Genomic DNA, 125384 nt, shown 5'->3' on the forward strand with positions numbered 1-125384 from the left:
TGCGTGTTTTAAAAAATAAATAAAATATATAATTTTATAAGTATGCTACATACTTACGCACACAATGCATCTTGACGTATCTATATTTAATTATTTAATAAATAAAATTAGTTTTTACGCATTAAAAAGATACCAAAATTATAAGACAAAATAAATATAGTAGTTATTTATTTATTTATTTATTTAAGGAACACTAACAGCATATTGCTTTTTTTTTTAAAAAATAATAATAATACAAACATTAAATATAATACAATATTAATGCACACGCCTATTATAGGTATTCACAGCATTTGCTTTAACATAGTTATACAGTGCGAGAAAATTAAGTAACAATTATAATGAATTAAACAACACTAGACTACAAATATTTTAAAAGTTGCGTTATTAGTTATAGAAATAAACATGTAACCTAAGTTGTGAGCAATATCAGAAAATACGATTATAAGTGAATTCAATTAAAAAATATATATTTTTTTTTATTAAGTTATAAAGGAAACACTCATAACTGTTTATCACATAAAATTGTATGAAAAAGTTGATCCGTGTTTCTCGTAGCATTTGTATGAAGACACTTTATCTATATAATCTGTCTACACAGTATAAAACAAAGTCGCTTCCCGTCGTCTGTACGCTTAGATCTTTTAAACTACCCAACGGTTTTCATCAGTAGATAGGAGTGACTCAAGAGAAAGTTATATACGTATAGTTCAATATCGTTTTGTATTAATTGTTGACTTGTCTAGACACTTTTATTTAGCCACTGTTCGAATCTAATATGCTGGCTAGACTATTTAGTCACTGTTCGAATCTAATGTGCTGGCTAGACGATTTATATAGCCACTGTTCGAATCCAATATGCTGGCTAGACGATATATATAGCCACTGTTCGAATCTAATATGCTGGCTAGACGATATAGCCACTGTTCGAATCTAATATGCTGGCTGGACGATATAGCCACTGTTCGAATCTAATATGCTGGCTGGACGATATAGCCACTGTTCGAATCTAACATGCTGGCTAGACTATTTAGCCACTGTTCGAATCTAATATGCTGGCTAGACGATTTAGCCGCTATTTGAATCTAATATGCTGGCTAGACGATATAGCCACTGTTCGAATCTAACATGCTGGCTAGATGATTTAGCCACTGTTCGAATCTAATATGCTGGCTAGACTATTTAGCCACTGTTCGAATCCAATATGCTGGCTAGACGATTTAGCCACTGTTCGAATTTAATATGCTGTCTAGACGATATAGCCACTGTTCTAAGCTAGTCTATTATTTATTGTTTTTTTACACAAACCAATTATGATTTAGTTGTACAAAAGAGCTTATAATGCAAAGAAATTTGTTTGCAATACAATAACGCATTCCTAGCGATGCTCAACTTTTTTTTTATACAACTTAGAATGGCAAACAAGCTGACGATCCACCTGATGGAAAGTGGTAACCGTCGCCTATAGACATAAGCAGTACCATGGACATAACAGAGTATACTGTTTCGCCCATGATACCCCCCATGCGTTGCCATTCCTGAGGACTCGGGTGTTATTCCTCTGTACCCTGTAAATTCACGCCATATCCCACCCTTCAAACCGAAACACAGCCATGCAACCACAGCTGCTTCACGGTTGAAACACGAATAGAATAGAATAGAAAATAGAAAATCATTTATTCAAATAAACTTACATTGAAGCACTTTTGAATAGTCATTACATTTTTTTTAATCTACCGCTCGTTCGGAAAGCTGTCTCATCACAAGAACGAGCAAGAAACTTGCGTGTTGCTCTTTTAAATAATTTTATTATTACTTTACATTTTTAAGTTTAAGTGTGTGAATACAAACCACCAATTAGCACTAATTCAATTAAATACTCAAAAAGAAAAAATATTGAATACATAACCAACTGGTTAAACAATTAATAAGAGGAAATCAGTCATAGTGATTAGAGCAGACCAGTCCCTACAAGCAGCACCCGTTCACGAGTATGACGGATGAGCCAGCCATCACTGCGCTCGACCATATTTTAGGGAGCCCAATGACACGGCCCACCACGCCGCCACAAGTCTGGACATTTTAGTGAGCATGACTACTCAAAACACTAGACCACGTCAAAGCTACTCACAATTGCCATCTGATAGTTATAGTATTCACATTTTACATAAGAATGCATGCGGCAATTAATACAAAAACCGCTACGCTTTCATATTTCTAATGGGACAGATGTACCCAAGCAATCGACTTTTGTACAAAGTCTCCCTCAACGCTCGGTAGGGTTAATATCCAGTGGGAATAGGTGGAATAAAATTCCACTATTACTTCCTAATGGGGAAACGTTGGTAGGGACAAGTGCAACTGGCCTGTTGGAAACTCCAACAAAATTTGTTACCGGCATAAATACTTTTTGTTAATTTTTTTATTACAGTAAAAAATATAAGTACATCAATTGTGATTAATAGGAGAGTGAATAAAAAATACTATTTATCTATTATATCTATTTATCTTTGGTATTTAAATATTTAAATCCATTCGTCAAGATTAAGATCGATACAGCCAACTTGCCATGGCGATGTAGTGCATCTGGAATGTTCGCAGAGAGAAGTTAACGATTTCTTTGCTATTTTATGTAAATATAAATTTAAGTTTCATGAAAGATTAACAACTATAAGTAATGCTATTGTTGAGACAGCATGGCCGTAGCTTGGGGGGGGGGGGGGAGGGGGATTGAGGGGCATACCCTATATACCCTACATTAAAAGGCCCAATGTTCTATCTTAAAATGAAAGGCCCCAAGTAAATTTTTTTTAATGGATGATAATGGAATGGTTACCCCATCCGCGCTATTAGTATACACCGGCGGAGCACCAGTGAAGGATGATAGGTGAGGATGAAGCAGGCCAGTTAGCCCATCGTGACGAATTCAATCACGATGGTTTCCAGGGGGAACCACGTGAAGGTCGACTTAATAGGGCATATTGCTAGCAATGGGGCTGTCAAACTCCATTGCTAACAATCCCTTTCCCCCCGATGGGCACTTATATAGTATTTTCATGAGATATAGAAACACAGACACGCACAAACACTATTTATATCTTAAGGACTGAGAATCTTAACAATCCCATTGCTAGCAATATACCCAACCAGGTCGAATTCCTCACGGTACCCCCTGGAAACTATCATGGTTAATTCCTAATGAATTCATCATGATGGGCTAACTGGCCTGTTTTCATTCTCACCTATCACCCTTCACAGGTGCTCCGCCAGCGTATCCCGTTAGCGCAGGCGGGGTTACCGTACCATTTTCACACATAAAAAAAAGAAAAAACTAGTGTCCATCTATTGGAGTCAGCAGCCATTATCGCCGACCGCTTTACCAGCCTCCTGCCACCCGCCATACATCAGGTACGTGCTGTGCATTTCCATTCCTAATCTCCTTCGTAATCTATACATATAATAAATCTGTAGAGAGGTCAATTCTGTACATGAAATATATTTCCAAAATAACTATCAGCGGGTGGATTAGTGATCGATTGATATGAGTCATATTATAAACGGGTGGACATTTTTATCATTTTCCATCACTGCTCTGCTCCTATTGATCGTAGCGTGATGAAAAGTATACTATAACCTGCCCAGGAGTATGAAGAATAATTGTACCAAGTTTCGTTAAAATCCGTCGAGTAGTTTTTGTTTCTATAACGAACATACAGACAGACAGACAAAAATTTTACTGATTGCATTTTTGGCATCAGTATCGATCACTAATCACCGCCTGATAGTTATTTTGGAAATATATTTCATGTACAGAATTGCCTCTCTACAGATTTATTATAAGTATAGATTACGAAGGAGCTTAGGAATGGAAATGCACAGCACGTACCTGATGTATGGCGGGTGGTACAGAATTGACCTCTTACCTCTTTGACCTCTAAACTGAAGACGTCCCCTCACAAACACAAACAGAGTGCCGCGTCTGTACATGGACACATGTTGAAGGAAAAAGATGGAGGCGCGTGCCATGTTAACGTGGACAGTCTATATTTATTTTCTACTAGCCCTTTTCCGCGGCGTTGCCCGCTTCTAACTATGTAGTTCCCGTATATTATTCCCATTGGAACACTTCATGAATCCGGTCTTATATTGTATTAAATACTAAAATTATAATCACAGGGGGGAAAGAGATTGTTAGTAATGGAGACTGAGAATCCTATTGCTAGCAATATACCCAACCAGGTCGACCTCCTCGCGGTTCTCCCTGGAAACTATCATGGTTAATTCCTGATGAATTCATCATGATGGGCTAACTGGCCTGTTTTCATTCTCATCTATCACCCTTCACTGGTGCTCCGCCAGCGTATCCCGTTAGCGCGGGCGGGGGCTACCATACCATTTTCACACATAAAAAAAAATCCCCCCTATAATAGTATTTCTTATATAACTTCCATGTACAGACAGCGACCAGTTACGTTTTTATTATATGTATTAATTGATTGATTATTTACCATGTACAAACATACAGAAAACACAGTTTTATTATAATACTTACGAAATCATAATTACGTATTATATTAGCGGCAAATGACCAGTCTCGCGATGTACCAACCGCCAGTGTGACTGACTCGGTCTCACGGAACGCACAACCTTGCGCGTAACAGGAAAAAACCTTAAAAAAATTATAATAATAATAAAAAAAAAAGTGAACTCGATGCGTTTCGCGCTTTTTTTAATCTGTGATGACATCATAGTGTAGGATTTTTTGTTTTAAATATTTAATATACCTAGATAATATAATAAAGTGATTAACTTCGTTTGCCATAGTGTTATATGTAGTGTTTTTTTTTTATTGTGTTTCGGATTTAATGCTTGTGTTAAATTGAAAAGTATTTAGGTCAATTTAAAGTAAGTATTTAAATCTTAGATGTGTTAGATGTGTCTTAGATGTTTACTTTGAAACATTTGTAAAAAAAAAACTGTAAATCAATGATTGTTTGAAGTCAAAATAAATACTAATTATTTAGGAGTATTTAATTATAGTGTCAATTAATTTAATGACCGAATAAAACTTGTTTTTAGTGTTCTTAGTTTAAAAATTTATTTAGCTACTTTTTATTTCTTATCTCATTTATTTTGCAGACATGCCAATGCTTTTTGGTCAAAGAAGTTTATAAATAATTGTGGGTATTCTCATTATTTCATATTATAAATGTAAAAGTGTGTTTGTTTGTTACCATATAGCGGCTTAATCGCTTCACCAATCACTATGTAATTTGCTATACACGTAATATATGAGATGGAGAAGAGTATAGGCTTTTTTTTATCCCGTTCATTGAACATATCCCGGTCGAGCGTGTATGGGGGGAAGGGATTGTTAGTTATGGAGACTGAGAATCCCATTGCTAGCAATATACCCAACCAGGTCGACCTCCTCGCGGTACCGCCTGGAAACTATCATGGTTAATTCCTGATGAATTCATCATGATGGGCTAACTGGCCTGTTTTCATTCTCATCTATCACCTTTCACTGGTGCTCCGCCAGTGTATCCCGTTAGCGCAGGCGGGGTTGCCATACCATTTTCACCCATCAAAAAAAATCCCGGTTAAGCGGACGGAGTCGCGGACAAAAGTTAGTTTTTTTTTTATACCACTGAGGTGGCAAACAAGCATACGGCCCACCTGATGGTAAACGGTTACCGTAGCCTATGAACGCCTGCAATACCAGAGGTATTACGCGCGCGTTGCCGACCCTGAGGAAACCTCTTTACCCCCCTTTTGAAGAACCCCATGCTGTAGTCTCTTGGGAAAACCTCGGCAGGGAGCTCATTCCATAACCTTTTTATTTATAAACATGACTGATAAGGGATTGATGATTGACTTTCAAGAGATAAACAATAGAGCTATTAAGATTTTTATTTAGGGGAGGCTTGGCCCATTAAAAAGACATATGTCTTTGCGCATAGCTAAAATTTCCGATTGCATCTTTGGTGGGCACGAAACAGTTTAGGGGTGGGCATAACCCACCCGGGACCCTTTTCTTTAAATACAGATATGCGCTGTATGTATTACGAACAGTACTTATCTAAGAGTAAATTTTGTGGGTAACAATTGAAAGGTCGTTCCTCTGAAAACATCTGTAAAAGCATAACTGCGGTTGCCATATTCGGGGGAAAGGGATTGTAAGTAATGGGGTCAAATAGCCCCATTATTAGCAATATACCCTGTCAGGTCGACCTCCACGCGGTTCCCTCTGGAAACCATCGTGGCTAATTCTAGTTGAATTCGTCAGGATGGGCTAACTAACCTGCTTTCATCCTCATCAGCCATCTATCACTGGTGGCCCGCCATTGTATACCGATAGCGCAGGCGAGGTTACCATACCATTATCACACATTAAAAAAAACCGCGGTTGCCAACCCGCCTGCCAAGCGTGGCAACTATTGGCAAAACTCTCCTTATGGGAAAGACATATGTCCAGCAGTGGACAGTTAATGGCTTAAATAATAATAATTGAAAGGTAAACCTGCCCTGTCGGTATACGCCGGGGGAACACCAGTATATGGTGAGAGGTGCAGATGAAAGCGTCTCAGTTACCCCACCATGATGAATACACCTGGAATTCAGCACGATGGTTAACAGGGGGGACCATAGGGAGGTCGACCTGACAGTGTTTATTGCTAGTAATGGGAATGATAGTACGCATTACTAACAATGCCTTCCTCCCAACCATCGGGGTCAATTTATTGATGAATTCGTCATGATGGCTCAACTAATTTACTTCAATCTCACCTATTACCCTTCACTGGTGCCCCGCCAGCGTATATCGATAGCGCAGGCGGGGTTACCATACCATTATCTATAGGAGATATTAAATATCACGGGTCATAACCTATTTCGAGATATACGTACATATATTATTTTCGAAAATTCTATCTAAGTACCCGCGCGAAGCCGGGCTGCATCTGTAGTATTATTATAAAAATGTAATTTTTTTTATACAACTTAGAATGGCAAACAAGCTGACGGCCCACCTGATGGAAAGTGGTAACCGTCGCCTATACACATGAGCAGTACCATGGACATAACAGAGTATACTGTTTCGCCCATAATACCCCCCATGCGTTGCCATTCCTGAGGACTTAGGTATATTATATATATATAATAATGTAAAGTATTTAGGTATATAGCTTGTTTATTTCTTAACACAACTGCATATGGGTTTGTCCAGACAGTCCGATAATGCTGTTTTTATAGCGACCTCGTGGTCATTAGGTTATCATGTACATTTACAATTGTTCCACAAAGAAAAACCTACTTTGATTATATATATATATATATATATATATATATATATATATATATATATATATATATATATATATATATATATATATATATAACACAACACACAACACAACACAACAACAATCCGCCATAAACTAAAATTTCATCCCAACCATCTGGACGAGTGGCGGTCCTTCACCGTGCGTTTTTCAAGGCACTTTCTCCCACGCACAACCACTCTTTGGAATCAACTTCCAGCGACAGTATTTCCGAACCGATACGACAACATAACCTTCAAGAAAAGAGCATATTCCTTTTTAAAAGGCCGGCAGCAAACCTGCAATGCCGCTGGTGTTGTGGGTGACCATGGGCGGCGGTAGTCACTTACCATCAGCTGAGCCGCATGCCCGTTTGCGCCCTGTGTTGTAAAAAAAAAAATTAATAACAAAGTTAACAAAGGCTAACTTATCTCTAAAAGAGATGTACCAGATTTTACCAGAGGAAGACTGTACAAAAGTCGTTTGCTTGGGTACCTCTATCCCATTCGTGTTTCAACCGTAAAGCAGTTGCGTTTCGGTTTGAAGGGTGGGATATGGCGTGAATTTACAGGGTACAGAGGAACAACACCTGAGTCCTCAGGAATGGCAACGCATGGAGGGTATCATGGACGAAACAGTATACTCTGTTATGTGCATGGTACTGCTCATGCCTATAGGCGGTGGTTACTACTTTCCATCAGGTGAGCCGTCAGTTTGTTTGCCATTCTAAGTGGTATATAAAAAAAAAGATATTTTATTCTGTTAATTTTCTTAATTATACAATACCTACTTGTACAACAATTAGTCCATTACCCTAAGGTTGTCTTGAAAAGATTGCTCTCAGCAATAAGACCGCCTCACTGTACTTATACAACTGTATCGTTATGTTTGTAAATTGTCTTGCTTATTTCCTATATTGTATAATGCAAATAAAGTATACTCATTCATTCATTTCTTCCAGTCAACCAAACACAGTGACATCCTTAGGGGACAGGGGTTGTTAGCTATGCGGTCTAACGGCCCCATTGCGGGGGGAAAGGGATTGTTAGTAATGGAGACTGAGAACCCCATTGCTAGCAATATACCCAACCAGGTCGACCTCCTCGCTGTTCCCCCTGGAAACTATCATGTTTAATTCCTGATGAATTCATCATGATGGGCTAACTGGCCTGTTTTCATTCTCATCTATCACCCTTCACTGGTGCTCCGCCAACGTAGCCCGTTAGCGCAGGCGGAGTTACCGTTACCATACCATTTTCACCCATAAAAAAAACAGCCCCCATTGCTAGCAATGTTATTATACAGGTCGATCTCCAAGCGGTTCCCCGTGGAAACCATCGTGGTTACTTCTCATGCAATTCTTCACGTTTGGCCAACTGAGCTACTTTCATCCTCACCTATCATCCCTCACTGGTGCCCCGTCAGCGTATACCGTTAGCGCAGGCGGGGTTACCATTCCATTATCATCCATTAAAAAAGAAACACAGTGACATCCATTGTGATAATACTACTCGCATGATTAGATTAAAAAACTAAACTACATGTCCATGGGACCAATAAGTAAGTATATGCTTTCACACAACAAGTACATAACCGTAATTGTATAGATTCAATACAGATAAGACTAATAGAGTACTGGATTTATATGTAAGAAGCATAAAAACAAACAAAAATAGAATACACATTAATATCACTCTTCACTTTAAACATACACACACTCGCACTGTTCACCTTCTCTCACACCACACTCGAAACGTTACAGATTTAAAAATTTTATTATCTGTAATCTTCTAGTTAAACAATAATTTATTTTTTTTTTTCCTTATATATCCTGTTTATTATATCTGTAGCTTAATATTGTTAATTCTGCATGTACAAATACAAAGTATTAGTTTTTGTGTGTTGGAAGTAACTGGCTTACAAGGCACAGTTTACCTTAATTTGTAAGCTAGGGCAAAATACATGTAACTGTGCAACCCTGTATTTGTTAATAAAGTTTATTATTATTTTTATTTTATTACTATTATTAGATAAAAAAAAGAATATTCCAAATCGGTTTACAACTGACGGAGTTGAGGTTATAAATATAGAAAAAAAAAACAACCGTATTCAGTACGTCCTTTTCTGAAGCGGTTTGACATCACAAATAACATTAAACACAATTAGAGCTATCTGAAACCGGTTATTAGAATAAAATCTACCGGTTCCGGTTATTTCCCTGGCCCATAACAAATTAGTTGATTACGTAGCTCACTGCGAATACGTTGACACGTAATTTCGCGCCAATAATTTACCTTTTTTTTTCTAGTCTATGGTTTTTACGTTTCTATTAATTTTAACCCGCGACATCATCTGTGTTTACTGGGTTATGTTTATTTTTTCTCATTAAAAAAAATGTTAATAATGCGGATTACCAGTCCCATTGCTAGTAATATGTCAGATCTACCTCCACGTGATCCACGTACACCGTTAGCGCCAGCTGGGTTTTTTTTTGATGGGTGAAAATGGTATGGTAACCCCGCCTGCGCTAACGGGATATGCTGGCGGAGCACCAGTGAAGGGTGATAGGTGAGAATGAAAACAGGCCAGTTAGCCCATCATGATGAATTCATCAGGAATTAAACATGATAGTTTCCAGGGAGAACCGCGAGGAGGTCGACCTGGTTGGGTATATTGCTAGCAATAGTATTCTCAGTGTCCATTACTAACAATCCCTTTTCCCCCAACTTCGCGCCAGCTGGGTTAACTATTCATTAACGTTCATTAAGAAAAAAAAATCATGACCGTCTGATATCTGTATATTGGGTTACTCTGGAAATTTATGGCGGGAAAAAGGTCGTCGCTCATTTCGTATACATATATATGTTGTTGTTCGGAGGAAATAAGTATTATAACTAACTTTGTTTATTCACATATATTATATACAGAAGGCATTAACAAAGGAATATGTATAAAATAATATATTGTATAAAAACGAAAATCAGAAATGTAAAAGGCGAGCGATCGAGATGGCGCTGTGCGATATGTTTATTTATTTCATTATTAATTAATTTTAAATTATTTTATTTTATTTTATGCACGAAAAATTATTAATTCACTCTTGCGCCACCTGCCCCTTTCTATCTGTTCTCCTTTAACCAAAGGTTGTCTGTAAGCGATTGCCCTAGCGATAAGACCGCCTTTTGTACCTTTATGTGTATATGTTAATCTGTATGTATGTTACTGTATTTCACTTGAATTATTCACTTGTCATTGTATATTTTTATTTATGGTGCAATAAAGAGTTAAATAATAATAACAATATATTTTTTTTTTTACTGAACTCATCACACATAGCACAAAAGGCGGGCTTAGCACTTCTTCGTAGGTAGTTTTCGTACGCTTGAGTCGTTGACCTTACACAGCTAATTCCGCACGTTGCAGTAATATTTTTAATACATATATTAAATTGCTGTTTTTTTTTTATATTTTATAGTATTTTTTTTAATGGGTGATAATGGAATGATAACCCCGCCTGCGTTATCGGTACACGCTGGCGGGACACCAGTGAGGGATGACAGGTGATGATGCAAGCAGGTCAGTTAGCCCGTCGTGACGAATTCTGCTAGAATTAACCGTGATGGTTTCCAGGGGGAACCGTGCGGAGGTCGACTTGATAAGTTGTATTGCTGGCAATGGGTCAGTTAGACCCCATTACTAACAATCCCTTTCCCCCCATTTTATAGTATTTCACTATAAGATGTTATTATTTCCTTATATTAAATGCTACCGCTGTCAACCATTGGCAAAACAGCGGGTCTACCATGAAATGAAATCCCGAAATTTCGGACTCTATTTCGTGTTTTTGTTTATACCAAAATCGGATCAATAAATGGAGTTTAACATTTCGTTCGTCATATATCCTATCATAAAAGTCCAAAGGAACAATATTTTAACATTTTTAATATTTCCAAACGGCATGTATTATGTAGTTTTAACATCAAATTTGTGTTTCGTTTGGCCCCGAAATTTCGGAAAACATTTCATGGTAGGCCGTCTGATATCTAATTACAATAGCTTACAAATGTCATTTACATATATTTATATATTTATTTCTTTTTTTTTCAGATGTACAAATCACTAGCAATACTAGTACTGTTATCCGCTGTCTATGGTCAAGATACAGGAGGCGGTGACCTCGAGTCAGTCCTCCAGCAGATCTTCGGCAAGCCAGGAGACAATGCTGGCCAGGTCGGCACCGTGGCGCCTGTACCCAGGCCGTCCCCGACGCCATCTCTCGGCGACAAGAAGGGGGAGTCATCGACACTGGTGCCTGGGGTAGTTTCTGGAAATGACGATAGTAAGTTTTTTTTTTTATTATAAGGAATTTTTATTAGAAGGATTTTTTTTATTATAATTTTTTAATATCAGAGGGAGAGTTTGTACAAAAGTCGTTTGTACAAAATGGTACCTCTGTCCCAATCTGTCTGTTTGAATAGCAAACAAGCTGACGGCCCACCTGATAGAAAGTGGTAACCGTCGCTTATAGACATGAGCAGTACCATGGACATAACAGAGTATACTGTTTCGCCCATGATACCCCCTATAAGTTGCCACTCCTGAGGACTCAGGTGCTATTCCTCTGTACCTAGTAAATTCACGCCATATCCCACCCTTCAGACCGAAACACAGCCATGCAAACACAACTGCCAAGGGGGGAAAGGGATTGTTAGGAATGGAGATTGACACCCCTATTGTTAGCAATATACCCTATTAGGTCGACCTCCACGTGGTTCCCCCTGGAAACCATCATGAACAATTCTTGTTGAATTCGTCACGATGGGCTAACTGACCTGCTTCATCCTCACCTATCATCCTTCACTGGTGCCCGGCCGGTGTATACCGATAGCGCGGATGGGGTTACCATTCCATTATTACCCATTAAAAAAAATTCACAACTGCCTTACGGTTGAAACACGAATGGGACAGAGGTACCCAAGCAAACGACTAATAATATAAGTGCGTATAGATTGTTAGTAAAATTTTGCTTTGTGTTCTAACACAAAATTACATATGAATTCAACATTTGTAACACGAAATCATGTCGTGATCAATCAATGTCATCTCAATTGACATTGATTGTGGAATGACGTTGCAATGATCAGTAAATGATTGTTAAAACCCGCGTGTTTCCCTTTGTTTTGTTGCCAATTAAAATTCTTATCTTATTTTTTTTTAATAGTTATTTTTGGATTGTTAAATTCTTTGTCTGACAGTTTATGCAATGATGCAATAATATACATACATACATACATACACACATATCTGTCACGCCTGTCTCCCATTAGGGTAGGCAGAAACAATGGAACGCCAAATGCTTCGATTCGTACAAACCTCTTTCGCTTCCTCCACATTCATCAATCTTTTCGTACACACTCGCCGGTTACGGGCACTTTAATATACATATCTCTGTACTGTTTTTGTTTAGCCAACTTTTTTTTCATACAACATAGAATGGCAAACAAGCTGACGGCCCACTTGATGGTAAGTGGTAACCATCGCCTATAGACATGAGCAGTACCATGGACATAACAGAGTATACTGTTTCGCCCATGATACCCCCCATGCGTTGCCGTTCCTGAGGACTTAGGTGTTATTCGTCTGTACCCAGTAAATTCACGCCATATCCCACCCACCCTTCAAACCGAAACACAGCCATGCAAACACAACTGCTTCACGGTTGAAACACGAATGAGACAGAGGTACCCAAGCAATCGACTTTTGTACAAAGTCTGCCTCCGGTAAGTGCGTGGTCGCCGCTCGTAACCGCTACAGCGTGAACGTTTTGTTGTGGCAGGCGACACGTCGTGCACCACGGACAAGGGCGAGGAGGGCGAGTGCGTGAGGTACTACCTGTGTGACGTCAACAACAATACCATCATCACCGACGGCGTCGGCATCATCGATATACGGTGAGTCACCGACATCAACTTTTTTTTTTTTAACAGTTGACAATGGTATTTTAACCCCGCCTGCGAGCGTTGCAAGGGATTGCTAGTAATGAGGACTACCAGTTCCATTTGCTACTAATACACTCTGTCAGGTCGACCTCCACGTGGCCCCCCCTGGAAACGATCGTGCTGAATTCCAGGTCTATTCAACACGATGGGCTAATTGATCTGCCTTTTCATTCTCACCGATCATCCCTCGGTGGTGCCCCGCCGGTGTATACCGATAGCGCAGGCGGGGTTACCATTCCATTATCATCCATTAAAAAAAAAAACCCCGTCTGCGCTAATGGTATACGCCGGCGGGGCATCAGTGAGGGATGATAGGTGAGAATGAATGCAGGTCAGTTGGCTCACCATGATGAATTCGACAAGAATTAAACATGATGGCTTCCAAGGGGAACCGCGTGTGTATAGTGCTAGCAATGGGACTATTAGACTCCATTACTAATAATCCCCTTCCACCGGTTTTCAGGGGGAGCCGCGTGGAGGTCGACCTTATTGACCCATTGCTAGCAATACACCCTGGATTGCTAGCAATGGGTCAATCAGGTCAATGGGTCAGTTAGACCCCATTACTAACAATCCCTTTCCCCCCGCAGGTTAGCTGTATTAATTCTTGATGATCGCGATGGCCTGTCGTCATCATCATCACTCTGTCAGTCACCGGTGCCTCGTCAGCATATACCATTAGTGAGACGGGGTTACCATTCCATTTTTACCCCATAAAGAAACAGCTAGAGTTTAAATATGAATATTCGTTTGTTTCAGTCTCAAGGATGGCCCGTGCCCCTCGTACATGGACACGTGTTGCCTGTCACCCGACAGGAGGCCCCCCGAGGACCCCATCACGCCGCCCCCACCCACCAAGGAGGAACAGGTAACATAGGCTTTGCTACATTAAACACATAGAGCATCTATTACGTACATTCTTTCAGTTAAAACATTTAAATTTGAATTTTCCAAATTCGTTTTTTAAACAACTGATTTGGCGAACAAGCATACGGCCCGCCATCGTCGGGACATATTTATTTGTTTATTTATTCATTAGTACAAATATGTGTACATGGCGGACTTAATGCTGAAAGCATTCTCTCCCAGTCGACCATAGGCAAGTGTCAGAATACTTGAATGCGGTACTACTAATTATTTATATACATACATACTAAAATTAGATGTATAAATGAATAAATATATATAAATAACAAATATATTTACACATATATGATATATACTATATTATACACGAAATTGAGAATAATATAAAGCACTCACTGCTCGGATAAAGTAAAAAAGCGAGCGTGAACGTTTTTTTTTTAAAGACGGTTTAGTCGGTAGTCTCTTAATGGCATCAGGAAGCGCGTTCCAGAGTCGTGAAGAATGTAGGAGAAAAGAGTTTGAAGCGTAACCAGTACGGTGAGAGGGGAAAGATAATTGGAGAGTATTACTGGAACGAAGGTTACGTTCGTGAGGTTCAAAAAGATACTGGAATTTACTGCTTAAGTAGTTAGGAGACTGGGGGTTTCGAAGAAGAGTGTAGAGGGTACAAACAGTCCTAACGTTTCTCCGTTGACGAATGGAAAACCACTTAAGCCGAGACCGATATAAAGAAATGTGATCGAACTTCCGGAGGTTGAAGATAAAGCGTATGGCTTGGTTGAGGAGACGGTCCAGCTTATCGAGAAGATCTTCATTAAGTTTCGCTTTCTTCTTTAGATGCCGAACGAAAGAGAAATCGAATCATAGACAATCCTAGTTATATTTTTACTAGATTACAGACTATAAGAAACGGAGATCTAAGAACAAGGAATTACATAGAAGGAATGATAAAATAAAAACTGTAAATCATATGGTTGCCTCCTTTCTTCTTATACAAATATAATTAGTGAAAAGAGGACGAAAGGTACACCATCAGTTACTGTTTTAGTCAATTCATAGCAGGCCAGTGTATAGAAAATGTTATACGGCCGTATAACCCTACCAAATTCAGATACAACCTGCTTGCATACTTTCTACATAAATTGTGCGGAATATATAATCTAGTAATGTAAATGAACAAAAATTTTACTTACACATTTTTTATACACTAGCCTGCTATGAATTGAGAAAAATAGCAACTGATGGTGTATCTTTCGTTCTCTTTTCACTAATTATATTTGCATAAGAAGAAAGGAGGCAACCGTATGATTTACAGTTCTTATTTTATCATTCCTTCTATGTAATTCCTTGTTATTAGTATAAAATACGTTGACATATTTTTTTTTTTCGAAGTATTTACATACATATATCTATCTATACGAGACGAGACACTATCTATATAATCTATGACTAATAAATATTCTGTGCTACGATTCAGCTATGTCAAGGCTCGGTGCAATCAAGTCGTGTAACCAGTTTACGCCAGGGTTCATGTATTGTTGCAAAACCAGTTTTCAATTTATGACTCTGTGAAGCCGATAATATCTTTCATGAGAGGCGCCGCGTCGTTCGGTTTTTATTTTTCGTATACTATAAAATCTTAATTATATAATAAATAAAGTTATATTATATTTTCAACCGACTTTAAAAAGAAATAGGTTCTCGATTCGGTTGTATTTTTTTTTATTATGTTTGTTAGCTCATAACTCCGTCAGTTGTAAGCCGATTTGGAAAATTCTTTTTTTATTGGAAAATACATACTTACATGTTGGTTGCACAGAAATTTGATCAAAATTGGTCTAGTAGGTTATTTTTATTTTTCAAATAACTGATTTTGCCACAATAAAAATTGGTCTTTTTGTGAGAAAAATTACTTTAAATATAATAAAAAAGAGAATTGTTTCTCTTAGAATAAGTAAGTGCCTAATCTTAGAATTAAATCTATCTACTTATTGCACAGATTATTCTTAATCTGTGCGTAGGTATTCTTTTTTTATTTTTTGAGTACGCAAGGCAATGCTATATATATATTATGGAATTGACCATGTATGTATAAATTACTACACAATAAAATTGTATTAAATATTAATGTGTAGCTCCGGTATAAAAGAGACCACCCGTTTAAAAGAGACCACCCGTTTTTGTCCCATGGGTGTCGTGAGAGGCGATTAAAGGAATTCAATGATAGAGGTATTGGCAGCAGCGACCTTCTTAAAATATCACCAAAGATTAACTGCGGTTACCAACTCGTCTGCCAAGCGTGGCAACTATTGGTAATTCCCCTTATGGAGGACCAACCTTATGTCCAACAGTGGACAGTTAACGGCTGATATAATAAAAAAAAATATTAATATCTCTGAGTCGTACCCACAAAATTCTGCTAACATTAAATTTACTTGTTTCATAAATTAATTCACCTTCAGGGGTCATTACCCTGGCATAATACAGGTCTTGTATGTGCATTCTCCTTGGTAACAAAATTTTAAGTATGTATTTGTAACAATTCAAATAGATATTGATTTTAAGCTTTATTAGGTTATAAAAAAAAGTAAAAGCAGTTTATGTATGTATATTATTAGAAGATAAGGCTGTATGATTTAGTTTCTTTGCTTTTTATATTGTGAATAAACAATAGATTATAGTACATTACTGCAGCGGCCAGCAACTGAGGCATTTATGGACGAACGTGCAAATGTGGGCCGAGGGGTAGCCGAGTAGCACACATACGTGAGTCCATTAATGCCTTGTTCTGGCCAAGGCTTGTATAGTACTTTTCTCAAACAATGCGCGGAAATCAAAAACTCTTTTTAAGTTAAATGACGAACAACGAACAATAATAATTTTTCACGCGCCATAATATCCCTTTGTTTTTTTTTTCAATAAACAGCTTTCTATTTGCGAGCCAGTTCGAAATTTAAATAAAACCTTTTATTAGTTACCTGCTTGGTATGCTGTATGGTAGCCATGTTTCGAAGTAAGAGCTCATTTCATTTTTAAATTACAGGACAGATATGAGTTTACATAGTAATTTATCTGGCCGCAAAACACGACAGATATGGATTTTCATACAACTTTTGCCGGCCGCTGCCCGCATGTATCTGGCCAGTACGGCAATTTTGATTTATCTCGAAGAAAATTATCAAAATAATGCTCACATTTCCAAGCATGTTTGAGAAAAGGATTTTTTTTACCCTTCATACAGTGGTAAATTAAGTTAATCAGTTTAATGTAATTCAATTAAATTTGACTACGAGTGAGCTTGATATAATTTGGCTAACTTTGGCCAGGTTGTGTTAAACTGCAGGGAATGGCTAGTATCGTTATATATGCCTAATCAAAATAACGAGGTTCCATCAAGAAGGCATAATACAAACAGTGAACAATAGCTTAGATTTTTTTAACCCATTTAAACAAAAAAAAAATCCGTGCAAATAAAAGAGGAAAATATTCCCGCCAAAATTATCTTTGACCTTTGTATGTCATAGATTAAGATTAATACTTTTTTTTATAAATGTCAAAGAGCTGATGTTATCTATTATGTCACTAACAAACAGAAAACGAGATGCGACATTAAAATAAGACGATAAGGGTTTTAATATTAGTGATAGTTATAATTTGATGCTATTTCAAGAAATAAAGGAAACTAAGTATATTGTTACCTGAACAAAAACTATAAAGTGAATTGGAAACCTTGAAGCTTGACCTAGAAGTGTTCTCAGAAGTTTTATGCGTATATGTTTTTGTTATAGTTATGATGTTATGCTAGACACGTAAAAAGCAGATTTGCTTTGTAAGACCCCAAATATCCGTCAAGGATTAAATGTAATATTTGTAAATCTGCAGTAATATTTAAAATGGTTTATATCGTGTGTTTTTTTTTTTTTTCATTCATTTCTTATAACCGCTTTATAGTATACAATTTTCAAATTAAATGAACTGGTTGCATAAAATTTATATAAACTTTTTTTTATTCAAAGTGACGTGTACTTGAAAGCGCCTGTTTGTTTTTTCTTTTTTGTTATTGATTTAAAAGCCGAAATGTTATAGCATACAGCCTTGTCATATAAATGAAGTTTAATTAAAAAATTATTACTTTTCAGAGAGCAGGATGCGGTTGGCGCAACGAGAACGGAGTAGGGTTCCGTATTATCGGCGATAAAGACGGCGAGGCGAAGTTCGGAGAGTTCCCCTGGATGGTTGCTATACTCAAGTAAATGAAACATATTTGTTTTTTTATATATTTTCATGTACAGTATAAAAGACGAAAAAGACGAAGATTATTAAAAAAAAAATAATGATGATGATGAGATGTTTCGCAGATCGTAGATGCACTTTTTTTTATGGGTGATAACGGAATGGTAACCCCACCCGCGCTATTGGTGTACACCGGCGGGGCACCAGTGAGGGATGATAGGTGAGGATGAAGCAGGTTAGTTAGCCCATCGTGATGAATTCAACAAGAATTGTTCACGATGGTTTCCAGGGGGAACCACGTGGAGGTCGACCTAATAAGGCATATTGCTAGCAATGGGGCTGTCAAACTCCATTGCTAACAATCCTTTTCTCCTCGTAGATGGACTTATTCATAGTTACGTACATTGACAATATTTGAATGTAGAATGTGGAAGCGTATCTACAATTGCTGGTACAATCTAGGGGTCTACCATGACATTGAATTCCAAATTTTTAGACTCAATTTCGTGTTTTTGTTTATACCGAGATTGGTCCAGTAAATGGACTTTAATATTTCATTCATCATAAATCCTACTATAAAAGTCCAAATGAACCATATTTCGATATTTTTAATCGATAATGTATTATGTAATTTTAACATCAAATTTGTGTTTTGTTCATATCCGAAATGTCGGTAAATATTTCATGGTAGGTTGACATAATTCAAGTAAAATTATGGAAAATTGCCAAAATGGCTATCACTCATGTCGACTACAAAACATGTATTATACTATATTTTATTAAAAAAAACAAATGTACTTGACAGCCTATACTGGATATATATGGATATATATATATATATATATATATATATATATATATATATATATATATATATATATATATATATATATATATTATACAATTTACAATGGCACCATATACAACTTAAATAACACCCAAGTCCTCAGGAATGGCAACGCATAGGGAGTATCATGGACGAAACAGTATACTATAGGCGACGGTTACCACTTTTCATCAGGTGGGCCGTCAGATTGTTTGCCATTTTAAGTTGCATGAAAAAGCTCGAATAAAACTAGTCTTAAATATTACAATCTCCTCAGAATCGAGCCGGTAAACGACCAAGATCCAGAAGGTCAGAAGTTAAACGTGTACGTGGGTGGCGGATCGCTCATCCATCCTCAGGTGGTGCTGACCGCGGCCCACTACGTCGCCACCGCCAAGACACTCCGCGTCAGAGCTGGAGAGTGGGACACGCAGACCACGAAAGAAATATATCCCTATCAGGACAGAGATGTGACTCACAAAGAGATACATAAGGACTTTAATAAAGGTATGAGGGGTTTTTTATTGGATGATAATGGAATGGTAGTTCTGCCAGCGCTACCGGTATACACTGGAGGGGCACCAGTGAGGTATGATTGGTGAAGATGAAAAGGCAGGTCCGTTAGCCCAACGTGACGAATTAACGATAATTTAGTTACGATGGTTTCCAGGGCGAACCGCGTGGGAGGTCGACCTGATATTGATAGTAATGGGAATTAACCTTCCCATTACTGATAAAGCCTTTCCCCCAAGGTACGAGGGTTTTCTTTGACTTCATCTGTTACTGAAGGATGAGTGAGTTATAGACTGTCTGTGACATGGCACGCATCTCCAAAATCCAAAGAATTAAAAATGTGTGAGTAATATTTCCAAGGTTCCGACCGAGGGATATAATACTCCTCCGTCCGGACCGCTACTGTAGACGTCTCCTCACAAACACGAACAGAGCGCCGCGTCTGTACATGGACACACACGTTGAAGGAAAAAGATGGACGGGCATACCATGTTAACGTAGACAATCCATACTCTAAATGTATAATGTAAATCATAATTATTTTAAAGTAAAATGCACAAATATTAATCAGATATTACAATATTTATACCTACGGAAGCTGATGATGGGGTCGCCATCGGCGGGGACGAAGACCACACACTGTTTGCGGCATGATCAGGTTTACGCCTGAGCACATCTCTTCGACTCTTTCCTCTTTCTTAGTACGACAAACTGAATCTTCGTCCCTCGACGGGTGTCGAAGTGCGGTGGCGTAAGTCGAGGTACAAGCCACTCTGACGCTCTTGGGCGTTCGCCACAGTCCATCAGTAAGAGTCGACGCTCTATCGCTTATCTCTCGCGGGCTTGGAATGCCATCCGCATTCGCCCTTGCACACGCGCCCGGTGAAACTGTCAAGGCCATCTGAAGCCAACGACAAGAACAGCTCGAAAAAAAGATGATGGGATCGTCCTGAGACGAAATTCTCTGTAAACCTATCTTTTACCATGTATGCAGTACCGTGGACATAACAGAGTATACTGTTTCGCCCTAATACCCCCCATGCGTTGCTATTCCTGAGGGCTCAGATGTTATTCCTCTATACCCTGTAAATTCACGCCATATCCCACCCTTCAAACCGAAACACAGCCATGCAAACACAACTGCTTCACGGTTGAAACACAGACAGTGGTACCCAAGCAATAGATTTTTGTACAAAGTCACCCTCTGGTCTAATATCTATGTCAATAGGCAACGGTTATCATTTTCCATCAGTTGGGCCGTCTGCTTGTTTGGCATTCTAAGTTCCATAAAAAATATCCTTTAAATGCATGCATTATTTCTCCAGGTAACCTGTTCTACGACATAGCGCTGCTGTTCCTGTCCCAGCCAATGGAGATGGCTCCGAATGTGGGTGTGGTGTGCCTGCCGCCGCGCAACGAGCGTGCCGAGGCCGGCACTAGGTGCTTCGCGTCCGGCTGGGGGAAGGACAAGTTCGGCAAGGAGGGCCGCTACCAGGTTATACTGAAGAAGGTCAGTACATTTAATTGTATTTATTATATTTTACAAAATTCACATCCCCTAGCCGTGTAGGTCCCGAATTAGAATAGGCCATCCCTTCCTTCCCCGTGTGTCTCGTAAGAGGTGACTAAAGAAGTTTATGATGAAGGTATGGGCAGCAGCGTTCCTCTTAAAATATCACCAGAAGCCAAACTGCGGTTGCCAATGCGCCTGCTAAGCGTGGCAACTTCTGGCAAAACCTCACTTATGGAGGAGGTTATGTTAAGCAATGGCAGTTAACGGCTGGTACAACAATAACATCCCCTTTTAAAGAGGAGACATGGCAAAGTAATCCCCGACAGAGGCGCAGTCGGTCGGAGGATCAGGACCCTTGAAGTATTATTAATTATATACTTGCTTTTGCCTGCTACTTTGTACGCGCGCATTTTACATTTCTTTTTTCTTTATACTTCTATGATGGCAAATAAGCATACAGCCCGTCCGATGGTAAATGGTGTTACCATCGATACCCCATCGACATCTGCAACACCAGGGATGTCACGGGTTATCGACCTTTAAGAAACCTTAATACGCCCTTATTGAAGAACCCCACACTGTAGTTTCTAGGGAAAGCCTCGGCAGGAAATTCCACAACCTGAGTGTTTGCTGAAGGAAGCTCTTTTAAAACCGCACTTTGCGAGACCATTCTGGTTCTAAGGTATGAGGATGGATTCCCTGCCGATGGCCAGCGTTACGACGTGGAAGGTGACTGTAGTCATTGAGTCATAGTAGTCGTGAATTTACTGGGTACAGAGGAATAACACCTGAGTCCTCAGGAATGGCAACGCATGGGGGGGTATCATGGGCGAAACAGTATACTCTGTTATGTCCATAGTACTGCTCATGTCTATAAGCGACGGTTACCACTTTCCATCAGGTGGGCCGTCAGCTTGTTTGCCATTCTAAGTTGTATAAAAAAAACATATTGAAGAGTTCTTCAGAACACAATCCGTTGTACAGGCGGTAGAAGATGCAAAGAGAAGCAATAATGAAGTACCCGCTTGTAGATGGGCGTATCAAAATTATAAATTGCCAAGTTTTAAGTTAGACTTCTAGAATACCACATCCAATTTGGTGTCATAGTTTTTGTTTGTTCATCAAATCTGTCTTTAACTGTCCACTGCTGAACATAAGCTTCCCCCTTGAGGGGTTCCTCTAGTAGTAGGCGGATTGGTAACCGCAATCCAGCTTCAGAGGTGTTCTAAGAGGGACACTGCTGGCCATCCCTCGCCCTCCCTTAGTCGCCTCTCATAACACCCACGAGAATCTTTATAATGCCTTTGTATCCAGGTGGAAGTGCCAGTAGTGGACCGCAACACATGCCAGGACCAGCTCCGGAAGACCAGGCTGGGCCGGCACTTCATGCTGCACTCGTCGTTCATGTGCGCCGGAGGGGAGCCAGGCCGCGACACCTGCCGGGGAGATGGAGGATCACCTCTCGTTTGTCCTATACAGGTATTTTTAATTTGTCTTCTTGTTATTTCTTTTTATTTAACACTTTACTGCACCAATATTACAGGACTTGTTGAAGGATTTTCAATAAGCAGTATAGTGTAGTACAAAAGGCGGTCTTATTGCTAAGCAATCTTTTACAGACAACTTTTGGATAGAGGGATTTAAAGAATGAATGGGTAGGTGGAGCGTTAAAATAATAAATGTAAAGCTAAACATAGGTTGTAGTGGATGTAAAGTCCAAAGGCACTTGGTATTATTGATTATTTATTATTTTAAAACTATATATAAAGTGACGACGTGTTATATCTACGTGCTGAGTGGCGGGAGCGAGAGAGCTCGAACGAACGAGTCAGAATGAATGTACAGTTTGTTTCGCCATATTTAAAATCGTGCAAATGTTTATAAGTAGTATTTATCAAATATAATGAACCCGTTACATTGTCATTTTAATATTATTAACATTCTAATATGAAATTATATGTAAACAAGCACCATTACATATAGAGGGAGGCTTTGTACAAAAGTCGTTTGCTTGGCCACCTCTGTACCATTCGTGTTTCTACCGTGAAGCAGTTGTGTTTGCATGGCTGTGTTTCGGTTTGGAGGGTGGGATATGGCGTGAATTTACAGGGTACAGAGGAATAGCACCCGAGTCCTCAGGAATGGCAACGCATGGGTGGTATCATGGGCGAAACAGTATACTCTGTTATGTCCATGGTACTGCTCATGTCTATAGGCGACGGTTACTATTTTCCATCAATTGGGCCGTCAGCTTGTTTGCCATTCTAAATTGCATATATATATATATATATATTGCCTATACCTCCTTGGATGTTTACAAGAGATGGCTGTTTTCTGCAAAACTAGCTTCAAATCTGTTTGTTTTCAGTACGAGAAAGGTCGCTACGTGCAGTCAGGCATAGTGGCGTGGGGCATCGGCTGCGGGGAAGACCGTACCCCCGGGGTGTATGTGGACGTGGGAAACCTACGAGACTGGATCGACGACAAGGTCGCGGGACGCGGCATCGAACCTACTGTTTACACATACTGATCGCGCCGCCCGACAGGGGGCGCTGTTGTTTCTTTATGTTTGTCCTCGATACAATATGAGTAAATGCTTTTTTTAAATAAATGTCGTTTTTTTTCTGTTCGAATTTGTCTTTATGTGTATGTTTTTTTTAATGAGTGATAATGGATTGGTAGCCCTATCGGTATACACCGGTGGGGCACCAGTGAAGGATGATAGGTGAGAATGAAGCAGGTCAGTTGGCCCATCGTGACGAATTCAACAAGAATTGTTCACGATGGTTTCCAGGGGGAACCACGTGGACGTCGACCTAATAGGGCATATTGCTAGCAATGGGGCTGTCAAACTTCATTGCTAACAATCCCTTTCCCCCCTTATGTATTGTTTTACTGCAATATACAGTCATATAATAATATTGTAACTGCAATGGGATTCGCAGTCTCCATTACTAACAATCCCTTTCCCCCCGCAAATCACTCCCCTTTGCGGTTAGGTACTTTTAACTGTTGTTTCAGTCAAAAGTATTAATAAATTAATTTATTATTGACTAAAGCATTTTAAACCTTATTGTGTCATATTTTTAGCAATCAATTTCATTTACACATCCGTTCCTTTTTCTAAATAGACGTGTAATAATGACCCTAAGGTTATTTGTGTGTTAAAACAAATCGACACAGGACAAACTCCGCTCAAAGGTCGCGTACACCCCTCGGGGTTCAGTTGGTACGTGCAATTATTAACAAATTAGCCGCGGTCGTAATCGTCGCTCCCCACGTGCGATCGTCTCTTTACAGTTAATCGTGTATTGTACACCACCTGCTGTAATGACCAATTTATTTTTTATTTGACTGAGAACGGCAAAGAAGTCTAAGATTTTTTATTCAACTTGAATGGCAAACAAGCTGATGGTCCACCTGATGGAAAGTGGTAACCGTCGCCTATAGACATGAGCAGTACCACGGACATAACAGAGTATACTGTTTCGCCCATGATACCCCCCATGCGGTTCCATTCCTGAGGACTCAGGTGTCCTCTGTACCCTGTAAATTTACGCCAAATCCCAGCCTTCAAACCGAAACACAGCCATGCAAATACAGCTGCTTCACGGTTGAAACACGAATGTGACAGAGGTACCCCAGCAATTGACTTTTGTACAGTCTCCCTCTGGTGAGGAATTACAAGGAATTACATAGAAGGAATGATAAAATAAAAACTGTAAATCATACGGTTGCCTCCTTTCTTCTTATGCAAATATAATTAGTAAAAAGAGGACGAAAGGTACACCATCAGTTGCTGTTTTTCTCAATTCATAGCAGGCCAGTGTATAGAAAATGTTTGATATGTCAATTATTTATCAATGACAAATTTTACATTACTAGATTATATATTCGACACAGTTTATGTAGAAAGTATGCGAGTAGGTAGTATCTGAATTTGGTAGGGTTATACGGCCGTATAACATTTTCTATACACTGGCCTGCTATGAATTTTAGCGCTCCTATGTCTTTTATCTATACACTGGCCTGCTATGAATTTTAGCGCTCCTATGTCTATTCCTTGTTCTTAGAAAGATGCTGAACTAGAGATGCGCGATTTTACTAATTCGACTACTAATTATTCGATAGTGCAATTCGATCGGATTATTCGAATGATTTTCTAATCATTCGATTATAATTTCATTCGATTACAAATTTCATTCGCTGTACGTTTTAAACAAATAAATAATAAATTAGTTTCAATTTGATATTACAGTGTAATCTTTATTTTGAGAACCGATGTGAAGAAAATGTCTTCAAGATTTAAGTAAAAATTATTTTAAATTTATTTATTTATTTAACTCTTTATTGCACCATAAATAAAAATATACAATGACAAGTGAATAATTCAAATGAAATACAGTAACATAAATACAGATTAACATATACACATAAAGGTACAAGAGGCGGTCTTATCGCTAGGGTAATCGCTTACAGACAACCTTTAGTTAAGGGAGAACAGATAGAAAAGGGCAGGTGGCGCAAGAGTGAATTAATAATTTTCGTGCATAAAATACAAAACAAATTTAGTTTATCAATTTAGTGAAACTAAATTAAAACAGAGTTTACTGTTCTGTTGTAAAACTAAATTCAAATCTTGAGTTAAGAGCGGTTTAGAGAAATAATGCCTCAGAATTGACCCCATTGTCCTTATTTTGTATGATCTTTCGACTATGTTAATAATTTCAATGTTTTTGTAGATAAAAAGATACATTTTGGCGAACTGATAAAAAAATTGATTGGATAAATTTATCTAAGAAATCTATAGAAATAATCGCCGTATGGTTCTGGCATAGAATGGGCCACCCCTTCCTTTTCCGTGGGTGTCGTAAGAAGTGACTAAAGCAACTTAATGACTGAAGGATGGGCAGCAGCGTCCGTCTTAAAACATCACCGAGAGATAACTGCGGTTGCCAATCCGCATACCAAGCATAGCAACTACTGGCAAACCCCCCCAAGGGAGAAGAATAAAAATGACAAAAACATAAAATAATTATTTTAATTCTTTATAATGGAGTTCAATATGATTGATGATAAAAAATACATTGTTTACAAAACTGACATTTCGATTCTCTTAAAACTAAACCTTGAATCGCTACATTAATTAATACATCAGTAAGTGTACGTGGAGGGATCGAAACCGCGACCTGCAACCTTATCGTCGATCCAGTTCCGAAGGTTGGCAACGTCAACGTAAACTCCCGGCGTGCCATCTTCTCCACAGCCGATGGCCCAAGACACAATACCTGACTGTATGTAGCGATCTTCTTCATACTGGAAAGGACCATCACCTCCACAGTTAAAGCAATTGATAGAAATAAAGTAAATAAACTTCATTTTACCAGAGGGAGACTTTGTACAAAAGTCATTCACTTGGTCACCTCTGTCCCGTTCGTATTTCTACCGTGAAGTAATTGTGTTTGCATGGCTGTGTTTTGGTTTGAAGGGTGGGATATGGCGTGAATTTACAGGGTACAGAGGAATAACACCTGAGTTCTCAAGAATGGCACCGTATGGGGAGTATCATGGGCGTAACAGTATACTCTGTTATGTCCATGGTACATACTATTCATGTACCAAGGACATAACAAAAACTGCTAAACGAGTTTAAACGACATTTGGTAGACAGGTAGGTTGATAATGGAATGGTAACCCCGCTTGCGCTAACGGTATACACTGGTTAGCACCAGTGAGAGATAATAGGTAAGAATGAAAAGGCAGGTCAGTTAGCTCATCGTGATGAATACACTTGAAATACAGCACGGTGTTTTGCAGGGGGACCACTTGAAGGTCGAGCTGACAGAGTATATTGCTAGCAATGGGACTAGTAATCCGCATTACTAACAATACCTTCCCCCCATCCTTTCTTACATTCCCTTATTCTTCTCATTTACTTATTTTCTATACACATTTCCAACGTTCTCTTCCTTTTTTCCTCAATCCTTTCCTCCAAACTATAAGTGACGGAAACCACCAACAAATGCATTCCCAAAGAGGGTTGACGTCAGGCAGGCGGCCGGTCATAAAACTATAAGCTAAATCCTTTAGTAATATGGATAAAATCATATTACACCGACCACAAATAATAAATGGGATAACGGTAGGAAGATGATGATAGGATATTTTATGTACTGTAATTTGCAAATATACCAGTACCTGTATAGGGCAAGCGAGAGGTGAGCCGCCATCTTGGTTACACGTGTTCTTGCCGAGTTCTCCGCCGGCGCACATGAACGACGAGTGCAGCATAAAATTGGAACCCAGTCTGGTCCTGCGCAGTTTCGTTTGACACGTGTTGTGGTCCACCACTGGGACCATAACCTGTGGAAGAGTGAGTAGAAATGACTTCTACTCGTGTATTCTTGATTTCTACCTGAATCGATACGATTTCCTTTACTTTCACCCAATCACAATCTTGTCTCCGTATTTATAACGTTTTGCCTGTGACCACAATGTGAACGACTATCTTATCTTATTATCTTATCTTATTCTTATCTTATTATCGCATAGGGGTCAACCGATGCACGTCGACCCATACGGATCTTTTGTGCTTCCCCCTGCCTTATACCATCATTTCATAGATCCTATGTGTTACCCTAACGATATTCCGCGGTTTAAGATATCTGTAGTCCCCTGGCTCTGGATAAGCCGTTCCCAGTAGACTCATGCGCATGCTCGCTAACGAATCACAGTTGCACATCAAGTGTTCCATGGATTCCGATTTCTCCCCGCACAGTCCGAAGATAGACCCATATGTGAACGACTAAAAAAAACGCCTGTACTATTCTTAGCCTCTTTTACCCTCTGGTTTGCTACCTTTATTGGTATTTTTTGTTGTTCTTTTAGGTGTATGCATATTGCCCGTACTGCTGTATAATTACAAATTCGAAAACTGTTAAAAAAAATCCCAAATTTCTCTAAGACATTTCAACCATTCCGCTTTTCTAAAAACATTTCTCCAAGAACGCGAACAGAAATTTTTATCCAAAATTCTGAAAAGAAAATACCCAGACTGACAACGCCGGACGTAGGCATTCACTTGCCAAGAATTCCTAGACATAAGGAAAAGCTACAACGTATATAAGCCACTGACCTTCTTCAATATAACCTGGTACCGGCCCTCTTTGCCGAAATTATCTTTCCCCCAGCCGGATGCGAAGCACCTGGTACCAGCTTCTGGGCGTAAGTTTTGCGGTGGCAGGCACACCACACCAACATTCGGAGTCAGTTCCATCGGTGCTGACAGGAAGAGAACCGCGATGTTGTAGAACAGGTTTTCTAGAAATAGAAATGTAATTAACACATTAAAAAATAATTAAAATAATAATTAATTATAATTTCTTTATAATTATTTAATAATATTTGTAATTATCAATCACATCTTTAAAATTAGTAGATTGACAACGTTATCAGGATTTAGGATTTTTTTTTATACAACTTAGAATGGCAAAGAAGCTGACGGCCCACCTGATGGAAAGTGGCAACCGTCGCCTATAGACATGAGCAGTACCATGCACATAATAGATTATACTGTTTCGCCCATGATACCCCCATGCGTTGCCATTCCTGAGGACTCAGGTATTATTTCTCTGTACCCTATAAATTCACGCCAAAGATAATTAAATATATCAATAAAAACAACAACCAGTTCTTCTAACGATACGCGAATTTACTAATACGACTACTAAATCATTCGACTGAGCGATTCATTCGAATTATTTAAATGATTTTCAATTTTTTTTTAATATTATTTTAAAGGCTTTTGCTTTCTTCAAGTACATCAGCCGTATCGTACCCTGAACTGATTTCTCAAACAAAAGTTTATCTACTTTTCCTAGACATGGAAAGAGAAGAATTAATGGGCACCAATAATTTACAGAGATGTTCAAAATTTCTGGTTCAAGTTCAGCTAACATAGATTGAATAAGACCAACATTCAATTTGTTTAAGTTAAAGTGGCGCATGAATTCTTCTCTTTCTTTCGTGTTAATACGACACTCTAATAGAATATGATGCACATCATCGATGGTATCACAAGTTTGACAATGGGCTGACAAGGACTTTCCCATCATATGTGCAAATGTTTTTGATGGATAATGACCAGATCGTAGACAAACAGCTAATTTAATACTGTACTTATTGATTTTAATTCCACAAAACCAAGGAATATGTGGACGTTCAGCCTGAATAGTTTTATAGATTTTCAAATTATTCCACTACTAATATCATTCGCCATGTTTTTACTAATCGCTAAAATCACTCGTTAGTAGTTGTTCATGTACGAGTCGGTACGAAGATAGTCGAGTCGAGCCGATCGCTGGAATGTCCTTTTGATGATATTCAGTAGAGTTGCCAATGTAGTCGATTTAGTAAAAATTAGCAATTTTCAATACTAATCAGTTAATGAATTTTTTAACAGTTTTTATTTTTTAATTTATTACTTGATTTTAGTCATTGATTGTACTATTACTAATTTTGAGTAAAAAACAAAGTATTTTTTTGTTCGTCTATTCACGATTATTCACGAGGTAGTGGTTACAAGGAAATCACTTGTTTTTCACTATTAGTGGTTTAGATGATATTACTAATTAGTAAGATCATTCTAATACGAAAATTAGTATATTACTAATTTAGTAGTCGAATTATAAAATTAGTAAGTTAGTAATTACTAATTTTAGCAACTAACATACACACGTCAAAATACTAGCCTGGGTGGAAAGGGATTGTTGGTAATCGAGTCTAACCGACCCATTGCTAGAATAGACACTATCAGGTCGACCTCCACGCGGTTCCCCCTGAAAACTATCGTGGTTAATTCTAGTGAAATTCATCACGATGGGCTAATTGACCTGTCTTCACTCTCATCTATCATTTCTCACTGGTGCCCCATCAGCGTATACCGATAGCGCAGGCGGGGTTACCATTCCATTATCACCCATTTAAAAAAAAATATTACCAGCCTTACTAAAATATGTTGAACAGTTTAAAATTACACCTGCGCGAAGCCGGGGCTGGTCGCTAGTATAAAATCAGCTGGAGCACATACTCTTAATGTAATTCTTGTGGACTTCCACCTTCTCCACGTCCCTGTCTTGATGAGGGTATATCTCTTTCTCGGTCTGGGTGTCCCATTCACCAGCTCTGATGCGGAGCGTCTTTTCAGTTGCGACATAGTTGGCTGCGGTCAGCACCACTCGGGGATGGATGAGAGATCCGCCTGCTATGTATACCTCCTTCTTCTGACCTTCCGTAGCTTTTTGGTCTACTGGTTCTACCCTGAGAAGAACACTAACCTCACTAACACTAGCTATTTAACTGGACTTTTCCCGAGGTCGTATCATGTAGGAATAAGTAATATGGATACCGATCCGATATCGGGGGGAAAGGGATTGTTGGCAATGGAGTTTGACAGCCCCATTGCTAGCAACATGCCCTGTCCCATTCGTATTTCAACCGTGAAGCAGTTGTGTGTTGCATGGCTGTGTTTCGGTTTGAAGGGTGGGATATGGCGTGAATTTACTGGGTACAGAGGAATAACACCTGAGTCCTCAGGAATGGCAACGCATGGGGGGTATCATGGGCGAAACAGTATACTCTATTATGTCCATGGTACTGCTCATGTCTATAGATGACGGTTACCACTTTCCATCAGGTGGGCCGTCAGCTTCTTTGCCATTCTAAGTTGTAGAAAAAAAAACCTCCACGTGGTTCCCCCTGGAAACCATCGTGAACAATCCTTGGTGAATTCGTTACGATGGGCTAACTGACCTACTTCATCCTCACCTATCATCACTCTCTGATGAAAAAAATATATATGGAACCGAAACATGGTCCTACACAATTGCCCGTATGCACAGCTTTAAATTACTCAGCGAGCTATGGAGAGGGCTATGCTCGGAGTCTCTTTGCCTGATAGAATCCGAAACGAGGATATCATAAAGGTACCATAGCTCAAAGGATAAGCAAGCTGAAGTGGTAGTGGGCTGGTCACATAGCTCCCAAACCGACAATCGATGGAGAAGAAAGGTTCTTAAGTGGTGACCCCGTACGAGCAAACGTAGTGTAAGACGACGCCTCCACTAGATGAAGTGACGACTTTAAATGCATTGCATCCCTGCAATGCCGTTAATGAATGCAGGTGTCACAGGACCGTTTCTTGTGGCAGTCTACGGGGGAGGCCTATGTTCAGCAGTGGACAGGTAATGTTTGATACGATGATGATGATGGTGATGATGATGATGATGATGAAAAGGAAAAACTAATGTTATTTAATTAATAAAAACATTTACAAACTTCAATATGGCGACCATCCATGGAAACTCCCCAAATTTGGTTTCCCTATCATCAGCACTCCGTATAAGGAACCCGACGCCATCTTTGTTGCGGAAACCGCATCCCTTCTGCGAGACCTACGGAGGGAAAAAATCAACATAATTACGTTTATAATTTGTAATACTGTAATAACTTTTTGAAATCGGTTGAAAACCAAACTGCTGAATCAATTTCGATAGAATTTTTTTGGCACTAATCTGGAAGTTTAACCTTTCAAATAAAACAAATCCCAAATCAGTTCACAACAGACAGAGTTATGAGGTAATAAACACAAAGAAAACATTTCCACCACCGTACAACCCGCCATAAAGTAAAGTTTCATCCCAACCATCTGGACGAGTGGCGGTCCTCCACCGTGCGTTTTTCAAGGCACTTTCTCCCACGCACAACCACTCTTTGGAATCAACTTCCAGCAGCAGTATTTCCGAACCGATACGACAACATAACCTTTAAGAAAAGAGTATATTCCTTTTTAAAAGGCCGGCAACACACCTGCAATGCCGCTGGTGTTGTGGGTGTGTGTTGTAAAAAAAAAACAATCGAATGGAGAACGTCCTGCTTTTTGCTGATGGAAAGTGGTAACCGTCGCCTATAGACATGAGCAGTACCATGGACATAACAGAGTATACTGTTTCGCCCATGATACCCCCCATGCGTTGCCATTCCTGAGGACTCAGGTGTTATTCCTCTGTACCCAGTAAATTCACTGCCATATCCCACCCCTCAAACCGAAACACTGCCATGCAAACACAACTGCTTCACGGTAGAAACACGAATGGGACAGAGGTGGCCAAGCTAACGACATTTGTACAAAGTCTCCCTCTGGTAAGTACATAAGTGTCATTTTCATCCATTTTTATGAAGAAACATTCGTTTAAGGAAAATAAATTCGGAAAACCACAATAAAATTAAAACTTGTTATGTAAATGACTTACTTCATTAGATATTTACCTGTTAGTTCGACCACTTGATTTCCCTGTACGTGACCCATTGTTTACTTAATTACGAAAGATACATCTCAGCAAGGAAAAGGATTTGGTCCGTGGTTACCCGTGGGTGTCGTAAGAGACGACTAAGGGACGGCGAGGTGATGGACAGCAACGTCCCTTAAAACATCACCAAAGCCTAACTGCGGTTGCTAAATCGCCAGTCAAGCGTGGTAGCTACTAGCAAGACCTTTCCTTATGGGGGAGATCTAAGTTCAGCATTGGACAGTTAACGGCTGCTGATGATGATGAAGAAATGGATTGTTAGAAATGGGTTCTAACAGCTTCAATGCTAGCAATATACCCTATCAGGTCGACCTCCACGCGGTTCCTTCTGGAAACCATTGTGATTAATGTTGAATCCGTCATAATGGGCTAATTGACCTGCCTTTTCATCCTCACCTATCACCACTCACTGATGCTCCACTAGTGTATACCGATAGCGCAGGCGGGGTTACCATTCCATTATCACCTATTAAGAAAAAAAATTGTATAAAATGTTACTGTTCCTTATTAGAGGGCGCTGTAGTGGCAGGCTCTGGTAATATGTAGGAAGGCTCACAGCAAATGTCGAGATAAGACTCGCACGAGTCATCGGGAACGCTGCAAAAACATTTTTTGTATGACATTTATAATGGCGAACATACATTATATAAATATACTTTAAAATATTAACTATATTTTAAAGTATATTTAATTATTAATATGTATCCTAGTATTTGACATATATGCATGGGATTATATAATTTTGTTTGATTGATATGTATATGTATGTGATATGTATATATATGTATATGTATGCGTGTGTATGTGTATGTATATATATGTATGTGTATATGTATGTATATATGTGTGTGTATATATGTATATAATTTTTATATATTTTTAATTTGCAAAAGATGCTTTTTTAATTATAAAGCACTAATATACCTACTTGTACAACAATTAGTCCATTACCCTAAGGTTGTCTTGTAAAGATTGCTCTCAGCAATAAGACCGCCTCACTGTACTCATACAACGGTATCGTTGTGTTTGTAAATTGTCTTGCTTATTTCCTATATTGTATAATGCAAATAAAGTATACTCATTCATTCATTCATTCATTATATTATTTACTAGCGACCCGCCCCGGCTTCGCACGGGTGCACATTACATCACGTCACATTAGAAACCTCTAAAGTTATCAATGTTTCTCTACAATATTATGCATGTATTATGCATATAAACCTTCCTCTTGAATCACTCTATCTATTAAAAAAAATCGCATCAAAATCTGTTGTGTAGTTTTAAAGATCTAAACATACATAGGGACAGACAGACGGGAAGCGACTTTGTTTTATACTATGTAGTGATTAGACTGTACAAAAGTCGTTCGCTTGGGTACCTCTGTCCCATTCATGTTTCTATGAAGCAGTTGTGTTTCGATTTGAAGGGTGGCATATGGCAGTGAATTTACAGGGCACAGAGGAATAACACCTGGGTCCTCAGGAATGGCAACGCATGGAGGGTATCATGGGCGAAACAGTATACTCTGTTATGTCCATGGTACTGCTCGTGTGTATAGGTGACAGTTACCACTTTCAATCAGGTGGGCCGTCAGATTGTTTGCCATTCTAAGTGGTATAAAAAAAATCTAAACAATATTGATCAATCAAATGTGGTAAAAAAGGCGGACTTAATGCATAATAAGCATTCTTTACCAGTCCACCTTTTTTTTTTGACGGGTAAAAATGGTATGGTAACCCCGCCTGCGCTAACGGGATACGCTGGCGGAGCACCAGTGAAGGGTGATAGATGAGAATGAAAACAGGTCAGTTAGCCCATCATGATGAATTCATCAGGAATTAACCATGATAGTTTCCAGGGGGAACAGCGAGGAGGTCGACATGGCTGGGTATATTGCTAGCAATGGGATTTTAAGTCTCCATTACTAACAATCCCTTTCCCCCCCAACCAGTCCACCTTTAGGATGTGCAGAGAGATACTTGATGGCGATTAAAAAATATATATTTTAGTTTTATATCACTTAGGTCAAATCAAACGAGCATACGGCCCACCTGATGGTAAACGGGGTTACCGTAGCCTCAAAACGCCTGCAATACCAGGAACTTAATATGCCCTTAAAAAACCCATGCTGTAGTCTCCAGGAAAAGCCTCAGCAGGAAGACCATTCCACAACCTGAGTATTCGCGACAAGATATTTTTATAAAAAAAATTAACTGTATCTCACTGTGAATCGATTAATTCGTAGTCTTCCAGGAGCGTACCGTTGGCATCGCACAGGTTATAAGGCACGCAAGTCCCGTCACGCCCTCTGATGGTGCACGACACTTTACCTGCCAATTAGTTTTTAAATGGATGATAATGGAACGGTAACCCCGCCTGCGCTATACGCTGGCGGGGCACCAGTGAGCGATAAGCGATTAAAAAGCAGGTCAGTTAGCCCATCATGATGAATACATACAGAATCCAGCACGATGGTTTTCAGGGGGAACCACGTGAAGGTCGACCTGACAGGGTATATTGATAGCAATGTACGGTCCGCATTACTAACAATCCCTTCCCCCTCTGCCAATTAGTATGACGTTTAGATGAATTAGCGTTACCATCAGCATTTCGGTTGTTAACTGTTCCTTGTTGAACATAGGCCTCTCCTTGTTGGGGAGTCTTGCTGATAGTAGTTGCCACGTTTGACAGGCGAATTGGCAACTGTAGTTAGGCTTTGGTGATGTTTTAAGAGGGACGCTGCTGCCTATTCTTCGACCATTAAGTTCTCTTAGTCAGCTTTTACAACATCCACGGTAAAGAGGTCCTTTCTATACCGACGTAACCCATAAAAAGAGGGGGGAGATTTAATTTACTATCGTAATGGGGATTAGTAGGCCTATTGATAGTAATATACCCTGTCAGGTCGACCTCCTCGTGGTTCCCCCTGGAAACCATCGTGATTAATTTATTGTTAGATTCATTACGGTGGGCTAACTGACTTGCTTCATCCTCGTCTATCATTCCTCACTGGTGCCCCGCCAGTGTATACCGTTAGCGCAGGCGGGGTAACTATTCCATTATCATCTATAAAAAAAAAACGTAAAAAGAATGCCGTGTGGTCCAGGCATAGAATGGGCCACTATTTCCTTTCCCATGGGTACCGTAAGAGACGCCTAAGGGAATTAAATAATCGCGGGATAGCTGGCAACTTTTAAAACTTCTCCAAAGTCTAACTGCGGTTGCCAATTCGGCTACCAAGCATTGCAACTAGTGTCAAACCCTGCCAATAGGGGGGAAAGGGATTGTTAGCAATGGAGTTTGACAGCCCCATTGCTAGCAATATTCCTTGTTAGGTCAACCTCCACGTGGTTCCCCCTGGAAACCATCGTTAACAATTCTTGTTGAATTCGTCACGATGGGCTAACTGACCTACTTCACTCTCACCTATCATCCTTCACTGGTGCCTCGCCGGTGTATACCGATAGCGCGGGTGGGGTTGCCATTCTATTATCATCCATAAAAAAAAACCCTGCCAATACGCAGAGGCTTATGTTCAGCAGTAGACAGTTAAGAGCTGACATGATCATGACAAAAAAAAAAATTAAAAGAAATCACTAACCTTCCGAGGGTTTGACTTCTACATTCGGCGTCGAATTCGGCGTCGAGTTCGGCGTAGGTGGCGTCGGTTCCGGTGTTCTATACGTACTTGGCGTACTTTTTGTACTCGCATCACTCGAGTTTGGCGATTCGTCAAATATATGAGCTAGGAGAGCTTCCATTTCGGCGGACGAAATAGGCTTCCGATCCCCGTGGACAGCCGATGGTTTCGGGGTACTATTCGGAATGGGCGTTATACTCGAATTTGGCGCATCACTTGCAATTGATGTCTCGTCAAATATATGTGTTATAATTGCTTCCAATTCGGCGGACGAAATAGGCTTCGGATTCCCGTGGACAGCCGATGGTTTCGGGGTACTATTCGGAATGGGCGTAATACTCGAATTTGGCGCATCACTTGCAATTGATGTCTCGTCAAATATATGTGTTATAATTGCTTCCAATTCGGCGGACGAAATAGGCTTCTGATCCCCGTGGACAGCCGATGGTTTCGGGGTACTATTCGGAATGGGCGTTATACTCGAATTTGGCGCATCACTTGCATTTGGCGACTCGTCAAATATATGTGTTATGAGTGCTTCTAATTCGGCGGATGAAATACCTTTCGGATCGCCATGCACAGCCGATGATTTCGGGGTACTATTCGGAATTGGCGTAATACTCGAATTTGGCGTAATATTTGTAGGCGTGACTTGCGTTCTTGATTTCGATGACCCATCTATATTGGGTGTGTCCAAATCAGCAGATGTCGGATGGGTCTGATTCCCATCAATAGCTGATAGTAATACAACTATTGTAAGTAACTTGTACATCTAAAAATGATAAGGAATAGAGTAATATTAAACGAGTCTAGGCCGGGGGGGGGGGGGGGGGAGAAAGGATTGTTATCAATGGGTAGGTTAGTCCCCATATAGTTACTAGCTGCTCCTATTGACATTGATACCAGTAAGTATAAACAAATATACCAAAACATACACACACTTAATAGCACCCACACGACAGGATAGAATGAAGGAAAAGGAGAAAGATGAAGAGTGAATACACACAGAGAGAGATAGTAGGACTTTACAGAGACTTGAAGCTAGAATAGAGACAGATAGTGAGTTATTCTTTGAGATAAAAAAAGAATTTTCCAAATCGACTTATAATTAAAGGAGTTATAAGATAACAAACAGAAAAATACAATCGAATGGATAACCTCCTTTTTTTTTTAAATCCTTTGACAAACAATTAAATCTATTCTCTTTACTAGTTTAGCAGAGTTAAGATAAAAAAAAAACAATAATCAAATCAAACGAATTGAACGAAATCAAATATTATTATCTGACAATGCGTAAAAGGTATAAAGGACGTCACAGTATACGCTATGATATCCACGTAATTATTTATGTCTATAGGCGACGATTACCACTTACTTTCTCTGTTCGCCCAATGGTCGACTGGTAGAGAACATCGTCCGGTGTTAATTCCGCCAAATGTACATAAAATTTCACTGTGCATTAAAGTTTTTTAAATAAATAAATAAATACCTTACTTTATTTTCAACACAATCGGTTGAATTCTTGTTGGTTTTTCCTTAAACGCACAGTTGTCTGGCTCTCTAAACCTGTATGGTAGGACTGGCCGCAGCGTCCTATGCTATCTACGTAGTTTACATATAACATGTTGATATATCTACGCAGAGCATCAAGTAAAGATATTTTTAAAAGAAGACTTTTTAATTATTTGTTGAGTTAACAAAACCAGCTCTAGTTACAGGTCACTCAATAGTTATTATATCTCATAATGCTTATCGTATCTATATATATATATATATATATATATATATATATATATATATATATGTATGTATGTATGTATATATATGTATATATTTCATATGTATTAGTTTATCCATTATTATTAAAAGTAATGTTTATGTATTATATGTGTATTACTTATGTGTATATTATATTTATATTGTGTATTGCCTTACTGTGTTACTATAATTGTCACATATTTTTCACCACATCTGCCCTTCATACACTTTCTGTTTTTACCCAATGGTTAGCTGGTAGAGAATGCCATATGGCATAAAGCTCGCCACTTGTACAAAGTTTTATTGTGCAATAAAGAATAAATAAATAAATTAAATATATCCGAACCGATACGACATTGTAACCTTCAAGAAAAGAGCATGTTCCCGTTTAAAAAGCCGACAGTACATCAGTGGGGTTACTTTTAAAACAAATCCCAATAGATCGATATTGAAATTGTGACTTCACACTCTCGAATTGCAACACTAGCGACATAATGGCTCCATATTGTTCTGATAGATGCATTTTTTTTTGATGTGTGAAAATGTTATGGTAGCCCCGCCTGCGCTAACGGGATACGCTGGCGGAGCACCAGTGAAGGGTGATAGATGAGAATGAAAACAGACCAGTTAGCCCATCATGATGAATTCATCAGGAATTAACCATGATATTTTCCAGGGAGAACCGCGAGGAGGTCGACCTGGTTGAGTATATTGCTAGCAATGGGATTCTCAGTCTCCATTACTAACAATCCCTTTCCCCCCGATACATGCATATTAGTGCAACTTGTCGATGCAAACTATTGTAAACCGATCCCAGTTATAAGCTAATTCCTAACTGTTGTTACACGAGTGTAGTACAGAATTGTCATTGGCAATAGATTGGATTGATATTGGTATCAGATTCAAGAGTACACCTGCTGTAATGCCTCCGAGGTTGCAGTTGATCATGGGCGACGGTAGTCATTTACCATCAGGTGAGCCGTATGCTCGTTTGCCCACTGTACTATAAAGAAAATACTTATTTTTATATTTAACTAGTGATCCGCCCTGACTGTGAATGGGTCACTAGATGAAATAGACTTTTTTATGCAATTTAGAATGGCAAACAAGCTGACGGCCCACCACTTTTTACGGAAAGTGGTAACCGTCGCCTATAGACAGGAGCAGTATCATGGACATAAAAGAGACACTGTTTCGTCCATGATACTCCCCATGCGTTGCCATTCCTGAGGACTCAGGTGTTATTCCTCTGTACCCAGTAAATACACTGCCATATGCCCACCCTTTAAACCGAAACACAGCCATACAAACACAACTGCTTCACGGTAGAAACATGAATGGGACAGATATGTTCAAGCAAACGACTTTTGTACAAAGTCTCCCTTTGGTATGTTTCGCCATATTAAATAGCATGTAAATCTTTATAGGTAGTATTTATCAGATATCAAAATACATATTTTATATATACATTAATAAAACTGTTATTTTATAATCTTAGTATAATTAATATGTCATACTTCTAATATTAAATCAACAAACAAACCAAATTAAACCAAGTGACGGCGATCAGTGACCTCCCCTGATATTCACCGGTAAATATTTGTACATAATATGAGTAACACTGTCATCTATATACTAGTCAATTAAAATAATAATACTAATAATATTATTTTTTCAATATGTATGACAATATAAAATAGAAGTATGACAATAAAAAATAAAATAAAAAAAAATGTCCGTGCAAGTAAAAGGAGGAAAAAAATAAAATAATTCCCGCCAAACCTATCTTTGACCTTTGTAAGGCATAGATTAAGAATTATACTTATTATTCTTATTCTCCGGTGATTATCCTTAGTCTATGAAATTCATTTTCTACAGTACAGATTAAGTATAAGACGTGCAGTTTCTATGTTCTACTCTACGGAGAGGAAATTATACTCCGCTCTGTGGTACGTATATAAGCATAAGATCAAAAGAGGCAACCACATGATTTACAGTTTTTATTTTATCATTTCTTCTATGTAATTCCTTGTTCTTAGATTGTATATTAATACGGATTTATTAATTTATTTTATCTATATAATTTTACGCAACGGGCTAATTTTGTCCATTGTTCCATTAACAAACAAGAAACGAGACGAGATATTGCAAAGGAACGGAAAACATTTTGGTATCAAACATATATACCTACGCAACCGACATTACGGTCTCTTCTAAAAACTTTATTTAAATCTCTATCGTCAAGCAAACATCTACGAATTAAATTTAAATTAAATATCAGACTCACAAGGAAATTGTGCAAAAGTTGTTTGCTTGGGTACCTTTGTCCCATTTGTGTTTCTGTTCCTATAACTATATTTCGGTTTGAAGGGTGATATGACAATGAAATTACAAACTATCGAGACGTCTTATCATTACAGTGTATTCTCACCAAACTAAAGAACCAAAGTCGTCGGGCAATGAGCTGGTCACATAGCTCAAAGAACCGACAACCGATGGGGAGGAAAAGTTCTTGAGTGGCGACCCCGTACGGGCAAACGCAGTGTAGGACGACCCCCCACCCACACTAGTTGGAGTGACGACCTCAAATGCATTGCAAATCAGTGGATGCAGGTAGCTTAGGGACCGTTCGTTATGACCGTCTATGGGGCAGGCTTATATTTAGAATGTGTATAAGGCTGCTAATTGATCCCAAAAAAGAAACGTAAAAGTGGGTACTGTTACATACATGCAGGCACCTTGATTGCCATTTTATGTACCATATATGCGTAAAAAAATATATATTTATATTTAGAACAGCCCAAGAAAAAAAAGTCACGTTCAATTCGTAGGCAAAATCATTTAGTTATATTGCTATAATTATTACGACGACCCATTCCACCTGCGTACCGTGGTTTAGCCAAATCACCGGGGCCTTGCCTAAATAACGTACGCTATTATTTAGACGACAATTACACAAAACGCACGAGTTGATTAATAACACGACGCGTGTGAACAAGCGGCTGTGCAGACAATTAACCCTTCGTGCCGTTTACATAAACTTACCGTATCGCCGCGTATAGTGATGTGCCGAGCAGGATGATTCGAGTACTTTTTTTTTTAATTGGTGATAATGGTATGGTAACCCCGTCTGCGCTATCGGTATACACTGGCGGGGCACCAGTGAGGGATGACAGATGAAGATGAATGTAGGTCAGTTAGCCCATCCTGACGAATTAAACTAGAATTTGTCACGATGGTTTCCAGGGGGAACCACGTGGAGGTCGACCTGACAGGGTATATTGCTAGTAATAGGGCTATTTTGACCCCATTACTAACAATCCCTTTCCCCCTGATTCAAGTTATGACTTGAATATCGATTATAGATTATTTAATAAATGTAAAGAAATGAATAATCAACTCGCCCATAAGGCAGTCTGCTAATGTCCAAAAGCAGTATAAATCCAAATCGATTATTTGATCGAATGTTCCGTCGAATATAGGTTTCAAGTACTCGCGGTACAGAAATAGTTGCGTTTTTAAAATAAGATTTTAGATTTCTGTTACATCGTTAATCATTAAATATTGAATGATTGAACATTTATTATATTTATTTTAGAAATCAGAGTCGAATATGTACACTAGTACTTATCAAAGTCCTTCTGTTCAACTCAAAATTCGATTCTATTTTAACTAGTACCAACATACTCAAATTGGGGGGAAAGGGAAACTGAGATTCCCATTGCTAGCAATATACCCAACCAGGTCGATCTCCTCGCGGTTCCCCCTGGAAACTATCATGGTTAATTGCTGATGAATTCATCATGATGGGCTAACTGGCCTGTTTTCATTCTCACCTATCACCCTTCACTGGTGCTCCGCCAGCGTATCCCATTAGCGCAGGCAGGGTTACCACACCATTTTCACCCATCAAAAAAAAAACATACTCAAATACCAAAAAATTCTGATTTTGGTCATCACTAGCCGTGTCACGGCTTTGAGTGAGGTCACCGCGTCGGTTCTCGATGATGATGCATTTTTAAAAGGGTTAAAAATGGACGTGGTGTCAATAATGATTTTTGTTAAAATATTTACATTAATACATTGTTATTTAAACAGCAAATTGAAAATATTTTAGCTCATTATAGCTGTATGCAAGTTGTTTATTTGCTATTGTGATTCGAATAACATAATACTGACCTAGTTAGATAAAGAATCATAAAAAAAATTAAGAAAAATAATTAAAAAGTAACTTTTTTTTTAATTATTTTTAAATTGCATTGGCATGCAAGTAATTGTTAACAATCACTTCTTTCATGCCAATAATATAATTTCCTTATAAGTTTAGACTAAATATAGTAGGTACTTATTTGAAATTGTAATTTTTTTTATAACACCTTAAAAGTAACATTTATTATGTCTATTCGTAAATGTGTAAAAAAAAGGTACCTATTTGAAATAAACTGTCAAAGTAAATTAAAAATATATTAGCAAACGACATTTATTTTGTATAAAAATTAAGAAACATTTTTTTTCAGTTACATTTTAGGAATTGGTTTATACTCTATCTTAAAAGTAATTCGTTAAAACACTTTCATTTGTTAATTTATCTTTTTATGTCACATAACAAAATAATACCAGATTTGGATAAACATACGGTTTTTTTATATTGTTATATAATTACTTTAATAATATTGTATTCAGTAGTAATGTGATAGGCAGTTAAGTATTTACATAATTTATTAATATGGCTGTATATGAGTTGTTCTTTGTTCATGGGTTTTGAAATAGTAAGGACTGGCCAAATTCATTTAAAAACATTCATTATAGCTATATAATATCTACAGAAAAAAAACAACAGTTTTTTTTATGTTTAAATTGCGTATTGCGACTAATGAACTGCCTTATAGTGCTTAAATTACAATTAACTAGATAAAATATTTAAATAATTATGTTTCCTCAGTATATTTAGAGAGATATTATAAATGATATTTTATTTATTTTACTAATTTGCTCAGATTAATTGGCAATTTACACGTGAATTACTTTGTTGTTTAAATTTAAAATAGTAGGTATGTATTGGCTAAGTTCATTGAAAAAATTATTATCGTCACTTAATATAATAAAAAAAAATCGTTTTTATATGTTTAAATTGCGTATGGCGGCGTAGGAAATGCTCTATAATTCTTTATTTGTTAGGACTAAGTTATTAAAACATTTTAATTTTTATTAAAACGTATTCATGTATGGAAGTGAATCGTAGGTATAGTAAAAGAAGCATGAAAGAGAAATAAATGCTGTAGAGATGAGAGCTCTGAGAATATGTGTTTTTTTTATACAACTTAGAATGGCAAACAAGCTAACGGCCCACCTGATGGAACCGTCGCCTATAGACATGAGCAGTATATATATATATATATATATATATATATATATATATATATATATATATATATATATATATATATATATATATATATATATATATAATTTTAATTATTTCTATATTTATTTCACTGACAGTTTTATAAATATGGCTGAATACTTTAGTACTATTATTAGTAATAAACGTAGGTATGGCAGAGTGTTATTAAAGTTACAGAGTGATACCTACTAAATAACAGGTCGATGGTGATTAGATCCTATAATTTGGTATAGAAAGCTTTCATATACAATGAAAACGATAGAGTAGTTAGTGATATGTTTTTTTTTTATGCAACTTACAATGTCAAACAAGCTGACGACTCACCTGATTGTAAGTCGTAACCGTCGCCTATAGACATGAGCAGTACCATGAACGTAACAGAGTATACTGTTACGTCCATGATACCCACCATGCGTTGCCATTCCTGAGAACTCGGGTGTTATTCCTCTGTACCCAGTAAATTTACTGCCATACCTCACCCTTCAAACTGAAACACAGTCATGCGAACACAACTGCTTCACGGTTAAAACACGAATGGGACAGAGGTAGCCAAGCAGACGAATTTTGTACAATCTCCCTTTGGTTCTAAGTTGTGCTCCCAGATGCTCGTTGCTTAGTTCCTCTTCTTCACAAAACAGGGTTTTTTTATTGGTTAAAATGGCATAGTAACCCCGCCTGCGCTAACGGTATATGCTGGCGGAGCACCAGTGAAGGATGATAGGTGAGGATGAAAATAGGTCATTTAGCCCATCGTGATGAATTCAGCAAGACTTAATCACAATGGTTTCCAGGAGGAACCGCGTGGGATTCGATCTGACATTGTTAGCCACATAGCCTTACATTGTTAGTCAATTCGAGATAGGTGGAGCTTTTATCGGGGTTCCCTTCCATGCGACACTTCCTAAACCAGCGGGCCAACATGTCGGCCAAGGGGGAAAGGGATTGTTAGTAATGGAGACTGAGAATCCCATTGCTAGCAATATACCCAGCCAGGTCGACCTCCTCGCGGTTCCCCCTGGAAACTATCATGGTTAATTCCTGATGAATTCATCATGATGGGCTAACTGGCCTGTTTTCATTCTCATCGATCACCCTTCACTGGTGCTCTGCCAGCGTATACCGTTAGCGCAGGCGGGGTTACCATTTTATTTTCGCCCATCAAAAAAAAAACATGTCGGCCACCCCCCTGCAGTCTAATGAAGTGGCAATATTATTTATGGTTTATTAATTTTTTAAAATACTGTAATGATTTTATTATTATTAATCGAATGAATAATTGATGTAACGTTAAGTATAACTTGTACCTAGCCAATAACGAATTTGCATGCTTTAGTTTTTTTTTTTAATGGATGATAATAGAATGGTAACCCGAACTATTGGTATACACCGGCGGGGTACCAGTGAAAGATGATAGGTGAGGATGAAGTAGGTCAGTTAGCCCATCGTGACGAATTCAACAAGAATTGTTCACGATGGTTTCCAGGGGGAACCATGTGGAGGTCGACCTAATAAAGCATATTGCTAGCAATGGAGCTGTTAAACTCCATTGCTAACAATCCCTTTCCCTCCTGCATGCTTTAGTTAGACTATAAGGCGAACATTTGTACTTCACAATAAATCAATATCTGTAAAAAACAATGTTCTGGCAAATAAATAAATCTATCTATCTTGTTCAATCAATTAGGTCTTATCTATGCCCGCTAGATGGTGTGTACGGGCGAGGTATGGGGCCTCGGGGCGTACCCCTTTGCCACGGCTTCAACTCCGGAGGCAACTACCTCCGGGTCACGAGGTTTTAAACCGACATACACGGATGGTCTGTGTATCGGCATGGCGTTTTGCTTTCTTCGTCTTGTTAAAGAAGCTGCTGGCTTCTCTTCTCTCTTGTGTATATAGTTTTTTTTTTAATTTTTTTTTTCTATCTTGTTGAAATTATTTAAATATGTATGCGCCTCTATGTGCGACGCTGTGCTATTAGCTGTCAGTTGTCTGTAACGCGTTCCGTGTCACGCGGTAAGCGGCGCGCTGATCGTTGATTGCGACGCCATGTTTGTTGCTGGAGTTGGCGGGAAAGTGTTTTATGATGCCAACAATATCCTTTTGACATAAACCTTCCTCTTGAATCACACTTTAAAAAAAAAACAGCATCAAAATCCGTTTAGCGTAGTTATAAAGATCTAAGCATATATAGGGACGGACAGACGGGAAGCTACTTTGTTTTATACTATGTAGTGATTAAAGTGGAGAAAATTAGCTGAAGGGATCGAATTAGCAATGAGGAGGTCCTGTTTAGGGTTAAGGAAAAAAGACAAATTATTAGAACTATTGAGGACAAAAGGGGAAAAATGTTGGGACACTTGATACGACACGTGGAACTTATGAACGTTATAATAGAAGGTAAGATAGAAAGGAGGGGAAGAGGGAGACCGAGACATAGTTACATCAGGCAGATCAAGGAAGGAGTTGCTGAGGTCCATTTTTGACGCATCAGTAAAAGTCATCTAGTATTTTATTTATTTATTTATTTGTGTAGGCTTTTGTACATTCACTTAGTCTGCCTTAGTACAAAAATGTAGTAAGGCAGATTTATTCTTTAATCAATTTGAGAACCTTGAGAAAGAGAGGGAGAGAGAAAGAGAAGTATTTTATTACTTTAATGTTGACACGACTTCACTTGACACTTTTGCCAGAGGCAGACTTTGTACAAAAGTCGTTTGCTTGGGCACCTCTGCCCCATTCCGGCAGGCGAAGACCGCGCAGAGTGAACGGGACGGCACGCTAAGAATCAGTTGCTCAACGAAGTTCAACCCAAGGACCCGCTTATATTGATGGGCGGCGGACTGACACCACCTGAGAGGGGTAAAAAGCCCCGGACAGGTTTCCCCGGCTCTCCCCTAGGGGAAAGCTTGAGAAGACGAGTGTACCGCTGTCCCATTCGTGTTTCTACCGTGAAGCAGTTGTGTTTGCATGGCTGTGTTTCGGTTTGAAGGGTGGGATATGGCAGTGAATTTACAGGGTACAGAGGAATAACACCTGAGGCATAATGGCAACGCATGGGGAGTATCATGGGCGAAACAGTATACTCTGTTATGTCCACGGTACTGCTCATGTCTATAGGCGCCGGTTACCACTTTCCAACAGGTGGACCGTCAGCTTGTTTGCCATTCTAAGTTGTATAAAAAAAAAAAAAAAGAAACTAGATGGACGACATTTGTTTATTTTCGTAATATTTGATTTGAACTTTAAAGTTAATTATAAAAAATTAAAATTTAATTGTATTTATTTATAATTTCACTCACATTAGGGCGGACTTAATGCCTGATGGCATTCTCTACCAGTCAATCATTGCATGTGTTGTTAAAAGCGAAACTTGAGAGTAACTGGTCCAATTCGGCCATCAATTCGAGAAGATATAAAGAAGGTAGGTATCTTTTTTTAATGATAATGGAATGGTAACCCCGCCTGCGCTAACGGGATACGCTGGCGGGGCACCAGTGAGGGATGATAGGTGAGGATGAAGCAAGTCAGGTGACTCGTCACTCATTAAAAATGAAATTTTAGTCTATGGGACAAACTAACTAACGATGCTAGATTTACAGGGTACAGAGGAATAACACCTGAATCCTCAGGAATGGCGACGCATGGGGGTATCATGGGCGAAACAGTATACTCTGTTATGTCCATGGTACTGCTCATGTCTATAGGCGACGGTTACCACTTACCATCAGGTGGGCCGTTGGCTTGTTTGCCATTCTAAGTTGTGTAAAAAAAGACAAAAAAAAAGCTAAAATTAATAAAAAATAAATTTATATATAAAATAAGTTTGTATCACCTACCTATTCGACGTCAACATTGCAAATAAATTATTTGTTTTTTTTTTATTTACAATTTAATCGACAAATAACAACAATAAGTAAATATTTATACGAAAATTCCAATAGCGTTTGCGTACAGAATAAAGAGCCCTCCGTCCGCGCTAATGACACTCCATTAATTATTTAGGAACGGTGTTGCCACATTAAAATTAATTTTTATTTCTCCCAACAGAATTTACAAATTTACACAAAAAATGTCTATTGTATTGTTTTGTCTATTGTAGCTAATTTTATTAATTATAAATTTATTTATTAAAAACAAGAAATTTACAACAGCGAGTACATTGGAGCCCGCACTAGGCGAATCTGTATCGCGGGAGTCCATATGAGATTACCAAGACACAGTGATTTACAAATATAAATTAAATTAAATTAGTGAGCCGGTTTTACGAAAACAACAAGTTAGAATGAAGTGCTTCGTGAAGACATGCGCATAAAACAGAAAATTCTATTTTACCAGAGGCAGACTTTATACAAAAGTCGTTTGCTTCGGCACCTCTGTCCCATTCGTGTTTCTACCGTGAAGCAATTGTGTTTGCATGGCTGTATTTCGGTTTGAAGGGTGGGATATGGCGTGAATTTACTGGGTACAGAGGAATAACATCTGAGTCCTCAGGAATGGCAACGCATGGGGGATATCATGGGCGTAACAATATACTCTGTTATGTCGATGGTACTGCTCATGTCTATAGGCGACGGTTACCACTTTCCATCAGGTGGGCCGTCAGCTTGTTTGCCATTCTAAGTTGAATAAATAAAAAACGATGAAATATACCACTGAAATTACAGGGTACGGAGGCACTACACCACAGTCCTCAAGAATGACAATATATGAGCGGTACCATGCCTTCTGTGATATCCATCGTGTTTTTCATGAATTTTTTTTATACCACTCAGGTAGCAATCAAGCATACGGCCCACCTGATGGTAAGCGGTTACCGTAGCCTATGAACGCCTGCAATACGCGCGCGTTGCCGACCCTGAAGAAACCTCTTTACCCCCCTTTTGAAGAACCCCATGCTGTAGTCTCTTGGGAAAACCTCGGCAGGGAGCTCATTCCATAACCTGAGTGTTCGTGGGAGAAAACATCTTTGAAACCGCGTTGTACGCGACCATTTTGGCTGTCTATCTATCTATCTATCCATTTAAGAGCTGCGCTCTTGTCGGTGGAGCTCTTGCCACTCACTACGATTTTCAGCGAGTCTCTTCACCTCTTGATACGACACGACACCAACTCCTTCCTTGAACTGCCTGATGTAACTATGTCTCGGTCTCCCTCTCCCCCTTCTTCTTTCTATTTTAGCTGTAAGGAATATAAATTATGGTTACTACTTTCTATCGAGTGTCAACCCGCCATTCCGAGTTTCGTAACAATTATTTTAAAAAATGTTACAATAAGTGTAATTTCTTAACACAGCTGGCAACCCTAAAGAGGCATAGAGCTTGCACCCTATTTCATAAGCGCGGTAAGTTACGGAGTGTTGCGGGGCGTGGTGTAAGCAGGCGACCAATAGGCAACGCGGACGTTACCTAACAATCACACAGCAACCAATCACAATGCGACAGTTCATATTACACAAGTGTAAAAGCTACGGAATGCGTAACAGCGTAACAGCTTAGCAGTCTCGCGGCGGGAAATGGAGCGATCCGTTCGAAATTCAAGTGTGAATTTTTAATTTTCCTGCATATTGACTCTATGGTCAAAGTGGTAAAAAAGTTGTGATTAAAAAAATAAATGTGTGATCGTAAACGTTTTAAAATAAAACAGCACTCTGCTATATATATATATATAGAAAAAAAAAAAAAAAACAATAAAATAAAGGAAACAGATTCAGGCAATTTTTCTGTGTGAAGTCTCCGCTGGCTTCTTTTATAAAATACTAACATAAATTAATAATAAAAAAAATATCGAAGTAAGCACTAAGTTATGTGAAATCAATTTAGAATTTAAAATTTAAAAACATACGATAAAACTAAATATAAGTAGATACAATATCTTTTTAAAACTATATCTCGATTTTGCACACTGGTTTTCTATCAAAGACAAAATATCTAAATTAATTGTTATAAAATATTAGTATTGTCTCTGGTTGAACAAATATTTAATAACAACAAATACTACATATTACTATACTGTGACACCTATAACTCTTCATTAATAGTTGAGAAGCAGTGGATCTTGACTTTTGAAGACGAGAAAAGCCTTTCGAAATTGTTGTAGAATCGTGACAAGAAAAAATTATATTATTAATTTATTTATTTATTGTACCACTTAAAAATAATACAAAACTTATATATATATATATATATATATATATATATATATATATATATATATATATATATATATATATATATATATATATATATATACATAGGAAGTACAAAAGACGGTCTTATCGCTAAATCAATCTATTCCATACAACCTTTGGTTAGAGGAGAAGAGAAAAAGACGGTAGCTATTTGGCGCCATAAGTATATCTAATAAAAAAAAATGCATGTTAAAAAAAACATATGCAAATAATCATATAACTATCATGATTCCAGACAAATTATCATACTAAAGACTAGGCAGCATTTTTTTTTATACAACTTAGAATGGCAAACAAGCTGACGGCCCACCTGATGGAAAGTGGTAACCGTCGCCTATACACATGAGCAGTACCATGCACATAATAGAGTATACTGTTTCGCCCATGATATCCCCCATGCGTTGCCATTCCTGAGGACTCAGGTGTTATTCCTGTGTACTCTGTAAATTCTCCGACCTTAGCCTGTTCCATAACGGAACAAACGTACTAAAAAAAAATTAATACCATGCATACATCTATTTATAAAAATTGTAAAAATAATACACCCAGCATCGAATAGGCCACCCGTTCCTTTCCCGTGGGTGTCGTAAGTGTCGACTAAGGGAGGGCGAGGGATGGGCAGCAGCGTCCCTCTTAAAACATCATCAAAGCCTAACTGCGGTTGCCAATGCGTCTGCCAAGCGTGGCAATTACTGGTAAAACCCCCAAGGGGAGGCCTATGTCCAGCAGTGGACAGTTAACGACTTATACATGTATATACTTCTTGTAAGACCCATTTTTTTCGAAACTCTTTCACGCTTCGTGCTGCGCAACTGTGGAACAGGCTACCTGCTGACGTACAGGATAGTCCTTCCATTACTTCCTTCAAGAGAAGACTGAAATCACACCTTTTAATCAATTGTACATGATTCTATGCACTTATACATATGTATATATATTTATCTATTTCCTTATTTACGTATTTATTTATTTATTTATTCACAATTTGTGTTTGTTTGTCGTATTTACATTATTTTCACCGGTACCTTTCCTGCACTAGATTACCCGCCAATTAATTATTTTCTCTCTAACTACACTGGGTTGGCTGGAAGAGATCTCTTTCAGAGATAAGCCCTCCCTTGCTAACAAGTTGGTTAACTAATCTTCGCATATATTGTTTAAGTGCAATAAAGAATACGTATATAATAAAGAAATATTAAAAAAAAAAAATTATATGACTTGTTAAGTAAAGAAAAGTTTTTAATGTTAAACAATTCCTGAAATAAACGCGTCTTAGCCCGCGTCATATTCTGTTATTCGGTGAATTTTGTTGCGAAATTATTTTAAAATTGTATATATATTCTTTATTGCACTTGTAAGTTACACATAAAATAATGTATTTATAAATGATGCTGCATGAGCAGTACCATGGACATAACAGAGTGTACTATTTCGCCCATGATACCCCCCATGCGTTGCCATTCCTGAGGACTCAGGTGTTATTCCTCTGTACCCTGTAAAAAGTTTGAATTTAACACAAAAATCCCCATTAACAAAAAAGATCCGCCATTTATTGTTTCATAATTCATTTGTTACAAAAAATGTGATAAATGAAGAACCGCTCGAGCGATTTTGTGCAAACTTCACATAAACCATCTACTAAATAGTGCGAACAAAGAAACATTTGGTTTGGATAGGTGAGCCCGTTCTTGAGTTATAAAATTACAACGAAAAGTGGCATTAATTGTTATATATATATATATATATATATATATATATATATATATATATATATATATATATATATATATATATATATATATAGATTATATGTTTATCTTTGAAGATTGACTCGCTATGACCTTTTTTTACAGTAATCAAATTTGTTCCAAATGACTCATAATGCATTATTGTTAATTTATTTGTCAAAGAGTTTTATCGACATAATACATAATAGATATTAATTTTCATCCAAATAAATGTGCGAGTGTTCTATTGTGAACAAAATTGTTATTTGGATCGATCGGTGGATCGATCGGTCGATCGATCGGTGGATCGATCTGTGGATCGATCTAAATGTTTGTATATATTGTGATTGCTAAGGAAGCAAATTGGGAAACTGTTAAGCTTCATTGGTTGGTAAATATTATATTATATTTACCAATTTATTTATTATAAATAAAAAAATAATAAATAAATGAATAAATAAATTAATTAATTAAAAAGTAATTTTACGAAATTATCAAATTAAAATTATGGTTTAAGGGATAAATTAACAGAAATGCCGCCCCAGAATCGGTTTCATTATATAACGGCATAAATGAACTATAAATAATATAACATATAAATAAATAAATAAATAAACAATAAAAAGAAAATGGACCAAACAGTATTCCGGTACGACGCGGACGGATGTGTTTCACAGCAGAGCCGCAGTGGGGCGCTAGCTGCGCTGACACTGCTGACCAGCTACAACCAGCTTCTGGCGCCACCTGGTGAGTACTTATGTGATGTTTTGTACCATTCATGTATATTGAAATTTTCGGTTACTAACTCCCCACGATCAAGCAATTCATGATGATAGATTATTAGTAATGCGGACTACGAGACTCATTGCTAGCAATATACCCTGTCAGATGTCCCATTCTTTAAAGCAAATTGCTACACTTCAAAAAGTACAAAAATTACGAACATAATTACAATCCTTAATCTATGCTTTTAATTTATTACAGGTACAATTCTTAATCTATGACATTTAATTGTTATAAAAAACATAAAAAGTTTTATGCCAGTTACAAATTTTGTTGTTCCATTATAATACAACCGTATGGTCTTTGCCTATCACCTTAAAAAAAGTGTAAGTTTTTAACTAAGAACAAGGAATTACATAGAAGGAATGGCGAAATAAAAACTGTAAATACTGCTATGAATGCCTATGAAATTCTATGTATGTATATATGAATGTCTATGAAAGCCTGCTATGAATTGACAAAAATAGCAACTGATAGTGTATCTTTCGTACTCTTTTTACTTATTATATTTAAACGAGAAGAAAGGAGACTTTGTACAAAAGTCGATTGCTTGGGTACCTCTCTCCCATTTGTGTTTCTACCGTGGAACAGTTGTGTGTTGCATAGCTGTGTTTCGGTTTGAAGGGTGGGATATGGCGTGAATTTACAGGGTACAGAGGAATAACACCTGAGTCCTCAGGAATGGCAACGCATAGGGGGTATTATGGGCGAAACAGTATACTCTGTTATGTCCATGGTACTGCTCATGTCTATGTGGCGAAGGTTACCACTTTCCATCAGGTGGGCCGTCAGCTTGTTTGCCATTCTAAGTTGTATAAAAACAAATAAGAGGCAACAATATGATTTACAGTTTTTATTTTATCATTCCTTCTATGTAATTCCTTGTTCTTATGTTTTTAATAATATCAAAAGCAACACTTTTTTAAACAATGTTTAATCTACATCCTCGCTATAGAACCAGTCACCTGTCGGCCACAAACATCACTCGTTTGTACCAACGCGCCAACATCTGGTTATTCCCAGCATTAGTAATTATTGTTCATTTTATGCAAAACGGTATAGTGCCCATATTCCGAATCCCATTCATGCAAACATAATTGGAATCAGTAAATCACAGAATTACACTAGAATAGAATAGAATAGAAACATTTATTGCCAGTAAACTTACAATATAAAACATAAATAACATATACAAAAAGTGTCCCACACCCGGCAAAAGGAACCGGCTCAGCGGATGCTGCGAGTGTCCCAGCGCAATGTGAACAGCTGCACAGCGCTGGTTTTCAGCCAGTCCCTCTCTTAACAAAACAACCAAAGTGCAGTATCTCGTATCAGTGGCGTAACTATACCATTTGGGGCCTGTAGCAAATTCTTTTGATGGGGCCCTATCAGTAAAAAAATGCTTTTCAAGTAAAGTACTCAGGTACAATGTAAAAGAAATATTATGAGCTCGCGACCTCTTCAGCCGGGTTCCTTTTGGGTCGAGGGCCCGTGGCATTTTGCCAGCCCTGCCACCCTATCGTTACGCCACTGTCTCGTATCCTATCTCTTTAATTTACCTTGATGCTTATTACGTGCTTTAGAGTAACTCTAATGGTCATAGTATAGTCATTCTCTGGTTTAAAACCATAGAATGACTATACTATACAAGATATATTTGCCATGTAATCCAGGTATAGAATAGGCCACTTTCCCGTAAGTGTCGCAAGAGGCGACTAAGAGAACTTAATGGTAGCCAATGGTAGTAAAAAAAAATTAATTAAAAGCCTCGCAACATACAGTGACACCTTAAGCAAAATCAACAAAAGTGTTAGATATTTAGAAGAGAGAACGAGAACGCGTACAAAAGACCTACACGCGAGGACTACGTGAATCAGGTTTGTCCTTTACCCTTCTTTTTATCCAACTGCGGTTGCCAATCCGCCTGCCAAACGTGACAGCTACTGGCAAAACGCCGTTTTATGGGAGAGGCCTCAATTCAATAATGGACAATTAATTAAATTATAATTAATTAATTAATACATATTTACTAGCTGACTCAGTAAACGTTGTTTTACCATATACATTATTTCTAGAACTATACATGAAAATATATCCTACTACAATTGTTATATTCGATTGCCATCTTGCAACCCTATTGCGGAATATAAAAATCGCAATTAAAAAACAGGCGTTGATCGTAAAACGGTGAAAATTTGAGGTTGTATGTATTTTTCAGTGCTAAATTATAATAAAATAAAAATAAAAAAAATTGTCAAAAAAATTAAAAAACAATTTTAGAGGTGGGTCACCCTTATCATTGTGGGGTATGAAAAATAGATGTTGGCCGATTCTCAGACCTACCCGATATGCACACAAAATTTCATAAAAATCGGTAAAGCCGTTTCGGAGGAGTTTGGTACAAACACCGCGACACGAGAATTTTATATATTAGATATATGTATTTTTTTTTATATTTATTTTTTATCTATTAAACTTACATAATAATATATCACGGAAAATATATATAAATATAGTTTGTATGTATAAATTTTCTCTGATTTAATATTCGAAAAAGGAATATTTATACAATTTTGTTTATAATAAAAAATGTGGCAATAGGCTGGTTACATAGCTCGAAGAACCGTCAACCGATAGGGAAGAAAGGTTCTTGAGTGAGTTCAAACACCGTGACACGGGAATTTTATATGTTAGATATATTATTATAATATTATTTATTTATTTAGTTATTGCACAATAAAACTTTGTACAAGTGGCGAGCTCGATGCCATACGGCATTCTCTATGAGCTAACCATTAGGTAAGAACAGAAAGCGTATGAAGGGCAGATATATATATATATATATATATATATATATATATATATATATATATATATATATATATATATATATATATATATATATATATATATATATATATAAAACGATAAAACAAATAATTGAAAAACCTTTTAAAAATAAGCTTAAATGAGTGCTCTATGTAGAACTACAAAGATTTTATTTCATATGATGATGATGATGATGATGAAGAAAAAGCTGGTAAAAGACGGTACAAGTAAAACAACGTTTCTTTTTTTAATGGGTGAAAATGGAATGGTAACCCCGCCCGCGCTATCGGTATACACCGGCGGGGCACCAGTGGAAGATGATAGGTAAGAATGAATACAGGTCAGTTGGACCACCATGGTGAATTCGACAAAAAATAACAATGATGGTTTCCAGGGGGAACCGCGTGGAGGTCGACCTGACATTTCTTGATATTGCTTGCAAAGGGGCTATTAAGTCTAATTACTAACAATCCCTTTCCCCCAGTAAAACAACTTTCCCTGGGTCAATATTTGTTTTTTAATACCGCACATTACTGCATGTGCAGCGTCATCGAACACCCATATACTGCGTCTCAACCATTTCAAATTGGAATAGTGCGTGAACAATGTCAAATCAGGTGGTGCACTTCGCACGGCACCGCGAGGTGGCGCGGGTGTTGCTGGCATAATTCAATAAATAAATTATTAAGTGAAGACAATATTTATGGGGTCGGCGCTTCCATGTATGACCGTTTAACCTGATGGGGATTTTTAAGTATATTTACCCTCTTTTTGAAAACATAAAAACAATTTTTATTCGAATTTTTTTATCAGACTTCCAATGGCAAATCTGATGGAAACGGAATTGACAGAGATTTCTCTTTGTCAATTCCTTTCGGAATTATTAATAATGGTATCTAAAAGCTAGCAATTTTTTTTTATACCACTGAGGTGGCAAACAAGCGTACCGCCCATCTGATGGTAAGTGGTCACCGTAGCCTATGAAAGCCTGCAATACCAGGGGCATTACGCGTTGTCGACTCTGAAGAAACCCCTTTACCACTTTTTTATGAAACCCCATTTCATGACCTGAGCGTTCGTAGGAGAAAACGTCTCTGAAATCGCGCTGTACGCGACCATATAGGCTTTAAGGTATGGAGGTGAACTCCCTGTCGATGGCGAGCTGCACGGTAGTACAAAGTGGCTGTAAGCATCATATTGAACAATTCCTCAGAGCACAGTCCGTTATTCTTTTTTTTCTTTAATAGGTGATAATGGGATGGTAACCTCGCCCTCGCTATCGGTATACACTGGCGGGGCACCAGTGGAGGGTGATAGGTGAGGATGAAGCCCATAATGACGAATTCAACAAGAATTGTTCACGATGATTTCTAGGGAGAACCATGTGGAGGTCGACCTGATAGTGTATATTATCAGCAATGGGGCTGTTAAACTCCATTGCTTACAATCCCTTTCCCCCAACACAGTCCGTTGTACAAGCGGTATAACAAGTAGATTGAGGCAAAATGTCTCCTAAGACTCAAGGCCTGCTTTTATACCATTTATGTATATGGTAAGTCTTGGATAATTACCTCAGCTTTTCGATCTCCCCATGGTTTCCACTTCAACCATCGTGGTTAATTCTTATTAAATTCCTCACAATAGGCCAAGTGACCTACTTTCACCCTTTCCTATCACCATTCACTGTAAATTTATACTATTTATTCTCTGAGTATATACGGTATCAACTGTATGACAATAGAATGGTAACCCCATCTGTGACATCGGTATAGATAAAGGGATGACAGGTAAGTTACCTCATCGTCACGAATTCGCCAGGAAGTAAAGACGATGGTTATATTTTTTATGCAACTTAGAATGGCAAACAAGCTGACATCCCACTTGATAGAAAGTGGTAAACGTCTATAGACATGAGCGGTACCATGGACATAACAGAGTATACTGTTTCGCACATGATACCACCCATGCGTTGCAGGGTCCCATTGCTAGCAATACACCCTATCAGGTCGACCTCTACGTGGTTCTCCCTGAAAACCATCGTGCTGAATTCCAGGTGTATTCATCACGGTGGGCTAACTGACCTATCCTTTTATCCTCACCTATCATCCCTCACTGGTGCTCCGCCAACTTATACTGTTAACGCAGCCGGGGTTACCATTTCATTATCATCCATTGAAAAAAACCCATGCGTTGCCATTCCTGAGGACTCAGGTGTTATTTGTCACCTGTACTCTGTAGCCTGTAAATTCACTGCCATATCTCACTGTTCAAACCGAAACACAGCCATGCAAATAAAACTGCTTCACGGTAGAAACACGAATGGGTTAGAGGTGCTCAAGCAAACGACTTATACAAAGTTTTCTTCTGGTGGGGGGAAAGGGATTGTTAGTAATGGAGACTGAGAATCCCGTTGCTAGCAATATACTCAACCAGGTCGACCTCCTCGCGGTTCTCCCTGGAAACTATCATGGTTAATTCCTGATGAAATCATCATGATGGGCTAACTGGCCTGTTTTCATTCTCATCTATCACCCTTCACTGGTGCTCCGCCAGCGTATCCCGTTAGCGCAGGTGGGGTTACTATACCATTTTTACCCATAAAAAAAGTCTTCTTTTGGTATATTGATAATGAACTACTAGTTCCCATTACTAAAAATTCTATATCCTTTATTTTGTTTATAAAAAAAAAAAGTCAATCATTTTATTTTTTTCATGTTTTACATTAACAATTATTATTGTAAAATGCTTGGCAATAGTAAACTGATTGTAAATTAATCATTAATCTCAGGTAATTACGCAACGACCACAGATTAAACGACATTAAAAACTATCTAATCTATGTAAGATTACAATTATGCATCTGTCAAACAGTTCCTTGACAAATTAGCCGCGTTTCGTTCTCCATTCACCCCATGTTTGTCGATCGTTTAATACAGCGCATCGCGTGTGCCGTCGATTAAGTAGGACCACAGGCCCACCTGCAAGCGATTACACACAACTTGTAATAGCGGGCAATTAGTTAAATCAATATGTACAAAGGGGTGTGAAGGTGGGTGGAAAAATCGTTAAGTGCGAGTCGTAAGTATTTCAAATTTTTAAATAAAACTTTCAATACGAGAAAATATTGTTTATGATACTATCTTAGATTAAAAATTGTCTCCGTCTTTAAAAAAATAGGTCAACTCTTTCATCTATGTGTGCATAAAATAAAGTTCTTTTTTTTTATTGGATGATAATGAAATGGGAAAGATTCTTATCAAGGTTCATCAGGTTTCTGTCAAGGAATCTCGCGGCTGACTTTTGACTTTTGGCCGCAACAGAATTGCTCTTTTGAGGGTAAAGCAATAAACTGAGTTGTGACCATTTTGTGCAACTGTGGCACACGCATGAAATGAAAAACGATGTTACTTCTTTTATGTATTTTATCTTTGTTTTTTTTTTTTGTATATGTATTCTTCTTTGAATATGTACCATTAAGTATATACAAATATTTGATGCAAATAAATTATATATCTAAATGGTAACCCCTAATGGTAATCTAATGGTAATGGTATGGTAAGTGAAGGATGATGGGTGCGAATGAAAAAGCAGGTCAGTTAGCTCACCGTGATAAATACACCTGGAATTCAACACGATGGGTTCCAGGAAGCACCACGTGGAGGTCGACCTGACAGGGTATATTGCTACCAATGGGACCGATAGTTCGCAGCTTGAATAGTGTTACCGTAATATATTTACTACTCAGTGTAAGGGAGAAATTATATTGTACCCAAGGTTAAAATGACCAAATTTTAACGAATACTTATGCTGGTTGTATTAAGACAACGACATAATATAACTGACAGATTTATGAAAGAAAAATCATCTTATGTACTTAATACAAATACTACCGTGAAGCAGTTGTGTGTTGCATGGCTGTGTTTCGGTTTGAAGGGTGGGATATGGCGTGAATTTACTGGGTACAGAAGAATAACACCTGAGTCCTCAGGAATGACAACGCATGGGAGGTATCATGGGCGAAACAGTATACTCTGTTATGTTCGTGGTACTGCTCGTGTCTACAGGCGACGGTTACCACTTTCCATCAGGTGGGCCGTCAGCTTGTTTACTATATGTAGTGTTAGTGACATATTGTATTGTCGTAGATGTGCGCGGCTCCCTGGGCGGGTTGCTGTCTGCATTGCCGCCGCCGTGCCTCGCTGGGTGTTGCCGCACTCACGGCCCTCTCTCCGTGCCCACAGCGCCACGTCTGTATATTTTTTTTTAATAATTGGGTAATGCTTTTTTATTTCATTTCTTTAATGACAATCGGTCGTTATCAATCGACTTTAAAAAGAAGCAAGTTCTAAAACCGATTATATTTTTTTGTGTTTGTTACTGTTTGATCGTCGTCATAGTCGTAGAATACTGACAGATCTGACAAATATTACATATATAGATCCGTCAGTATATTACAGTTATAGTCGCCTATAGACATGAGCAGTACCATGGACATAACAGTATATGTAGTATGTTTCGCCCATGATACCCCCATGCGTTGTCATTCCTGAGGACTCAGGTGTTATACCTCTGTACCCTGTCAATTCACGCCATATTCCACCCTTCAAACCGAAACACAGCTATGCAAACACAACTGCTTCACGGTTGAAACACGAATGGGACAGAGGTACCTAAGCAATCGACTTTTGTACAAAGTCTCCTTCTGGTTTTGTAAGGCAATCTTTTTACGATCATTTCTGCCAGCGTCACCTATAAAAGACTAGTAGGCATAATGAAAACAATGCATATATCTCGCAATAACTATATACATTACAATGATATAAGTAAATTAACGTGCTGAAAAAGGGCCAAATTAAAAGTACCCGTAACCGGCGAGCGTGTATGAAAAGATTGATGAATGTGGAAGAAGCGAAAGAGGTTTGTTTGAATCGAAGCATTTGGCGTTCCATTGTTTCTGCCTACCCTAATGGGAGACAGGCGTGACAGATATGTATGTATATGTAATAATAATTGATGAATGTGGAGGATGCGAAAGAGGTTTGTTTGAATCGAAGCATTTGGCGTTCCATTGTTTCTGCCTACCCTAATGGGAGACAGGCGTAACAGATTTGTATGTAAGTACGTAAATTAACAAACGGCCTATGTTCAGCTGTGGACGGTCATTAACTGACATGATAATGATGAAATTAACAATTACGATAATGTATGGGACTATTTCAGTGCTGAGCCCCGGCTCATGCGAGGGGGAAGTGTACCGCCGCCGCGGCGAGAAGCGTCCCATTCCGGCGGAGCTGAAGGACGAGAAGTACTTCGAGCGACGCCGGCGCAACAACCAAGCCGCTAAGAAGTCACGGGACGCGCGCAGGATGCGCGAAGACCAGGTATTGTGTTGATTGCGCCACATAATTACACCAACCACAGTGTGGTCCCGGCATAGAAAGGAACATTCCTTCCTGTCCTGTGCGCGTGTTAAGTGGCGGCTAAGGGATGGCCGAGGGATGGACAGCAACGTCCCTCTTAAAACACAACTAAAAGCCTAACTGCGGTTGCTAATCCGTATGTCAAGCGTAATAACTTTTGGCAAACCCCCCCCCCCTTTATAAGGGAGGCATATGTTCACCAGTGAACAGTTAACGGCTGATATCATGATGTTGATGAGAAAGACCAATCACCTGGTCTTCGAACTAGGATGCCCTGTGTTCAGGCTGCTAACATCTGCAGCATAACACTAGAACACCGAAGCCTGAGTAAGTTTTATGTCTTCAATTGATCCGACCGGAAATCGAACCAAGGAACTCACTATCAATGCAGTGTGCCTAGCATGTGCCGTAGCGCCACGAAGGTCGTCCAATTTCATTAAACTCTAAACGGACTGTAAAATAACGTCTTAGCTTTTATAGTATTAGATAGAGCTTCGAGTCTCTAAAACGGGTCAACTTTTTGTCATTAGTCATTTATTCAAAAAACAATGTACATTGTATCTGAAATAAGGGATAAACATACAAAAATCATTACATTAACCTGAATATTACAACCATCCAATAAATATAATAATAACAATAAATTATAATAAATAAATTTTAAAATAAACAGTGTCAATTTCATCGTAATATGTCAGTTAATTGTCAAATTAGATGACTCGTCTTTTTTTTTATCAATATTCTATATACTTACGTATAAAATATCTTGAAGTATCATTTAACGAATAAAATAAGTGTTTACGCATTAAAAAGATACAGAAATTATAAGACAAAATAAATATAGAACTATAATACAAATTGTAGTATTTGAGGGTATCAAGTTACACTATTGAAGGTAACTAAGAAACAAAATGTCATTTAGTCTGTAACCGACCAGTAAACAAGTAACAGTAATCTTGCATTTTTATTTCGATATCTCTGGACATACATTACACAAATATAGAATGGCTCATAATTATTTATCACGCAAAATTGTATGCAAAATTTGATCCGTTTTTCTCGAAACATTTCTATGGAGACACTATCTATTTAATATAAGAATAACGTGTTTGAACAGATAGCGTGGCGCGCATGCGTGCTCGAGCAGGAGAACGCGTCCTTACGCGCGCACGTGGCCGCGTTGAGACAGGAGGCGCTCGCGCTGCGTGCGCTGCTAGCCGCGCAGGCGCCGCACGCGTCCATCGCCCACACTGCCCACCCTGTTCCCCCCGCACCCCCGCACACTCAACCCGCTCCCACGTCCACTACAAGCGATTAAAGAAATATTCAAACCCTAAGGACAAGGAATTACATAGAAGCAATGATAAAATAGAAACTGTAAATCATATGGTTGCCTCCTTATCTTAATATGCAAATATAATTAGTAAACAGAGGACGAAAGAAAAGCCTGCTATGAATTGAAAAAAATAGCAACTGATGGTGTGTCTTTCGTCCTCTTTTTACTAATTATATTTGCGTAAGAAGAAAGGATGCAATCATATGATTTACAGTTTTTATTTTATCATTCCTTCTGTGTAATTCCTTATATCTACTATTCGTAAAACTCCAGCTCCGTTCTAGTCATGATTAGTTTTTAAGTGTTTCTATTTGTTAATATTTCTACCAAAGTGTTGCAATATTGCAATTATCTGTCAATTAAAAAAAAAATCATAGTTTCTGATTGATTATTTGCTCTGTGTACGAACTAAAACGTTAATAAATCAATTATATATTTATTAAGTCATAGTGTCATTGAAAAATTTGAATTTTGATAGCAAAAAATGTTTAAAATATTTCAAAGCAAAATATGAAATAAGTGCAAAGTTTTGAGTGGTAGATTTATATGCCTCTTATTGCCTATAACAGCAAACATTACGAATTGTTAATTGTAAAAAAAATTGAGTTATATAGCACGATTACTTCTTAATCGCTAGATGGACTTACTAACAGCGCCACTTGGAGTCAAGTGGCAAAAAATGGAACTTTATATATTAATTATTTAGTGATTAATTATTATGAATTGTAGTTCCTAAATCGCTCTACAGAGGCAGCACCACTGGTCGCTCATTTATTTGCATAAACACAAGATTTTTATTTAAAACTAACAATTCGACCTGGCTTCTCACGAAGAGACAGAATTTTCGAAAATTATTACATATAATAAAAAAAGTTTCAACCAGTTCAACTTATCGGTTATTATATAGCATTTTATATGTGATTCTTTAGATGGATATATATATATATATATATATATATATATATATATATATATATATATATATATATATATATATATATATTATAAACCGTTTAAAATAAAATAAACACTAAACATTAAGTGAAGTAAACCGCAAAGAAAAAAATTCTAAAAATCATTATTTCGGGTTCTATTGCCTTCATAAAGCTCCCCTATAATAGTTTTTCTTATATATCTTTCATGTACAGACAGCAACCAGTTACAATTTTATTATATGTATTGATTTTAATGTATTTGTTGTTCCTTTTTCTATATTTAAATATACTGAATGTTCAACAAGAGTTCTTTGAAATATTTTTTCATAACTACTCTGTACAATAAATGTTTTATTTTGTATCGTAATTGTACATTAATCTTTACGTAATAAAGAATATAATTATAGAATATATTCTATAATAGACCTATCTACGTACACGGTCAACTTATATTTTTTTTTTAATTTAGCCTAATGTATACGTATACCAAAGATTTCGGAATTGATTGTTCTTAGATGCATACCTAACCCTAAGAACAAGGAATTACATAAATGGAATGATAAAATAAAAACTGTGAATCATATGATTGGTTCCTTTCTTCTTATGCAAATATAATTAGTAAAAAGAGTACGAAAGATACATCATCAGTTACTATTATTGCTACGAATTGAGCATATATATATATGCTTAACAAATGTTTGTATATATTAGTTTATATATATATTAGTACGCCACCTACCCTTTGTCTTTTTTTCTTTTCTCAATGTCTGCTACCCAAAGGTTGCCTGGAAGAGATTGCTTAGCGATAAGGCCGCCTTTTGTATCACTTCTCATTAATATTTACTGTATTTAGTATTTTACAAATGGTGCAATAAAGTGTAAAAAATATTATCCGCCCCTAATTCTTTATATATTTGTAGCGTTTTCAAAATAAGGAATTACCCATGTTTCATTATTAAGAATTTACTTATTCCATTTACATGTCGGTAGGGGCCACTCTAGACGGACGTATGTCGACCAAATAGGCGACATGGGGGGGAAGGGATTGTTAGCAATGGAGTATGACAGCCCTATTGCTAGCAATATGGCCTATCAGGTCAACCTCCACGTGATTCCCCCTGGAAACCATCGTGAACAATTCTTGTTGAATTCGTCACGATGGGCTAACTGACCTGCTTCATCCTCATCTATCATCCGTCACTGGTGCCCCGCCGGTGTATACCGATAGCGCGGGTGGGGTAACTATTTCATTATCACCTATAAAAAATAGGCGACGTGCTGAAGAAGGATCAAATTAAAAGCACCCGTAATCGTGTATGAACAGATTGATGAATGTGAAAGAAGCTAAAGAGGCCTGTTTGAATCGAAGCATTTGGCGTTCCATTGTTTCTGCCTACCCTAATGGGAGACAGGCGTGACAGATATGTATGTATGTATGTAAATAAGAATGAATAAAATATTTAGTAAATATTTGTTATTTCGTCGGAATTGTATACGGAATTGTTCTAACGACGTCTATTTAGCGTCATGTCCAGGTTTCATTTTTGGCGCGAAAATAAAAACAATAACAAATGAAAAAAAATACCCAGTTACCAGTTGTAAAGTATTTAACTTTTCTTTTTTTTATAAAAGTAGCCATTTCTTGTGATTTTACTCAAAAGAAACAGTACGTAAAGTGTATACATATTAAGTTTTTTTTTTTATGTGTGAAAATGGAATAGTAACCCCGCCTGCGCTAACGGGATACGCTGGCGGAGCGCCAGTGAAGGGTGATAGATGAGAATGAAAACAGGTCAGTTAGCCCATCATGATGAATTCATTAGGAATTAATCATGATAGTTTCCAGGGGGAACCATGAGCAGGTCGACCTGGTTGGTTATATTGCTAGCAATAGGATTTTTAGTCTCCATTATTAACAATCGCTTTCCCCCCAATACATATTAAGTTAGTAAATAGATATATGTGCTTTTCTTATGTGTATATTATATTTATATTGTGTATTGCCTTAATGTGTTACTATAATTGTCACATATTTTTCACCACATCTGCCCTTCATACGCTTTCTGTTTTTACCCAATGGTTAGCTGGTAGAGAATGCCATATGACATTAAGCTCGCCACTTGTACAAAGTTTTATTGTGCAATAAAGAATAAATAAATAAATAAATATAATTTATTGCATTACTTATAGCACAAGATAGGTTTTTAATACTAATACTACATTGTTATTTTTTGGCTTTTTATAGTAGATACTACACTATAAAATATTATCTATTATTTCTCTATATAACGACATAAAATCACAGATTACAGGATTTAAAATGAAAAAAAAAAAATCAAGAATTTTTTTAATTTTCAAATAAAGAAATTCTACTAGTTTTTATTTCAGAATGGTTTGAAATCAGAGGGAGACTTTGTACAAAAGCCGATTGCTTGGCTACCTCTGTCCCATTCGTGTTTCAACCGTGAAGCAGTTGTGTTCGCATGGCTGTGTTTCGGTTTGAAGGGTGGGATATGGCGTGAATTTACAGGGCACAGAGGAATAACACCTGAGTCCTCAGGAATGGCAACGCATGGGGGGTATCATGGGCGAAACACTACCTACACTCTGTTATGTCCATGGTACTGCTCATGTGTATAGTAGACGGTTACCACTTTCCATCAGGTGGGCCGTCAGCTTGTTTGCCATTCTAAGTTGTATAAAAAAATATATGTTAAATTGCATTCTTCTTTTGTACAATATTTCATTGAAATCCATTCGCCCATTTACATGCAATTAAGTAAGAAACATCGACACATGTTTATAAAATTTCGCATTTATTATAATTAGTAGGATAAACGATACCCAAGTTATTTTAAATTCCGTCCAAGAAATAGTGAGATATTGTGAATTTGTTGCAATAAAAACATAATACGCTTAAGTGAGTACTTAATAATATAAATATACCATATTATATAGGTTTAAATTTGTTTAAATATCTATAATAAACATGTAATGAGAAATTAATAAATGAACTCACCGACTTTTTGTCGTTTCCAACAAATGTTTCTACTTCATCCGAAAGACTTCTTCAGGGGGCGTAAGGCGCTTTACGTCACAGCGTCTGGTGGTTTACCATGAAATGAAATTCCGAAATTTCGGGCTCAATTTCGTGTTTTTGTTTATACCAAAATTGAACCAATAAATGGAGCTTAATATTTGGTTCATCATAAATCCTATCCTAATAGTCCAGAGGAACGATATTTTAACATTTTTAATAATTTTAAACGGCATGTATTAGGTATGTAATTTTAACATCAAATTTCTATTTCGTTCGTCCCCGAAATTTCGGAAATCATTTCATGGTAGGCCTACTGGACTCGCATTGCGGGCCGCAGCTCGCATAGTCTGTAATGAACACAATGACTTTATTAATTTCTCGTACATAATAATCGGCTATAAGAGATTATGTTGGCTAAAACGAAAACAGCTGATACAGATGAATGGTCTAAATCAGACGGCGGATTATTTTCCCATCGAAATGTACCAAAGCCATATAATTGACGATCCTTAGGTTTGACGCCGCGCAATGTATTTGAAATTTTACGATCCACACGACGCGCGATACCTAGACAGCGCGATCAGTGGCGCTTCTTCGTAGGCTGTTTCCTACGCTTGTAGCGTTTACCTTACACAGCTAAAACCGTGCGTCGCGTTATTATTTTAATACGTCTATTTTTTTTTTATGGATGATAATGGAATGGTAACCCCACCTGCGCTATCGGTATACACCGGCGGGGCACCAGTGAACGATGATAAGTGAGGATGAAGTAGGTCAATTAGCCCATCGTGACGAATTCAACAAGAATTGTTCACGATGGTTTCCAGGGGGAAGCACGTGGAGGTGGACCTAATAAGGCATATTGCTAGCAATGGGGCTGTCAAACTCCATTGCTAACAATTCCTTTCCCCGCAATACGTGTATTACATTGCTGTTTTTTGTTATTTTACTATAAAACATTATTATTTCTTTATATTATGAAATAATACCTAATATATAATAGTCCGGAAAGAATTTCGACTAGTTTTCACGTCAGAACAACTGTCTGAATTCACTGTTACAGTTTTTGCCAACCTGTCCCTTACATCCTGTATAGAACTTCGAATAAAAAATTAACACATCGGTTTTAATCATAATATTGTTTAAATATACTTACCTATAGCTTAGTTATATATTAGTTAACATAAAAACATATCAGTTTGTTTTAATTATTTTGAACTGTTTCAAATCTGTGTTCGAAAATAAACTATTTTTTATATTAATTTGCATTTTAATTTAATAATAATATAATAATATTTATTAAATCCAAAAATACATGTTACAATTTTACATTTGTTCCCACTACTTCACACTAGGATCCCCTGTGTCGTGAAGTCTTGGGCCCTCTTCTACTTACAAAAACTTATTAACTAATTTTTTTTTTTTCATCTTCCAAGTTTTGATTCGATCTCGATACGCCATCTTGAAATAGTCTCTTCATTGTTTACTCTGCTTTTTTATGAAGTAAAAATGGTATGGTAACGGTAACTCCGCCTACGCTAACGGGATACACCGGCGGAGCACCAGTGAAGGGTGATAGATGAGAATGAAAACAGGCCAGTGAGCCCATCATGATGAATTCATTAGGAATTAACCATGATAGTTTCCAGGGAGAACCGCGAGGAGGTCGACCTGGTTGGGTATATTGCTAGCAATGGGATTCTCAGTCTCCATTACTAACAATCCCTTTCCCGCCGTTTATTCTGATTTTGAAATCCACGTGATCACCCACAGCGCGAGATTTCAAGTGACACACAAGACAGACAGGAGGTGGGTCACAAATAGAACACCGTGTGACCCACCCCCTGACTGTCCGGCAGAAAATCTACGTTGTCTGTGCTTACCTGAAAAAAAAATCTCTATTCACTTTTAAACTTGGCTATTGCTAAATACGAGAAGTAATGATTAGCATGAAATATGATACGCAACATTATGTACAAATTCAAAACTGGAATGTTTTAATTAATGGGCATCTATAAGTATATTACCAGAGGGAGACTTTGTACACAAGTCTATTACTTGGGTACCTCTGTCCCATTCGTGTTTCAACCGTAAAGCAGTTGTGTCTGCATGGCTGTGTTTCAGTTTGAAGGGTGGGATACCTGATGGAAAGTGGTAACCGTCGCCTATAGACATGAGCAGTACCATGGACATAACAGAGTATACTGTTTCGCCCATGATAACTCCCATGCGTTGCCATTCCAGAGGACTCAGGTGTTATTCCTCTGTACCCTGTAAATTCACGCCATATCCCACCCTTCAAACCGAAACACAGCCGTGCAAACATAGCTGCTTCACGGTAGAAACACGAATGGGATAGAGGTACCCAAGCAATCGACTTTAGTATAAAATCTCCCTCTGGTGAAATAAAGAATAAATACGCCAATATGGCTATCACAGAATATACCCTGTCAGGTTGACCCTCCACATAATCTCCCTGGAAACAATCGTACTGAATTCCAGCTGTATGCATAACGATGAGCTAACTGACTTGCCTTTTCATCCTCACCTATCATCCCTTACTGGTGCCCCGCCAGCGTATACCGTTAGCGCAGGCGGGGTTACCATTCCAAAATCATCCATTTAAAACAAATGTATATAACTACAAATAAATATAAGTACCTATATCACATTATAACAAAAACATCACCACGACCACTACTTACATTATTAAAACCAAATAAAACCGTTTATAAGTCACAAAATTGAATGACCGAATGACAGATCTCTTACTTTTTTTTTCATTAATATTTGTCCCCTGCATAGTTATAATAATGTCATCTTTTTATAATGTAGCTGAAAATTTATTTTATATAAACTATTATTATTATTTAAAAAAAAATTAGATATCTACCAATCTTCATTTAGAGAAAACATTGAAAATCCCTACTCACTTATTTCCCATTGAAATAAGCAAAAACATAAAATAACTGGATATAAATAAATCTGGCAATCACAATTCTAAATCGATTTAAAAAATAATCAAATTTGAATAAAGAATCTGTTTGACATCCAACTGTAGAAAAACGAAATAGAAGTGTGGGAATTGCTGATGAGAAATTTAATTTTTCCATTATATCCCAGATTCTTTACTATATATTTAAATGAAACAGGATCAGCAGTAACATGCTTTTAATATATTTAATTATATTTATATCAGCGGAACTTAATCTGGCTCATAGAGATACAATACCTGTGTTTCTGATCGACTATGAAAGAGTTATGGATCGTCTCTTTATTGATACCAATCCATTCACTAAAACAAGTACGACATACTTTGCGGATATCGTCCACGACGCGATAAAACTAAGCGAAATTGTTATAATATTCGCCGAAGAATTGTTTTGTGCGGAAGATGTTTCGACGAAGGACAAACTGGGCACGCCATACCACCATCTGGGGAAAGGGCTTCAAGAAAACAAAGTCAAGTACATTCCAAACGTAGTGGAACCTTTCAAGTTGCTAAATCAGATTTTTCGCCCGCAGCACAATAATGTGTTCTATTTTAGCTCCGGGACTAAACAGCAAATGTTCGATGGACATTTTAAGTATTTTTATATTTTTTTCCAAGATGGCGCGAACGAAACGCGCGCGGAAACTTTGAGGCGCCATGATTTGATTATAAGGGAAGTTTACTTCGTCGTGCGCCAGTTGGCGCTAGGTCCCGTGGTCGCGTTTTATACCGGGAAAACGAATCCAGTGGTGGTTGAAAAAATTGATTACTCCCCATTCAGGCCATCGCCGACTCGGGCCAACCTCGGTGTTAATATCGAGACGGACGGTGCTTTATTTCGATTCATCGGTAAATATTTTTGATTATATATTTGGGTATTACCAGATGATGATGTACCAAAAGTCGATTGATTGGTACCTCTGTCCCATTTATGTTTCTACCGTGAATCAGTTGTGTTCGCCTGGCTGTGTTTTGGTTTGAAGGGTTGGATATGGCGTGAATTTACAGGGTACAGAGGAATAACAGAGTCCTCAGGAATGGCAACGCATGGGAGGTATCATGGGCGAAACAGTATACTCCGTTATGTCCATGTCATGTCTGTAGGCAACGGTTACCACTTTCCATCAGGTGAGCCGTCAGCTTGTTTGCCATTCTCAAGTTGTATAAAAAAAATATTAGAAGGAAAAATAGAGGGCAATAATTCCATGGAACAGATAAAGAAATAGGTTCATGTCGGATAGGGAGGTTAAAGATATGGCCTGGAATAGAGCTAGTTGGAAGAGAATACATGAATTAGTGGTCACGACTCTTGTCGGAGAACTTTTAAATAAAGATTTAGTTATTACCATGTATAGTCCTAGCATAGAATGGCCCACTTCTTCCTGTCCCATGGATATCGCGAAAGACGACTAAGGGAACTCAATGCTCGAGGGATGGGAAGCAGCGTCCTTCTTAGAAGATCACCGAGGCTTAATTGCGGTTGCCAACCCGCCTATCAAACGTAGCAACTACTGGCAAAACCCCACCAATATGGAGGTGCCTATGTTCAGCAGTGGACTATTAACGACTGATATGGTATATAGTGTTTGGTTATTAAGAGCGTTCATGCTTTTACTTAACAAAGTATGGCAACATCGCAGAGGAGGACTTGTACAAAAGTCGTTTGCCTGGACACCTCTGTTCCATTCGTGTTTTTACCGTGAAGCAGTTGTGTTTGCATGGCTGTGTTTCGGTTTGAAGGGTGGGATATGGCAGTTAATTTACAAGTTACAGAGGTAACACATTAGCCCTCTGGAATGGCAACACATGGGGGGTATCATGGGCGAAACTGTATACTCTGTTATGTACATGGTACTGCTCATGTCTATAGGCGACGGTTACCACTTTCTTTCGGGTAAACCGTCAGCTTATTTGGCATTCTAAGTTGCATAAAGAATCTGTCAATGATCTGATTAATTATCTAAAAAGTGCTGAAACGTTTTAGTTCGTTAGAAGAGCTCTTTTGACTCTTCTGGAAATTTCTCTTCTTGTGACAGAAGTCCACACTGAAACGCCGGTGCGACGCGCCACCTTCAAACAGCTACCGACGGTGACAGAGGAGACGTGGACAAGGGACAAACTGATCACCAATATGGCGTACACCGATTTCGAACTGTCTTTCAATTTTAGCTTCAAGAAGGATGGATGGATATTAGGTAATACATAAACTTTTGGCACAATGTTGTTTTCGCTTGCTCAGTATCGTAAACTAAACTAAATAAAAAAAAAAACAAAATGTAGCATACATATAAAATTACATATTTTATTAATTTTGTAAATAAACACGCAATGTATTTATATGTAATACGGTCGGTCGTGCACGCAGCTTGTTTGTCGTACCTATGCGCGCGCAGGACGCGCAGGCGCTCGGCGCCCACGGGTTGCGCGCGCAGGCCGCGCATGCGTATATCGCAGGAATGTTGTTGTTGGCGCCACGGCACATACATGTCGTCTAAATACTTATACCTTTTTTATGTTTACTATATTATTTCAATTTTAACGATCGTTACTATTGTTCTCCTTCTATACTTGTGTTTATACTTTTTAGTAATTACTGTATTTATAAACATTTACATTCTACAAATACCATCGCTTTAAAAGCAACGAGAATATTCATAGACAATTTTTTTTTTCATTTATTGTGACTTTGGCGAAAGCCATCAGCCAAATATTCATAGACAAAACAAATGGCAAATGCATAATTCGTCGTTTTTTTTAATTTGATATGGTTAACAAGCTGACGGGCGACCTGGCAGTGAATATTTTCGGCTATAGACATGAACAGCGCAATCGTATCAGCGTTCCTTCCCCATTAAGTGATCTCCCTTCAGCAGGCAACAGTACAGCACAATAGATATTAGATATTATAATTCCCATGGTATCTTTCGAGTATCGCAATTTCTGAGAACTAAGATGATACGCCTCTGTTAAAAATGAAGTTAGGTCGGTTGGCCCATCGTGAGGAATTCACTAGGAATTAACAAAGACGGTTTTAGGAGAGAGGTCGACCTAGTAAGGCTATTGACGGCGGATGTATTTACCCTATTTTGCTTGAAAGCGCCGCTAGTTTTTTTTTTTTAATGGATGATAATGGATTAGTAACCCCGCCTGCGCTATCGATATATGCTGGCGGGGCACCAGGGAAAGATGATAGATGAGGATGAAAAGGCAGATCAGTTAGCCCACTGTGACGAATCTAATAATAAATCAATCACGATGGTTTCCAGGGGGAACCACGAGGAGGTCGACCTGTCAGGGTATATTGCTAGCAATGGGGAGCTTTTTTAAATGGATGATAATAGAATAGTAACCCCGCCTGCGCCAACGGTATACGACGGCGGGTCAGTTAGCCTATCGTGATGAATTCACTTGGAATAGAACACGATAGTTTTCAGGGGGAACCGCGAGGAGGTTGACCTGACAGGCTGTATTGCTAACAATAGGTATACTAATCCTCATTTTTAACAATATATTATCCCCCCAGCAGTAGGGACATTTTTTTTATTTTTAATGGGTGATAATGGAATGGTAACCCCATCCGCGCTGTTGGTATACACCGGCGGGACACCAGTGAAGGATGATAGGTGAGGATGAAGTAGGTCAGTTAGACCATCGTTACGAATATAACAAGAATTGTTCACGATGGTTTCCAAGTGGACCACGTGGAGGTCGACCTGATAGGTTATTATAGGGTATTATTATTATTAGTAGGGTATTGCTAGCAATTTCGAACTCCATTGCTAACAATCCCTTTCCCCTCAGCAGTAGGGACTAATCCCCATTACTTCTCCCCCTTCTCTCCCCAAGCGCTGCTAGTTGCAGACTATTATCAACAAAATGTCTCCTCCCCTGGGCTAGGTAGAAACATTATTAATAAGGGAAGTTGGAAAGATATCGCGCCTGCGCAATTGGTATACACTGGTGGGATACAAGTGAGAGATCATAGATACGAATGAATTCAGCTCAGTTTGCCTATTCGTCACGACGAGTTCAACAATAATTAACTAGGATAGTGTCCAAGGAGAACCGCGTGGAGGTCAAACTGAAATAAACCTGAGTCCTCAGGACTGCAGGAGGCAACGCATGGGGGGTATCATGGGCGAAACAGTATACTCTGTTATGTCCATGGTACTGCTCATGTGTATAGGCGACGGTTACCACTTTCCGTCAGGTGGGCTGTCAGCTTGTTTGCCATTCTAAGTTGTATAAAAAAAATTTTAAAGTCGCGGGTAAAAGATGGTATAGGATTAACAAATTCTATTTTTTTAGACTTCTTCAAAATTCTTCCCTCACCTTCATTTTGCCGTCTTCCAATTTAAAATGGGTAATACCTGATATCTATATATCCGGTTCTTCTGGACTTTGATGACCAGCCATTGCGATATCGCCTATACCAGTCGAATATCAATATTCATGACGAGCACGTTATTATTTTCGATATTATATATTGGATAACCGACATGTAATATATCTGTTATTGGGCCAATATATGTATAGATATTGTAACTACGATATATAGATATTGCTATATATTACCGACCCTTACTTCCAGGGGGGAAAGTGATTGTTAGCAATGGAGTTTGACAGCCCCATTGCTAGCAATATACCTTATTATTTCGACCTCCACGTGGTTCCCCCTGGAAACCATCGTGAACAATTCTTGTTGAATTCGTCACGATGGGCTAACTGACGCACTTCATCCTCACCTATCATTCTTCACTGGTGCCCAGTCGGTGTATACCGATAGTGGTGGGGTTACCATTCCATTATCATCCATTTAATTCATGATTTCCTAAATCCAGAGAATGTAGCGCTGCTGGAAGGGGGCGAGGAGGTGGGTCGCACGGAGATGGCGGTGGGGGCGCCGTGGATGTGGGCCTACTACTGTGGAGAGCCGCTGGTCCTCCTTAACACGAGGGACGGCAGCGCAGTCACCATCGGTCAATACAAGGTTAGACTTTGCGTGCCACTTTGAATGGTAAACAAAATAACTGCCCTGCTAGATTTTGTGTGCCACGTAATGCAGAAATCTTAGAGAAAGTAGCAAAGATTAGGTTTTTTTTTATTTAACAGATGATAATGGAATGGTAACCCCGCCCGCGCTGTCGGTATACACTGACGGGGCACCAGTGAAGGATGATAGGTGAGGATGAAGCAGGTTAGTTAGCCCATCGTGACGAATTCAACAAGAATTGTTCACGATGGTTTCCAGGGGGAACCACGTGGAGGTCGATCTGACAGGTTGTATTGCTAACAATAGGTATACTAATCCTCATTTTTAACAATCCATTATCCCTCTAGCAATAATATAATCCCCATTACTGACATTCCCTTCTCCCCCCAAGCGCCGCTAATTGTAGATTCGACGGGGCACCAGTGAGGGGTGATAGGTGAGGATGATGCAATAGGTCAAGTAGACTCCATTACTAACAATCCCTTTCCCCTCGAGAAAGTTAGGTTTGATTTAAGAATTGGGGGATTAAAAAGTAGGTGAGATTGGTATGGTAATCCCGCCTCCTCAATCGGTATACATTATCGGGGCATCATTGAAGAATGATGGTAAAGAAGAAAATATGCCAAATACCAATATGACGAGTCCACAAGAATCGATCACGATAGTTTCCAGAGAAAACGTGTGGAGGTGGACTAGATATGGCATATTGATAGAAACAGGATCTTAGACCCCATTACTGGCAATGCCTTTCCTCTGTCTAATGGTAAATAGTATAGGAACTTTTTTTTTATACAACTTAGAATGGCAAACAAGCTGACGGCCCACCTGATGGAATGTGGTAACCGTCGCCTATAGACATGAGCAGTACCGTGGACATAACAGAGTATACTGTTTCGCCCATGATACCCCCCATGCGTTGCCATTCCTGAGGACTCGGATGTTATTCCTCTGTACCCAGTAATTTCACGCCATATCCCACCCTTCAAACCGAAACATAGCCATGCAGACACAACTGCTTCACGGTAGAAACACGAATAGGACAGAGGTACCCAAGCAATCGAGTTTTGTACAGTCTCCCTCTGGTAAACTATCAGTACAGTGGTTATCACCGAATACATTGGAACTTCTAACTCACGCGTTATCTTAACCCCGCCTGCATTATTTGTTCATACCATTATAGAGGCTATGGGGAAAGCCTATCTTCAGTGATCAGATAGTAGCTGAAATGATGATGATCATCATCATAGACGCATTTAAGAGCCAGATTAGTCATGCCCACTCCACCCCAGGATCAGGAGCGGAGCTTTCAATTGTAGGCAAAGAATTCCTAAGCATTTCTAAGTGGCCAGGCTTATTTAAAGTTATTTTCCAAGTGGGGGAAGGGGAGCTTGGAATTCGCCAATAAAGATAAATTTAATTACAAACATATGTGTAAAGTAGGTACAAAGACATACTGGTTTTATTATTTGATGGGTGAAAATGGAATGGTAACCTCGCCTGCGCTAACGGGATACACTGGCAGAGCACCAGTGAAGGGTGATAGATGAGAATGAAAACAGGCCAGTTAGCCCATCATGATGAATTCATCCGGAATTAACCATGATAGTTTCCAGGGGGAACCGCGTGAAGATCGACCTGGTTGGGTATATTACTAGCAATGGGATTCTCAATCTCAATTACTGACAATCCCTTTCCTCCCAGACATACTGGTTATTCATTCATGCATTTGTACAGATCTAACGTTTTGCTAACACTAGCGTGCAAAATATTTTTCCGTGGACAACGGCAGTTGATTTATGCTTTTTGTCGATTTATGCCTTCCAATGCATATCTATATGCCATTCCTGTGAAAAAAATCAAATAATCATTTTGGTAGCAGTATCCTGAACATGTTTGTAAATAAATTAGATAGTCCTCTAGTATTAGTGCTTTCCCCGAGGACTAGATTATTATATATATATATATATATATATATATATATATATATATATATATATATATATATATATATATATAATAATGTTCTTTATTGCACTTAAACAATATATGCGACGATTAGTTAACCAACTTGTTAGCAAGGGCTTATCTCTGAAAGAGATCTCTTCCAGCCAACCCAGTGTAGTTAGAGGAAAAATAAAAAAAATATTATTGGTGATCAAGTATTAACATAGACGTGGGTCAACCCTTCCCTTCCCGTGAGTGTCGTAAGAGGCGACTAAGGGAGGTTATGGTCGATGGATGGGCAGCAGTGTCCTTCTTAAAATATCAGAAAAGTTAAACTACGGTTTCCAACCTGCCTGCAAAGCGTGAAAACTACTGGCAAAACCCCTATGTGGGGGAGGCTATGTTCAGCAGTGGACAGTTATTGGCTGTTACATTTTTTTTTATACAACTTAGAATGGCAAACAAGCTGACGGCCCACCTGATGGAAAGTGGTAACCGTCGCCTATAGACATGAGCAGTACTATGAACATAACAGAGTAAACTGTTTTGCCCATTATACCCCCCATGCGTTACCATTCCTGAGGACTCTGTACCCTGTAAATTCACGCCATATCCCACCCTTCAAACCGAAACATAGCCATGCAGACACAACTGCTTTACGGTTGAAACACGAATAGGACAGAGGTACCCAAGCTATCGACTTTTAAACAAAGTCTCCCTCTGGTAAAAATAGTTTTGTGTATGCTATCACAAAATAGACTTAAAATTGTCTGTAATATATGAATTAATTGATCAAAAATTTATTTTGCTGGTCTCAGATACAACCCTTCAAATCCAACCTGTGCTACCCTGGTGAAAATTGCTACAAACAAACACCCAGTAGATGGAGCGCTTTGGAGAAACACTCAGAACCAAGAGCTGGCCGTAACGGCGGTAGTGACTACAACGATTCTATAGCGGGTGGGTCCAATTGGGTTAGAGATACTCGGAGAATGAGCGCTAGAGATGATGGAGATAAGAGGGATGATGTTGGAGGCGGAGAGGATGGTGTTGGAGGCGAAGGAGATGGTGTTGGGGCAGATGATGCGCCTCAAAAGGGCAAATGCTTCGGCAAAACCATCAATTGTGGGCCATATTTCAATACACATATTCTGTCTGGACTTTTCGTTGTCGGTATTTGCTTAATAATACTCATGTATGGTATAGTTGCATTATATAATTGCTCCTCCAATGATCGGTTTGATGATCCATACGGACGTACTCTAGTGGTGACATCTGTTGATACACATTGACAATAGAAATAAAGCTTGCAAAATCTATTTTTTTTATTTGTCATATCAGCCTTTGACGGTCCACTGCTGAACACAAGCCTCTCCCTCGGGGGGGTTTTGCCAGTAGTTGCCACACTTAGCAACTGGATTGACTGCAGTTAGGATTTAGAGATGTTTTAAGAGGGACGCTGTTACCCATCCCTCGCCGTCCCTTCCATTAGTCGTCTCTCACAATTATCACATACTACTTCGAATACATTTGCATGTAGTAGGTAGTTTAGTTTTGACAGAGTTTTGTACTGGTAATCACAAGTTATGTTTTTTTTTATACAACTTAGAATGGCAAACAAGCTGACGGCCCACCTGATGGTAAATGGTAACCGTCGCCTATAGACATGAGCAGTACCATGCACATAACAGAATATACTGTTTCGCCCATGATACCCCCTCATGCGTTGCCATTCCTGAGGACTCGGATGTTATTCCTCTGTAACCTGTAAATTCACGCCATATCCCACCCTTCAAACCGAAACACAGCCATGCAAACACAACTGCTTCACGGTTGAAACACGAATGGGACAGAGTTATCCAAGCAAACGACTTTTGTACAGTCTCCCTCTGGTAGGAAAGGTTTTTACACCTATTGCCACCTTCTTTTCCCGTGGGTGTCGTAAGAGGCGACTAAGGGACTACTCACACTTATTCAGCTCTGGTCAGCTTTTGTCCATAGAAAACAACGATTTTGTATGGAGACGTGTACGCATCCATTCAGCTTTCCGCGTCTATTCTGCTTTCGCGGCATTCCAATATAAAATGAGGATAAATGTGTATTTATCATGCGAATGCTATAGAGAGCGTTCAGTGCTGTTCCACCGCGTTCAGCGCTGTTCCGCCGCATTCACCATCGAACGCAACGAAACAGCTCTTCACAGGGATGCTTCGCGTCTCCATGTCGACAAGTTGCGACCTGTATTGTTTCTGCATTGATTTGATTTATCATTGCGTAATCATTATGTACGCAAGGATTAAAGAGTGCAGACGTATTTCATAGTAATTATATTTATTTTTACGAAATGCAGCACATTCGACGCCGTACGCAGTAGACGAGCGTTTCAGCGGAGATAGCACGCTACGACGGCTTTTCTCATTCTTACGACGCCGTACGCGGCTGAGAGAAGCAGAGCTGTATAAGTGTGATCAAAATCGTTCAGCGAAATGCGAATGGAGGTGAATAAGCGTGAGTAGTCCCTATGGGAACCTAATAGTTGAGGCAGAGTATCTCTAAAACATTACCAAAGCCTAACTGCAGTTGCCAGTCCGCATACCAAACATGGCAACTACTTGCATAACCCCCCAATAGTGAGAAACCTAACTTCAGTAATGGGCAGTTATCGGCTGATGTATTGAAGGACAGTCCCTTATGCAGTCTATAGGGAAGGCCTATGTCCAGCAGTGGACGGATATTGCCTGAAATTATGATATTTATGACTCTTGTCTATGGGTTTTTTTTTAATGGATGATAATGGAATGGTAACCCCACCCGCGCTATCGGTATACACTGGCGAGGCACCAGTGATTGATGATAGATGAGAATGAAAGCAGGTCAATTAGCCCATCGTGACGAATTCCACTAGAATTAATCACTATGGTTTCCAGGGGGAACCGCGTGGAGGTCGACCTGATAGGGTATACTACTAGCAATGGGTTCATTAGACCCCATTACTAACAATCCCTTCCCCCCAACTGTCTATGGGGGTTACACTACACTAAGAATTACATAGAAAGAATGGTAAAATAAAAACTGAAAATCGTATGGTTGCCTCCTTTCTTCTTATGCAAATATAATTAGTAAAAAGAGGACGAAAGATACAACATCAGTTGCTATTTTTGAAAATTCATAGCAGGCTAGTGTAAAGAAATATGAAATACAGTTTTATCATTCCTTCGTTGTAATTCCTTGGTCTTAGACACCATATCCACCATCTTTAACATTACTACAACAAACAACCAGAGGCAGACTTTGTACAAAAGTCGTTTGCTTGGGTACCTCTGCCCCATTCGTTATTCAACCGTGAAGCAGTTGTGTTTGCATGGCTGTGTTTCAGTTTGAAGGGTGGGATATGGCGTGAATTTACTGGGTACAGTGGAATAACACCTGAGTCCTCAGGAATTGCAACGCATGAGGGGTATCATGGGCGAAACAGTATACTCTGTTATGTTCATGGTACTGCTCATGTCTATAGGCGACGGTTACCACTTTCCATCGGGTGGGCCGTCAGCTTGTTTGCCATTCTAAGTTGTATAAAAAAAAATACAAAATCAAACACGAGAGAAAGAAAAAAAAAGTTGTTTATATTAATATTTATTTATTTCTTCGATTCGTATTAACGTCTAAATTGTTTATTTACAACATAACAGCTCTATACTACATCTCAGTGGTAATAAACCATCTGAATATTGTCTATTTTTATGTGAAAATAGGCACCATTTTTAATGACGAGTCTTATCTATCAATAATTAGGCCCCGTTCCAAAAAAAAAGTTAGTCGAACACTGGCACGTAGATAATTTTAAACTTTCCCTTTATTTTGCATTTTAAATACACTATAGGAATGTAACCCGATGTGAAATTGCAGGTAAAAAGTGCCTACATACCTGCTTCTTTGTTGTCGACGTTCCGACGTGGATTGCACCGTCGACTAGTGATTACGACGTGGTGCAAACCACGTCGAAACGTCGACAACAAAGAAGCAAGTGAGTAAATACTAGTTATATGCAAAACGAAAATTTTTCACCGCATAGTCCCGATCGTGTATTTAAAATAAGACACATATATGTGATACGAGGGGCGTGGTTTGTAATGGGGACTAGCCGCCCCATTGCTAGCAACGTACATTATTAGACCTCCGCAATTTTCTGGCAGAGCATCGTGGTTGATTGACCTGTCTACCATAGTATACCGATAGCGCAGCCGCGGCTACAGATTCCATTTTCATCCCATTAAAAAAAAGTATTCCAGACTGGTGCAGTGGGAACAGGGCCATAGACTAAAGAGAAATTACACTGTAACTTTTTGTACAACAAATTGGAGTTTTACGAAATGTGCTCAACGTGGAACCATAAGAATAAATATCCAGGTGGAAGCGACAATCTGGATTCAATAACAATGTATGTATACATTGGCACGCAGACGGCTCGCGTCCAACTCGCGTCCTATCGGCCAGGGCTGGCACCGTGAGAAAGCGCGTCGCGGTACATTAGTAAAATTGTTTATTAACCATTTAAGCATAGCGAACGAGACCCTCTCGCGTATCAAATGTGTTCCGATTTACGCTATCCCGAATACCTCTCGCCACTTATAAATATTATGTTTATATTTTTATCTGGAGCGATACCTTCTCACCCGTTTGTATTTCATACAGCTTAGTGTATATTTATTGTATGCTCGTTCGAATTTGGTGCGTGTACCAGTTCGCCAGTTGACCTCGTTTCACAGAAAAACCCTCGCATTAAGTGGTTAAATACGAATGAATCTATGGTATTTCGACCTGTAGATTTTGAGGAACATTGTGAGATTGTCTCGTTCACAAAAATAAATTGTCACTTCTAACCGAACCGTTTATTCTTATGGTAAAACAATGTGTGTACAAATACATACAAGCTCATACAATTGTTATGGAATTTTGAGCTTGAATATAACTAGATATATATGTAAAATCTACACTTATATTTGTCCATCATAACTACTGTGTTTTGCTTGCATTCGGACAATGTGAATGATTCTAACATTTCAAACATCTCTTAGTTGAGATTGTAACAAGTTTTAATTCAAACTACAACCATATAAGGACAAAGAATACAAGATAGAAGTGACACTCCATCAAAATTCAATAATCTTGCGAGGTAAATTAGATTTAGAGACCTTAAACAGTTAAGGTTGGCAACTTCCACATTTTACAGGCAGTAATGCTCGATTATCACATTTATTCTACCATTTGCAATATACGGCATAATTTTCTGGCAACCCTATTCGAAATCCAGTACAACAGTGTCACTTCTAGCTGGATATTCACTCTTATACGAGTCGACCTTTATGGGTACATTTTTTTTTTTATTTGTTGCTTTTTAAATATTAGATATACAAGTCACTTTACAGCTTAGAATAAATATAAATACTATACTTATAATACAAATTAGCGCTTGGGATTATTCAGCAAATATTAGGCCTGCAAATTTTATATATAATATTTTAACACTTATACGTTTTTATATAAAGCACAATTTTATTAACAAACATTATGTTATAATACTCTCTTATAGTTTATTATAATAATAATAATTTATAGTTTATCAAGTCTTACGTTTAACCTTTCACAGAAATTGAAGTAAGGCATGCCAGTGTTGCCATATTACTAGCTTAGTCATAAAAAAGTAAAATCCATAAACAAACCTACTTTTTTTTTACACTGTTCTGTCACTTTCTTTCAAATTGCTAAATTAATATAAAAGAAAAAGACAAAACGTTTCGATAGCCTAAACTAGGTTTATTCGATTTGTTTTTATGAATAAGACGGTCGGATTATTGTTGGATAAAATACTTAAAAAAAAAAATCCATCAGGCACTTGGCTAGGGGATCTAATGGGAATTATTATCACACGTCAATGGCGTAATGAGACATTAAAAATGCTAATGTTAATTGAAATCTGAGCAAGGCTGAAAATCCCATTGAAGATTTTTACTCGAGCGCATTTACCGTTATGGTTTTGCCCTTGGGGTCGTCGAAGCGGTCCATGGTCCTGATGTCCATCATGTTCATGATGCCGTAGAAGGTGATGAGGAGCATGATGAAGACGACGAAGAGACCGGACCATATTGGTGCAGAGAAGAATCCGGAACAGTTGAATGAGTCGCCGAACTCCATCTGGGACGCGTTCAGAGTCGCGAAGAAAGGTTGTACCTGAGAATTGTAAACAAAACAAAATTGATATTTATTGACAACTGTACATTATAATTGTTTCAAAGATGTTCACCTTAATGAATACTTACACAGCCTAAACCTGTACACTCGGGGGGGAAAAGGGATTGTTAGTAAATGGGTCTAATAACCCCATTGCTAGCAATATGCCCTCTCAAGTCGACCTCCACACGGTTCTTTCTAGAAACTTTCACGTTAAATTTTTGTCGAATTCATCATGGTGGCTCAACTGACCTGCATTCATTCTCACGTATCATCTTTCACTAGTGACTCGTCGGTGTATACCAATAGCGCTGTAGTTGGTGTCTACGGTTACCATTCCATTTTCACCCATTAAAAAAAACCCTGTACACTCGGGGATGGGGAGGGAGTGGTGATCAATTCTTGTAATTGTTTGTATTTATAATAGGTTTACTGTTGTAATCTTATGGAGGAAACAATAAGGATAAATAATAATATACCCAACCAGGTCGACCTCCTCGCGGTTCTCCCTGGAAACTATTATGGTTAATTTCTGATGAATTCATCATGATGGGCTAACTGGCCTGTTTTCATTTTCATCTATCACCCTTCACTGGTGCTCCGCCAGCATATCCCATTAGCACAGGCAGGGTTACTATACCATTTTCACCCATCAAAAATTACTCTTTTGTGTATATATTTTTGTACATGTATTTCTTTTATCTCACTTTTTCTGTATATCTATCTATATCTATTGTAATTTGTGTGCTGTAAGTAATGCAAATAAATTATCTATCTATCTATCGTACATACCTTTAAGTTAACAAAACTAACACCCAGCTTGGTGTCGTTCACTGCCCTGAAGGTGATATTCTCCGCGCATCTGTATGAGAAGTTGGAGAGGGCGTACACTTCTGAGGTGAATCCATCGCCGTATACCAGATTGTAATTACCCGGCTCCAGGGTCACCGAGTCTGTGAATGGAAAATGCCAAATAAAAATTTGATCCTGACAGCAATCTTGTATACTACCAAGGGGTCTACCATGATATGAAATTCCAAATTTTCCGACACAATTTCGTCTTTTCGTTAATACCGAAATTGGCCCAGTAAATGACTGACCCAGTAAGCGACCCCGCACGCATGCTAAAGGTAAAGGAGTTAAGGGGCCGCCTGTAAATCAGCGCTATATAGGTACATCTCGCTGGAGCTGTACATATATAGCAACAGCTGAGGCGGCTCCAGCAACCAGCAAAATTGTTATTTTTTCCTTTTATTGTTTATTTTTTTATTTTCTTAATACTGGTAATAAAGGTTATATATCTATCTAAATGGAGCTTAACATTTCGTTTGTTATAAATCCTACAAAATAATTCAAAAGAACCACAATTTAAAATTTTTAAACAGTATGTATTATGTAATTTTAACATCGAATTTGTATTTTGTTCAGTCACAAAATTTCAGAAAACATTTCATGGTAGCATTCCTCTAAATTTGATCTTTGAAAATCTACACTAATATTATGAAAAGGAAAGATTTGTATTTTTCTGTGTATGTATGTTTGTAATGAATAAACTCAAAAACTACTTTGCCGATTTCAAAAAATCTTTCACCATTAGAAAGCTACATTCACCCTGAGTAATATAGGCTATATTTATTGCTAGAAAAGAAAAGGGGTCCTTACTAAAACTTTAATAATATAACTCAAGGTGTAAAAAATACTATAAAATATCTGTCGTCGCGTGCTCTGCGGAAACGATTGGTGATAGAACAAAAGTATGTTCTACAATATTGAAGAAAATATCGATAACTACAAAAAACTATTATCGTTATGTCACAATAATAACTTTTTAAAATGTTGTAAAAATGTCCACCCATGCAAAGGGATGGGCCGCTAGTAGTATATATTTTTTGTTTCATTTTGTTTTTTACCGCCTCTTAAGCATTGTTATAATATTCCAAACCAACAGCCCGTCCCGGCGTTGCACGGGTTTGTTTTTTAATACAACTTAAAATAGCAAATAAGCTGACAGTCCACCTGATGAAAAGTGGTAACCGTCGCCTATACACATGAGCAGTATCATGGACATAACAGAGTATACTGTTTCGCCCATGATACAACATTTTAAACATTTCCCTTCACTGCTCTGCTCCTATTGATCGTAGCGTGATGAAAAGTATACTATAACCTACCTAGGCATATGAAGAATAATAGTACCAAGTTTCGTTAAAATCGATCGAGTAGTTTTTGTTTCTATAACAAACATACAAACAGACAGACAAAAATTTTACTGTTTGCATTTTTGGCATCAGTATCTATCACTATTCACCCCCCCCCCCCCCCAATAGTTATTTTGGAAATATATTTCATGTACAGAATTGACCTCTCTACAGATTTATTATAAGTATAGATTTGAGCACGAAATGTTGGAATTCCATTTTACAGTAGACCCTCTGTTGTCCGAAGCGACCCTGGCTTCCATAAATTATATAACAAGTTAGAGAGAGGGAGGGGGTCAACAAGAATTTGTGTAACAATAGTGGGAAGGGTCCTTAATCCCAAATTCAAAATTAAATATAATTAAATAATTTAAGATGAAGCCACTAGCAGTACATAGATTAAGAATTTATACATGCTATAGCCAAATTGACTGTGTGGTTCTGGCATAGAAGTCTACCTCTTTTTCCCCGTGGGTATCGTAAGAGCTTTAAATACTCACCAAGCAACCAATATCCAGATTTGGATTCAAAATTCAGAGCAATACTAATATTTTCATTTGCGAAACTCAGTGTTGTGCTCATCAAAGTGACATTGCTGTATGCAGTTGAGCTCGCAGTCAACGTGGTTAAATTTTTGAAGCCCCTACTGTCCGAGACCTGGATTGCCTCCACGTACAACCTCAGGCCATCGAAAATGTGATCGTTTCCGTTACTCTGCTGGACTTGACGGCGGACACGCGAATGACTCTCCGGAACGGTCCATGAAGGGTAACGCGCGGTGTACACAGCAATGACGGTATTGTAACGCTCTTGCAGTTTCGTGATCATGTTCTCCAAGAAGTCGTTGTGGCGACGTAGCAGGCTCGCCCTGGACTCGCCATCGCGTGCGTCGTTCAAGTTAATAAACAGGAATCTGCCATTATCAGAATCGATGTCCGCTGACAAACCATTCTCAGTCAATTTCACGTGGTTAACTCTCTCGGGGTCGGCTAGCTTATTCAGCACCCGAAGCGGGTCTTCCACCGACGGCAGATAGTAGGAATCCCCTAGATTGGCATGTAAATACGGGTACGAAGTGTCCCCACCGAGCTCCAAGTCTCTCCGCGAGAAATCCTCCACCGATAGGTTTTCTTCGATAAAAATCACAGTGAACGGGTCGTTCGCAAGCTCCTCTTTGAGGATGCTATCAAATTCACTAGCGCTAATTGTCGATAAAGGATTGGACTTCAAGGAAGTCTTTGGCAAGTCGCCCCAAAGAAAAACAGGCACCTCTGTGCTTAAACTCGACGCAACACTTAGAACTAATGTAAGGAACACTATATGGCAGCGAGCCATTTTATTAACTACACTAATGGACGTTTGTGGAATAAAAATTTTGATTACGGTACCGATTTGTCATAAAATGACGAAAAATGGACGACAAAGATTGACCATCGGTCATGTGCAAAACGATCAGTGCAAAGTTGCTAATACTGAAAACTATTTTACCTCTATCTACATGTCAAAATACCACCAAACTCCTATACGATTTATGGTCAAATTCCTAAGTAATCATATATTTATTCTATTATAAAACAAATAAATTAATTTCATAGCAATTAGTCGACTTCTGTTTGAAATTTTTATTATCAAAATTTTAAAATACATGATGAAAATGGTAAAATGCTAATTATTCATACTCACACCGTAACTTTTAAACGAGTATTGCTTTTAAATTTTTTTCCTAAATATGGGGAAAACTCTGTATGTTGGGAACCCAGATCATATGATATGGTTCGTTTAATCAATTAGTCTATGACTTACATATTGCCATTTTAATAAATTAAAAAAAAAACGAATATTGTGGACTTATGTTAGTTTTTCAGGCTTTATTTTAGTAAGAAATACTGTCACATCGTCATCATCACCATCTTCCTACCCTCATCCCAATTTATTTGGGGTCGACGTAATACGATTTCTATCCATATTACAAAATGATTTGACTTATAATTTTATGACCGGCCGCCTACCTGCCGTCAATCCTCTTTGGGAATTTAAAGGTATAAAGATATGTATCAAATTATAATAATTTTGGCAATTTTTATATAGCTTCAATCTTTTGTAGTTTTAATCTCAGCAGGAAAAATAGCAAGTTGTGAAATATGTTTGTTGCTTAGATTTGGGAGATTATAGGCTGTTACAATAAAAAAAAAAAATTAGACGCCTTTATTCTACTTGGGGTTCAATTTTTAGCGAATTTCAGTTTATTTTATAACACTGACTGCTGAAGAAGCTTTATCCAGCTTCATAATTATTTAACCCTCCACTTGTATCCAGAGTCGTAAAGCATTCATAAAAAAAACATATCCTACTGTAGAGAAAAAAACTTGGATGCATCATGATAATTTTAAGCCTGCTACAGTTGGGACTTCGTTGTTGGAATAATGATTTTCTATAAACCTATGTTACCAAACTACAAAAAAGTCCACCATGGTGAATCATGACCACATTGAATAGGCATCATTTCAAAAACAGCGCTTCACTTACAAGTAATTTTTTTATATAAAATTTTTTTATATGAAAAATGTCATGTCTATAGACGACGGTTACCACTTTCCATCAGGTGGGCCGTCAGCTTGTTTGCCATTCTAAGTAGTATAAAAAAAATGTAACAGCCAATAACTGTCCACTGCTGAACATAGCCTCCCTCACAAAGCGGTTTTGCCAGTAGTTGCCACGCTTTGCAGGCGGATTGGCAACCGCAGTTTAGTTGTATAAAAAATGTGTAATAATAAATATGTTTTAATAAGCATGTATGGAATAGTAAAAAAATATAATTATAATTAATTAATTTACTGTTGTAAATAGCAGGACGCCGTAATAAAACATATATGTATTTGCAATATAAAATAATACATTTAGTGAAAAAACACAAGACACATGAAAAATCTTACACAGAATAAACTTAAAAATAATACATTGTTCTAATAAACCTCAATGTCAACAGCCTCTGTCGAGGTTTTATTTAAATTATTTTTAAAAATAGAATTTATTCATTTTTCTTGTCATGTCAATGAGTATTTTGTTTATTAGAGAAACGTCATTACTTTTTAAAACATCTATTATTGTACTAGGGAACAATATAATATATCTTTATTCAGTATCTTATATTTTTATTGTTTTATCCAACGAACCCTTCACAGTATGTATGGTGAACTTGTAAAATAACTAAAATTGATGAGTATTATTCCTGGCATGGTTCCTACTATTTATCGACATGACCTGAAATTGAATTATAAATAACGATATATTATACAAGTAGGGAGGTATTGTATGTATTTATAATGTATGTATTTATGTAATATTTTAATATTTTATTTAACTATATATTTGTTTATGTATTAATAGTTGTAGCACTTCAGCTGCCCGCTAATGAAATGCTTTCTCACTGTACTGGGTTGACTGGAAGAGATCTCTGTCAGAGATAAGTCCACCCTTGCTCACAACATTTATAAATAGATTATTTTATATGTAACTTACAAGTGCAATAAAGAATATATATATATATATATATATATATATATATATATATATATATATATATATATATATATATATATATATATATATATTACGAAGATAAATAATACTTAAAAATATGTAGGAATAATTAATTAATTATATTTGTAGTATGCAATTTTTGTTAAAATATTACCTATTATGTTTTAATGTGTTTGTAGCATAAGTACATATAAAATTATATATTTTATTAATTTTGTAAAAAAACACGCAACAAGCGTAATTATTTTGTATTTATATGTAATACGGCCGGTCGTGCACGCAGCTTGTTTGTCGTACCTATGCGCGCGCAGGACGCGCAGGCGCTCGGCGCCCACGGGTTGCGCGCGCAGGCCGCGCATGCGTATACAAAGCTCTATTGTTGAAGCATGCTTTTTAGTAATGCTCTTCGCTTATTAAAAATTTGTCTAGATTCACATGGAGCTCAAAGTGCGCAGCAGTATTGTTCTCGAAATTGCGTTCACCACCAAATATACATATATCATATATATAATAATTCAATTATTCCACTTGACAATGAGTTTAAATACTTGGGGATTGAGACTTTGTTTAGAACTTCGCAAAGGTAGACGCAGTGGATTATAAGATCATTCATGCACTCTAAAGCGTTTAACTTAATCATTAAAAAGAGATAAAATTTAAACAACTTTATTTTCTATGTCTCAAAAATCAACAAGGACAGTAGTCATGGAAACTAGAACTAATTTACCGAGATAAGTCACATCACTAACATAGACCAAGTAATAGTATCTATGATCTCAAAAATACCTATCTATTACAGGGATTATATTAGATTCTAAACTCACTGATGTACCTCATTGTAATTTTATTATTGCAAAATCTGAACGTTCACTTAATATTATTAAATGTTTGTGTGGTGTTTGGTGTTTGGTGGGGCAGTCACCCGTATTACTTCAAGCTCATTTACGATTCAATAATTAGAAGCGCATTGGAGTATGAGAAACTTTTGTTGGTACCTGGTAATGGTACGTGGCATTCCAGAAATTAAATAATAGCTAATCTAAAGCTTTACGAAACATTACTGGTCCTATCATTGCCTTGCAAGTTGAATACGTCGAGCCCCCTCTAGAGTTGAAACGTAAATTATTGGCCGATAGATATTTCATCAGATGTTTACAGTTTTCTCATCATACTCTTATACCAAAATTAAATAGATTATCAAATTTAGTCAAATCAGTTCCTCGTTGGAAATATAAGAAACCGTCATAATACCTAAAAAGAAAACTGTCAAATAAAACTTCTATTGAGTAGATAGATATAGATTATAAAACAAATATAGTGTTACAATAGGTATATGTACATATATATATATATATATATATATATATATATATATATATATATATATATATATATATATATATATATATATATATATAATACATAAATAAAATAAAACACTCGTTAAAATCCACAAAAGTATATTTATACAATGGCATTTGATTTACATGACATGAATCTTCTACATGACTTACAGAGTTCACAGATAACACTGTTCGCATATCAAAAGGTATGGTAAAAATTCGACAAGTTTCATCAATTAATATTATGCTAACAGTGTTTATATACAATTATTGTAAAAATTAAAAAAAAATATATTTAAAATGTGTGATTTCTTATTCTAAGGCAAAAATAGTATATACCTGCTGGTCTCCTAGTTTTCAATTTTCATTGTTTACAATGTTTCTACGCTAAAATTTAGGGTTCTTCAAAAGGGGAGTAAAGAGGTTTCTTCAGGGTCGGCAACGCGCGCGTAATATCTCTGGTATTGCAGGCGTTCATAGGCTACGGTAACCGCTTACCATCAGGTGGGCCGTATGCTTGTTTGCCACCTCAGTGATATAAAAAAAAGTTTGTTTTTATGGAAGGCAAAATTTTGTTTTGACTACAGTAAAAGCACTCTAGTATAAATTATTAAAAGACTGGACTGTTCGAGGACTTGCCTAGACTTATTTAGCTAGGATAAGAATTTGAGCGTGGTAACAATGTTTAGTAAAATTTGTAAGCTTTGTAGTTATGACGGATGAATACAGACATTGATTTCAAATAGCTAAAATGAACTTTTTATAAAAATAATTAAGTACCTACTTACAATTCCGTGGCAATAAATTATTCACTAAACTTATTTTGTTCTATTTTCGCAAAAATATTTATATTTGTCTCAATTTCGATACTGAATAAACTGAAATAAACTTTTTTTCATTCCTTCCATTTCATTCAGATAGGTACAAGTAGTGATTTTTTTTTATGAATTATAACAACTGTACTGTACTGTAATTATAACAATTTATAACTGTAATTTTGCTATGAATTGCATCTTACGGGTGTGAAATTTTGGGTTTAAATAAAAAACAGATTAAAGCGACGAAGCGTATTATTTTATTAATCAAAAGATCCATACATCTATTTCGTTTAACACAGCACAAGTAAACGGCCTAATACTAAAAGTAAAAATGTTCAGCTCAAACCAATAGGGATCCTATTAATTTGATCTGAAACAGATGCGATGTGTAATGAACACGAACACCATTTATATTGATTGTATTCATTATGTAATTATACTTGTAACAAAGCAATGTATAACAATATATTGTACACGACACAATATATATACATCTACATCACAAAATATTTATGTTTCCAACATATCACAGGGTCGCGCTGTGCACGTTCGGTTCATTACAACATTGCAATAAATCTAATGTAATGACTAACTATAGGAGAAGGATCACACAGACTCGAGATCCAACGATATACAATTATAAACTAATAATTATATTACAATTTATTTACAAACAAGCAACAATGTAGCTCGTGATGCCCAATTACACTACTTACATATCTAAAGCTCAAGTTCTATACATTTTGATACAATCCAATTTGTTCTATTTTACACATGTATATATATATATATTCACGTACACTTGGTACGTATATTTAGTTTACAAGGAACAAACATTGGACCGGTTCAATATAAGATAGAATTGACAGTGTGTATAAAATGACAATATATCTTCTAGCACTGTTACACAACACAAGTAGTGGACGTAGTCTATGATCGCGTGCGGCCTCGCATCAATTTCAGAACTTTTTGCATGAGAGGCGCTTTCTTGGGTTTGAACGCAGGGGAAGGCGAGGCCGAGGACGAGGCTCGGCCGCTTCCGGCGCGAATTGTGAGCGGTGTGGCCAGGGCTGCCACCCGTGCTGCTGGACTGGCAGCAGCCGCCCGTGCCATGTTCCGAGGTGCTTTCACAACAGTATCACAGTAAACCATCTTTGTTTGTTTAACGGGCGCTTTCTTCGCTTCTTGCGCTTTTTTAATATTCACTGTCAACTTTTTTAATTTATGCTCTTGCTCTTTTTGGCATCGCTGAAATAATAAAAAAATAATATATTTAATTCACCTTGACAAAGTCACTTTTTAGTAACAAATAGAAGTTGCTAGAAATGCTGTACAAAAGGTATTTGAAATCGACTGATTTATATTGTCATGAGCACTTAACATTTGTTTTTAGAGATAGCTGTGACAACTATTAACACTTGCATTTATTTTATAATATGTAATAAAAATGACTTACAATGTACATTTCCCTCCACGTCTCCATCTCGTGTCGTTGTTGTTTCCTGAAGTGCTTCTCGCAGTATTTCTGCCACAACTGGGCAGTGTCCTCCATAAGATATGGATTGAAGTGTTCCAGTACGAAGAGTTGCTGAGGGGTTGCCTTGTCTACGACGGGCTTCAAGAGTTCATATGGCACGCCGCCCGTGTACTTGAGGCCTGGTGACAAATAATTATTTCCATTAGTCTTGTATTTTAATACATTACAAAATAAATGCCACATTGTAACTAATTTATAACTATGTAAGGGGAATAAAAAAAAAAATACATTACCATCAATGTGCTCCTGTAGAAGATGAACACACATCACGTACAGCGTTGGAACTTTTCCCATTACTTTATTACCGGAGTATACTTTAGTTCTGAAATTTTAAAACAATGTTAATAAACATAACTTGGTGCAGTAAAAACCTATCGTTTACAAATATTGTAAATGTGAAAGTGAGTTTGGTTGTATGTATAACTAAAACTCTTTACAAATACTATTAAAACATGAAAATCATATTGGTGAGTACAAAATTCCAAAGCAGACAGCATTAAAATGTGTGAGCACAGATATATTAAAAATATATGAAATCCAACAAAAACAAAACAATAAGAAATGATTTTTACCTTTGGTTTTTAGACGATATTATGGCGCTCATGGCCTCTTCATCAGTGAAATGTGACAGCGGTTTAGGCGGCGGCCTCGGCTTGTAGTTCGGTGATATTTTTGACAAAGCAGAAATTTCGAAAGCAGACAGTGGTGCTAGCTTGGCATTCGGCGCCAGAAGGGCGGCCGGGCCTACATCATTAGTTATTGAATTGGGCGATTGAGTTTCTTTAACAGTTGGGGATTTCTTTTTAGGTTTTGCTGAACTTAACATTCCTAGGGCTTCAGCAAAACTAGCACCTAGAAACCAAGAGAAACAAATATTATGAAACGTATTAAAAAAAAAAAAACAAAACATTGTCTGACTAAATTGTATATTTACGAGGCACTAACCTGAGCTGCAGTCGATGCCGTCTTCACTGTTGTTTACATGATTTGTTTTCTTTGGTACATCTTCTTCTGATGGACTACTGCTCGACTCGCTGCTCCTGTGAGAGGACGAGCTGCTGCTACACTTGTGTTTCTCATGTTTACTTTTATTGTCACCACGTTTAGATCTACTTTCATTCCAGAGTTTTCCACTCTTACTATCCGAGTTTTCTTTTGAGGAGCTGCTTCCATCTCTTGACTTCTCCTTACTAGAGGAACTATGTTTTTCTTTAGAACTACTACTGTTACTCTCTTTTATCTTGTGTTTAATGCTATTTTCTCTCTCTGATAAACTTTTGTGCTTCTCTTTATCAGATCTGTGAGACCGACTTGAACTTCTGTGTTTATCAGATCCACTATCAGCACTTTGTGAAGAAGATCTATGCTTTTCAGAACTACTATGGTGTCTTGTTGATGATTTCTTTTCATCCGTTTGTTTCTTCTCGAGCGAACTGTGGTCCAATTTATGTTTCGCTGTTGTTGCAGAGCTACTTTCATGTGTATTGCTGTGCTTATGTGCGGTGTGAGATTTCTCCTGCGGAGATGACTTCTGAGCGTCATGTTTATTTTTATTTTCATTACTACGTTTCGAATCTTTGTCGGAATTACGTGACTTTTTAGATGTACACTCTTTTTTATCATGTGTGCATTTGTCGTGTGAACGTTTAGAGGATGGCTTCAATTTTACCTCTTCTTCAGACAATTGAGATATTTTAAAATCAGTCTCATCGCCGTTTGAATGCTCTCTGTTAAGATCACTGTCGCTTTTTGGCTCTGATTTTATTTTTACATCACATTTTCCGTTATAATAATCTCCATTAGAGGCAGAGCTTCTCTTCTTCTTTATATCATGTTCTTCATCCTAAAATTATAGTTGGGCATTTTTACTGCTAATATAAATTGTTATAATGCTACCCTAACCGTCTACTAATTAATTAGCAAAATTAAATTGTAATACTAAACTGATTTTGACGAAATTTCTATCGAAACTATCTGAAAGTATATCAAAGTATATGAAAGTAAGTTAAAAAGAAGACCAATGCTAGACAATTAGGATTACGTATTATGATGTAATTTTAACGATACCAACCTCACTGCTTCGATATTTTCTTTTGGTTCCACTATAGTTGCCATTCACTTTTTTATTATACTTTTGGCCATCGTTTTTATAATTGTAATTATGTTTTTCACGTTGATATTCTCCACTTTTACACTCCTCAGCTGCGACCATGCACTTCCATTTATAGACCAGAGCTTGGGAGGCCTCGCCTACATCACCTGGATGTTCCCACAGTGCATTCACTGTACGTCCGACCCCTGTGTCTTGCAGATGTTGGACAGTGACATCAAGGTTGAATAACTTATCAATACATTTTAAAATCTGCAACAATAGTAGTAGAGGAATTTACAAAATTTACAAGTCTAGTCTTGAGCTTCAACTCAAGGGTTCAACAGAACATTGCAAACTAGATTGTGTTTGATTGCAAATAAAGTTATTTACATGAAAAAGCCAAATTGTCAGCTGCCATTCACGTCATGTTACTACATATCTACCAAATAGATACTAATATATAGAACGACTGCTAGGGCAAGACCTCATATACCTACTTAGGTTTACTGTTTTTTTCCTATACAAAGAATATACATATATATTTATTTATTTTATTTATTTACACTTTATTGCACCAAGTAAAAGGAGAAATAACAAATACAGTAAATATTAATGAGAAGTGATACAAAAGGCGGTCGTATCGCTAAGCAATCTCTTCCAGACAACCTTTGGGTAGAGGACATTGAGAAAAAGACAAAGGGCAGGTGGCGCACTATTATATAAATATTATCATATAAAAACATATATACATACATACATACATATATGTATGTACATACATATATAATATATACACAATTAAATATATACATAACATACACATACTTAACAGCACACATACAACAGGAAAAAAAATTACGAAGGAAAACGAAGAGAGAACACAGGAAAATAGTACTAAAGTGAGAGGTAGTAGGATTTAACATATTTCTGTAGGTTATATTTTTAGTTTTGGTGAAATACTATTAAACTAAAATTTGCTAATACAATATACTACAATCGTTGCGCATTTTTAAAAACTTAGTTACATCCCACTACCTACTTCACTTAGTCCTATGTATTTCCAGTTTTATGTGTGTGTTATATATATATATATGTGTATTAGTATGGTACATTTGTATGTATTTATGCGTATATATGTATATGTATGTATATATATATATATTTATATGTGTATGTGTATGTATATATATATATATATGTATATATTTGGATGTATGTGTTTATTTATGTATGTGTATGCTGTCACAGATATTATTTTTTACAGATCTATTTCTTTTAACGCGCCACCTACCTACTTATGCTTTAATTCTTTCTACCCAAAGGTTGTCTGGAAGAGATTGCTTAGCGATAAGACCGCCTTTTGTACTACACTGTACGTATTGAAAATTGTTCAACAAATCATGTTATGTTGGTGCAATAAAGTGTTAAATAAATAAATACTCGTATTGACTCGTGCTCGCTAAATGCGCCGTAGATTATATTATAACAGTGGTCAAGATTGGCAAATTAAGTGAACGGATTTACTTGTGTTTGCACAATAATAATAACGATTATATATGTACAAATGTGAAATGTTTGGACTCATCGTGAACACAATACTCCACTACTATATAGTGGTACAATTATTGCCGGATTTATATTTATTATACATTTTCTACAGGAAAATAACACCAAATGGCTGACAATAAGCAAGCACTTACCTTCTGTTCGTTTTTAGGATATTTCTCTATTGAACGCTGGTAACGTTTCACTAAATCCAAAACTTTCGCCATGGTTATATTGTAACGATACAAACGATATAAACCGTTCACGTTCAAGTTCGCGTTCGCGTTCGCGTTCACGTTCACGTCAACACGCAATGAATGCCGGTTGGTGAATGAGTAGCAGTGTTTTTGCACAAATGTCAATGACGCATTCCTTCCGACGCGTACGCTGTGCCGTTTCGGATACGTACAAATTCGATAAATCGAATTATTAAATCGAACGTCATTTAATATGTCGATTGATTTCCTTTCATGTATATTTAGATAATTAAGTAGTAATATGTCGTTAAGGTTTTTATATATAGAATTAGCGATAAATATCAGAGGATAATAAATAACAGCAATCGAGTGATGTTTCTAGTAGCGAGACAATTTTAGTGTTGTGCGGCGCGTGATAGAGACTGACAAAAGAGTGACCAATCAGCAGATCCGGGCAAGCTTAGGGATTGGCCCTAAGCTTGCCCGGCTCTGCTGATTGGTGTATGAGTCAAGTGCACAAAATCCTCCATGAACATTTGACCGAGGCTAAAAACACCGTCGTGTCGTGATTGGTGCCGAGAAATGTATGAAAGATTTAACGGAGGTGACTCAAATTCTGTGTTCGACGACGGGAGACGAAAGCTGGATTTACTGTTATGATCCCGAAACTAAAAGACAGTCAGCTCAGTGGGTGTTTCCTTCCGAGGAGTTGCCAACTAAAGTGAAGAGAAGTCGAAGCGTGGGAAAAAAGATGGTGGCCTCGTTCTTTGGAAGGACAGGTCATTACGCGACAATTGTATTAGAGGATCGAAAAACAGTCACTGCAGAGTGGTACAGTAACAATTGTTTGCCACGTGTTTTGGAAAAACGTTGTGCGTGAGAAACGACCTCGCAGTAGGATCCTCCTTCACCACGACAACGCTTCGTCGCACACCGCAACACCGCCAGGCAAACGATCGATTATTTGGCGACCTCGGACGTAGAACTACTGGGTCATCCGCCTTATAGCCCCGACCTTGCAATTTTAATTTATTCCGAAAAATAAAAGAAAACGTTTTATAGACACAGAGGAAGCGGTGGCTACGTTTCAGAAGGCCGTCGAAGAGATCCCTAAGGACGAGTGGGCAAGGTGCTTTTCTCTGTAGTTCTATCGGATGCAGCGATGTATTAACATGAATGGACACTATTTTGAAAAAATAAAATAAAGGTAAAAACTTGCTAATTTAATCTGTTCCGACATCCTTTTATCCATTCGTACTAATATATTCCCATTAACTTATTAACAACTCCAATTCAAATTTTCGCGCCGACCGGCGACCTCTGTGTTTGAATGTTAAACGAAAAATAGCTTGTGTCGCTCATACTCTATGGTAAGTGAAAAAAGACTAGAAAATCTATGGAAATTCGCGTGCCTTTTACATGCTAATTGTGAACCTAACCAGTGTTGGTGTGTGGAAAAGGAGTCAAAGCCATAGGGTGCACCCAAGGTGTTCAACTACTCAGCAAGTTAACCCGGTCCGTGAGTCCTACTTTCCCCTTTCTATATCCGTCAATGCATACTCTTCTACTGGATTCTAAGGATTCCTAATATATTTTCTAGGCAGGTGAATAAAATCCCATAGCTTTGCTCCGAAGTTTATCGTCATAATCTACCATAATCAGTTTTTGATTTTCTAAGGACTTTCAGTTTGACCCTCGTACGTGGGACACTCAGCAAGTTTAGCGATACAAAAAAAAAAATGTTCTATAGGTGAATATATTTTCATTAGATCTTTTCAAAGTGCTCTCCACCAGGCTCAACCGTATACAAAGTTTCATGCGTCTGAACCAGTTTTCGAAACACTTTTTCCAGTCCGCCGCAGACACCTCGTTTACAGCTTGTAATAAAAATATATTTACCTATAGAACATTTCTTTTAGTGACGTAAACGTAAATAAATATAAACATGGCTGAAACTGAATCCTAAACTCGATCAAGGAACAGGAGTTCCCATTATAAATTTAGAAAATGGAAATAAATCAGATACTATTGAAAGTTTCTATCTATTCTGTCTGAAAAATCTATTGGGGAATGCTCTCGCTCGGCGGGGAACAGAAGTAGATGGAGACATATTGCGAGGACCTCAATCGCGAAGGAGAGCCTCACCGACGATCCACCGTCATTGTGAAAACCACGACCACTCTCAAGCCGAGAGTGTACGACTGAAGGCAGAGATTGAAAGTTTAAAATCATTGTCCCAAAAACGAGGCGGTATCAGAAGTAGAATAAGAGTTGTTTAATATTATCGATGATTTTTCAAATTTACAAATGAGACAATTATCTCTACGGTTAACACAATTTCAAGAATGCAACTCATCCAACTTGGATAATGTACAGAGTGAGATGGAGCAACTTTCGCAAAACGCAGAGGAACAAATATCTGATCGCGAAATAACCGAAAACGGATTTTATTTTGAATTGGATGCACTTTCAGCAAAAAACAAAAGTAACATATGAGACACGGAATCGGTAGAGTCAGCTTGTTCAATCAAACAAATCAAGTTCGCTCCAAATAAAGCTAGACAGTGCGCAAGACAGTCTATTGTGTGTGTGTGTGTGTGTGTGGTGGTCAGTAGCTGGTCAAGCTGGAGAATGCTACAATAACGTTACCAATTAATGCAACTTTGTTCAAAGCCGTTCAGGCAGCTTTGCTCAAACTACGTTATATACTACATGCGTTGCATATAACGCAGTTTGTAGGCGCAAATGAATAAGTAATTAATTAAAATATAAGTTAGGAATGTTCACTCTAACCAGTACAGAGTGCAGCCGTCACCAACTCAAATCACAGCCGAAGACGAGACGCCGGACGCAGCACGACGCAGCTCGCAACGGAACACGATGCACGACGCGGCCGCAGTGCAGTGTGCAGTGTGCAGTGTGCAGTGGGCATACTGAAATTAGTCAGCAAATACGCTTGAAATACTATATAATTTACTAATTATTCTTTCTATCTACTGTTATTTATATGTATGTATGTATAATAATCTGTATTTACCTGAACTACAATAAATGCAAACAACAAACCAGGTATCGTTAACTTTAAACTGTTAATTGCAAACGTAAACCGTACACGGCTATTAGTTTTATTTTAACTAGCTTATTACCTACCTTTAATTCTTTACAGACGTACTATCGTAATTTTTTCACTTTATCAATACTTATAATACAATCGATTGCTTGAGTACCTCTGTCCCATTCGTGTTTCAACCGTGAAGCAGTTGTGTCTGCATGGCTGTGTTTCGGTTTGAAGGGTGGGATATGGCGTGAATTTACTGGGTACAGAAGAATAACATATGAGTCCTCAGGGATGGCAACGCATGGGGGTATCATGGGCGAAACAGTATACTCTGTTATGTCCATGGTACTGCTCATGTCTATAGACGACGGTTACTACTTTCCATCAGGTGGGCCGTCAGCTTGTTTGCCTTTCTAAGTTGTATAAAAAAAAAAACAACACGAAATTAAATTCCGAAAATTCGGACTCTATTTCGTGTTTTTGTTTATACCAAAATCGGACCAATAAATGGAGTTTAACATTTAGTTCGTCATACATCCTATCATAAAAGTACAAAGAAACAATATTTAAAACATTTTTATTTTTTCAAACAGCATGTATTCGATTTTGTAATTTTAACATCAAATTTGTGTTTCGTTTGGCTCCAAAATTTCGGAGAACATTTCATGGTAGGCCCTCTGTAGGAATCTATGTACTTACCTAACAACACCTACCTGGGGGAAAGGGATCGTTAGTAATGGAGACTGACTGACTGACTATCATCAACATCATCATCATCATCATCTCAGGCATTACATAAATATATATTATAGATAAAAATTAAGTATAGGGAATTGCATTCTTACCCAGCAGATGTCCAACTACCAGGACTCGCGTTCGTATTTGAATGTGACACGTGCGTACGAGACGTGATCGAGTTTCTAGAGCCATTCGAGCGATGAGACGGTGACGGTGACGGTGACGGTGACGGTGACGGTGACAGTGACACCGCCAGCGTTGATGTACAGCTCCGGGATCACGAGGACATTACGGTCAGTCAGGATTTTGTCGGCAGCCGGCGTCGTTGGACCGTGTGGACCGGGAGGCCTCTGCGATCATCTATAAGTATTAAATAATAATTTATATTTCTTTAAGTTTTCTTTTTATGCAGCATAGAATTACAAACAAGCTGACGGCCCGACTGATGGAGAGTAGTGACCCTCGCCTATCATATTGATCATAATGTGCACTATTATATATTCAGTTAGCTGGAATGGCAAACAAGCTAGAAATCGGTTGCCATCCTTTATACCTAGACATGAACTATGGACATCCCTGAATACATTGTGTACATTTTTACATGCATAATTTATATGGTGTCATGAACAGTTCAAACTGTAATGATTTTTATTTTATTTATTTAAGGCAAACAGACAGCTAGAACAATACATAATTACAAACTTAAATAGTAATTTAACAGACACTAAAGTTTGCACCACAAATATAATACAAGTGTAGAAAACACCAAATTAACAATACTAAATTAAAAAAAATAAACAATACTATTGAAAACTACAGCAACATTGTCAATAATAATGCTCAGGTGTTAACAAAACCATACATTTTTTGAGAACAACACATTATTTGAGAACAATACCTGTATAACTATTAAAAAAGTACAATTTAAAAATAAATATGAATAAAAAAAAAAAAAATTAGACTTCTGATTGTATACACTCCTCGCAAAAATTAAGGGAACATAAAAATTTTTGAAATTTTTGGGTGATTTTCAACAGGCTGTATTTCAGTGAAAAATAATCGTACAGGAAATTTAAAAAAAGGGTTTTGAAGCTTGAAAACTCTAGTTTTCAGATTTTTTGGTGAAAAAATTTTTTGAGCTCCGGTTTCCATGCAATTCTTAAACAAAGCTGAAAATAATTTTTTTCTAAATTTTCTAGGTTTCGTTTTTCACTCTATGGGCATGGAAAAATTTTTTCGAGCTACTCCATTGTATAGGTCTCTTAGCGTGTTTATTCAGCTTCAAAAATCGCTTTGGATGGCTCAATTACGACCATTTGTCTCCGAGATATCGAACTTTGAATGCAAAAGCATCCTTTTCCATTCAACTGCTAATATCTCTGGAACTACTGGTCGCACAGCAAGCAAAAATTTTTCTTAAAAATTTTCTTGATTTTTTTCGATTTTTTTTTTTTGATAATGAATTTTTAAAAAACAAAAAATTGAGTAAAAAGTGAAAAACAAATGAAATTATTGATTTTTGAATGGATTAGGGTGAGTTTAAGGGACAAAAACCTTGTTCCCTTATTTTTTCCAAAATTTCAATCAATTGGTCCGGGAAAAACCGTTGAATTTGAAATTGCATGGAAACCGGAGCTCAAAAAATTTTTTCACCAAAAAATCTGAAAACTAGAGTTTTCAAGCTTCAAAACCCTTTTTTAAAATTTCCTGTACGATTATTTTTCACTGAAATACAGCCTGTTGAAAATCACCCAAAAATTTCAAAAATTTTTATGTTTCCTTAATTTTTGCGAGGAGTGTATTAAAGAAAAGTTATACACAAAAGAAATCTCTGACAACAAACCAAAAACATTAATTGCATATTAACACCATAGGGCATATTTTATCTCATTTTTAAACTTTATTTTCCACCCTATAAAGGGATCAATGTCAGAGAACATATTGTTATAGGTACTCAGTGATCTAACAAATGAGGAATTCTTTCTATAATTGGTAGTATGGCAGTAGTGGTACATGTAATATGATATATGAATGATATGGTATTATATAGGAAACTAGGTAGTTTTCTGCTACAAATGATTTATGATTGATTTATAGGATGGTACCCCACCTCTGAATCCTAACCATCTACCACAGAAGGAGTGAGCAGTCTGTATTATATGCCAACAGAGCAGAATAAAAGCAAAAATATACATTTAATATATTAGTCTAAGAACAACGTACAAAATTATTGACAAAATCGAGAGGAGGTCCACCTGTTTGGGTGTAGTACACAACCAGGTCCATCTCCTCGCTGTACCCTCTGGAAACTATCATGATTGATTACTGATGAATTCATCATGATGGGCTAACTGGCCTGTTTTCATTCTCATCTGTCACCCTTCACTGGTGCTCCGCCAGTGTATCCCGTTAGAGCAGGCGGGGTTACCATTCCATTTTTACCCATAAAAAATAAACAACTTATTTCTTCACTATAAATGTCTACCACTAATAACTGTACACTTTTATCACTTTCAGTACTATTATTTACATTTTGTAATACAGGCACCGCTTTCGCTCTACCCTTCAAATAGCATTTCTTCTCAAAATTACTCACTTTTCCACAATATAAGCATGTTTTCCCATACGCTGGACAATTCTTTCTATCATGATTGATATAATCACCGCACACCGCTGACATGATATAAAATTTGTTGTTTTCTTGTTACTATTCACTTGTTCATTATGCAATCTGTTATTTCTACTCCAATTTTTTCTCATATTTTCATTTTTTAATTACACTGATGACTGATTCACCATTTTTCTTTCATTCTTCTTGACTAAATTCATTTCTTGACTGTCTTCTACCTGATTTTCCATTTGTTTAATCTGTTTTTTCGTATTTTCCACAATCTTACACATTTTTATTGCCTTCATGAGATTAGTAGTAGAGTTGGTTTTCCATTAGTAACCTATTTCTTAATTTTGAATCGTTTATTGCTGCAATAATTCTATCTTTGATCATTCTTTCTTTTAGTTCACCGAAGTTGCAGTGTTGCGATAATTTCTGTAGCTCTGTCAAATAGTTGGTATAGAAATCATCTTGTTTTTGATTTCGTGCCTTGAATATGTGACAATTCACATTTTCATTGGTCATAGGTCATCAAAATGTTGTACAAACCTTTCCATTACCGTTTCATAATTGTTTTCTTGTTCTTTCGTTGAGATCAAACGTACTGTGTACGTAATTTCGATACACAATTCTCCCATACAATATGACAATATGGCCACCTGTATGTCTTCAGGCTCATTATTATTACCTGATATTTTTCTAGAAATTTTTAATTTTTCCTTCCATTTTATAAAATCTTCAGCCTCAAGTCTTGTAAGAGGTTCTGGGGGTTTTAAGCCCATCAAACATTCCTCCATATTCAATTATTTTCATTACTTACTTGTTGCTTTATACTATCTGTACGGATTCACAGCACTAATTAAATTATTTTCTTTGTCTTCACACAGCGTCATGTTACGTTTTTATAGTCTTTTAATAATACATTGTTTAATTTATATATTGTAGATGATTTAATCATTGCTGAGACAGCCATTATTATAAAAAAATATTTTTTTTTTAGTACCTTTGTTCCGTTGTGGAACAGGCTAAGGTCGGAGACCATGCTGCCTAGTCTTCAATATGATAATTTGTCTTTTCGTACGGCTCGCCATCGACAAGGAGTGCACCCTCATGTCCTACGGCCTCAATGGTCGCGTACTGCGCGGTTTCAGAGATATTTCCTCCCACAAACACTCAGGTTGTGGAATGAGCTCCCTGCCGAGGTTTTCCCAAGAGACTACAGCATGGGGTTCTTTAAAAGGGGGGTAAAGAGGTTTCATCAGGGACGGCAACGCACGCGTAATACCTCTGGTATTGCAGGTGTTCATAGGCTACGGTAATCACTTACCATCAGGTGGGCCGTATGCTTGCTTGCCACCTCAGTGGTATAAAAAAAATCTACATATAATTTATTAAAAATGTTATACGGCCGTATACCCTACCAAATTCAGATAAAAACGGCTCGCATACTTAAACTGTGTCGAATATATAATCCAGTAAAGTAAAATTTGTCATTGGCAAATAATTGACATATCAAACATTTTCTGTGCACTGGCCTGCTATGAATTGAGAAAAATAGCAATTGATGGTCTATTTTTTATCTTCTTTTTACTAATTATATTTTTATAAGAAGAGAAGTGACAACCATACAATTTACAGTTTTTATTTTTGAGTTTTAGTAAGTGATTATACATTCTTTGGTCTCTCTTTAATCTGTGGTAATTATTCGTTTTGTTTATCTCATAAGTAACCTAACAAAAATATTAACTTCAAAAATCTTGTATTAAATAAAAAAAAATTTTGTTATATAGGTATTGTAACACAAAAAGTTTAAAATACAGATAAATTTGTTATGTTAACACTTTGAATATTAAGAGGTTATGTAAAGAAATTTATTTTTAAATTATATGTGGGTAAGTGACTAAAGAAGATAGTAGTAGTTATACAAATAAAATTTATGAATTTTAATTGTGTGTAAACAATAAAATAAAAATAAGTAGATACAGTTCAAAAGTAGATTCGATAAGTACGTTTCTAAAGTATCATAATTAAAGTAGGCAACCTAGGGTTTACAATTTACAATAAACCTAGAACATGAAAACTATTCTGACTCCAAAGATAAGTAAATAGGTACGTGAATAGTTACTTTTAATAATGGAATGCAATGCTAAGAGAAATACAATCTAAAACTTACGTAGATATATGTAAATTGAAACAATCATGAGCACGTCACTGTAGCTAGTAAATTATACCACTATATTATTACAGGTAATACTTCTTTGTAATATTCTTCTACGACGAATATTTGACAAGTTGTTTATAATTGGGGGAAGGGATTGTTAGTAATGGGGTCTAATGAACCCATTGCTAGTAGTATACCCTATCAGGTCGACCTCCACGCGGTTCCCTCTGGAAACCATCGTGGTTAATTCTAGTGGAATTTGTTACGATGGGCTAACTGACCTGCTTTCATTCTCATCTATCATCACTAACTGGTGCCTCGCCAGTGTATACCGATAGCGCGGGTGGGGTTACCATTCCATTATCACCCATTAAAAAAAAAAGTTGATTATGTTTTTTTCACCAGCAGTATAGGTAGCTCATGATATCCCAATTGATTTTTCACTTGCACAACACTTACATTAATCACGTGGGGGTCACCAAATTGTTTGATACAACATTAATAAATATTCTGGTTGGTGCAGTTATAGTATTTAATACATTTATCAATTAATACATTAATACATATTATTAATACATTCATAATAAATAGATATATTATAATAAGATTTACAGAGCAACAATAAGTCAGTCTTGTAGTAGTAAAGTATAGTGTAACACAAAGGGTGTCACAACTGAGCAATTAAATAAATATAAAGCAGAAAAAAAAAGTGTTTATTTACGACATCACATTAGAAACCTCGAAAATTATCAGTTTTTTTTTTGATGGGTGATAATGGAATGGTAACCCCGCCTTCGCTAACTGGATACGCTGGCGGAGCACCAGTGAAGGATGATAGATGAGAATGAAAACAGGCCAGTTAGCCCATCATGATAAATTCATCAGGAATTAACCATGATAGTTTCCAGGGGGAACCGCGAGGAGGTCGACCTGGTTGGGTATATTGCTAGCAATGGGATTCTCAGTCTCCATTACTAACAATCCCTTTCCCCCATTTGCAGGGTAGTATGGTGACCGTTGCACTGTAGTAATTCACATGTATATATATATAAATAATTAAAATTTTAGGAGATGTAAAGTCAATCTAAACATAAACATTAAAAAAGCACTTACTTTTTAGTAACATATACAAATTTAAGACAAAAAACTGAAGAAAAACTTATATCGCAAATAGTTTCCGAATTAACTAATTATGATTAATATTTAATTTTGTTTACTACATGCAACAATTATTAACTCACATGTGTCTATTTCTATTTATATATTTAGTCTCATAAAGACTGTGCATAATTTTCCTTTTTAGTTATTTCTAATTGTGATTACAATAAAATTTCTTGATAATTTTATAATGCACAAATAGTTTCCGACGCGACTGTATGTTCATATTAGTGTAATTATATGTTTATAATATATGAATATATATTAAATATTACATTTTGTATTCCTTCAATTCAATAATGCACCACCAACTTATATCTCTGTTTGCCCAATGGTTGTCTGGTAGAGAACACTATCATGTAACAAAAAATTCAAACTAAACCAGCGAGTTGTATTCTCATACTTTTCACTATGTCTTTCAGTTCAAATATGACTACCGGCAAATCACAAGGTGAGATCTTACATGTCTCCCACAACACCGACCAGCAGGTGGCTCCACGATATGAAGAGCGTCCAGACTGCAGCACAGTGATGAGAACTACACAGGAACAATTGATTAAACAAGATAATATTCAGCATGCCGTAGACGAAGCGGGAATTGTAAAGACAGAGTATGTTGATGTCACAGAGGAATTGGATAGTGATCATATAATATTCCGTGACCAGGAGAATGATCTCCTAGAGCTGTATGAGGGTCATGAAGTAAAGAATGAGTTGGTTATAGGACCCACAGTTGTACAAACAGGGATCATCTTTGGAACTAGTAAACATTTAGAACCTGATTCTGAACAACATCTGTTGATACATACTAGTGATAAGCCATATATTTGTGATGTGTGTAATAAATGTTTTAAAACAAAGTCAAAATTAAAAAATCATTTATTGATACATATTGGCGATAAGCCACATAGTTGTGATGTATGTAATAAATGTTTTAGAACAAACTCACAATTAAAAAAGCATGTATTAATACACACTGGTGAAAAACCATATAGCTGTGATGTATGTTGTAAATACTTTAGAACAAATTCAGATTTAAAAATTCATTTTTTGATACATACTGGTGAAAAGCCATACAGTTGTGGTGTATGCAATAAATGTTTTAGAAGAAACTCGGAATTAAAAAAGCATTTATTTATACACACTGGTGAAAAGCCATATAATTGTAATGTATGTAATAGATGTTTTAAACAAAAATTACATTTAAACCAACATCTGTTGATACATACTGGTGATAAACCACATAATTGTGATGTATGTAATAAATGCTTTAGAAGAAACTCAGAGTTAAAAAAGCATTTATTTATACACACTGGTGAAAAACCATATAGCTGTGATGTATGTAATAAATGCTATAGAACAAACTCAGATTTAAAAAATCATTTATTGATACATACTGGTGAAAAGCCATATAGTTGTGATATATGCAATAAATGTTTTAGCAAAAAATTACAATTAAACCAACATCTGTTGATACATACTAGTGATAAACCACATAATTGTGATGTATGTAATAAATGTTTTAGCGGAAAAGTACATTTAAAGAGACATCTGTTGATACATACTGGTGAAAAGCCATATAGCTGTGATGTTTGTAATAAATGTTTTAGAACAAACTCACAATTAAAAAAGCATTTATTTATACACACTGATGAAAAGCCCTACAGTTGTGATGTATGCAATAAATGTTTTAGAACAAACTCACAATTAAAAAATCATTTATTGATACACACTGGTGAAAAACCATATAGCTGTGATGTATGTAATAAATGCTTTAGAACAAACACAGATTTAAAAAATCATTTATTTATACACACTGGTGAAAAGCCATACAGTTGTGATGTATGCAATAAGTGTTTTAATCGAAAAACAAATTTAAATCAACATCTGTTGATACATATTGGTGATAAACCATATAGTTGTGATGTATGTAATAAATGTTTTAACCAAAGATCAACTTTAACACAGCATCTGTTGATACATACTGGTGAAAAGCCATATAACTGTGATGTATGTAGTAAATGTTTTAGAATATACTCAGATTTAAAAAAGCATTTATTTATACATACTGGTGAAAAACCATACAATTGTGATGTATGCAATAAATGTTTTACCCGAAAAACAAATTTAAACCAACATCTGTTGACACATGTTGATAATAAACCACATTGTGCGATGCCGTTGCCCCCGAGAGTCTGAAGGCGCGTCAGCACCAGGGAGCTCTGGTACGCCCAGACGTCGACGTAAATAAATAATAAAACAATTTCGTATTAATTTTTCTTTTTATTAAAACTCAGTGTTATATTTTATTCATTTACTTAATATAAGAAGCTTATTTATTTTCTACACAATGTGTAGTTGCCCATTTTAAGTAAACTTTAACAGTACATACTTTAAAATGACGAAAATGTTATATTCAGTACTGCCACCTTGTAGCTTTAGTAGATCACCATTTTTTAAAACGGTCACACTGATGGGACATCACTAGAGGTGGTTTGTTGACACTGATTGTTTGATTTATAGTTTTGTATAATAATGTGTGTCTTAACAATGATTAAATCATCTACAATATATAAATTAAACAATGTATTATTAAAAGACTATAAAAACGTAACATGACGCTGTGTGAAGACAAAGAAAAATAATTTAATTAGTGCTGTGAATCCGTACAGATAGTATAAAGCAACAAGTAATGTAAAGTAATGAAAATAATTGAATATGGAGGAATGTTTGATGGGCTTAAAACCCCCAGAACCTCTTACAAGACTTGAGGCTGAAGATTTTATAAAATGGAAGGAAAAATTAAAAATTTCTAGAAAAATATCAGGTAATAATAATGAGCCTGAAGACATACAGGTGGCCATATTGTCATATTGTATGGGAGAATTGTGTATCGAAATTACGTACACAGTACGTTTGATCTCAACGAAAGAACAAGAAAACAATTATGAAACGGTAATGGAAAGGTTTGTACAACATTTTGATGACCTATGACCAATGAAAATGTGAATTGTCACATATTCAAGGCACGAAATCAAAAACAAGATGATTTCTATACCAACTATTTGACAGAGCTACAGAAATTATCGCAACACTGCAACTTCGGTGAACTAAAAGAAAGAATGATCAAAGATAGAATTATTGCAGCAATAAACGATTCAAAATTAAGAAATAGGTTACTAATGGAAAACCAACTCTACTACTAATCTCATGAAGGCAATAAAAATGTGTAAGATTGTGGAAAATACGAAAAAACAGATTAAACAAATGGAAAATCAGGTAGAAGACAGTCAAGAAATGAATTTAGTCAAGAAGAATGAAAGAAAAATGGTGAATCAGTCATCAGTGTAATTAAAAAATGAAAATATGAGAAAAAATTGGAGTAGAAATAACAGATTGCATAATGAACAAGTGAATAGTAACAAGAAAACAACAAATTTTATATCATGTCAGCGGTGTGCGGTGATTATATCAATCATGATAGAAAGAATTGTCCAGCGTATGGGAAAACATGCTTATATTGTGGAAAAGTGAGTAATTTTGAGAAGAAATGCTATTTGAAGGGTAGAGCGAAAGCGGTGCCTGTATTACAAAATGTAAATAATAGTACTGAAAGTGATAAAAGTGTACAGTTATTAGTGGTAGACATTTATAGTGAAGAAATAAGTTGTTTATTTTTTATGGGTAAAAATGGAATGGTAACCCCGCCTGCTCTAACGGGATACACTGGCGGAGCACCAGTGAAGGGTGACAGATGAGAATGAAAACAGGCCAGTTAGCCCATCATGATGAATTCATCAGTAATCAATCATGATAGTTTCCAGAGGGTACAGCGAGGAGATGGACCTGGTTGTGTACTACACCCAAACAGGTGGACCTCCTCTCGATTTTGTCAATAATTTTGTACGTTGTTCTTAGACTAATATATTAAATGTATATTTTTGCTTTTATTCTGCTCTGTTGGCATATAATACAGACTGCTCACTCCTTCTGTGGTAGATGGTTAGGATTCAGAGGTGGGGTACCATCCTATAAATCAATCATAAATCATTTGTAGCAGAAAACTACCTAGTTTCCTATATAATACCATATCATTCATATATCATATTACATGTACCACTACTGCCATACTACCAATTATAGAAAGAATTCCTCATTTGTTAGATCACTGAGTACCTATAACAATATGTTCTCTGACATTGATCCCTTTATAGGGTGGAAAATAAAGTTTAAAAATGAGATAAAATATGCCCTATGGTGTTAATATGCAATTAATGTTTTTGGTTTGTTGTCAGAGATTTCTTTTGTGTATAACTTTTCTTTAATACACTCCTCGCAAAAATTAAGGAAACATAAAAATTTTTGAAATTTTTGGGTGATTTTCAACAGGCTGTATTTCAGTGAAAAATAATCGTACAGGAAATTTTAAAAAAGGGTTTTGAAGCTTGAAAACTCTAGTTTTCAGATTTTTTGGTGAAAAAATTTTTTGAGCTCCGGTTTCCATGCAATTTCAAATTCAACGGTTTTTCCCGGACCAATTGATTGAAATTTTGGAAAAAATAAGGGAACAAGGTTTTTGTCCCTTAAACTCACCCTAATCCATTCAAAAATCAATAATTTCATTTGTTTTTCACTTTTTACTCAATTTTTTGTTTTTTAAAAATTCATTATCAAAAAAAAAATCGAAAAAAATCAAGAAAATTTTTAAGAAAAATTTTTGCTTGCTGTGCGACCAGTAGTTCCAGAGATATTAGCAGTTGAATGGAAAAGGATGCTTTTGCATTCAAAGTTCGATATCTCGGAGACAAATGGTCGTAATTGAGCCATCCAAAGCGATTTTTGAAGCTGAATAAACACGCTAAGAGACCTATACAATGGAGTAGCTCGAAAAATTTTTCCATGCCCATAGAGTGAAAAACGAAACCTAGAAAATTTAGAAAAAAATTATTTTCAGCTTTGTTTAAGAATTGCATGGAAACCGGAGCTCAAAAAATTTTTTCACCAAAAAATCTGAAAACTAGAGTTTTCAAGCTTCAAAACCCTTTTTTTAAATTTCCTGTACGATTATTTTTCACTGAAATACAGCCTGTTGAAAATCACCCAAAAATTTCAAAAATTTTTATGTTCCCTTAATTTTTGCGAGGAGTGTATACAATCAGAAGTCTAATTTTTTTTTTTTATTCATATTTATTTTTAAATTGTACTTTTTTAATAGTTATACAGGTATTGTTCTCAAATAATGTGTTGTTCTCAAAAAATGTATGGTTTTGTTAACACCTGAGCATTATTATTGACAATGTTGCTGTAGTTTTCAATAGTATTGTTTATTTTTTTTAATTTAGTATTGTTAATTTGGTGTTTTCTACACTTGTATTATATTTGTGGTGCAAACTTTAGTGTCTGTTAAATTACTATTTAAGTTTGTAATTATGTATTGTTCTAGCTGTCTGTTTGCCTTAAATAAATAAAATAAAAATCATTACAGTTTGAACTGTTCATGACACCATATAAATTATGCATGTAAAAATGTACACAATGTATTCAGGGATGTCCATAGTTCATGTCTAGGTATAAAGGATGGCAACCGATTTCTAGCTTGTTTGCCATTCCAGCTAACTGAATATATAATAGTGCACATTATGATCAATATGATAGGCGAGGGTCACTACTCTCCATCAGTCGGGCCGTCAGCTTGTTTGTAATTCTATGCTGCATAAAAAGAAAACTTAAAGAAATATAAATTATTATTTAATACTTATAGATGATCGCAGAGGCCTCCCGGTCCACACGGTCCAACGACGCCGGCTGCCGACAAAATCCTGACTGACCGTAATGTCCTCGTGATCCCGGAGCTGTACATCAACGCTGGCGGTGTCACTGTCACCGTCACCGTCACCGTCACCGTCACCGTCACCGTCTCATCGCTCGAATGGCTCTAGAAACTCGATCACGTCTCGTACGCACGTGTCACATTCAAATACGAACGCGAGTCCTGGTAGTTGGACATCTGCTGGGTAAGAATGCAATTCCCTATACTTAATTTTTATCTATAATATATATTTATGTAATGCCTGAGATGATGATGATGATGATGTTGATGATAGTCAGTCAGTCAGTCTCCATTACTAACGATCCCTTTCCCCCAGGTAGGTGTTGTTAGGTAAGTACATAGATTCCTACAGAGGGCCTACCATGAAATGTTCTCCGAAATTTTGGAGCCAAACGAAACACAAATTTGATGTTAAAATTACAAAATCGAATACATGCTGTTTGAAAAAATAAAAATGTTTTAAATATTGTTTCTTTGTACTTTTATGATAGGATGTATGACGAACTAAATGTTAAACTCCATTTATTGGTCCGATTTTGGTATAAACAAAAACACGAAATAGAGTCCGAATTTTCGGAATTTAATTTCGTGTTGTTTTTTTTTTTTATACAACTTAGAATGGCAAACAAGCTGACGGCCCACCTGATGGAAAGTAGTAACCGTCGTCTATAGACATGAGCAGTACCATGGACATAACAGAGTATACTGTTTCGCCCATGATACCCCCATGCGTTGCCATCCCTGAGGACTCATATGTTATTCTTCTGTACCCAGTAAATTCACGCCATATCCCACCCTTCAAACCGAAACACAGCCATGCAGACACAACTGCTTCACGGTTGAAACACGAATGGGACAGAGGTACTCAAGCAATCGATTGTATTATAAGTATTGATAAAGTGAAAAAATTACGATAGTACGTCTGTAAAGAATTAAAGGTAGGTAATAAGCTAGTTAAAATAAAACTAATAGCCGTGTACGGTTTACGTTTGTAGTTAACGATACCTGGTTTGTTGTTTGCATTTATTGTAGTTCAGGTAAATACAGATTATTATACATACATACATATAAATAACAGTAGATAGAAAGAATAATTAGTAAATTATATAGTATTTCAAGCGTATTTGCTGACTAATTTCAGTATGCCCACTGCACACTGCACACTGCACACTGCACTGCGGCCGCGTCGTGCATCGTGTTCCGTTGCGAGCTGCGTCGTGCTGCGTCCGGCGTCTCGTCTTCGGCTGTGATTTGAGTTGGTGACGGCTGCACTCTGTACTGGTTAGAGTGAACATTCCTAACTTATATTTTAATTAATTACTTATTCATTTGCGCCTACAAACTGCGTTATATGCAACGCATGTAGTATATAACGTAGTTTGAGCAAAGCTGCCTGAACGGCTTTGAACAAAGTTGCATTAATTGGTAACGTTATTGTAGCATTCTCCAGCTTGACCAGCTACTGACCACCACACACACACACACACACACAATAGACTGTCTTGCGCACTGTCTAGCTTTATTTGGAGCGAACTTGATTTGTTTGATTGAACAAGCTGACTCTACCGATTCCGTGTCTCATATGTTACTTTTGTTTTTTGCTGAAAGTGCATCCAATTCAAAATAAAATCCGTTTTCGGTTATTTCGCGATCAGATATTTGTTCCTCTGCGTTTTGCGAAAGTTGCTCCATCTCACTCTGTACATTATCCAAGTTGGATGAGTTGCATTCTTGAAATTGTGTTAACCGTAGAGATAATTGTCTCATTTGTAAATTTGAAAAATCATCGATAATATTAAACAACTCTTATTCTACTTCTGATACCGCCTCGTTTTTGGGACAATGATTTTAAACTTTCAATCTCTGCCTTCAGTCGTACACTCTCGGCTTGAGAGTGGTCGTGGTTTTCACAATGACGGTGGATCGTCGGTGAGGCTCTCCTTCGCGATTGAGGTCCTCGCAATATGTCTCCATCTACTTCTGTTCCCCGCCGAGCGAGAGCATTCCCCAATAGATTTTTCAGACAGAATAGATAGAAACTTTCAATAGTATCTGATTTATTTCCATTTTCTAAATTTATAATGGGAACTCCTGTTCCTTGATCGAGTTTAGGATTCAGTTTCAGCCATGTTTATATTTATTTACGTTTACGTCACTAAAAGAAATGTTCTATAGGTAAATATATTTTTATTACAAGCTGTAAACGAGGTGTCTGCGGCGGACTGGAAAAAGTGTTTCGAAAACTGGTTCAGACGCATGAAACTTTGTATACGGTTGAGCCTGGTGGAGAGCACTTTGAAAAGATCTAATGAAAATATATTCACCTATAGAACATTTTTTTTTTTGTATCGCTAAACTTGCTGAGTGTCCCACGTACGAGGGTCAAACTGAAAGTCCTTAGAAAATCAAAAACTGATTATGGTAGATTATGACGATAAACTTCGGAGCAAAGCTATGGGATTTTATTCACCTGCCTAGAAAATATATTAGGAATCCTTAGAATCCAGTAGAAGAGTATGCATTGACGGATATAGAAAGGGGAAAGTAGGACTCACGGACCGGGTTAACTTGCTGAGTAGTTGAACACCTTGGGTGCACCCTATGGCTTTGACTCCTTTTCCACACACCAACACTGGTTAGGTTCACAATTAGCATGTAAAAGGCACGCGAATTTCCATAGATTTTCTAGTCTTTTTTCACTTACCATAGAGTATGAGCGACACAAGCTATTTTTCGTTTAACATTCAAACACAGAGGTCGCCGGTCGGCGCGAAAATTTGAATTGGAGTTGTTAATAAGTTAATGGGAATATATTAGTACGAATGGATAAAAGGATGTCGGAACAGATTAAATTAGCAAGTTTTTACCTTTATTTTATTTTTTCAAAATAGTGTCCATTCATGTTAATACATCGCTGCATCCGATAGAACTACAGAGAAAAGCACCTTGCCCACTCGTCCTTAGGGATCTCTTCGACGGCCTTCTGAAACGTAGCCACCGCTTCCTCTGTGTCTATAAAACGTTTTCTTTTATTTTTCGGAATAAATTAAAATTGCAAGGTCGGGGCTATAAGGCGGATGACCCAGTAGTTCTACGTCCGAGGTCGCCAAATAATCGATCGTTTGCCTGGCGGTGTTGCGGTGTGCGACGAAGCGTTGTCGTGGTGAAGGAGGATCCTACTGCGAGGTCGTTTCTCACGCACAACGTTTTTCCAAAACACGTGGCAAACAATTGTTACTGTACCACTCTGCAGTGACTGTTTTTCGATCCTCTAATACAATTGTCGCGTAATGACCTGTCCTTCCAAAGAACGAGGCCACCATCTTTTTTCCCACGCTTCGACTTCTCTTCACTTTAGTTGGCAACTCCTCGGAAGGAAACACCCACTGAGCTGACTGTCTTTTAGTTTCGGGATCATAACAGTAAATCCAGCTTTCGTCTCCCGTCGTCGAACACAGAATTTGAGTCACCTCCGTTAAATCTTTCATACATTTCTCGGCACCAATCACGACACGACGGTGTTTTTAGCCTCGGTCAAATGTTCATGGAGGATTTTGTGCACTTGACTCATACACCAATCAGCAGAGCCGGGCAAGCTTAGGGCCAATCCCTAAGCTTGCCCGGCTCTGCTGATTGGTCACTCTTTTGTCAGTCTCTATCACGCGCCGCACAACACTAAAATTGTCTCGCTACTAGAAACATCACTCGATTGCTGTTATTTATTATCCTCTGATATTTATCGCTAATTCTATATATAAAAACCTTAACGACATATTACTACTTAATTATCTAAATATACATGAAAGGAAATCAATCGACATATTAAATGACGTTCGATTTAATAATTCGATTTATCGAATTTGTACGTATCCGAAACGGCACAGCGTACGCGTCGGAAGGAATGCGTCATTGACATTTGTGCAAAAACACTGCTACTCATTCACCAACCGGCATTCATTGCGTGTTGACGTGAACGTGAACGCGAACGCGAACGCGAACTTGAACGTGAACGGTTTATATCGTTTGTATCGTTACAATATAACCATGGCGAAAGTTTTGGATTTAGTGAAACGTTACCAGCGTTCAATAGAGAAATATCCTAAAAACGAACAGAAGGTAAGTGCTTGCTTATTGTCAGCCATTTGGTGTTATTTTCCTGTAGAAAATGTATAATAAATATAAATCCGGCAATAATTGTACCACTATATAGTAGTGGAGTATTGTGTTCACGATGAGTCCAAACATTTCACATTTGTACATATATAATCGTTATTATTATTGTGCAAACACAAGTAAATCCGTTCACTTAATTTGCCAATCTTGACCACTGTTATAATATAATCTACGGCGCATTTAGCGAGCACGAGTCAATACGAGTATTTATTTATTTAACACTTTATTGCACCAACATAACATGATTTGTTGAACAATTTTCAATACGTACAGTGTAGTACAAAAGGCGGTCTTATCGCTAAGCAATCTCTTCCAGACAACCTTTGGGTAGAAAGAATTAAAGCATAAGTAGGTAGGTGGCGCGTTAAAAGAAATAGATCTGTAAAAAATAATATCTGTGACAGCATACACATACATAAATAAACACATACATCCAAATATATACATATATATATATATATACATACACATACACATATAAATATATATATATACATACATATACATATATACGCATAAATACATACAAATGTACCATACTAATACACATATATATATATATAACACACACATAAAACTGGAAATACATAGGACTAAGTGAAGTAGGTAGTGGGATGTAACTAAGTTTTTAAAAATGCGCAACGATTGTAGTATATTGTATTAGCAAATTTTAGTTTAATAGTATTTCACCAAAACTAAAAATATAACCTACAGAAATATGTTAAATCCTACTACCTCTCACTTTAGTACTATTTTCCTGTGTTCTCTCTTCGTTTTCCTTCGTAATTTTTTTTCCTGTTGTATGTGTGCTGTTAAGTATGTGTATGTTATGTATATATTTAATTGTGTATATATTATATATGTATGTACATACATATATGTATGTATGTATGTATATATGTTTTTATATGATAATATTTATATAATAGTGCGCCACCTGCCCTTTGTCTTTTTCTCAATGTCCTCTACCCAAAGGTTGTCTGGAAGAGATTGCTTAGCGATACGACCGCCTTTTGTATCACTTCTCATTAATATTTACTGTATTTGTTATTTCTCCTTTTACTTGGTGCAATAAAGTGTAAATAAATAAAATAAATAAATATATATGTATATTCTTTGTATAGGAAAAAAACAGTAAACCTAAGTAGGTATATGAGGTCTTGCCCTAGCAGTCGTTCTATATATTAGTATCTATTTGGTAGATATGTAGTAACATGACGTGAATGGCAGCTGACAATTTGGCTTTTTCATGTAAATAACTTTATTTGCAATCAAACACAATCTAGTTTGCAATGTTCTGTTGAACCCTTGAGTTGAAGCTCAAGACTAGACTTGTAAATTTTGTAAATTCCTCTACTACTATTGTTGCAGATTTTAAAATGTATTGATAAGTTATTCAACCTTGATGTCACTGTCCAACATCTGCAAGACACAGGGGTCGGACGTACAGTGAATGCACTGTGGGAACATCCAGGTGATGTAGGCGAGGCCTCCCAAGCTCTGGTCTATAAATGGAAGTGCATGGTCGCAGCTGAGGAGTGTAAAAGTGGAGAATATCAACGTGAAAAACATAATTACAATTATAAAAACGATGGCCAAAAGTATAATAAAAAAGTGAATGGCAACTATAGTGGAACCAAAAGAAAATATCGAAGCAGTGAGGTTGGTATCGTTAAAATTACATCATAATACGTAATCCTAATTGTCTAGCATTGGTCTTCTTTTTAACTTACTTTCATATACTTTGATATACTTTCAGATAGTTTCGATAGAAATTTCGTCAAAATCAGTTTAGTATTACAATTTAATTTTGCTAATTAATTAGTAGACGGTTAGGGTAGCATTATAACAATTTATATTAGCAGTAAAAATGCCCAACTATAATTTTAGGATGAAGAACATGATATAAAGAAGAAGAGAAGCTCTGCCTCTAATGGAGATTATTATAACGGAAAATGTGATGTAAAAATAAAATCAGAGCCAAAAAGCGACAGTGATCTTAACAGAGAGCATTCAAACGGCGATGAGACTGATTTTAAAATATCTCAATTGTCTGAAGAAGAGGTAAAATTGAAGCCATCCTCTAAACGTTCACACGACAAATGCACACATGATAAAAAAGAGTGTACATCTAAAAAGTCACGTAATTCCGACAAAGATTCGAAACGTAGTAATGAAAATAAAAATAAACATGACGCTCAGAAGTCATCTCCGCAGGAGAAATCTCACACCGCACATAAGCACAGCAATACACATGAAAGTAGCTCTGCAACAACAGCGAAACATAAATTGGACCACAGTTCGCTCGAGAAGAAACAAACGGATGAAAAGAAATCATCAACAAGACACCATAGTAGTTCTGAAAAGCATAGATCTTCTTCACAAAGTGCTGATAGTGGATCTGATAAACACAGAAGTTCAAGTCGGTCTCACAGATCTGATAAAGAGAAGCACAAAAGTTTATCAGAGAGAGAAAATAGCATTAAACACAAGATAAAAGAGAGTAACAGTAGTAGTTCTAAAGAAAAACATAGTTCCTCTAGTAAGGAGAAGTCAAGAGATGGAAGCAGCTCCTCAAAAGAAAACTCGGATAGTAAGAGTGGAAAACTCTGGAATGAAAGTAGATCTAAACGTGGTGACAATAAAAGTAAACATGAGAAACACAAGTGTAGCAGCAGCTCGTCCTCTCACAGGAGCAGCGAGTCGAGCAGTAGTCCATCAGAAGAAGATGTACCAAAGAAAACAAATCATGTAAACAACAGTGAAGACGGCATCGACTGCAGCTCAGGTTAGTGCCTCGTAAATATACAATTTAGTCAGACAATGTTTTTTTTTTTTTTTTTTAATACGTTTCATAATATTTGTTTCTCTTGGTTTCTAGGTGCTAGTTTTGCTGAAGCCCTAGGAATGTTAAGTTCAGCAAAACCTAAAAAGAAATCCCCAACTGTTAAAGAAACTCAATCGCCCAATTCAATAACTAATGATGTAGGCCCGGCCGCCCTTCTGGCGCCGAATGCCAAGCTAGCACCACTGTCTGCTTTCGAAATTTCTGCTTTGTCAAAAATATCACCGAACTACAAGCCGAGGCCGCCGCCTAAACCGCTGTCACATTTCACTGATGAAGAGGCCATGAGCGCCATAATATCGTCTAAAAACCAAAGGTAAAAATCATTTCTTATTGTTTTGTTTTTGTTGGATTTCATATATTTTTAATATATCTGTGCTCACACATTTTAATGCTGTCTGCTTTGGAATTTTGTACTCACCAATATGATTTTCATGTTTTAATAGTATTTGTAAAGAGTTTTAGTTATACATACAACCAAACTCACTTTCACATTTACAATATTTGTAAACGATAAGTTTTTACTGCACCAAGTTATGTTTATTAACATTGTTTTAAAATTTCAGAACTAAAGTATACTCCGGTAATAAAGTAATGGGAAAAGTTCCAACGCTGTACGTGATGTGTGTTCATCTTCTACAGGAGCACATTGATGGTAATGTATTTTTTTTTTTTATTCCCCTTACATAGTTATAAATTAGTTACAATGTGGCATTTATTTTGTAATGTATTAAAATACAAGACTAATGGAAATAATTATTTGTCACCAGGCCTCAAGTACACGGGCGGCGTGCCATATGAACTCTTGAAGCCCGTCGTAGACAAGGCAACCCCTCAGCAACTCTTCGTACTGGAACACTTCAATCCATATCTTATGGAGGACACTGCCCAGTTGTGGCAGAAATACTGCGAGAAGCACTTCAGGAAACAACAACGACACGAGATGGAGACGTGGAGGGAAATGTACATTGTAAGTCATTTTTATTACATATTATAAAATAAATGCAAGTGTTAATAGTTGTCACAGCTATCTCTAAAAACAAATGTTAAGTGCTCATGACAATATAAATCAGTCGATTTCAAATAGCTTTTGTACAGCATTTCTAGCAACTTCTATTTGTTACTAAAAAGTGACTTTGTCAAGGTGAATTAAATATATTATTTTTTTATTATTTCAGCGATGCCAAAAAGAGCAAGAGCATAAATTAAAAAATTTGACAGTGAATATTAAAAAAGCGCAAGAAGCGAAGAAAGCGCCCGTTAAACAAACAAAGATGGTTTACTGTGATACTGTTGTGAAAGCACCTCGGAACATGGCACGGGCGGCTGCTGCCAGTCCAGCAGCACGGGTGGCAGCCCTGGCCACACCGCTCACAATTCGCGCCGGAAGCGGCCGAGCCTCGTCCTCGGCCTCGCCTTCCCCTGCGTTCAAACCCAAGAAAGCGCCTCTCATGCAAAAAGTTCTGAAATTGATGCGAGGCCGCACGCGATCATAGACTACGTCCACTACTTGTGTTGTGTAACAGTGCTAGAAGATATATTGTCATTTTATACACACTGTCAATTCTATCTTATATTGAACTGGTCCAATGTTTGTTCCTTGTAAACTAAATATACGTACCAAGTGTACGTGAATATATATATATACATGTGTAAAATAGAACAAATTGGATTGTATCAAAATGTATGGAACTTGAGCTTTAGTAAGTAATTAGTAAGTAGTGTAATTGGGCATCACGAGCTACATTGTTGCTTGTTTGTAAATAAATTGTAATATAATTATTAGTTTATAATTGTATATCGTTGGATCTCGAGTCTGTGTGATCCTTCTCCTATAGTTAGTCATTACATTAGATTTATTGCAATGTTGTAATGAACCGAACGTTGTACATTGCTTTGTTACAAGTATAATTACATAATGAATACAATCAATATAAATGGTGTTCGTGTTCATTACACATCGCATCTGTTTCAGATCAAATTAATAGGATCCCTATTGGTTTGAGCTGAACATTTTTACTTTTAGTATTAGGCCGTTTACTTGTGCTGTGTTAAACGAAATAGATGTATGGATCTTTTGATTAATAAAATAATACGCTTCGTCGCTTTAATCTGTTTTTTATTTAAACCCAAAATTTCACACCCGTAAGATGCAATTCATAGCAAAATTACAGTTATAAATCGTTATAATTACAGTACAGTACAGTACAGTTGTTATAATTCATAAAAAAATCACTACTTGTACCTATCTTCTATAAGATAGAAAATATAACTGGGGATATATTTTGTAACTTAGATAAGCTCAAAGTTTCTAATTTTATTATATTGGGACTACTAAGAGTTCTCAACAATTTTTTTTGAGTAAAGTTTTTATTGTTTCAAACTTGCAAATGTTTAATTTGCTGTAAATTCGCAAGAGCAACTAAACCTTCATCTTTTAAGTTCTCACATCTAGTAATTTCTAAATCCTTTAACCGTCTGTCTACATTGTGACAGCAATTGCAAACAGTGGCCATCGACTGCAGCACCTCCATAAATATATAAAGTTTCAAGAATATTCTGTTTTGTTCCAAACATTAATATTAATTCTCGAACATAATCTAAATTCAAATTCTTAATTTTTTCAATAAGAATGTGACTTAAATATTTACATTGTAACAAGTCATTACAATTCATAGAACTTAACCCAAAATACGACTAAATTTATTATAAGGAATTTCCATCTCCACAGGCTTATTATAATATACTTACAGAGTTCTTTAAATTCAATTTCTTGAGATTGGCCCACTTAGTAATATCATCGCCAAATGATTTATTTATACTACACATAACTAGTTCAAGTGAAATAAGATCATCACAATATCCTGCAATTAATTCTGAAAGAGAATAATTATATAGGTACATATTATAATTTTAAACAGTGAGCTAATTCACTGTGTGATAAAAAAAATTCTATATTCCGGTGACAGTGTTCGCTCTGGCCTGCTTTTCCTGAAGAACAATATTCTTCCATAGACCAACGACAAAACGAAAGGGATTAGCAAAGTGAAGTGGGAAAGGAAAGTATGTCAGTCAGTCTTCTTTTGGCTTCTGCTTTTTAGGGTAACCATTAGTCATTTTCAAGTTAATTAAAAAGCAGGGAAATCGACGCGGATCAAAACAGGAATATAGTGGCAGAAAATTTAGGGATAGGATTACAGGATGAGGAGAGTAGAAAGAGAAAAAAAAAAAGTAAATGAATATACATTTATATATAATTTTATTTAGACAGAATAGATATATATAATTTATAACTTTATATAATTACTATAAAATCGGAAAGAATTCTGTAAACTGGTAAGTTGCAATAGTTTACTAATACATTCATATTAGCGGGGAGGGGAACTTTTAGGGACATTGAGGAATTATACAATTGTGAACGATTGTAGAGAGGACAGGATAGAAACATATGATTTAAATTTCCAATGTCGGTTCACACACACTCACATATGGCACTATATACAATATTAAATCTAACAAGGGTTGCTAGAGAACAGGTATGACCATTCCCATCCTAATTAATAAACTAGTGGACCTCTTGCCAAACTTAATTTAAAAAAAACCATGGTTTGACAGGTATATCGCTTTGAAAATTGCGATAGAATTTAGCTTTAAATCTGTTATATTTGGCTCAGATCTCTTTCCATGTATCCACGAGAAAGCGACCACCTGTTTATATTACATTGACTAGGGATCCTAATAAAAATAATGCGACAGTATTTTTGAACACTTTCATATAACAACAGTTTTATGTCGTAAATTATAAAAGGTGGATATTTTTGTTTTCGAAGCGAAATTTCTTTACAGCTTGCAATGAACTCAATGAATGAATGTAAAAATTAGCGTCCGTTTTAACTTCATCCGATGAACATATTCAACTGCTTTATATAAACGTAGACGTTCACCAGTAAATACAGATGGTCTCGAGGGAGTTTAATTTTCTGGACTATGTTAAATTGTTTATGATACACACCGACTCCTCCGATGGCGTCAGAGGATTGTTTAGAAGCATCTGTATAAATATGGGCATAATTGTCCCAATTCTCATCAACTGTAGCGTTGAAAATATTATTGGCATTAGGGTTTCCCTTTTCAGTACCTATATTTAAAATAATATTGGGTATTGTAAGCAATGCACTGAAGTGTATATAATAAATAGGTAGTTTTAAACTATTATGTGTAGGAGCAGACAGAGCGGTATATGTGTCGTAACTGTTTACTAATATAGGTGGTTTCTTATGTTTCCAATGAGGAACTGATTTGACTAAATTTGATAATCTATTTAATTTTGGTATAAGAGTATGATGAGAAAACTGTAAACATCTGATGAAATATCTATCGGCCAATAATTTACGTTTCAACTCTAGAGGGGACTCGACGTATTCAACTTGCAAGGCAATGATAGGACCAGTAATGATTCGTAAAGCTTTAGATTAGCTATTATTTAATTTCTGGAAGGCCGTACCATTACCAGGTAGGGTAAGGAAAAGTATATTGGTGATAAAAATGATAAAAAAACTAAATTTATAAGCATTTTGCAACTAAGCAAAAAGTCACTTTTGTTTTACTACATTATCTATTATTTGAAGTCTTATTTTAAGAATAGTTTTAGTAACAAAAATCTATAATTTTAAGAATAAATCTCAATTTAGTACACAAAAAGCCTAAGGTAAGTTGGCGTCACAGTCCGGTAGATTGGTGATACTGGGTAGGAAATTTGGTGATAGTATGAAAATTCTCTTATAATCAGATATTTTGAACTTAAAATATAAAGTATTTGGCACTTTAATAAATATTATTCCATGCAACTATCACACCTATAATACAGCTGTTCTTCGGGATCAGTATCTTCGATGGATGCGCAGATCTCGTGGTATGGGGTGAGACAGTACGAACACTGGATCCATTTGGCTCCATTTCTTTTTTTTTACATCAGCTGAGTACAAGACCTCACATACTCCACACTCCCAATTATTTTCTATTTCTTGAATTTTACTTTTTTTGCTTTTTGAGCAGATTTGCCCGACGTTGAGAGCTGAGACTGAACGTTTTCTTGTATCGAATCTTTATTTGCATTAGCAATTGTCGGTGTTAAACATTTCTTTATGGTAGAATCTCTTTTTCTTGACTTTTCTAGGCGTTTTGAAGCTTTGGGTGTTTTTAAAATTAGATCTACTTTAGGTTTAGTACTTGAAGAAGAACTTTCAGATACTGCAAGAGCTATGTTACTTAAAGCTGAAGGTCATAATGCTTTCTTTGAAATAGCATTTCCTTTTAAAGGACATATCCTCGTTTTTTGAAAAGCACTTTCAATATTCCTTTTAGTAAAGGCACTTATGAATGCTGGATTCATAATGGAATGGAAGTTACTGCGATTTGGAGCATCTGTAGGGTTATTGCTCATGTACCTATTCATGCTGTCACGCCAGTAACTTTTAAGTGGCTTAAATAGACCCACGTCAAAAGGCTGCAATAGATGCGTGCAATGAGCTGGGAAAGTAAATAGATAAACTTGGTTATCTTTAGCAACTTTAAGAACTTCTGGCCCAATATGTGCTGAATGTGAGTCCATTACAAGGACCACAGGACGTTCGGGTGGTATGGAAGTTATAAAAAAATTTAATCATTCTAAAAATAATTCCGAATTGATCCATCCTTTGGGTGATAGTTTGATTAATGCGTTGGGAAGAGAATCATTTTTAAGTGTATCGTTCCACCTAACACCTTTAAATATTATCATAGGAGGAATCCATGTTCCGTCTGCGCAAATACATGCCAACATTATTTGATTTTAACCTCGTTCAGCGTAGGATTTTTTATAAATATACTTTTTACCAATACCAGTAACAACTTTAGATGGTTTCACTACATAGGACAAGCCAGTCTCGTCACAGTTCCAAATTAAATGTGGTTTGTCCTTGATAGTGAGATTAGTAAAAACATCGTCTAGTTTAAAAAAGAAGTCTTTGATCATTACCTCATTAGCCATAGAAACCCTATAGGCTGAAAGATTTTCTGGCACACGAAAGCATAAATTGTACCTACATTTAAAGCTGTTTCACCACCATTTGCTTGCAATGCGATTAACTGATGGCAAGAAGTTCTCCCGACCAGCCACTACAGCAAGATCGTAGGCATATTTTCTAATTTGATAAACGGTAAGTCCAAACCCCAATTCTTGCATTTCTATAATATAATTGTAAAGCCTTATCTCTAATTCACAAGGAAGTGCATAAGGCCTCCCCATTTTTCTTACAGAATCCTCTTGATTCTCTAGGTATCGCTTTAAGGTGCTCCATGGGACGTCTGCTTTTTTGGAAGCTTTATATATGGTTTTACCTTCATTTCTTACTAAACTGACGGCTTTTTGAAGTTGCTGCTGATTATATTTTCTATATTTACTCTATTTTTCCATTGCTAATCTAGAGATATAACAAAAATAGGTTATTTACTGATATTAAAAAATTATGCATAGGTAACTTGGCGATAAAAAAATATACTCAAATTCAAAATAAAACACATTCACAAATTCCTCAAAATAATACCTTTCTAACTCTATATTAGACTTCCCTAGTTTATTTTTAATATAAGCACAAAATACATCTCAAGTTAACCTCTCAAAAATGTATCCAAAACTTTGGCAAAAACACTAAGAAACAACGGCCACAACTTAAGAAATAAAAACTCACATTAACTGTGTCACGACTTCACTGCAGTTTTTTTTTCAATAATCATTAGTTTATTGAAAGATTTTAGTAAGTTTTTACACTGATTCACTAATTTATTTCAGTTAATTTTAACGAAATACATAACGTGGCGCAGACTCGGTAAATAATGGCGCCACTGATGCACAATCAACAAAAAAGTTTGTTTACTAAACGCAGGAATCGTGTATCGAAGCGCGTATTATACATCTATTTTCCTCACTCTCGTAACAACTTGCTAGCGCTGCCTTTTGAATGTGCTTGTACAGGTACACGAGTGGTATTCTTTCTAAAAACTATCAGCGAATTACTTATATCACCAATATACCTTTCCTTAATAATGATATCTGCCTCATAATAATAATACAGAATTAGCTCTTACTCGATAGTAGGTATCTATATTTATCTACATCTACACTAATATTATAAAGAGGAAAAAATTTTATTTTTGTGTGTATGTTTGTAATGAATAAACTCAAAAACTAATTTGCCGATTTAAAAAATTCTTTCACCATTAGAAAGTGACATCCACCCTGAGTAACATAGGCTATATTTATTGCTAGAAAAGATTTGGGATCCTTACTAAAACTTTAGTAATGTAACTCGAGGTGTAAAAAATGTTATAAATTATCTCTCTGACGCATGCGCTGCGGAATCCATTGGTGACAGAACAAAAGTATGTTCTACAATATTGATGAAAATATCAATAACTATAAAAAACTTCGCGATCGCGTAACTATATGTACAACTATTATCGTTGTCACAGTAACCACTTTTTTAAAATGTTTTAAAAATGTCTACCCGTGCGAAGCCGGGACGGGCCGCTAGTCATTGATAAAGCAAACTTTATACCATTACCAATTTCTCGTAAATTTTATAGATAATTTAATATATTAATAAGTATATTTTTTTCTTGCATATATTGTATCGGTATCGAGTACC

The 125384-nt window shown here is 37.0% G+C and overlaps 8 protein-coding genes across 18 annotated transcripts; 5 read left to right on the plus strand and 3 right to left on the minus strand.

The window, feature by feature from the left end:
- Positions 1-4595: 4595 nt before the first annotated feature.
- On the plus strand, positions 4596-23884 carry LOC113510063 (phenoloxidase-activating factor 2). Its single transcript, XM_052901265.1, has 9 exons — positions 4596-4905; positions 11430-11661; positions 13159-13273; positions 14081-14189; positions 18328-18437; positions 19525-19754; positions 21086-21270; positions 22588-22752; positions 23642-23884. The coding sequence occupies exons 2-9, from the start codon at positions 11430-11432 to the stop codon at positions 23801-23803; spliced, it is 1308 nt and encodes a 435-aa protein (XP_052757225.1). The 5' UTR covers positions 4596-4905; the 3' UTR covers positions 23804-23884.
- A 2412-nt stretch (positions 23885-26296) lies between these two features.
- On the minus strand, positions 26297-37927 carry LOC113510061 (phenoloxidase-activating factor 2-like). Of its 3 annotated transcripts, none has more exons than XM_052901366.1 (9): positions 37769-37927; positions 36241-37051; positions 34864-34969; positions 33142-33236; positions 31609-31723; positions 30362-30591; positions 28409-28593; positions 27472-27636; positions 26297-26589 (listed from the first exon to the last, which is right to left on the minus strand). In XM_052901366.1, exons 2-9 carry the CDS (start codon positions 37049-37051, stop codon positions 26428-26430), a joined length of 1869 nt encoding a protein of 622 aa, XP_052757326.1. In that variant the 5' UTR covers positions 37769-37927; the 3' UTR covers positions 26297-26427. The 3 variants fall into 3 exon arrangements, with proteins under 3 accessions (XP_052757326.1, XP_052757325.1, XP_052757328.1); XM_052901365.1 differs by having other exon boundaries at positions 37774-37902; XM_052901368.1 differs by having other exon boundaries at positions 37655-37810.
- Positions 37928-48829: 10902 nt separating this feature from the next.
- Positions 48830-61758, plus strand: LOC113510060 (CCAAT/enhancer-binding protein delta-like). 2 transcript variants are annotated; one of them, XM_031910687.2, is made up of 5 exons: positions 48830-49024; positions 51873-52102; positions 59113-59214; positions 60188-60348; positions 61505-61758. In XM_031910687.2, exons 2-5 carry the CDS (start codon positions 51985-51987, stop codon positions 61703-61705), a joined length of 582 nt encoding a protein of 193 aa, XP_031766547.1. In that variant the 5' UTR covers positions 48830-49024; positions 51873-51984; the 3' UTR covers positions 61706-61758. The 2 variants fall into 2 exon arrangements, with proteins under 2 accessions (XP_031766547.1, XP_052757334.1); XM_052901374.1 differs by lacking the exon at positions 48830-49024 and having other exon boundaries at positions 51725-52102.
- Positions 61759-68768: 7010 nt separating this feature from the next.
- On the plus strand, positions 68769-76919 carry LOC113510059 (uncharacterized). Its single transcript, XM_031910487.1, has 4 exons — positions 68769-69539; positions 70727-70885; positions 73532-73680; positions 76446-76919. Exons 1-4 carry the CDS (start codon positions 68864-68866, stop codon positions 76917-76919), a joined length of 1458 nt encoding a protein of 485 aa, XP_031766347.1. The 5' UTR covers positions 68769-68863.
- Positions 76920-79244: 2325 nt separating this feature from the next.
- On the minus strand, positions 79245-85511 carry LOC113510105 (V-type proton ATPase subunit S1). The gene is made up of 3 exons (XM_026893523.3): positions 84554-85511; positions 82648-82808; positions 79245-81855 (listed from the first exon to the last, which is right to left on the minus strand). Exons 1-3 carry the CDS (start codon positions 85386-85388, stop codon positions 81634-81636), a joined length of 1218 nt encoding a protein of 405 aa, XP_026749324.1. The 5' UTR covers positions 85389-85511; the 3' UTR covers positions 79245-81633.
- Positions 85512-89988: 4477 nt separating this feature from the next.
- On the minus strand, positions 89989-102516 carry LOC113510953 (transcription elongation factor B polypeptide 3-like). 4 transcript variants are annotated; one of them, XM_052901361.1, is made up of 10 exons: positions 101518-102516; positions 99029-99281; positions 97919-98058; positions 93363-93653; positions 92585-93134; positions 92237-92293; positions 91864-92143; positions 91525-91613; positions 91211-91410; positions 89989-91002 (listed from the first exon to the last, which is right to left on the minus strand). In XM_052901361.1, exons 4-10 carry the CDS (start codon positions 93501-93503, stop codon positions 90685-90687), a joined length of 1635 nt encoding a protein of 544 aa, XP_052757321.1. In that variant the 5' UTR covers positions 93504-93653; positions 97919-98058; positions 99029-99281; positions 101518-102516; the 3' UTR covers positions 89989-90684. The 4 variants fall into 4 exon arrangements, with proteins under 4 accessions (XP_052757321.1, XP_052757319.1, XP_052757318.1 ...); XM_052901359.1 differs by adding an exon at positions 101145-101230 and having other exon boundaries at positions 92237-93134; XM_052901358.1 differs by having other exon boundaries at positions 92237-93134.
- Positions 102517-103056: 540 nt separating this feature from the next.
- On the plus strand, positions 103057-107125 carry LOC128202164 (zinc finger protein 665-like). 3 transcript variants are annotated; one of them, XM_052901371.1, is made up of 2 exons: positions 103057-103189; positions 105274-107125. In XM_052901371.1, the coding sequence occupies exon 2, from the start codon at positions 105281-105283 to the stop codon at positions 107048-107050; it is 1770 nt and encodes a 589-aa protein (XP_052757331.1). In that variant the 5' UTR covers positions 103057-103189; positions 105274-105280; the 3' UTR covers positions 107051-107125. The 3 variants fall into 3 exon arrangements, with proteins under 3 accessions (XP_052757331.1, XP_052757329.1, XP_052757330.1); XM_052901369.1 differs by lacking the exon at positions 103057-103189 and adding an exon at positions 103224-103424; XM_052901370.1 differs by lacking the exon at positions 103057-103189 and adding an exon at positions 103432-103641.
- Positions 107126-107267: 142 nt separating this feature from the next.
- Positions 107268-119578, plus strand: LOC128202163 (transcription elongation factor B polypeptide 3-like). 3 transcript variants are annotated; one of them, XM_052901363.1, is made up of 10 exons: positions 107268-108381; positions 108669-108754; positions 110613-110865; positions 111823-111962; positions 116226-116516; positions 116745-117642; positions 117736-118015; positions 118266-118354; positions 118470-118669; positions 118878-119578. In XM_052901363.1, exons 5-10 carry the CDS (start codon positions 116376-116378, stop codon positions 119193-119195), a joined length of 1926 nt encoding a protein of 641 aa, XP_052757323.1. In that variant the 5' UTR covers positions 107268-108381; positions 108669-108754; positions 110613-110865; positions 111823-111962; positions 116226-116375; the 3' UTR covers positions 119196-119578. The 3 variants fall into 3 exon arrangements, with proteins under 3 accessions (XP_052757323.1, XP_052757324.1, XP_052757322.1); XM_052901364.1 differs by lacking the exon at positions 108669-108754 and having other exon boundaries at positions 116745-117292; positions 117584-117642; XM_052901362.1 differs by lacking the exon at positions 108669-108754.
- The last annotated feature ends 5806 nt before the right edge of the window (positions 119579-125384 follow it).

This window comes from Galleria mellonella, unplaced genomic scaffold, assembly GCF_026898425.1.
Source record: "Galleria mellonella isolate WM207_F2 unplaced genomic scaffold, CSIRO_AGI_GalMel_v1 utg778, whole genome shotgun sequence".
NCBI lineage: Eukaryota > Metazoa > Arthropoda > Insecta > Lepidoptera > Pyralidae > Galleria > Galleria mellonella.

What these genes read in the sequence shown, in the direction of transcription:
- LOC113510063 (XM_052901265.1), top strand. Translation starts at nt 11,430, where the DNA reads ATGTACAAATCACTAGCAATACTAGTACTGTTATCCGCTGTCTATGGT. An exon ending in GTCGGCATCATCGATATACG is followed by an intron (nt 13,274 to 14,080) that starts GTGAGTCACCGA and finishes CGTTTGTTTCAG; the next exon opens with TCTCAAGGATGGCCCGTGCC. An exon ending in CTCTCGTTTGTCCTATACAG is followed by an intron (nt 22,753 to 23,641) that starts GTATTTTTAATT and finishes GTTTGTTTTCAG; the next exon opens with TACGAGAAAGGTCGCTACGT.
- LOC113510061 (XM_052901366.1), bottom strand. Translation starts at nt 37,051, where the DNA reads ATGTACAAGTTACTTACAATAGTTGTATTACTATCAGCTATTGATGGG. An exon ending in TACGAATTAATCGATTCACA is followed by an intron (nt 33,237 to 34,863) that starts GTGAGATACAGT and finishes ATGTTTTTGCAG; the next exon opens with CGTTCCCGATGACTCGTGCG. An exon ending in CCACAAGAATTACATTAAGA is followed by an intron (nt 28,594 to 30,361) that starts GTATGTGCTCCA and finishes TTCTATTTCTAG; the next exon opens with AAAACCTGTTCTACAACATC.
- LOC113510060 (XM_031910687.2), top strand. Translation starts at nt 51,985, where the DNA reads ATGGACCAAACAGTATTCCGGTACGACGCGGACGGATGTGTTTCACAG. An exon ending in CCAGCTTCTGGCGCCACCTG is followed by an intron (nt 52,103 to 59,112) that starts GTGAGTACTTAT and finishes GTATTGTCGTAG; the next exon opens with ATGTGCGCGGCTCCCTGGGC. An exon ending in GCAGGATGCGCGAAGACCAG is followed by an intron (nt 60,349 to 61,504) that starts GTATTGTGTTGA and finishes GTGTTTGAACAG; the next exon opens with ATAGCGTGGCGCGCATGCGT.
- LOC113510059 (XM_031910487.1), top strand. Translation starts at nt 68,864, where the DNA reads ATGCTTTTAATATATTTAATTATATTTATATCAGCGGAACTTAATCTG. An exon ending in TGCTTTATTTCGATTCATCG is followed by an intron (nt 69,540 to 70,726) that starts GTAAATATTTTT and finishes TTCTTGTGACAG; the next exon opens with AAGTCCACACTGAAACGCCG. An exon ending in TCACCATCGGTCAATACAAG is followed by an intron (nt 73,681 to 76,445) that starts GTTAGACTTTGC and finishes TGCTGGTCTCAG; the next exon opens with ATACAACCCTTCAAATCCAA.
- LOC113510105 (XM_026893523.3), bottom strand. Translation starts at nt 85,388, where the DNA reads ATGGCTCGCTGCCATATAGTGTTCCTTACATTAGTTCTAAGTGTTGCG. An exon ending in ATCTGGATATTGGTTGCTTG is followed by an intron (nt 82,809 to 84,553) that starts GTGAGTATTTAA and finishes TTCCATTCACAG; the next exon opens with ACTCGGTGACCCTGGAGCCG. An exon ending in TTAGTTTTGTTAACTTAAAG is followed by an intron (nt 81,856 to 82,647) that starts GTATGTACGATA and finishes TACAATTCTCAG; the next exon opens with GTACAACCTTTCTTCGCGAC.
- LOC113510953 (XM_052901358.1), bottom strand. Translation starts at nt 93,503, where the DNA reads ATGGTCGCAGCTGAGGAGTGTAAAAGTGGAGAATATCAACGTGAAAAA. An exon ending in GAAAATATCGAAGCAGTGAG is followed by an intron (nt 93,135 to 93,362) that starts GTTGGTATCGTT and finishes CTATAATTTTAG; the next exon opens with GATGAAGAACATGATATAAA. An exon ending in CGTGGAGGGAAATGTACATT is followed by an intron (nt 91,003 to 91,210) that starts GTAAGTCATTTT and finishes TTATTATTTCAG; the next exon opens with CGATGCCAAAAAGAGCAAGA.
- LOC128202164 (XM_052901371.1), top strand. Translation starts at nt 105,281, where the DNA reads ATGACTACCGGCAAATCACAAGGTGAGATCTTACATGTCTCCCACAAC.
- LOC128202163 (XM_052901363.1), top strand. Translation starts at nt 116,376, where the DNA reads ATGGTCGCAGCTGAGGAGTGTAAAAGTGGAGAATATCAACGTGAAAAA. An exon ending in ATATCGTCTAAAAACCAAAG is followed by an intron (nt 118,016 to 118,265) that starts GTAAAAATCATT and finishes TTAAAATTTCAG; the next exon opens with AACTAAAGTATACTCCGGTA. An exon ending in TCTACAGGAGCACATTGATG is followed by an intron (nt 118,355 to 118,469) that starts GTAATGTATTTT and finishes ATTTGTCACCAG; the next exon opens with GCCTCAAGTACACGGGCGGC.